This window comes from Euprymna scolopes, chromosome 3 (genome assembly GCF_053919585.1).
Source record: "Euprymna scolopes isolate OS-2025 chromosome 3, ASM5391958v1, whole genome shotgun sequence".
NCBI classification, from domain to species: domain Eukaryota; kingdom Metazoa; phylum Mollusca; class Cephalopoda; order Sepiida; family Sepiolidae; genus Euprymna; species Euprymna scolopes.
The window spans coordinates 78,156,766-78,300,944 of record NC_136484.1 but is presented as its reverse complement, the minus strand read 5'-3'; the positions used below and the strand labels follow the sequence as shown (position 1 = coordinate 78,300,944).

General features: G+C 34.1%; 2 protein-coding genes across 3 annotated transcripts; both read right to left on the bottom strand.

The window, feature by feature from the left end:
- Positions 1–51,101: 51,101 nt before the first annotated feature.
- LOC145256421 (cytochrome P450 4d2-like) lies at positions 51,102–114,945 on the bottom strand. Of its 2 annotated transcripts, none has more exons than XM_080115306.1 (2): positions 114,446–114,945; positions 51,102–53,372 (listed from the first exon to the last, which is right to left on the bottom strand). In XM_080115306.1, exons 1-2 carry the CDS (start codon positions 114,525–114,527, stop codon positions 51,745–51,747), a joined length of 1,710 nt encoding a protein of 569 aa, XP_079971432.1. In that variant the 5' UTR covers positions 114,528–114,945; the 3' UTR covers positions 51,102–51,744. The 2 variants fall into 2 exon arrangements, with proteins under 2 accessions (XP_079971432.1, XP_079971440.1); XM_080115314.1 differs by lacking the exon at positions 114,446–114,945 and adding an exon at positions 110,278–110,623.
- On the bottom strand, positions 56,235–59,635 carry LOC145256415 (zinc finger BED domain-containing protein 5-like). The gene has a single exon (XM_080115293.1). It carries the CDS (start codon positions 58,212–58,214, stop codon positions 56,412–56,414), a length of 1,803 nt encoding a protein of 600 aa, XP_079971419.1. The 5' UTR covers positions 58,215–59,635; the 3' UTR covers positions 56,235–56,411.
- Positions 114,946–144,179: the final 29,234 nt, after the last annotated feature.

The window sequence follows — 144,179 nt, the reverse complement described above, 5'->3', positions numbered from 1 at the left end:
GAACTTGCATAGATCTGTATACTAGTTATTTACTAATTTTTTGCTTTCTATCACATATATTGCATGGTTGAACTTGCCTAGTTCTGTATACTAGTTATTTACTTATTTTTTGCTTTCTATGACATATATTGCATGGTTGAACTTGCATAGATCTGTATACTAGTCATTTACTTACTTTTCGCTTTCTATGACATATATTGCATGGTTGAACTTGCATAGATCTGTATACTAGTTATTTACTTATTTTTTGCTTTCTATGACATATATTGCATGGTTGAACTTGCATAGATCTGTATACTAGTCATTTACTTATTTTTTGCTTTCTATGACATATATTGCATGGTTGGACTTGCATAGATCTGTATACTAGTCATTTACTTATTGTTTGCTTTCTATGACATATATTGCACGGTTAGACTTGCATAGATCTGTATACTAGTCATTTACTTATTTTTTGCTTTCTATGACATATATTGCTTGGTTGAACATGCATAGATCTGTATACTAGTTATTTACTTATTTTTAGCTTTCTATGACATATATTGCATGGTTGAACTTGCATTGATCTGTATACTAGTCATTTAGTTATTTTTTGCTTTCTTTGACATATATTGCATGGTTGAACTTGCATAGATCTGTATACTAGTCATTTACTTATTTTTTGCTTTCTATGACATATATTGCATGGTTGAACTTGCATAGTTCTGTATACTAGTTATTTACTTATTTTTTGCTTGCTATGACATATATTGCATGGTTGAACTTGCCTAGTTCTGTATACTAGTTATTTACTTACTTTTTGCTTTCTATGACATATATTGCATGGTTGAACTTGCATAGATCTGTATACTAGTCATTTACTTATTTTTTGCTTTCTATGACATATATTGCCTGGTTGAACTTGCATAGATCTTTATACTAGTTATTTACTTATTTTTTGCTTTCTATGACATATATTGCATGGCTAAACTTGCATAGATCTGTATACTAGTCATTTACTTTTTTTTTGCTTTCTATGACATATATTGCATGGTTGAACTTGCATAGATCTGTATACCAGTCATTTACTTATTTTTTGCTTTCTATTACATATATTGCATGGTTGAACTTGCATAGATCTGTATACTAGTTATTTACTTATTTTTTGCTTTCTATGACATATATTGCATTGTTGAACTTGCATAGATCTGTATACTAGTCATTTACTTATTTTTTGCTTTCTATGACATATATTGCATGGTTGAACTTGCATAGATCTGTATGCTAGTCATTTACTTATTTTTTGCTTTCTATGACATATATTGCATTGTTAAACTTGCATAGATCTGTATACTAGTTATTTACTTATTTTTTGCTTTCTATGACATATATTGCATGGTTGAACTTGCATAGTTCTGTATACTAGTTATTTACTTATTTTTTGCTTTCTATGACATATATTGCATGGTTGAACTTGCATAGATCTGTATACTAGTTATTTACTTATTTTTTGCTTTCTATGACATATATTGCATGGTTGAACTTGCATAGATCTGTATACTAGTTATTTACTTATTTTTTGCTTTCTATGACATATATTGCATGGTTGAACTCGCATAGTTATGTATATCAGTTATTTACTTATTTTTTGCTTTCTATGACATATATTGCATGGTTGAACTTGCATAGATCTGTATACTAGTTATTTACTTATTTTTTGCTTTCTATGACATATATTGCATGGTTGAACTTGCATAGTTCTGTATACTAGTTATTTACTTATTTTTTGCTTTCTATGACATATATTGCATGGTTGAACTTGCATAGTTCTGTATACTAGTTATTTACTTATTTTTTGCTTTCTATGACATATATTGCATGGTTGAACTTGCATAGATCTGTATACTAGTCATTTACTTATTTTTTGCTTTCTATGACATATATTGCATGGTTGAACTTGCATAGTTCTGTATACTAGTTATTTACTTATTTTTTGCTTTCTATGACATATATTGCATGGTTGAACTTGCATAGATCTGTATACTAGTCATTTACTTATTTTTTGCTTTCTATGACATATATTGCATGGTTGAACTTGCATAGTTCTGTATACTAGTTATTTACTTATTTTTTGCTTTCTATGACATATATTGCATGGTTGAACTTGCATAGTTCTGTATACTAGTCATTTACTTATTTTTTGCTTTCTATGACATATATTGCATGGTTGAACTTGCATAGTTCTGTATACTAGTTATTTACTTATTGTTTGCTTTCTATGACATATATTGCATGGTTGAACTTGCATAGATCTGTATACTAGTTATTTACTTATTTTTTGCTTTCTATGACATATATTGCATGGTTGAACTTGCATAGTTCTGTATACTAGTTATTTACTTATTTTTTGCTTTCTATGACATATATTGCATGGTTGAACTTGCATAGTTTTGTATACTAGTTATTTACTTATTTTTTGCTTACTATGACATATATTGCATGGTTGAACTTGCATAGATCTGTATACTAGTTATTTACTTATTTTTTGCTTTCTATGACATATATTGCATGGTTGAACTTGCATAGATCTGTATACTAGTCATTTACTTATTTTTTGCTTTCTATGACATATATTACATGGTTGAACTTGCATAGTTCTCTATACTAGTTATTTACTTATTGTTTGCTTTCTATGACATATATTGCATGGTTCAACTTGCATAGATCTGTATACTAGTTATTTACTTATTTTTTGCTTTCTATGACATATATTGCATGGTTGAACTTGCATAGATCTGTATACTAGTTATTTACTAATTTTTTGCTTTCTATCACATATATTGCATGGTTGAACTTGCCTAGTTCTGTATACTAGTTATTTACTTATTTTTTGCTTTCTATGACATATATTGCATGGTTGAACTTGCATAGATCTGTATACTAGTCATTTACTTACTTTTTGCTTTCTATGACATATATTGCATGGTTGAACTTGCATAGATCTGTATACTAGTTATTTACTTATTTTTTGCTTTCTATGACATATATTGCATGGTTGAACTTGCATAGATCTGTATACTAGTCATTTACTTATTTTTTGCTTTCTATGACATATATTGCATGGTTGAACTTGCATAGATCTGTATACTAGTCATTTACTTATTGTTTGCTTTCTATGACATATATTGCACGGTTAGACTTGCATAGATCTGTATACTAGTCATTTACTTATTTTTTGCTTTCTATGACATATATTGCTTGGTTGAACATGCATAGATCTGTATACTAGTTATTTACTTATGTTTTGCTTTCTATGACATATATTGCATGGTTGAACTTGCATTGATCTGTATACTAGTCATTTAGGTATTTTTTGCTTTCTTTGACATATATTGCATGGTTGAACTTGCATAGATCTGTATACTAGTCATTTACTTATTTTTTGCTTTCTATGACATATATTGCATGGTTGAACTTGCATAGTTCTGTATACTAGTTATTTACTTATTTTTTGCTTTCTATGACATATATTGCATGGTTGAATTTGCCTAGTTCTGTATACTAGTTATTTACTTACTTTTTGCTTTCTATGACATATATTGCATGGTTGAACTTGCATAGATCTGTATACTAGTCATTTACTTATTTTTTGCTTTCTATGACATATATTGCATGGTTGAACTTGCATAGATCTGTATACTAGTTATTTACTTATTTTTTGCTTTCTATGACATATATTGCATGGTTGAACTTGCATAGATCTGTATACCAGTCATTTACTTATTTTTTGCTTTCTATTACATATATTGCATGGTTGAACTTGCATAGATCTGTATACTAGTTATTTACTTATTTTTTGCTTTCTATGACATATATTGCATGGTTGAACTTGCATAGATCTGTATACTAGTCATTTACTTATTTTTTGCTTTCTATGACATATATTGCATGGTTGAACTTGCATAGATCTGTATGCTAGTCATTTACTTATTTTTTGCTTTCTATGACATATATTGCATGGTTAAACTTGCATAGATCTGTATACTAGTCATTTACTTATTTTTTGCTTTCCATTACATATATTGCATGGTTGAACTTGCATAGATCTGTATACTAGTCATTTACTTATTTTTTGCTTTCTATTACATATATTGCATGGTTGAACTTGCATAGATCTGTATACTAGTCATTTACTTATTTTTTGCTTTCTATGGCATATATTGCATGGTTGAACTTGCATAGATCTGTATACTAGTCATTTACTTATTTTTTGCTTTCTATGACATATATTGCATGGTTGAACTTGCATAGTTCTGTATACTAGTCATTTACTTATTTTCTGCTTTCTATGACATATATTGCATGGTTGAACTTGCATAGATCTGTGTACTAGTTATTTACTTATTTTTTGCTTTCTATGACATATATTGCATGGTTGAACTTGCATAGATCTGTATACAAGTTATTTACTTATTTTTTGCTTTCTATGACATATATTGCATGGCTAAACTTGCATAGATCTGTATACTAGTCATTTACTTATTTTTTGCTTTCTATGACATATATTGCATGGTTGAATTTGCATAGATCTGTATACCAGTCATTTACTTATTTTTTGCTTTCTATTACATATATTGCATGGTTGAACTTGCATAGATCTGTATACTAGTTATTTACTTATTTTTTGCTTTCTATGACATATATTGCATGGTTGAACTTGCATAGATCTGTATACTAGTCATTTACTTATTTTTTGCTTTCTATGACATATATTGCATGGTTGAACTTGCATAGATCTGTATGCTAGTCATTTACTTATTTTTTGCTTTCTATGACATATATTGCATGGTTAAACTTGCATATATCTGTATACTAGTCATTTACTTATTTTTTGCTTTCCATTACATATATTGCATGGTTGAACTTGCATAGATCTGTATACTAGTCATTTACTTATTTTTTGCTTTCTATTACATATATTGCATGGTTGAACTTGCATAGATCTGTATACTAGTCATTTACTTATTTTTTGCTTTCTATGGCATATATTGCATGGTTGAACTTGCATAGATCTGTATACTAGTCATTTACTTATTTTTTGCTTTCTATGACATATATTGCATGGTTGAACTTGCATAGTTCTGTATACTAGTTATTTACTTATTGTTTGCTTTCTATGACATATATTGCATGGTTGAACTTGCATAGATCTGTATACTAGTTATTTACTTATTTTTTGCTTTCTATGACATATATTGCATGGTTGAACTTGCATAGTTCTGTATACTAGTTATTTACTTATTTTTTGCTTTCTATGACATATATTGCATGGTTGAACTTGCATAGTTTTGTATACTAGTTATTTACTTATTTTTTGCTTACTATGACATATATTGCATGGTTGAACTTGCATAGTTCTGTATACTAGTTATTTACTTATTTTTTGCTTTCTATGACATATATTGCATGGTTGAACTTGCATAGATCTGTATACTAGTCATTTACTTATTTTTTGCTTTCTATGACATATATTACATGGTTGAACTTGCATAGTTCTCTATACTAGTTATTTACTTATTTTTTGCTTTCTATGACATATATTGCATGGTTGAACTTGCATAGATCTGTATGCTAGTCATTTACTTATTTTTTGCTTTCTATGACATATATTGCATGGTTAAACTTGCATATATCTGTATACTAGTCATTTACTTATTTTTTGCTTTCCATTACATATATTGCATGGTTGAACTTGCATAGATCTGTATACTAGTTATTTACTTATTTTTTGCTTTCTATTACATATATTGCATTGTTGAACTTGCATAGATCTGTATACTAGTCATTTACTTATTTTTTGCTTTCTATGGCATATATTGCATGGTTGAACTTGCATAGTTCTGTATACTAGTCATTTACTTATTTTTTGCTTTCTATGACATATATTGCATGGTTGAACTTGCATAGTTCTGTATACTAGTTATTTACTTATTGTTTGCTTTCTATGACATATATTGCATGGTTGAACTTGCATAGATCTGTATACTAGTTATTTACTTATTTTTTGCTTTCTATGACATATATTGCATGGTTGAACTTGCATAGTTCTGTATACTAGTTATTTACTTATTTTTTGCTTTCTATGACATATATTGCATGGTTGAACTTGCATAGTTTTGTATACTAGTTATTTACTTATTTTTTGCTTACTATGACATATATTGCATGGTTGAACTTGCATAGTTCTGTATACTAGTTATTTACTTATTTTTTGCTTTCTATGACATATATTGCATGGTTGAACTTGCATAGATCTGTATACTAGTCATTTACTTATTTTTTGCTTTCTATGACATATATTACATGGTTGAACTTGCATAGTTCTCTATACTAGTTATTTACTTATTGTTTGCTTTCTATGACATATATTGCATGGTTCAACTTGCATAGATCTGTATACTAGTTATTTACTTATTTTTTGCTTTCTATGACATATATTGCATGGTTGAACTTGCATAGATCTGTATACTAGTTATTTACTAATTTTTTGCTTTCTATCACATATATTGCATGGTTGAACTTGCCTAGTTCTGTATACTAGTTATTTACTTATTTTTTGCTTTCTATGACATATATTGCATGGTTGAACTTGCATAGATCTGTATACTAGTCATTTACTTACTTTTTGCTTTCTATGACATATATTGCATGGTTGAACTTGCATAGATCTGTATACTAGTTATTTACTTATTTTTTGCTTTCTATGACATATATTGCATGGTTGAACTTGCATAGATCTGTATACTAGTCATTTACTTATTTTTTGCTTTCTATGACATATATTGCATGGTTGGACTTGCATAGATCTGTATACTAGTCATTTACTTATTGTTTGCTTTCTATGACATATATTGCACGGTTAGACTTGCATAGATCTGTATACTAGTCATTTACTTATTTTTTGCTTTCTATGACATATATTGCTTGGTTGAACATGCATAGATCTGTATACTAGTTATTTACTTATTTTTTGCTTTCTATGACATATATTGCATGGTTGAACTTGCATAGATCTGTATACTAGTTATTTACTTATTTTTTGCTTTCTATGACATATATTGCATGGTTGAACTTGCATAGATCTGTATACCAGTCATTTACTTATTTTTTGCTTTCTATTACATATATTGCATGGTTGAACTTGCATAGATCTGTATACTAGTTATTTACTTATTTTTTGCTTTCTATGACATATATTGCATGGTTGAACTTGCATAGATCTGTATACTAGTCATTTACTTATTTTTTGCTTTCTATGACATATATTGCATGGTTGAACTTGCATAGATCTGTATGCTAGTCATTTACTTATTTTTTGCTTTCTATGACATATATTGCATGGTTAAACTTGCATAGATCTGTATACTAGTCATTTACTTATTTTTTGCTTTCCATTACATATATTGCATGGTTGAACTTGCATAGATCTGTATACTAGTCATTTACTTATTTTTTGCTTTCTATTACATATATTGCATGGTTGAACTTGCATAGATCTGTATACTAGTCATTTACTTATTTTTTGCTTTCTATGGCATATATTGCATGGTTGAACTTGCATAGATCTGTATACTAGTCATTTACTTATTTTTTGCTTTCTATGACATATATTGCATGGTTGAACTTGCATAGTTCTGTATACTAGTCATTTACTTATTTTCTGCTTTCTATGACATATATTGCATGGTTGAACTTGCATAGATCTGTGTACTAGTTATTTACTTATTTTTTGCTTTCTATGACATATATTGCATGGTTGAACTTGCATAGATCTGTATACAAGTTATTTACTTATTTTTTGCTTTCTATGACATATATTGCATGGCTAAACTTGCATAGATCTGTATACTAGTCATTTACTTATTTTTTGCTTTCTATGACATATATTGCATGGTTGAATTTGCATAGATCTGTATACCAGTCATTTACTTATTTTTTGCTTTCTATTACATATATTGCATGGTTGAACTTGCATAGATCTGTATACTAGTTATTTACTTATTTTTTGCTTTCTATGACATATATTGCATGGTTGAACTTGCATAGATCTGTATACTAGTCATTTACTTATTTTTTGCTTTCTATGACATATATTGCATGGTTGAACTTGCATAGATCTGTATGCTAGTCATTTACTTATTTTTTGCTTTCTATGACATATATTGCATGGTTAAACTTGCATATATCTGTATACTAGTCATTTACTTATTTTTTGCTTTCCATTACATATATTGCATGGTTGAACTTGCATAGATCTGTATACTAGTCATTTACTTATTTTTTGCTTTCTATTACATATATTGCATGGTTGAACTTGCATAGATCTGTATACTAGTCATTTACTTATTTTTTGCTTTCTATGGCATATATTGCATGGTTGAACTTGCATAGATCTGTATACTAGTCATTTACTTATTTTTTGCTTTCTATGACATATATTGCATGGTTGAACTTGCATAGTTCTGTATACTAGTTATTTACTTATTGTTTGCTTTCTATGACATATATTGCATGGTTGAACTTGCATAGATCTGTATACTAGTTATTTACTTATTTTTTGCTTTCTATGACATATATTGCATGGTTGAACTTGCATAGTTCTGTATACTAGTTATTTACTTATTTTTTGCTTTCTATGACATATATTGCATGGTTGAACTTGCATAGTTTTGTATACTAGTTATTTACTTATTTTTTGCTTACTATGACATATATTGCATGGTTGAACTTGCATAGTTCTGTATACTAGTTATTTACTTATTTTTTTCTTTCTATGACATATATTGCATGGTTGAACTTGCATAGATCTGTATACTAGTCATTTACTTATTTTTTGCTTTCTATGACATATATTACATGGTTGAACTTGCATAGTTCTCTATACTAGTTATTTACTTATTTTTTGCTTTCTATGACATATATTGCATGGTTGAACTTGCATAGATCTGTATGCTAGTCATTTACTTATTTTTTGCTTTCTATGACATATATTGCATGGTTAAACTTGCATATATCTGTATACTAGTCATTTACTTATTTTTTGCTTTCCATTACATATATTGCATGGTTGAACTTGCATAGATCTGTATACTAGTTATTTACTTATTTTTTGCTTTCTATTACATATATTGCATGGTTGAACTTGCATAGATCTGTATACTAGTCATTTACTTATTTTTTGCTTTCTATGGCATATATTGCATGGTTGAACTTGCATAGTTCTGTATACTAGTCATTTACTTATTTTTTGCTTTCTATGACATATATTGCATGGTTGAACTTGCATAGTTCTGTATACTAGTTATTTACTTATTGTTTGCTTTCTATGACATATATTGCATGGTTGAACTTGCATAGATCTGTATACTAGTTATTTACTTATTTTTTGCTTTCTATGACATATATTGCATGGTTGAACTTGCATAGTTCTGTATACTAGTTATTTACTTATTTTTTGCTTTCTATGACATATATTGCATGGTTGAACTTGCATAGTTTTGTATACTAGTTATTTACTTATTTTTTGCTTACTATGACATATATTGCATGGTTGAACTTGCATAGTTCTGTATACTAGTTATTTACTTATTTTTTGCTTTCTATGACATATATTGCATGGTTGAACTTGCATAGATCTGTATACTAGTCATTTACTTATTTTTTGCTTTCTATGACATATATTACATGGTTGAACTTGCATAGTTCTCTATACTAGTTATTTACTTATTGTTTGCTTTCTATGACATATATTGCATGGTTCAACTTGCATAGATCTGTATACTAGTTATTTACTTATTTTTTGCTTTCTATGACATATATTGCATGGTTGAACTTGCATAGATCTGTATACTAGTTATTTACTAATTTTTTGCTTTCTATCACATATATTGCATGGTTGAACTTGCCTAGTTCTGTATACTAGTTATTTACTTATTTTTTGCTTTCTATGACATATATTGCATGGTTGAACTTGCATAGATCTGTATACTAGTCATTTACTTACTTTTTGCTTTCTATGACATATATTGCATGGTTGAACTTGCATAGATCTGTATACTAGTTATTTACTTATTTTTTGCTTTCTATGACATATATTGCATGGTTGAACTTGCATAGATCTGTATACTAGTCATTTACTTATTTTTTGCTTTCTATGACATATATTGCATGGTTGGACTTGCATAGATCTGTATACTAGTCATTTACTTATTGTTTGCTTTCTATGACATATATTGCACGGTTAGACTTGCATAGATCTGTATACTAGTCATTTACTTATTTTTTGCTTTCTATGACATATATTGCTTGGTTGAACATGCATAGATCTGTATACTAGTTATTTACTTATTTTTTGCTTTCTATGACATATATTGCATGGTTGAACTTGCATTGATCTGTATACTAGTCATTTAGTTATTTTTTGCTTTCTTTGACATATATTGCATGGTTGAACTTGCATAGATCTGTATACTAGTCATTTACTTATTTTTTGCTTTCTATGACATATATTGCATGGTTGAACTTGCATAGTTCTGTATACTAGTTATTTACTTATTTTTTGCTTGCTATGACATATATTGCATGGTTGAACTTGCCTAGTTCTGTATACTAGTTATTTACTTACTTTTTGCTTTCTATGACATATATTGCATGGTTGAACTTGCATAGATCTGTATACTAGTCATTTACTTATTTTTTGCTTTCTATGACATATATTGCCTGGTTGAACTTGCATAGATCTGTATACTAGTTATTTACTTATTTTTTGCTTTCTATGACATATATTGCATGGCTAAACTTGCATAGATCTGTATACTAGTCATTTACTTTTTTTTTGCTTTCTATGACATATATTGCATGGTTGAACTTGCATAGATCTGTATACCAGTCATTTACTTATTTTTTGCTTTCTATTACATATATTGCATGGTTGAACTTGCATAGATCTGTATACTAGTTATTTACTTATTTTTTGCTTTCTATGACATATATTGCATTGTTGAACTTGCATAGATCTGTATACTAGTCATTTACTTATTTTTTGCTTTCTATGACATATATTGCATGGTTGAACTTGCATAGATCTGTATGCTAGTCATTTACTTATTTTTTGCTTTCTATGACATATATTGCATTGTTAAACTTGCATAGATCTGTATACTAGTTATTTACTTATTTTTTGCTTTCTATGACATATATTGCATGGTTGAACTTGCATAGTTCTGTATACTAGTTATTTACTTATTTTTTGCTTTCTATGACATATATTGCATGGTTGAACTTGCATAGATCTGTATACTAGTTATTTACTTATTTTTTGCTTTCTATGACATATATTGCATGGTTGAACTTGCATAGATCTGTATACTAGTTATTTACTTATTTTTTGCTTTCTATGACATATATTGCATGGTTGAACTCGCATAGTTATGTATATCAGTTATTTACTTATTTTTTGCTTTCTATGACATATATTGCATGGTTGAACTTGCATAGATCTGTATACTAGTTATTTACTTATTTTTTGCTTTCTATGACATATATTGCATGGTTGAACTTGCATAGTTCTGTATACTAGTTATTTACTTATTTTTTGCTTTCTATGACATATATTGCATGGTTGAACTTGCATAGTTCTGTATACTAGTTATTTACTTATTTTTTGCTTTCTATGACATATATTGCATGGTTGAACTTGCATAGATCTGTATACTAGTCATTTACTTATTTTTTGCTTTCTATGACATATTTTTTTTTTTTTTTTTTTTTTTTTTTATTCAATTTTCACCCCAAACAAGGCACAGTGCCACTTTGAAGCAGGGGGCTACTATTAGGGAATTAATTAGCGGGGTCATTATGAAGGGAGAAGAGTAGAAAGATGTTTGTTAACATTACACTTGAACTTCTGCATATCATTGCAGTTGGGAAAGCAGAATCCCGGAAGGGAGTTCCAAAGACCCGCAGTTCTGGGGAAGAAACTATTGGAGTAAAAGGCTTTCTTGCACCTAGGGATCTCCACTGTAAAGGGATGAGACTTAGTAGCTTGTCGGGTTTGTCGGGGGTAGTTACGTCGGGGAGGTACAAGTGTTTGCAGTTCGTCAGAGCATTCACCATTAAAGTATTTGTAGAACAGGCAGAGGGATGCAACATTTCGTCGATGGGACAGAGGTTGAAGCCCAGATGACAGTTCAGGACCTATCAGGTTTGCGACTCTTTTTTGAACCCTGTCCAGGAGCGAGAGACAAGCAGCAGATGCACCAGCCCAGATGTGACAACAGTACTCCATACATGGGCGAATGGTTGCCTTATAGAGGTATAGGATACTGGCAGGCGTAAGTAGTTTTCTAGCACGGTAGAGGGAGCCAACCTTCCTTGCAGCAGCCTTGGCAATGCTCTCAATGTATCTATTCCAGTTCATATTCCCTGTAAACGTTAGGCCGAGGAGTTTAAAAGAAGTACTTTCAGGCAATGTGTTCTTGGCCATTGTTATTGGTGGTAGAGAAGGTTTCTTGTAGTTATTGAAGGAAACAAGCTTAGTCTTAGCAGCATTGAATGAGACCAACCATTTTTGTCCCCATTCCACTACGGATTGGAGGTCAACCTCTAGTGTTTCTGCCATTTTCTTGGATATGTGTTCATTTGTTTTCCCCTCATATCTGTTATAGAGAGTGGTGTCATCGGCAAATATACCCATCTCCGAAACAATATTATCAGGGAGGTCGTTTATGAATATCAGGAACAATAGAGGTCCAAGGATAGACCCCTGAGGCACTCCCGCATTTATGTCATATTGTTTGGATGTACGTCCGTCGAGGACAATATATTGCATGGTTGAACTTGCATAGTTCTGTATACTAGTTATTTACTTATTTTTTGCTTTCTATGACATATATTGCATGGTTGAACTTGCATAGTTCTGTATACTAGTCATTTACTTATTTTTTGCTTTCTATGACATATATTGCATGGTTGAACTTGCATAGTTCTGTATACTAGTTATTTACTTATTGTTTGCTTTCTATGACATATATTGCATGGTTGAACTTGCATAGATCTGTATACTAGTTATTTACTTATTTTTTGCTTTCTATGACATATATTGCATGGTTGAACTTGCATAGTTCTGTATACTAGTTATTTACTTATTTTTTGCTTTCTATGACATATATTGCATGGTTGAACTTGCATAGTTTTGTATACTAGTTATTTACTTATTTTTTGCTTACTATGACATATATTGCATGGTTGAACTTGCATAGATCTGTATACTAGTTATTTACTTATTTTTTGCTTTCTATGACATATATTGCATGGTTGAACTTGCATAGATCTGTATACTAGTCATTTACTTATTTTTTGCTTTCTATGACATATATTACATGGTTGAACTTGCATAGTTCTCTATACTAGTTATTTACTTATTGTTTGCTTTCTATGACATATATTGCATGGTTCAACTTGCATAGATCTGTATACTAGTTATTTACTTATTTTTTGCTTTCTATGACATATATTGCATGGTTGAACTTGCATAGATCTGTATACTAGTTATTTACTAATTTTTTGCTTTCTATCACATATATTGCATGGTTGAACTTGCCTAGTTCTGTATACTAGTTATTTACTTATTTTTTGCTTTCTATGACATATATTGCATGGTTGAACTTGCATAGATCTGTATACTAGTCATTTACTTACTTTTTGCTTTCTATGACATATATTGCATGGTTGAACTTGCATAGATCTGTATACTAGTTATTTACTTATTTTTTGCTTTCTATGACATATATTGCATGGTTGAACTTGCATAGATCTGTATACTAGTCATTTACTTATTTTTTGCTTTCTATGACATATATTGCATGGTTGAACTTGCATAGATCTGTATACTAGTCATTTACTTATTGTTTGCTTTCTATGACATATATTGCACGGTTAGACTTGCATAGATCTGTATACTAGTCATTTACTTATTTTTTGCTTTCTATGACATATATTGCTTGGTTGAACATGCATAGATCTGTATACTAGTTATTTACTTATGTTTTGCTTTCTATGACATATATTGCATGGTTGAACTTGCATTGATCTGTATACTAGTCATTTAGGTATTTTTTGCTTTCTTTGACATATATTGCATGGTTGAACTTGCATAGATCTGTATACTAGTCATTTACTTATTTTTTGCTTTCTATGACATATATTGCATGGTTGAACTTGCATAGTTCTGTATACTAGTTATTTACTTATTTTTTGCTTTCTATGACATATATTGCATGGTTGAATTTGCCTAGTTCTGTATACTAGTTATTTACTTACTTTTTGCTTTCTATGACATATATTGCATGGTTGAACTTGCATAGATCTGTATACTAGTCATTTACTTATTTTTTGCTTTCTATGACATATATTGCATGGTTGAACTTGCATAGATCTGTATACTAGTTATTTACTTATTTTTTGCTTTCTATGACATATATTGCATGGCTAAACTTGCATAGATCTGTATACTAGTCATTTACTTATTTTTTGCTTTCTATGACATATATTGCATGGTTGAACTTGCATAGATCTGTATACCAGTCATTTACTTATTTTTTGCTTTCTATTACATATATTGCATGGTTGAACTTGCATAGATCTGTATACTAGTTATTTACTTATTTTTTGCTTTCTATGACATATATTGCATGGTTGAACTTGCATAGATCTGTATACTAGTCATTTACTTATTTTTTGCTTTCTATGACATATATTGCATGGTTGAACTTGCATAGATCTGTATGCTAGTCATTTACTTATTTTTTGCTTTCTATGACATATATTGCATGGTTAAACTTGCATAGATCTGTATACTAGTCATTTACTTATTTTTTGCTTTCCATTACATATATTGCATGGTTGAACTTGCATAGACCTGTATACTAGTCATTTACTTATTTTTTGCTTTCTATTACATATATTGCATGGTTGAACTTGCATAGATCGTTATACTAGTCATTTACTTATTTTTTGCTTTCTATGGCATATATTGCATGGTTGAACTTGCATAGATCTGTATACTAGTCATTTACTTATTTTTTGCTTTCTATGACATATATTGCATGGTTGAACTTGCATAGTTCTGTATACTAGTCATTTACTTATTTTCTGCTTTCTATGACATATATTGCATGGTTGAACTTGCATAGATCTGTGTACTAGTTATTTACTTATTTTTTGCTTTCTATGACATATATTGCATGGTTGAACTTGCATAGATCTGTATACAAGTTATTTACTTATTTTTTGCTTTCTATGACATATATTGCATGGCTAAACTTGCATAGATCTGTATACTAGTCATTTAGTTATTTTTTGCTTTCTATGACATATATTGCATGGTTGAATTTGCATAGATCTGTATACCAGTCATTTACTTATTTTTTGCTTTCTATTACATATATTGCATGGTTGAACTTGCATAGATCTGTATACTAGTTATTTACTTATTTTTTGCTTTCTATGACATATATTGCATGGTTGAACTTGCATAGATCTGTATACTAGTCATTTACTTATTTTTTGCTTTCTATGACATATATTGCATGGTTGAACTTGCATAGATCTGTATGCTAGTCATTTACTTATTTTTTGCTTTCTATGACATATATTGCATGGTTAAACTTGCATATATCTGTATACTAGTCATTTACTTATTTTTTGCTTTCCATTACATATATTGCATGGTTGAACTTGCATAGATCTGTATACTAGTCATTTACTTATTTTTTGCTTTCTATTACATATATTGCATGGTTGAACTTGCATAGATCTGTATACTAGTCATTTACTTATTTTTTGCTTTCTATGGCATATATTGCATGGTTGAACTTGCATAGATCTGTATACTAGTCATTTACTTATTTTTTGCTTTCTATGACATATATTGCATGGTTGAACTTGCATAGTTCTGTATACTAGTCATTTACTTATTTTCTGCTTTCTATGACATATATTGCATGGTTGAACTTTCATAGATCTGTATACTAGTTATTTACTTATTTTTTGCTTTCTATGACATATATTGCATGGTTGAACTTGCATAGATCTGTATACTAGTTATTTACTTATTTTTTGCTTTCTATGACATATATTGCATGGTTGAACTTGCATAGATCTGTATACTAGTTATTTACTTATTTTTTGCTTTCTATGACATATATTGCATGGTTGAACTTGCATAGTTCTGTATACTAGTTATTTACTTATTTTTTGCTTTCTATGACATATATTGCATGGTTGAACTTGCATAGTTCTGTATACTAGTCATTTACTTATTTTTTGCTTTCTATGACATATATTGCATGGTTGAACTTGCATAGTTCTGTATACTAGTTATTTACTTATTTTTTGCTTTCTATGACATATATTGCATGGTTGAACTTGCATAGTTCTGTATACTAGTTATTTACTTATTTTTTGCTTTCTATGACATATATTGCATGGTTGAACTTGCATAGATCTGTATACTAGTTATTTACTTATTTTTTGCTTTCTATGACATATATTGCATGGTTGAACTTGCATAGATCTGTATACTAGTCATTTACTTATTTTTTGCTTTCTATGACATATATTGCATGGTTGAACTTGCATAGTTCTGTATACTAGTCATTTACTTATTTTTTGCTTGCTATGACATATATTGCATGGTTGAACTTGCCTAGTTCTGTATACTAGTTATTTACTTACTTTTTGCTTTCTATGACATATATTGCATGGTTGAACTTGCATAGATCTGTATACTAGTCATTTACTTATTTTTTGCTTTCTATGACATATATTGCCTGGTTGAACTTGCATAGATCTGTATACTAGTTATTTACTTATTTTTTGCTTTCTATGACATATATTGCATGGCTAAACTTGCATAGATCTGTATACTAGTCATTTACTTTTTTTTTGCTTTCTATGACATATATTGCATGGTTGAACTTGCATAGATCTGTATACCAGTCATTTACTTATTTTTTGCTTTCTATTACATATATTGCATGGTTGAACTTGCATAGATCTGTATACTAGTTATTTACTTATTTTTTGCTTTCTATGACATATATTGCATGGTTGAACTTGCATAGATCTGTATACTAGTCATTTACTTATTTTTTGCTTTCTATGACATATATTGCATGGTTGAACTTGCATAGATCTGTATGCTAGTCATTTACTTATTTTTTGCTTTCTATGACATATATTGCATGGTTAAACTTGCATATATCTGTATACTAGTCATTTACTTATTTTTTGCTTTCCATTACATATATTGCATGGTTGAACTTGCATAGATCTGTATACTAGTCATTTACTTATTTTTTGCTTTCTATTACATATATTGCATGGTTGAACTTGCATAGATCTGTATACTAGTCATTTACTTATTTTTTGCTTTCTATGGCATATATTGCATGGTTGAACTTGCATAGATCTGTATACTAGTCATTTACTTATTTTTTGCTTTCTATGACATATATTGCATGGTTGAACTTGCATAGTTCTGTATACTAGTCATTTACTTATTTTCTGCTTTCTATGACATATATTGCATGGTTGAACTTGCATAGATCTGTATACTAGTTATTTACTTATTTTTTGCTTTCTATGACATATATTGCATGGTTGAACTTGCATAGATCTGTATACTAGTTATTTACTTATTTTTTGCTTTCTATGACATATATTGCATGGTTGAACTTGCATAGATCTGTATACTAGTTATTTACTTATTTTTTGCTTTCTATGACATATATTGCATGGTTGAACTTGCATAGTTCTGTATACTAGTTATTTACTTATTTTTTGCTTTCTATGACATATATTGCATGGTTGAACTTGCATAGTTCTGTATACTAGTCATTTACTTATTTTTTGCTTTCTATGACATATATTGCATGGTTGAACTTGCATAGTTCTGTATACTAGTTATTTACTTATTTTTTGCTTTCTATGACATATATTGCATGGTTGAACTTGCATAGTTCTGTATACTAGTTATTTACTTATTTTTTGCTTTCTATGACATATATTGCATGGTTGAACTTGCATAGATCTGTATACTAGTTATTTACTTATTTTTTGCTTTCTATGACATATATTGCATGGTTGAACTTGCATAGTTCTGTATACTAGTTATTTACTTATTTTTTGCTTTCTATGACATATATTGCATGGTTGAACTTGCATAGTTCTGTATACTAGTCATTTACTTATTTTTTGCTTTCTATGACATATATTGCATGGTTGAACTTGCATAGTTCTGTATACTAGTTATTTACTTATTGTTTGCTTTCTATGACATATATTGCATGGTTGAACTTGCATAGATCTGTATACTAGTTATTTACTTATTTTTTGCTTTCTATGACATATATTGCATGGTTGAACTTGCATAGTTCTGTATACTAGTTATTTACTTATTTTTTGCTTTCTATGACATATATTGCATGGTTGAACTTGCATAGTTTTGTATACTAGTTATTTACTTATTTTTTGCTTACTATGACATATATTGCATGGTTGAACTTGCATAGTTCTGTATACTAGTTATTTACTTATTTTTTGCTTTCTATGACATATATTGCATGGTTGAACTTGCATAGATCTGTATACTAGTCATTTACTTATTTTTTGCTTTCTATGACATATATTGCATGGTTGGACTTGCATAGATCTGTATACTAGTCATTTACTTATTGTTTGCTTTCTATGACATATATTGCACGGTTAGACTTGCATAGATCTGTATACTAGTCATTTACTTATTTTTTGCTTTCTATGACATATTATGCTTGGTTGAACATGCATAGATCTGTATACTAGTTATTTACTTATTTTTTGCTTTCTATGACATATATTGCATGGTTGAACTTGCATTGATCTGTATACTAGTCATTTAGTTATTTTTTGCTTTCTTTGACATATATTGCATGGTTGAACTTGCATAGATCTGTATACTAGTCATTTACTTATTTTTTGCTTTCTATGACATATATTGCATGGTTGAACTTGCATAGTTCTGTATACTAGTTATTTACTTATTTTTTGCTTTCTATGACATATATTGCATGGTTGAACTTGCATAGATCTGTATACTAGTCATTTACTTATTTTTTGCTTTCTATGACATATATTGCCTGGTTGAACTTGCATAGATCTGTATACTAGTTATTTACTTATTTTTTGCTTTCTATGACATATATTGCATGGCTAAACTTGCATAGATCTGTATACTAGTCATTTACTTTTTTTTTGCTTTCTATGACATATATTGCATGGTTGAACTTGCATAGATCTGTATACCAGTCATTTACTTATTTTTTGCTTTCTATTACATATATTGCATGGTTGAACTTGCATAGATCTGTATACTAGTTATTTACTTATTTTTTGCTTTCTATGACATATATTGCATGGTTGAACTTGCATAGATCTGTATACTAGTCATTTACTTATTTTTTGCTTTCTATGACATATATTGCCTGGTTGAACTTGCATAGATCTGTATACTAGTTATTTACTTATTTTTTGCTTTCTATGACATATATTGCATGGCTAAACTTGCATAGATCTGTATACTAGTCATTTACTTTTTTTTTGCTTTCTATGACATATATTGCATGGTTGAACTTGCATAGATCTGTATACCAGTCATTTACTTATTTTTTGCTTTCTATTACATATATTGCATGGTTGAACTTGCATAGATCTGTATACTAGTTATTTACTTATTTTTTGCTTTCTATGACATATATTGCATGGTTGAACTTGCATAGATCTGTATACTAGTCATTTACTTATTTTTTGCTTTCTATGACATATATTGCATGGTTGAACTTGCATAGATCTGTATACTAGTCATTTACTTATTTTTTGCTTTCTATGACATATATTGCCTGGTTGAACTTGCATAGATCTGTATACTAGTTATTTACTTATTTTTTGCTTTCTATGACATATATTGCATGGCTAAACTTGCATAGATCTGTATACTAGTCATTTACTTTTTTTTTGCTTTCTATGACATATATTGCATGGTTGAACTTGCATAGATCTGTATACCAGTCATTTACTTATTTTTTGCTTTCTATTACATATATTGCATGGTTGAACTTGCATAGATCTGTATACTAGTTATTTACTTATTTTTTGCTTTCTATGACATATATTGCATGGTTGAACTTGCATAGATCTGTATACTAGTCATTTACTTATTTTTTGCTTTCTATGACATATATTGCATGGTTGAACTTGCATAGATCTGTATGCTAGTCATTTACTTATTTTTTGCTTTCTATGACATATATTGCATGGTTAAACTTGCATATATCTGTATACTAGTCATTTACTTATTTTTTGCTTTCCATTACATATATTGCATGGTTGAACTTGCATAGATCTGTATACTAGTCATTTACTTATTTTTTGCTTTCTATTACATATATTGCATGGTTGAACTTGCATAGATCTGTATACTAGTCATTTACTTATTTTTTGCTTTCTATGGCATATATTGCATGGTTGAACTTGCATAGATCTGTATACTAGTCATTTACTTATTTTTTGCTTTCTATGACATATATTGCATGGTTGAACTTGCATAGTTCTGTATACTAGTCATTTACTTATTTTCTGCTTTCTATGACATATATTGCATGGTTGAACTTGCATAGATCTGTATACTAGTTATTTACTTATTTTTTGCTTTCTATGACATATATTGCATGGTTGAACTTGCATAGATCTGTATACTAGTTATTTACTTATTTTTTGCTTTCTATGACATATATTGCATGGTTGAACTTGCATAGATCTGTATACTAGTTATTTACTTATTTTTTGCTTTCTATGACATATATTGCATGGTTGAACTTGCATAGTTCTGTATACTAGTTATTTACTTATTTTTTGCTTTCTATGACATATATTGCATGGTTGAACTTGCATAGTTCTGTATACTAGTCATTTACTTATTTTTTGCTTTCTATGACATATATTGCATGGTTGAACTTGCATAGTTCTGTATACTAGTTATTTACTTATTTTTTGCTTTCTATGACATATATTGCATGGTTGAACTTGCATAGTTCTGTATACTAGTTATTTACTTATTTTTTGCTTTCTATGACATATATTGCATGGTTGAACTTGCATAGATCTGTATACTAGTTATTTACTTATTTTTTGCTTTCTATGACATATATTGCATGGTTGAACTTGCATAGTTCTGTATACTAGTTATTTACTTATTTTTTGCTTTCTATGACATATATTGCATGGTTGAACTTGCATAGTTCTGTATACTAGTCATTTACTTATTTTTTGCTTTCTATGACATATATTGCATGGTTGAACTTGCATAGTTCTGTATACTAGTTATTTACTTATTGTTTGCTTTCTATGACATATATTGCATGGTTGAACTTGCATAGATCTGTATACTAGTTATTTACTTATTTTTTGCTTTCTATGACATATATTGCATGGTTGAACTTGCATAGTTCTGTATACTAGTTATTTACTTATTTTTTGCTTTCTATGACATATATTGCATGGTTGAACTTGCATAGTTTTGTATACTAGTTATTTACTTATTTTTTGCTTACTATGACATATATTGCATGGTTGAACTTGCATAGTTCTGTATACTAGTTATTTACTTATTTTTTGCTTTCTATGACATATATTGCATGGTTGAACTTGCATAGATCTGTATACTAGTCATTTACTTATTTTTTGCTTTCTATGACATATATTGCATGGTTGGACTTGCATAGATCTGTATACTAGTCATTTACTTATTGTTTGCTTTCTATGACATATATTGCACGGTTAGACTTGCATAGATCTGTATACTAGTCATTTACTTATTTTTTGCTTTCTATGACATATTATGCTTGGTTGAACATGCATAGATCTGTATACTAGTTATTTACTTATTTTTTGCTTTCTATGACATATATTGCATGGTTGAACTTGCATTGATCTGTATACTAGTCATTTAGTTATTTTTTGCTTTCTTTGACATATATTGCATGGTTGAACTTGCATAGATCTGTATACTAGTCATTTACTTATTTTTTGCTTTCTATGACATATATTGCATGGTTGAACTTGCATAGTTCTGTATACTAGTTATTTACTTACTTTTTGCTTTCTATGACATATATTGCATGGTTGAACTTGCATAGATCTGTATACTAGTCATTTACTTATTTTTTGCTTTCTATGACATATATTGCCTGGTTGAACTTGCATAGATCTGTATACTAGTTATTTACTTATTTTTTGCTTTCTATGACATATATTGCATGGCTAAACTTGCATAGATCTGTATACTGGTCATTTACTTTTTTTTTGCTTTCTATGACATATATTGCATGGTTGAACTTGCATAGATCTGTATACCAGTCATTTACTTATTTTTTGCTTTCTATTACATATATTGCATGGTTGAACTTGCATAGATCTGTATACTAGTTATTTACTTATTTTTTGCTTTCTATGACATATATTGCATGGTTGAACTTGCATAGATCTGTATACTAGTCATTTACTTATTTTTTGCTTTCTATGACATATATTGCATGGTTGAACTTGCATAGATCTGTATGCTAGTCATTTACTTATTTTTTGCTTTCTATGACATATATTGCATGGTTAAACTTGCATAGATCTGTATACTAGTCATTTACTTATTTTTTGCTTTCCATTACATATATTGCATGGTTGAACTTGCATAGATCTGTATACTAGTCATTTACTTATTTTTTGCTTTCTATTACATATATTGCATGGTTGAACTTGCATAGATCTGTATACTAGTCATTTACTTATTTTTTGCTTTCTATGGCATATATTGCATGGTTGAACTTGCATAGATCTGTATACTAGTCATTTACTTATTTTTTGCTTTCTATGACATATATTGCATGGTTGAACTTGCATAGTTCTGTATACTAGTTATTTACTTATTTTTTGCTTTCTATGACATATATTGCATGGTTGAACTTGCATAGATCTGTATACTAGTTATTTACTTATTTTTTGCTTTCTATGACATATATTGCATGGTTGAACTTGCATAGATCTGTATACTAGTTATTTACTTATTTTTTGCTTTCTATGACATATATTGCATGGTTGAACTTGCATAGATCTGTATACTAGTTATTTACTTATTTTTTGCTTTCTATGACATATAATTCATGGTTGAACTTGCATAGATCTGTATACTAGTTATTTACTTATTTTTTGCTTTCTATGACATATATTGCATGGTTGAACTTGCATAGATCTGTATACTAGTTATTTACTTATTTTTTGCTTTCTATGACATATATTGCATGGTTGAACTTGCATAGATCTGTATACTAGTTATTTACTTATTTTTTGCTTTCTATGACATATATTGCATGGTTGAACTCGCATAGTTATGTATATCAGTTATTTACTTATTTTTTGCTTTCTATGACATATATTGCATGGTTGAACTTGCATAGATCTGTATACTAGTTATTTACTTATTTTTTGCTTTCTATGACATATATTGCATGGTTGAACTTGCATAGATCTGTATACTAGTTATTTACTAATTTTTTGCTTTCTATCACATATATTGCATGGTTGAACTTGCCTAGTTCTGTATACTAGTTATTTACTTATTTTTTGCTTTCTATGACATATATTGCATGGTTGAACTTGCATAGATCTGTATACTAGTCATTTACTTACTTTTTGCTTTCTATGACATATATTGCATGGTTGAACTTGCATAGATCTGTATACTAGTTATTTACTTATTTTTTGCTTTCTATGACATATATTGCATGGTTGAACTTGCATAGATCTGTATACTAGTCATTTACTTATTTTTTGCTTTCTATGACATATATTGCATGGTTGAACTTGCATAGATCTGTATACTAGTCATTTACTTATTTTTTGCTTTCTATGACATATATTGCACGGTTAGACTTGCATAGATCTGTATACTAGTCATTTACTTATTTTTTGCTTTCTATGACATATATTGCTTGGTTGAACTTGCATAGATCTGTATACTAGTTATTTACTTATTTTTTGCTTTCTATGACATATATTGCATGGTTGAACTTGCATTGATCTGTATACTAGTCATTTAGTTATTTTTTGCTTTCTTTGACATATATTGCATGGTTGAACGTGCATAGATCTGTATACTAGTCATTTACTTATTTTTTGCTTTCTATGACATATATTGCATGGTTGAACTTGCATAGTTCTGTATACTAGTTATTTACTTATTTTTTGCTTGCTATGACATATATTGCATGGTTGAACTTGCATAGTTCTGTATACTAGTTATTTACTTACTTTTTGCTTTATATGACATATATTGCATGTTTGAACTTGCATAGATCTGTATACTAGTCATTTACTTATTTTTTGCTTTCTATGACATATATTGCATGGTTGAACTTGCATAGATCTGTATACTAGTTATTTACTTATTTTTTGCTTTCTATGACATATATTGCATGGTTGAACTTGCATAGATCTGTATACTAGTCATTTACTTATTTTTTGCTTTCTATGACATATATTGCATGGTTGAACTTGCATAGATCTGTATACCAGTCATTTACTTATTTTTTGCTTTCTATTACATATATTGCATGGTTGAACTTGCATAGATCTGTATACTAGTTATTTACTTATTTTTTGCTTTCTATGACATATATTGCATGGTTGAACTTGCATAGATCTGTATACTAGTCATTTACTTATTTTTTGCTTTCTATGACATATATTGCATGGTTGAACTTGCATAGATCTGTATGCTAGTCATTTACTTATTTTTTGCTTTCTATGACATATATTGCATGGTTAAACTTGCATAGATCTGTATACTCGTCATTTACTTTTTTTTTGCTTTCTATTACATATATTGCATGGTTGAACTTGCATAGATCTGTATACTAGTCATTTACTTATTTTTTGCTTTCTATTACATATATTGCAGGGTTGAACTTGCATAGATCTGTATGCTAGTCATTTACTTATTTTTTGCTTTCTATGACATATATTGCATGGTTGAACTTGCATAGATCTGTATGCTAGTCATTTACTTATTTTTTGCTTTCTATGACATATATTGCATGGTTGAACTTGCATAGATCTGTATACTAGTCATTTACTTTTTTTTTGCTTTCTATTACATATATTGCATGGTTGAACTTTCATAGATCTGTATACTAGTCATTTACTTATTTTTTGCTTTCTATGGCATATATTGCATGGTTGAACTTGCATAGATCTGTATACTAGTCATTTACTTATTTTTTGCTTTCTATGACATATATTGCATGGTTGAACTTGCATAGTTCTGTATACTAGTCATTTACTTATTTTTTGCTTTCTATGACATATATTGCATGGTTGAACTTGCATAGATCTGTATACTAGTTATTTACTTATTTTCTTGCTTTCTATGACATATATTGCATGGTTTAACTTGCATAGATCTGTATACTAGTCATTTACTTATTTTTTGCTTTCTATGACATATATTGCATCGTTGAACTTGTATAGTTCTGTATACTAGTCATTTAGTTATTTTTTGCTTTCTATGACATATATTGCATGGTTGAACTTGCATAGTTCTGTATACTAGTTATTTACTTATTTTTTTGCTTTCTATGCCATATATTGCATGGTTGAACTTGCATTGATCTGTATACTAGTCATTTAGTTATTTTTTGCTTTCTTTGACATATATTGCATGGTTGAACGTGCATAGATCTGTATACTAGTCATTTACTTATTTTTTGCTTTCTATGACATATATTGCATGGTTGAACTTGCATAGTTCTGTATACTAGTTATTTACTTATTTTTTGCTTGCTATGACATATATTGCATGGTTGAACTTGCATAGTTCTGTATACTAGTTATTTACTTACTTTTTGCTTTATATGACATATATTGCATGTTTGAACTTGCATAGATCTGTATACTAGTCATTTACTTATTTTTTGCTTTCTATGACATATATTGCATGGTTGAACTTGCATAGATCTGTATACTAGTTATTTACTTATTTTTTGCTTTCTATGACATATATTGCATGGTTGAACTTGCATAGATCTGTATACTAGTCATTTACTTATTTTTTGCTTTCTATGACATATATTGCATGGTTGAACTTGCATAGATCTGTATACCAGTCATTTACTTATTTTTTGCTTTCTATTACATATATTGCATGGTTGAACTTGCATAGATCTGTATACTAGTTATTTACTTATTTTTTGCTTTCTATGACATATATTGCATGGTTGAACTTGCATAGATCTGTATACTAGTCATTTACTTATTTTTTGCTTTCTATGACATATATTGCATGGTTGAACTTGCATAGATCTGTATGCTAGTCATTTACTTATTTTTTGCTTTCTATGACATATATTACATGGTTAAACTTTCATAGATCTGTATACTCGTCATTTACTTATTTTTTGCTTTCTATTACATATATTGCATGGTTGAACTTGCATAGATCTGTATACTAGTCATTTACTTATTTTTTGCTTTCTATTACATATATTGCAGGGTTGAACTTGCATAGATCTGTATGCTAGTCATTTACTTATTTTTTGCTTTCTATGACATATATTGCATGGTTGAACTTGCATAGATCTGTATGCTAGTCATTTACTTATTTTTTGCTTTCTATGACATATATTGCATGGTTGAACTTGCATAGATCTGTATACTAGTCATTTACTTTTTTTTTGCTTTCTATTACATATATTGCATGGTTGAACTTTCATAGATCTGTATACTAGTCATTTACTTATTTTTTGCTTTCTATGGCATATATTGCATGGTTGAACTTGCATAGATCTGTATACTAGTCATTTACTTATTTTTTGCTTTCTATGACATATATTGCATGGTTGAACTTGCATAGTTCTGTATACTAGTCATTTACTTATTTTCTGCTTTCTATGACATATATTGCATGGTTGAACTTGCATAGATCTGTATACTAGTTATTTACTTATTTTCTTGCTTTCTATGACATATATTGCATGGTTTAACTTGCATAGATCTGTATACTAGTCATTTACTTATTTTTTGCTTTCTATGACATATATTGCATCGTTGAACTTGTATAGTTCTGTATACTAGTCATTTAGTTATTTTTTGCTTTCTATGACATATATTGCATGGTTGAACTTGCATAGTTCTGTATACTAGTTATTTACTTATTTTTTTGCTTTCTATGCCATATATTGCATGGTTGAACTTGCATAGATCTGTATACTAGTCATTTAGTTATTTTTTGCTTTCTATGACATATATTGCATTGTTGAACTTGCATAGATCTGTATACTAGCTATTTACTTATTTTTTGCTTTCTATGACATATATTGCGTGGTTGAACTTGCATAGATCTGTATACTAGTCATTTACTTATTTTTTGCTTTCTATGACATATATTACATGGTTGAACTTGCATAGATCTATATAGAAGTCATTTACTTATTTTTTGCTTTCTATGACATATATTGCATGGTTGAACTTGCATAGTTCTGTATACTAGTCATTTACTTATTTTTTGCTTTCTATGACATATATTGCATGGTTGAACTTGCATAGATCTGTATACTAGTTATTTACTTATTTTTTTGCTTTCTATGATATATATTGCATGGTTGAACTTGCATAGATCTGTATACTAGTCATTTACTTATTTTTTGCTTTCTATGACATATATTGCATGGTTGAACTTGCATAGTCCTGTATACTAGTCATTTAGTTATTTTTTGCTTTCTATGACATATATTGCATGGGTGAACTTTCATAGTTCTGTATACTAGGTATTTACTTATTTTTTTGCTTTCTATGACATATATTGCATGGTTGAACTGGCATAGATCTGTATATTAGTCATTTAGTTATTTTTTGCTTTCTTTGACACATATTGCATGGTTGAACTTGCATAGAGCCGTATACTAGTTATTTACTTATTTTCTTGCTTTCTATGACATATATTGCATGGTTGAACTTGCATAGATCTGTATACTAGTCATTTACTTATTTTTTGCTTTCTATGACATATATTGCATGGTTGAACTTGCATAGTTCTGTATACTAGTTATTTACTTATTTTTTGCTTTCTATGACATATATTGCATGGTTGAACTTGCATAGATCTGTATACTAGTTATTTACTTATTTTTTGCTTTCTATGACATATATTGCATGGTTGAACTTGCATAGATCTGTATACTAGTTATTTACTTATTTTTTGCTTTCTATGACATATATTGCATGGTTGAACTTGCATAGATCTGTATACTAGTTATTTACTTATTTTTTGCTTTCTATGACATATAATTCATGGTTGAACTTGCATAGATCTGTATACTAGTTATTTACTTATTTTTTGCTTTCTATGACATATATTGCATGGTTGAACTTGCATAGATCTGTATACTAGTTATTTACTTATTTTTTGCTTTCTATGACATATATTGCATGGTTGAACTTGCATAGATCTGTATACTAGTTATTTACTTATTTTTTGCTTTCTATGACATATATTGCATGGTTGAACTCGCATAGTTATGTATATCAGTTATTTACTTATTTTTTGCTTTCTATGACATATATTGCATGGTTCAACTTGCATAGATCTGTATACTAGTTATTTACTTATTTTTTGCTTTCTATGACATATATTGCATGGTTGAACTTGCATAGATCTGTATACTAGTTATTTACTAATTTTTTGCTTTCTATCACATATATTGCATGGTTGAACTTGCCTAGTTCTGTATACTAGTTATTTACTTATTTTTTGCTTTCTATGACATATATTGCATGGTTGAACTTGCATAGATCTGTATACTAGTCATTTACTTACTTTTTGCTTTCTATGACATATATTGCATGGTTGAACTTGCATAGATCTGTATACTAGTTATTTACTTATTTTTTGCTTTCTATGACATATATTGCATGGTTGACCTTGCATAGATCTGTATACTAGTCATTTACTTATTTTTTGCTTTCTATGACATATATTGCATGGTTGAACTTGCATAGATCTGTATACTAGTCATTTACTTATTTTTTGCTTTCTATGACATATATTGCACGGTTAGACTTGCATAGATCTGTATACTAGTCATTTACTTATTTTTTGCTTTCTATGACATATATTGCTTGGTTGAACTTGCATAGATCTGTATACTAGTTATTTACTTATTTTTTGCTTTCTATGACATATATTGCATGGTTGAACTTGCATTGATCTGTATACTAGTCATTTAGTTATTTTTTGCTTTCTTTGACATATATTGCATGGTTGAACGTGCATAGATCTGTATACTAGTCATTTACTTATTTTTTGCTTTCTATGACATATATTGCATGGTTGAACTTGCATAGTTCTGTATACTAGTTATTTACTTATTTTTTGCTTGCTATGACATATATTGCATGGTTGAACTTGCATAGTTCTGTATACTAGTTATTTACTTACTTTTTGCTTTATATGACATATATTGCATGTTCGAACTTGCATAGATCTGTATACTAGTCATTTACTTATTTTTTGCTTTCTATGACATATATTGCATGGTTGAACTTGCATAGATCTGTATACTAGTTATTTACTTATTTTTTGCTTTCTATGACATATATTGCATGGTTGAACTTGCATAGATCTGTATACTAGTCATTTACTTATTTTTTGCTTTCTATGACATATATTGCATGGTTGAACTTGCATAGATCTGTATACCAGTCATTTACTTATTTTTTGCTTTCTATTACATATATTGCATGGTTGAACTTGCATAGATCTGTATACTAGTTATTTACTTATTTTTTGCTTTCTATGACATATATTGCATGGTTGAACTTGCATAGATCTGTATACTAGTCATTTACTTATTTTTTGCTTTCTATGACATATATTGCATGGTTGAACTTGCATAGATCTGTATGCTAGTCATTTACTTATTTTTTGCTTTCTATGACATATATTGCATGGTTAAACTTGCATAGATCTGTATACTCGTCATTTACTTTTTTTTTGCTTTCTATTACATATATTGCATGGTTGAACTTGCATAGATCTGTATACTAGTCATTTACTTATTTTTTGCTTTCTATTACATATATTGCAGGGTTGAACTTGCATAGATCTGTATGCTAGTCATTTACTTATTTTTTGCTTTCTATGACATATATTGCATGGTTGAACTTGCATAGATCTGTATGCTAGTCATTTACTTATTTTTTGCTTTCTATGACATATATTGCATGGTTGAACTTGCATAGATCTGTATACTAGTCATTTACTTTTTTTTTGCTTTCTATTACATATATTGCATGGTTGAACTTTCATAGATCTGTATACTAGTCATTTACTTATTTTTTGCTTTCTATGGCATATATTGCATGGTTGAACTTGCATAGATCTGTATACTAGTCATTTACTTACTTTTTGCTTTCTATGACATATATTGCATGGTTGAACTTGCATAGTTCTGTATACTAGTCATTTACTTATTTTTTGCTTTCTATGACATATATTGCATGGTTGAACTTGCATAGATCTGTATACTAGTTATTTACTTATTTTCTTGCTTTCTATGACATATATTGCATGGTTTAACTTGCATAGATCTGTATACTAGTCATTTACTTATTTTTTGCTTTCTATGACATATATTGCATCGTTGAACTTGTATAGTTCTGTATACTAGTCATTTAGTTATTTTTTGCTTTCTATGACATATATTGCATGGTTGAACTTGCATAGTTCTGTATACTAGTTATTTACTTATTTTTTTGCTTTCTATGCCATATATTGCATGGTTGAACTTGCATTGATCTGTATACTAGTCATTTAGTTATTTTTTGCTTTCTTTGACATATATTGCATGGTTGAACGTGCATAGATCTGTATACTAGTCATTTACTTATTTTTTGCTTTCTATGACATATATTGCATGGTTGAACTTGCATAGTTCTGTATACTAGTTATTTACTTATTTTTTGCTTGCTATGACATATATTGCATGGTTGAACTTGCATAGTTCTGTATACTAGTTATTTACTTACTTTTTGCTTTATATGACATATATTGCATGTTTGAACTTGCATAGATCTGTATACTAGTCATTTACTTATTTTTTGCTTTCTATGACATATATTGCATGGTTGAACTTGCATAGATCTGTATACTAGTTATTTACTTATTTTTTGCTTTCTATGACATATATTGCATGGTTGAACTTGCATAGATCTGTATACTAGTCATTTACTTATTTTTTGCTTTCTATGACATATATTGCATGGTTGAACTTGCATAGATCTGTATACCAGTCATTTACTTATTTTTTGCTTTCTATTACATATATTGCATGGTTGAACTTGCATAGATCTGTATACTAGTTATTTACTTATTTTTTGCTTTCTATGACATATATTGCATGGTTGAACTTGCATAGATCTGTATACTAGTCATTTACTTATTTTTTGCTTTCTATGACATATATTGCATGGTTGAACTTGCATAGATCTGTATGCTAGTCATTTACTTATTTTTTGCTTTCTATGACATATATTACATGGTTAAACTTTCATAGATCTGTATACTCGTCATTTACTTATTTTTTGCTTTCTATTACATATATTGCATGGTTGAACTTGCATAGATCTGTATACTAGTCATTTACTTATTTTTTGCTTTCTATTACATATATTGCAGGGTTGAACTTGCATAGATCTGTATGCTAGTCATTTACTTATTTTTTGCTTTCTATGACATATATTGCATGGTTGAACTTGCATAGATCTGTATGCTAGTCATTTACTTATTTTTTGCTTTCTATGACATATATTGCATGGTTGAACTTGCATAGATCTGTATACTAGTCATTTACTTTTTTTTTGCTTTCTATTACATATATTGCATGGTTGAACTTTCATAGATCTGTATACTAGTCATTTACTTATTTTTTGCTTTCTATGGCATATATTGCATGGTTGAACTTGCATAGATCTGTATACTAGTCATTTACTTATTTTTTGCTTTCTATGACATATATTGCATGGTTGAACTTGCATAGTTCTGTATACTAGTCATTTACTTATTTTCTGCTTTCTATGACATATATTGCATGGTTGAACTTGCATAGATCTGTATACTAGTTATTTACTTATTTTCTTGCTTTCTATGACATATATTGCATGGTTTAACTTGCATAGATCTGTATACTAGTCATTTACTTATTTTTTGCTTTCTATGACATATATTGCATCGTTGAACTTGTATAGTTCTGTATACTAGTCATTTAGTTATTTTTTGCTTTCTATGACATATATTGCATGGTTGAACTTGCATAGTTCTGTATACTAGTTATTTACTTATTTTTTTGCTTTCTATGCCATATATTGCATGGTTGAACTTGCATAGATCTGTATACTAGTCATTTAGTTATTTTTTGCTTTCTATGACATATATTGCATTGTTGAACTTGCATAGATCTGTATACTAGCTATTTACTTATTTTTTGCTTTCTATGACATATATTGCGTGGTTGAACTTGCATAGATCTGTATACTAGTTATTTACTTATTTTTTTGCTTTCTATGCCATATATTGCATGGTTGAACTTGCATAGTTCTGTATACTAGTTATTTACTTATTTTTTGCTTTCTATGACATATATTGCATGGTTCAACTTGCATAGTTCTGTATACTAGTTATTTACTTATTTTTTGCTTTCTATGACATATATTGCATGGTTGAAATTGATTAGATCTGTATACTAGTCATTTACTTATTTTTTGCTTTCTATGACATATATTGCATGGTTGAACTTGCATAGTTCTGTATACTAGTTATTTACTTATTTTTTGCTTTCTATTACATATATGGCATGGTTGAACTTGCATAGATCTGTATACTAGTTATTTACTTATTTTTTGCTTTCTATGACATATATTGCATGGTTGAACTTGCATAGATCTGTATACTAGTTATTTACTTATTTTTTGCTTTCTATGACATATATTGCATGGTTGAACTTGCATAGATCTGTATACTAGTTATTTACTTATTTTTTGCTTTCTATGACATATATTGCATGGTTGAACTTGCATAGTTCTGTATACTAGTTATTTACTTATTTTTTGCTTTCTATGACATATATTGCATCGTTGAACTTGTATAGTTCTGTATACTAGTCATTTAGTTATTTTTTGCTTTCTATGACATATATTGCATGGTTGAACTGGCATAGTTCTGTATACTAGTTATTTTCTTATTTTTTTGCTTTCTATGCCATATATTGCATGGTTGAACTTGCATAGACCTGTATACTAGTCATTTAGTTATTTTTTGCTTTCTATGACATATATTGCATTGTTGAACTTGCATAGATCTGTATACTAGCTATTTACTTATTTTTTGCTTTCTATGACATATATTGCGTGGTTGAACTTGCATAGATCTGTATACTAGTCATTTACTTATTTTTTGCTTTCTATGACATATATTACATGGTTGAACTTGCATAGATCTATATACAAGTCATTTACTTATTTTTTGCTTTCTATGACATATATTGCATGGTTGAACTTGCATAGTTCTGTATACTAGTCATTTACTTATTTTTTGCTTTCTATGACATATATTGCATGGTTGAACTTGCATAGATCTGTATACTAGTTATTTACTTATTTTTTTGCTTTCTATGATATATATTGCATGGTTGAACTTGCATAGATCTGTATACTAGTCATTTACTTATTTTTTGCTTTCTATGACATATATTGCATGGTTGAACTTGCATAGTCCTGTATACTAGTCATTTAGTTATTTTTTGCTTTCTATGACATATATTGCATGGTTTAACTTTCATAGTTCTGTATACTAGGTATTTACTTATTTTTTTGCTTTCTATGACATATATTGCATGGTTGAACTTGCATAGATCTGTATATTAGTCATTTAGTTATTTTTTGCTTTCTTTGACACATATTGCATGGTTGAACTTGCATAGATCCGTATACTAGTTATTTACTTATTTTCTTGCTTTCTATGACATATATTTCATGGTTGAACTTGCCTAGTTCTGTATACTAGTTATTTACTTATTTTTTGCTTTCTATGACATATATTGCATGGTTGACCTTGCATAGTTTTGTATACTAGTTATTTACTTATTTTTTGCTTTCTATGACATATATTGCATGGTTGAACTTGCATAGTTCTGTATACTAGTTATTTACTTATTTTTTGCTTTCTATGACATATATTGCATGGTTGAAATTGATTAGATCTGTATACTAGTTATTTACTTATTTTTTGCTTTCTATGACATATATTGCATGGTTGAACTTGCATAGTTCTGTATACTAGTTATTTACTTATTTTTTGCTTTCTATTACATATATGACATGGTTGAACTTGCATAGATCTGTATACTAGTTATTACTTATTTTTTGCTTTCTATGACATATATTGCATGGTTGAACTTGCATAGATCTGTATACTAGTTATTTACTTATTTTTTGCTTTCTATGACATATATTGCATGGTTGAACTTGCATAGATCTGTATACTAGTTATTTACTTATTTTTTGCTTTCTATGACATATATTGCATGGTTGAACTTGCATAGATCTGTATACTAGTTATTTACTTATTTTTTGCTTTCTATGACATATATTACATGGTTGAACATGCATAGATCTATATACAAGTCATTTACTTATTTTTTGCTTTCTATGACATATATTGCATGGTTGAACTTGCATAGATCTGTATACTAGTTATTAACTTATTTTTTGCTTTCTATGACATATATTGCATGGTTGAACTCGCATAGTTCTGTATACTAGTTATTTTCTTATTTTTTGCTTTCTATGACATATATTGCATGGTTGAACTTGCATAGTTCTGTATACTAGTTATTTACTTATTTTTTGCTTTCTATGACATATATTGCATGGTTGAACTTGCATAGATCTGTATACTAGTTATTTACTTATTTTTTGCTTTCTATGACATATATTGCATGGTTGAACTTGCATAGTTCTGTATACTAGTTATTTACTTATTTTTTGCTTTCTATTACATATATTGCATGGTTAAACTTGCATAGATCTGTATACTAGTTATTTACTTATTGTTTGCTTTCTATGACATATATTGCATGGTTACACTTGCATAGATCTGCATACTAGTTATTTACTTATTTTTTGCTTTCTATGACATATATTGCATGGTTGAACTTGCATAGATCTGTATACTAGTCATTTACTTATTTTTTGCTTTCTATGACATATATTGCATGGTTGAACTTGCATAGTTCTGTATACTAGTCATTTACTTATTTTTTGCTTTCTATGACATATATTGCATGGTTGAACTTGCATAGATCTGTATACTAGTCATTTACTTATTTTTTGCTTTCCATGACATATATTGCATGGTTGAACTTGCATAGATCTGTATACTAGTCATTTACTTATTTTTTGCTTTCTATGACATATATTGCATGGTTGAACTTGCATAGATCTGTATACTAGTCATTTACTTATTTTTTGCTTTCTATGACATATATTGCATTGTTGAACTTGCATAGATCTGTATACTAGTCATTTACTTATTTTTTGCTTTCTATTACATATATTGCATGGTTGAACTTTCATAGATCTATATACTAGTCATTTACTTATTTTTTGCTTTCTATTACATATATTGCATGGTTGAACTTGCATAGATCTGTATACTAGTCATTTACTTATTTTTTGCTTTCTATTACATATATTGCATGGTTGAACTTGCATAGATCTGTATACTAGTTATTTACTTATTTTTTGCTTTCTATGACATATATTGCATGGTTAAACTTGCATAGATCTGTATATTAGTCATTTACTTATTTTTTGCTTTCTATGACATATATTGCATGGTTGAACTTGCATAGTTCTGTATACTAGTTATTTACTTATTTGATGCTTTCTATGACATATATTGCATGGTTGAACTTGCATAGTTCTGTATACTAGTCATTTACTTATTTTTTGCTTTCCATGACATATATTGCATGGTTGAACTTGCATAGATCTGTATACTAGTCATTTACTTTTTTTTTGCTTTCTTTTACATATATTGCATGGTTGAACTTGCATAGTTCTGTATACTAGTTATTTACTTATTTTTTGCTTTCTATGACATATATTGCATGGTTGAACTTGCATAGATCTGTATACTAGTCATTTACTTACTTTTTGCTTTCTATGACATATATTGCATGGTTGAACTTGCATAGATCTGTATATTAATCATTTACTTACTTTTTGCTTTCTATGACATATATTGCATGGTTGAACTTGCATAGATCTGTATACTAGTCATTTACTTACTTTTTGCTTTCTATGACATATATTGCATGGTTGAACTTGCATAGATCTGTATACTAGTCATTTACTTACTTTTTGCTTTCTATGACATATATTGCATGGTTGAACTTGCATAGATCTGTATATTAATCATTTACTTACTTTTTGCTTTCTATGACATATATTGCATGGTTGAACTTGCATAGATCTGTATACTAGTCATTTACTTACTTTTTGCTTTCTATGACATATATTGCATGGTTGAACTTGCATAGATCTGTATACTAGTCATTTACTTACTTTTTGCTTTCTATGACATATATTGCATGGTTGAACTTGCATAGATCTGTATACTAGTCATTTACTTACTTTTTGCTTTCTATGACATATATTGCATGGTTGAACTTGCATAGATCTGTATACTAGTCATTTACTTACTTTTTGCTTTCTATGACATATATTGCATGGTTGAACTTGCATAGATCTGTATACTAGTCATTTACTTACTTTTTGCTTTCTATGACATATATTGCATCGTTGAACTTGCATAGATCTGTATATTAATCATTTACTTACTTTTTGCTTTCTATGACATATATTGCATGGTTGAACTTGCATAGATCTGTATACTAGTCATTTACTTACTTTTTGCTTTCTATGACATATATTGCATGGTTGAACTTGCATAGATCTGTATATTAGTCATTTACTTATTTTTTGCTTTCCATGACATATATTGCATGGTTGAACTTGCATAGATCTGTATACTAGTCATTTACTTACTTTTTGCTTTCTATGACATATATTGCATGGTTGAACTTGCATAGATCTGTATATTAATCATTTACTTACTTTTTGCTTTCTATGACATATATTGCATGGTTGAACTTGCATAGATCTGTATATTAGTCATTTACTTACTTTTTGCTTTCTATGACATATATTGCATGGTTGAACTTGCATAGATCTGTATATTAATCATTTACTTACTTTTTGCTTTCTATGACATATATTGCATGGTTAAACTTGCATAGATCTGTATATTAGTCATTTACTTACTTTTTGCTTTCTATGACATATATTGCATGGTTGAACTTGCATAGATCTGTATACTAGTCATTTACTTACTTTTTGCTTTCTATGACATATATTGCATGGTTGAACTTGCATAGATCTGTATATTAATCATTTACTTACTTTTTGCTTTCTATGACATATATTGCATGGTTGAACTTGCATAGATCTGTATACTAGTCATTTACTTACTTTTTGCTTTCTATGACATATATTGCATGGTTGAACTTGCATAGATCTGTATATTAGTCATTTACTTACTTTTTGCTTTCTATGACATATATTGCACGGTTGAACTTGCATAGATCTGTATATTAGTCATTTACTTACTTTTTGCTTTCTATGACATATATTGCATGGTTGAACTTGCATAGATCTGTATATTAATCATTTACTTACTTTTTGCTTTCTATGACATATATTGCATGGTTGAACTTGCATAGATCTGTATATTAGTCATTTACTTACTTTTTGCTTTCTATGACATATATTGCATGGTTGACCTTGCATAGATCTGTATATTAATCATTTACGTACTTTTTGCTTTCTATGACATATATTGCATGGTTGAACTTGCATAGATCTGTATATTAGTTATTTACTTACTTTTTGCTTTCTATAACATATATTGCATGGTTGAACTTGCATAGATCTGTATATTAGTCATTTACTTACTTTTTGCTTTCTATGACATATATTGCATGGTTGAACTTGCATAGATCTGTATATTAATCATTTACTTACTTTTTGCTTTCTATGACACATATTGCATGGTTGAACTTGCATAGATCTGTATATTAGTCATTTACTTACTTTTTGCTTTCTATGACATATATTGCATGGTTGAACTTGCATAGATCTGTATACTAGTCATTTACTTACTTTTTGCTTTCTATGACATATATTGCATGATTGAACTTGCATAGATCTGTATATTAGTCATTTACTTACTTTTTGCTTTCTATGACATATATTTCATCGTTGAACTTGCATAGATCTGTATATTAGTCATTTACTTACTTTTTGCTTTCTGTGACATATATTGCATGGTTGAACTTGCATAGTTCTGTATACTAGTCATTTACTTACTTTTTGCTTTCTATGACACATATTGCATGGTTGAACTTGCATAGATCTGTATCCTAGTCATTTACTTACTTTTTGCTTTCTATGACATATATTGCATGGTTGAACTTGCATAGATCTGTATATTAGTCATTTACTTACTTTTTGCTTTCTATGACATATATTGCATGATTGAACTTGCATAGATCTGTATATTAGTCATTTACTTACTTTTTGCTTTCTATGACATATATTTCATCGTTGAACTTGCATAGATCTGTATATTAGTCATTTACTTACTTTTTGCTTTCTGTGACATATATTGCATGGTTGAACTTGCATAGTTCTGTATACTAGTCATTTACTTACTTTTTGCTTTCTATGACATATATTGCATGGTTGAACTTGCATAGATCTGTATATTAGTCATTTACTTACTTTTTGCTTTCTATGACATATATTGCATGATTGAACTTGCATAGATCTGTATATTAGTCATTTACTTACTTTTTGCTTTCTATGACATATATTTCATCGTTGAACTTGCATAGATCTGTATATTAGTCATTTACTTACTTTTTGCTTTCTATGACATATATTGCATGGTTGAACTTGCATAGTTCTGTATACTAGTCATTTACTTACTTTTTGCTTTCTATGACATATATTGCATGGTTGAACTTGCATAGATCTGTATATTAGTCATTTACTTACTTTTTGCTTTCTATGACATATATTGCATGGTTGAACTTGCATAGCTCTGTATATTAGTCATTTAGTTACTTTTTACTTTCTATGACATATATTTCATCGTTGAACTTGCATAGATCTGTATATTAGTCATTTACTTACTTTTTGCTTTCTATGACATATATTGCATGGTTGAACTTGCATAGATCTGTATATTAGTCATTTACTTACTTTTTGCTTTCTATGACATATATTGCATGGTTGAACTTGCATAGATCTGTATACTAGTCATTTACTTATTTTTTGCTTTCTATGACATATATTGCATGGTTGAACTTGCATAGATCTGTATATTAGTCATTTACTTACTTTTTGCTTTCTATGACATATATTGCATGGTTGAACTTGCATAGATCTGTATACTAGTCATTTACTTATTTTTTGCTTTCTATTACATATATTGCATGGTTGAACTTGCATAGATCTGTATATTAGTCATTTACTTACTTTTTGCTTTCTATGACATATATTGCATGGTTGAACTTGCATAGATCTGTATACTAGTCATTTACTTATTTTTTGCTTTCTATTACATATATTGCATGGTTGAACTTGCATAGTTCTGTATACTAGTAGGGACAATAGTCTCATTTAAACACCCGCCATTTCATGTGATTATAATCTTAATTTGTACCCCATCAACAGAGTTAGGCTATCATATTTGAACAAATGCTAAACAAAATGGTCAGTCAAGTTTTAGAGAAATTATGTCATTTCAGGTATAATGACTCGGCAGTTTCCAACTGATACTAAAATCCATTGTTTTCTGTTTTGTTCTTCTTATGTAAAAATGTTCATTTATAATTTTTTTCTACGTCATCGTTTGTCGTTATTCTTGGATATATCACTTATTGAGATGCGACAATCAAGTACTTACCATTTTTTAGCACGCAAATGAGTAATTCTTTCGGTATTATAGTAAAGAAACACATTGAACCAGTACTAAACGAAGTAAAAATTAATGTTATAGAAAACTAACGTCAATTCCAATGACATTAGTCAGCATTTTTCAAATGTTTATAAAATACAGTGAATTCTTTTTAGAAATTATATTGAAATTGTCAGAAAATAGCTACCACTCCTTGCAAAAAACCGGCCAGCTGACCCACACAGAATTCATCTTTTGGACCAGTTTTTATATGCGAGTCATTGCTCTCCCCAACGATATGAATTTCATGGTGGTCCAGTACCGATGACAAAAGTTTTAGCGAGACATACATACATTACATACACAAACACTAACAGACAGGTGAGATTTATATAAGAGATGGGTGAACTTGAATACTTTTATACAGTAGTAATTTGTTTGTTTTTGCTTTCTATGATATATATTGGATTGGGTGAAATTGCTTTGTTCTATATAGTAGTTATTTGTATTGTATCTGCTCTCTGTGACATATTGCATGGGTGAAATTGCTTTGTTCTATATAGTAGTTATTTGATTGTATCTGCTCTCTGTGACATATTGCATGGGTGAAATTGCTTTGTTCTATATAGTAGTTATTTGATTGTATCTGCTCTCTGTGACATATTGCATGGGTGAAATTGCTTTGTTCTATATAGTAGTTATTTGATTGTATCTGCTCTCTGTGACATATTGCATGGGTGAAATTGCTTTGTTCTATATAGTAGTTATTTGATTGTATCTGCTCTCTGTGACATATTGCATGGGTGAAATTGCTTTGTTCTATATAGTAGTTATTTGATTGTATCTGCTCTCTGTGACATATTGCATGGGTGAAATTGCTTTGTTCTATATAGTAGTTATTTGATTGTATCTGCTCTCTGTGACATATTGCATGGGTGAAATTGCTTTGTTCTATATAGTAGTTATTTGATTGTATCTGCTCTCTGTGACATATTGCATGGGTGAAATTGCTTTGTTCTATATAGTAGTTATTTGATTGTATCTGCTCTCTGTGACATATTGCATGGGTGAAATTGCTTTGTTCTATATAGTAGTTATTTGATTGTATCTGCTCTCTGTGACATATTGCATGGGTGAAATTGCTTTGTTCTATATAGTAATTATTTGATTGTATCTGCTCTCTGTGACATATTGCATGGGTGAAATTGCTTTGTTCTATATAGTAGTTATTTGATTGTATCTGCTCTCTGTGACATATTGCATGGGTGAAATTGCTTTGTTCTATATAGTAGTTATTTGATTGTATCTGCTCTCTGTGACATATTGCATGGGTGAAATTGCTTTGTTCTATATAGTAGTTATTTGATTGTATCTGCTCTCTGTGACATATTGCATGGGTGAAATTGCTTTGTTCTATATAGTAGTTATTTGATTGTATCTGCTCTCTGTGACATATTGCATGGGTGAAATTGCTTTGTTCTATATAGTAGTTATTTGATTGTATCTGCTCTCTGTGACATATTGCATGGGTGAAATTGCTTTGTTCTATATAGTAGTTATTTGATTGTATCTGCTCTCTGTGACATATTGCATGGGTGAAATTGCTTTGTTCTATAAAGTAGTTATTTGATTGTATCTGCTCTCTGTGACATATTGCATGGGTGAAATTGCTTTGTTCTATATAGTAGTTATTTGATTGTATCTGCTCTCTGTGACATATTGCATGGGTGAAATTGCTTTGTTCTATATAGTAGTTATTTGATTGTATCTGCTCTCTGTGACATATTGCATGGGTGAAATTGCTTTGTTCTATATAGTAGTTATTTGATTGTATCTGCTCTCTGTGACATATTGCATGGGTGAAATTGCTTTGTTCTATATAGTAGTTATTTGATTGTATCTGCTCTCTGTGACATATTGCATGGGTGAAATTGCTTTGTTCTATATAGTATTTTTTTTTTGTAGTAATACCAGAAATATATCTACGAAAATTATTCTCATGAAGAATGATTTAGAAAAATATCTAAATCTTCTATGAATACATCCGTTATTTAACATTAAAAAGATGAATTTTAATTCTATCATTGTTAAATTTTATTGGGTACTTCAACGTTTATCAAACTTAGTACATTATTCTTTCAGTTCAATCTCGCAGCTGCAGATGTTAAACGTTAAATGTTTTTAAAAAATTATGAATTAAAATTTTTACTGATAAGAAGAACAAAATACAGTTTCTACATTTAAAAAGACAAACAATGGATTTTAGTATCAGTTGGAAATTGCCGAATAATTATACCGGAAAAGACGTCATTTCTCTAAAACTTGACTGGCCATTTTGTTTAGCATTTGTTCAAAACGTTTATACTAAGTTGTTCTCTTGTTGAATATCATTCACTTTTATTTGAATTTATTTCTAGCAAAATTCATGAGTCATGCATTATGTACATGTAGTGAAAATTGAGTGTGACTGCAGTCACGGAGGTGGACTGCATGTGCGAACTCGAAACCTGAGCGATGGGAGACGAGAAGGTGACGAATAGCAGGTTCGATTGCGCATTAATTTGCATAAATGAGATAATATAAGGACGGGAGTTATGATGTTTGGGAGAGTCGAGCCGTTGAGTTCTCGAGAACCGGATGGAACCTGGTTAGAGTGGAGAGTGTTGCTAAGAATCGAGTCCAGCTTTTTTTGTTTTTTTTGTTTTTTTGCTTAGAAGCTATTTCGGCGTTAAATATGGAACCAATGCGGCCGAGATGAAATGAGAAATTTTAAATGATTCACGTCGAACCTGAAAAATTAAAAGTCGCGTTAAAAATTGAAAAGTGTTGTCGAAGAGAAAATTGAATGAGTCGTGTCAAACTGCAAAGGTTGAAGATATGAAGTGAGTCGGACTTTTTTTTTTTGTCTTTTTGTTTGTTAATCTCAGTGGGATTCATTGGATTTCTTTAACTATCGTCGTCAAATGAACGTGTTGGAATGCAGTTCGGTATATTTGTTCGTATTAGAGTTGTCGTTTTTAAACGTGGAATTTGGAATGAAATTCGCTTGTATTTGTTAAAAAAAAAAGTAGTCGCTGTTAACAGAACTTAAAGATTCGATTCGGACCGCCTGTGTGTATTAAAGTCGTCGTTTTTCAACGAGGAATTTAAAATTAAATCCTGCTGCATTGAAAGAAAAAGTTGTTTTTAAACGAAAATTATTTTATAAAAGTACCATTCGAATCGGATTTTATTGTTTGAAAAAAGTCGTCGCTGTTAAAAGAACTTAAAATGTGATTCCGACGACTTGTATGTATTTAAAAAGTAATTTTTAATTCGGAATTTAACATGGAATCGTGTCATGCTGAAAAGGAGAAAAAAGATGTTGTTTTTGAACGATAGCTATTTTGGTGAGAATACAATTCAAATCGATTTTGTTTTTGAATAAAAAGTAGTCGCTATTAAAAAGAATTACACTGCGATTTAGTCGACTTGTATGTAAAGTCGTTTTCAAATGAGAAATTTAAAAATTAATTTCTGTGTCTAGCCGTGTAGCCCCACTTTTGCTAAGTAGTATCTGTCTTTGTCGGAGAGTAGTGAGCGCTAGCTGTGTCTAGCGGCGTAGTGAGGGCTAGCTGTGTCTAGCGGAGTAGTGAGGGCTGTGTCTAGTGGAGTGTCGAGTGCTAGCTGTGTCTAGCTGAGTGTCGAATGCTAGCTGTGTCTAGCAGAGTGTCGAGCACTAGCTGTGTCTAGCAAAGATGGATACTACATCCCTACCCAGTTTATGATCATGAGATCAGGGGGGCGTGTAGTGAAAATTGAGTGTGACTGCAGTCACACTCAATTTTCATGGGTTGCATGTGCGAACTCGAAACCCGAGCGATGGAAGACGAGAAGGCGACAAATCAGCAGGTTCGATTGCGCATTAATTTGCATAAATGAGATAATATAAGGCCGGGAGTTAAATGTTTGAGAGAATCGAGCCGTTGAGTTCTCGAGAACCGGATGGAACCTGGTTAGAGCGGAGAGAGTCGCTGCGAATCGAGTCCAGGTCTTTTTTTTTTTTTTTTTTCGATTAGAGTACAAAAAATAGATTTTCTTTTAAATATGTAACATGGGTAACACTAAAATAGTTTTGAACCGCTTTAAGCTGTTACACAATTTTTGACATTTTTCGCTCATTTTGTGTGCATTTTTTATTTTATTCGTGGTACTTGAACATAATAATGATGATTAGTGATGTTTATTTGTGAAAAATATATAAGTTTCCTCTAAGCAAATAAATATTCTTTCTCATTTATAAACGAGACTATTCCTGTTATCATCATTTTCTTATCAGAAACCAGGCTAAATTTCTAAAGGTCAAATTTATCTGAAAAGAATTTCACGCATTGGACCATCATGATTGAGAACATTAGACAAGAATTATAAATTATCAGTAAAAAGCAACGTGTGTAAGAATATAGTATAAATAACATAACTCAACAACTGCTCTAGTAAACCGTCATTTCATAGCACTAACCTTGAATAATTACATCATCATCATTATCTTATGAAACAGAACTACAAATCTTAGTCAAAACTACTTAAAAATTGTAGTTACTCCAAAACTTCTCATAAAAAAGTTTCCGTTTCAGTTTTTCATACTTTTTTGTAGTAAATGTTCGAAAAGGAAACACTTTAAAGGAATGTGTAAATGAAATACACAAATTACATGAACATTCGATGAAATAAAAACAAAATATTCATCTATATTTATATATGCTATATATGCTTACGTGAGATATCAAACCAAAAACCGTTGATTCCTTTTACACAGCTTGTATTGAAATAAAAGAAGAAAAAAAAGGAAAAATATAACAAATTGTATTGGGAGAGGGAGCTAAAATTGGTAATTCCAATGTTAGATTTAGATCTGCATAGCTATCTGTAGCAGAAGCAGCAATAACTAAAATGAGGGGAAAAAGAGCTTACCTCGGGTATGTCTGTTGTGTCACCAGTTGGGGGGAAAAAGAGAATTCCAAGATGGCGTCCGGGGGTTTTTATTAGCATTTACCCCATGCAACTCTCGGAAAATCACGTTTCTGTCTCATGTGATTATGCAAATGGATAATTCCCGGCCACTATAAAAGCAGGAGGCCAGAGACGAGTCGGCAGTGTCCTGCAAACTGTGTGTGTGGGTGTTTCTGGCGATTGGAGTGTGTCTTCTTTTACCACGGTTATCACGGACAGGAATTCCCTCTCTTCTGGAGGTGGGCGATATTGACTATTTTGAAGTTGTACTGTTGCTGACAGAACATTTATTTATTTTTTTTTTGCCTACTACATTTTTGTTTCAAGCTATTTCGGCCCGAATATGGCGAAGGTGCGGATAAGCAGTGATATTATCAAGCCGTTCTCTGGCGAGGGAGACGTTGTAGCATGGCTGAAAAAAGTGAGACTTGTCGCACAACTTCAGCAGGTGGATGACGTAGCGAGTCTGCTACCTTTATACCTGGAAGGCGATGCACTGGCTCTCTACATGGAAATGGAGGAGGACGATCAAAAGAAAATAGACCAGATTGAGGCTCGATTAAAGGAGGCATTTACTGATGACGCGTTTGCAGCATATAGAAAAATAACTATGGTTAGATGGGCTGGTGAACGTGTGGATGTGTACGCCAACAAAATCAGGCAGTTGGTTGGATTGGCCGGATTCACAGGAGAAAGCTCAGAGAGACTCACAAAATTAATTTTTGTCACTGGATTCCCTGACACCATCTCAATTGCTCTTCAACAGGTGCCGAACATCAAAGCCCTGACCATGGGGGAGCTAATGTCGAGAGCGAGAATTTTGACGATGACTGGCGAACAAAATCAGGATGTGGTTGCGGCCACACGCTCACCCAACAACAGGGCCCAGAATAATCCTGTTAACGTGACCTGTTTCAAATGCAATGTTAAAGGCCACCTTGCAAGGGACTGTCGAAAACGTGGTGAGAGTGGACACTGGGCTCGGAACTGCTCGGGAAACGAGCAAGGGGAGGACGCATAAGCGCCAGTCTCCTTCCCAACCAAGATGTGAACACGACGCTCCCGGTGATAAGCATCCATGTTGACGGGACGCGATGTTTGGCGCTTATTGATACAGGATGCTCCAGGACAATTTTACATGCAGACCGGTGCCGGTCTTGGAGAAAAACAAACGTAAATGTCAACACAATTGGTGGAATGTCCCATGCGTGCTGCGGTGTTGGAACGGTCTCTGTATCCACTGATGAAGGTGTGTCTGCCAGAGTCAATGTGTTGGTGGTGCATGGCAAGCCACTGGGATTTGACTTGCTTCTAGGGATCGACGCCATAAAAGCTCTAGGAGGTGTCGTTATCAAGCCTACAGGATCAGTGCGGCTGGGCGCCAGGAAAAGTATTAAATGCGCAGCCATTTCTATCGATGAACCAGATTTCACTGCTACCTTTGACCATCAAAACCGAACGTGGACCGCATCGTGGAAATGGTCTGTGGACCACCCCCCTGAAAGGCTGCATAATCGAGTGTCAGAGTACCCAGTGCCAGCAGAAATTCGTGAAGAATACACGCAGGAGCTCCACACCTGGATAGATAATGGTTGGCTCGTGCTATACCCAGAGGATAAATTGGGACCCCCCAAAGGTCTAATTCCCCTGATGGCTGTGATACAGCAGAACAAAGCCAAAGTGCGCCCGGTAATGGACTACCGGGAGCTAAATCATTACGTAGACGCATTTACGGCTAACGCAGATGTTTGTGCGGCTAAGCTGCGTGAGTGGAGACAAAAAGGTGCTAACGTGTCTCTACTGGACCTCAGAAGAGCATACCTACAAGTCCGGGTCCATGAGACACTGTGGCCATACCAGACTGTGGAAATCGATGGGAAAAAATACTGTCTGACCCGTCTGGGGTTTGGTTTGAATGTGGCTCCCTTGATAATGAGAGCAATTGTCAGCGAAGTACTATCTCAGGAAGAAGTTATAAGCCGCGCAGCATCTGCTTACATTGATGACATTTTTGTCAATGAAGACGTGGTGCCCGCGACCCGTGTGAGAGAACACCTCGCGCAGTTCGGGTTGGAGTGCAAGAACCCGGAGCAGTTGAAGGACGGTGCACGGGTGCTGGGATTGGCAGTCAGGATGGAACGCAATGAACTGCAGTGGAAGCGAGGAAATGCAATTCCGGAGGCTCCCAGTATTGTTACGCGACGAACAATCTTTTCCCTGTGTGGTCGACTTGTCGGGCACTTTCCGGTGTGCGGTTGGCTTCGTGTGGCTTGCGGAATACTCAGAAGGAGAGTAAGTTCGGTCACGAAGGGCTGGGATGATGAAGCAAGGGACGCCGTATGATGTTCGAAACCTTAAAATCTGCACAGCAGAACGATCCGGCACAGGGAAATTGGTGTGTGGACGGCAAAGAGCTGAATGTATGGGTCGATGCTAGCTCCCTAGCAATTGGGGCAGCCTTGGAGATGTGTGAAACTGTGCTGGAAGATGCATGTTGGCTGCGACCTGAAGATGACTCTCAACATATCAACTTGGCTGAACTGGATGCCGTATTGAAAGGCATCAATTTGGCTCTCCAGTGGCAGAGCAAGGTGCTACACATAAAGACAGATTCTGTTTGCGTATACCATTGGGTCTCGGACACGCTAACTGGAAAGGCGCAAGTACGCACCAAAGCAGCAAGCGAGATGCTTATTAGGAGGCGATTAAGCACTCTTAAGGAGCTCGTGAAAGAGTACGGGCTGACAGTGGATGTGACGCTGGTTCCATCAGCACGAAACATTGCTGACCGACTGACACGAGTGCCACAGCGGTGGTTTGAGGCAATGAAAAAGAAAAACGGTCTTGACCCAGTGATAGGCGCGGTCCACACAGACGAGCTGGATGAGAGTCAAATCATGGCTATTCACAAAGATAGTGGACATCCGGGGGTGCGACGTACTACCTACTTTGTCAGGAGAAGATGTCCAACCACGACAAAAGCAACTGTCAGAACGGTCATACAGAAATGCGAGGAATGTCAGTCCATTGACCCAGCGCCAGTCAGGTGGGAAAAGGGAAAGCTGGAAGTTAACGAGAATTGGCAGAGAATTGGAATGGATATCACGCATTATGGCACCTTCCATTTTTTAACTTTAACAGACTGTGGTCCATCGCGTTTCTCCATTTGGAGGAAATTGGCAAGGCAGGACTCGGCAAGCGTGATTCATCAGTTGGAGACAGTGTTCCTCGAGCGTGGCGCGCCGCATGAACTCCTTTTAGACAATGACACAGCTTTCTGCAGCAATATGTTCCAAGCATTTGCATGTAAATGGGGAGTTCACTTGCGATTCCGCTGTGCATACGCTCCAGCCGGGAATGGCATAGCGGAGCGATGTCATCGTACAGTGAAACGAATAGCGGCTAGAATGTGTTGTCCCATACAGGAGGCTGTCTACTGGTATAACATCACACCAAGAGACGACACATCTCCCTCCACTGCGCCTGCCAATAGGATTTATCAATACGAAGTTCGAGTAAAGGAGACCAATCTCGCAACTGCGTCCCCAGGTCCCAAGAACAGCTTTTACCAGGTTGGAGATCGCGTATGGGTCAGAAGACCGCAAAATCGATGTACCACGAGGTTCGGCAAGGGTGAGGTGACCAAGGTGATCAGCCCTCAGTCAATTTTGGTGGACGGTGTGCCTCGTCACGTGAAGGATTTGCCCCTCGCCATTATGTTGTTACATCGGAGGAAGAGGGAGACTCAGACAGTATGATGTCTTCTGAAAAGACAGAGAGTATGATGCAGGACGACGAAGAGGATTTTGAGCCATATAATGTACATACTGAAGAAGCGGTGGAAGGACCACCCGTCTTGCCTCTACGAAGGAGTACCCGACAGAAACGAATACTGCCCCCCTGCCCTGATTGCGAAACACCGCCTATGGAGCAGACTGGTGGCAATAATGGCGATGAGGAGGATGGCAGGGAGGAAGTGCTGCCTCCGGTTCTTCGGAGAAGTACCAGACAGAGACGACTGCCCCCCTGCCCCATTTGTGATCATGAGATCAGGGGGGAGTGTAGCAGAAGCAGCAATAACTAAAATGAGGGGAAAAAGAGCTTACCTCGGGTATGTCTGTTGTGTCACCAGTTGGGGGGAAAAAGAGAATTCCAAGATGGCGTCCGGGGGTTTTTATTAGCATTTACCCCATGCAACTCTCGGAAAATCACGTTTCTGTCTCATGTGATTATGCAAATGGATAATTCCCGGCCACTATAAAAGCAGGAGGCCAGAGACGAGTCGGCAGTGTCCTGCAAACTGTGTGTGTGGGTGTTTCTGGCGATTGGAGTGTGTCTTCTTTTACCACGGTTATCACGGACAGGAATTCCCTCTCTTCTGGAGGTGGGCGATATTGACTATTTTGAAGTTGTACTGTTGCTGACAGAACATTTATTTTTTTTTTTTTTTGCCTACTACATTTTTGTTTCACTATCCAGACTAATGTTGGATCAAAAAGCGAATGGGAAGTTAAGTCCAATAAAAGCCTGATAGTTACAGAATTATTTGGATAATAAAATTATGCTATTATGTCATATCTAATTGGGCCACGGTGTCGGTGGGAAAGGGTAAGGGTCTACAGAACGTAGTTGACAAGAGTGTTGATAGCAAAAATTTTTAGACATTTATTTTTTTTTTTACGATCATAAGAATTAAAATAAATTTTTTAAAAATATAAACATAATAGCCTTTTCATGATGAGATCGAATCATGAGTGACAGAAAAAAATATGATAGTGAAAAGTTTGACATTTATTTTTTAAGATCAATTCCCTTTTTGAGATGGATTGAGATCCTCAGAGATGCGCAAATAAGTTAACTAGCTAATCAAGCAAAAAATATTAACTTGAGGCCAGTCCTTCAAACCAGCTGTGATGAGGTTTCTTGATGTACAACCACACAGATTTACAGTGGAGAACAGTCGGGTCAACAATGTTAACTGATGAAAAAGAAGGATCAGTCAAACTATGATGAAGCAAATATTTGAATCATCTTAACAAATCAAAGAGAAAATAAAGTAAAACACTGAGCAAATATTATGTTTCTGAAGTTTTGAAATGAGGACTTTGATAATTTCTTTTATTAAAATTTTTCGGACTACTGTTCTCATCTTGAATGTTATTTTCACAACATTTTCGCTGATGTAGCCAAAGCAAAAATTCCATGAGCAAAGCTTCTGTTTGTGGAACACAATAATGAAGGACTGCTTCCTTCCTAGCTGACTATAACATGGTTATTTTCAAGTCCAACATAAACAAATTCTTGTTGAGCCGTCCTCTTAAATAATCAAATTCTACTCAATTTTCACCATTACCGATCATCCTGATGTGTTCTCATTTGAGAATTATGTTTATCTTGGCCTCTCAGCCTTGATAAATGGTGACTCCCTAATAAAACAAAAAAACTGACCTTCTTCAGGTGTATTTATCTTGTTAGAAATTTTTCTGTCACAAGGACACATGGCGTAACGGATAAACTACTAAGTAAAATTCAGTCCTAAGTTTTTTTTTTTGTTTTGTTTTGTTGTTGAATGTTCAACCCTCACTGTGGATGATACTAAAAATACAATTAATTAATTAACTGAACCATTCTGCTTTGTCATTCCTGGCAGAATGAAAGCATGCTATGCCCGTGGTATTAAATAAGGGACTTTACTTGAAATTTTGTACAAGTTCCCAAGTTCAACAAAAAAAAACTCAGAGTTTGACAGGATACATGTGATAAGATTGATAATAACGTTGGTCAAAATGTAATGCAAAGAACACTGAATATGACAATGTAATCTGAATGATCCAAAAAAGACAAACTTGGGAAATACTTTTCTAAAAAAAGTTTTATTTTTGCTTCATAAAAATGTTCAAATCATTTACTTAAAATATCAATTACATTAATTAGATACTAAGGAAGGACGTTAACTTTCATAAAATGTCTTTCATTTTGTATGCGACAAGATTCATTTGATTGTGGTTTGATATTGAACTTCAACCGCAACCTTATCTCTCAATGAGATGCGCCAATAATTGACAAAAAAATGTTTCACTTTTTGTGTTTACTTCCTTTATTTGTTTTTCATTTTAATATTTTCTCGTTTCTTGCCTTTTTTTTGGGGGGGGGGGTAAATTTGACTTTTCATCGTTTCAATCATTTCACTTTTGTTTTTATATAGAACAGCACAATATTATTTTGGATCAAATATAAAACAATTTATTCAGATAATAAAATTTATCTTCTTTAACAATTTTCCAATAACTGAAGTGACTTTTACGTTTGTTTGATGGTTTTAAAATTATTTTCACTGTGATAATAAAAAAAATCCTTGTTCATAAGCGCTTTCACATTTTTCTAGAAATTACAAAACGGAAGTCAAAATATTTTCTTGATTAAAATAAAATAACAAAACTTTTAGTGGTGCAGAAAAAAAATGTTGTTTAGTCAACTTGATGATTCTTGTTCTGATTTCAGGCTTTCTCTGCGCTTCTTTTAAATTCTCTCACTCTTAAATAAAGAATTGGATCAGGCCTTGTAGTGATAGTAGCTTTTCTCTTATACACCATCCCAGGGATAGGAGCAAATTCAAATTTCCGAATTAACAAGGCTAGTGCAGATTTCATTTCCATCAAAGCAAATTTGTAGCCAATACACATCCGACTGCCGGAAATAAATGGTACAAAAGAATAAGGATAAATTTTGGATGGATCTTCAAATCTTTCTGGACGATATTCCAGAGGGTTGTCCCAATATTTTGGATTTCGATGCAATGCTGACATATTAATATTTATTCTTGTGCCTTTTGGGAAGAAATAATTATTGATATAGTTATCTTCTTTGGCGTAACGAGCAACCAACATGACGGCTGGATAGAGCCGCATAGTTTCATTGATAACACAAGTCATGTAGGTTAACTGATCCAAGTGATGATTGGTAATTTCATCATCATCTGATGACAGAACAGACATAACTTCTTCGCGAACTTTTGATTGAATCTCTGGATAATGAGCCATTTGAAGCAAACACCATGTTAAAGAAACAGCCGTTGTTTCATGTCCTGCTAACATAAATGTTATCACTTCATCTCTAAGTTGTTTGTCATTCATCAAAAAACCAGTATCTTCATCTCTGGCTTGCATCAATGTTTCTAATAAACTTTTGCCTGGTTTTTTGTTATTTTTATCTTTGTTTTCGGATTCTTCTGACACCTCATTCAGCTCTTCTCTTTTTTTTCGAATCACAGAATATACAACCTCATCCATCTTTTTTATATCATCGTCATGTCGCTTCATTGCTGGTGTCCTAAAATATCGGAAAATTGGGAACAATTCTGGGAGGACACGTTGCCAAGTGAGATGAAATCCACCAACAAGGTTTTTAAAAAGTTCTGTTGTTTCGCTGTTGTCATGTTTGATGGCATTGAAATCATATTCAAAAGCACATTTTCCAATCACATCAAAAGTGATGTTAGTCATTTCAGTATGAATGCACATTTCAGTATAACCTTGATTGTCAGTTTTCTTTAAAGTATTAAGATCGATAAGCCACCTGTTGACCAGTTCTCTTCCACATTCTTCAAATATTGGAAGCATACCAATAAGGGCGTTGACTTTAAAGGAACCATTGCAGAGTTTTCGATTCCTGTGGTGGACAAAATTTTCACTTGTTACTAAACCTTCTCCAAGAAATTCTTTGAGTAATCGATAATCCTCATGATGCTTTCCATAAATCTTACTCTTTGTGACTGTAATTGCTTTAATAAGATCAGCATCAATCACGCACACCTTTTCAACTCCATAGATCCAAAAGAACCTATAGACTGAAGTGTTTAATTTATGCATCCAGTCTTCAAAATACTGTCCTGATTCAAGTTTCATGATGGCAGGAATAGATCCCACAATAGGTACAAAAGGTACAGTGGGTAGGTATCTAAGGGGCGAGAAGTAAACCTTGAAAAAAACTGTATAGATTATCCAAGAAATAATAGCAAAAGCAGCAAATTGCAGAATAAAAGTCCATGAAATGAGTGACATCATGGACTTGTAATATATGAATATATTTTTGCTCATTTCCAGCAACATTTTGTCAGAGGTCGAATCTGGAAAGAAAAAAGGTAAAACGTAAACAATATAGTCAGAGTTTACAATTTTCATATAATTAATGAATATGAGATTGAGCCAACTTAATAGAATATTGAATTAGATACATTTATCACATTCATTTCCTAATATTTCGATTTTTAGTTTATGTTGATTGTAATTAATTACATTTAATACATTGGAGATGTTAAAGTGATTTGATTCATATTGTGATGTTCCTGTCATCAAGAGAAAAAATTTATACTTTTATCCGCAAGAAACCGTGGTGCAGTGAATAGAGTACTTGGTAAAATTCAGTTGTCAAAGTTAATTCTTCTGGGGGTTGCAGGTTCAAGTCTCAGTGCTAGCAACACCCAAAATACTATTGCAAATTACTTAGGACTTTTACCAATGAGATTATGTTACTCCCATTAATGACATCAATGGTTCCATTCAAAATTCTGTGCAGAATCTCGAGTTCGACAGAAACATACACAAGTTCAGAGGCTACATTGGAAAAAACATTGTGAAAATAACATTCAGGATGAGAACAGTAGCCCAAAAGATTCTAATAAAAATATGCCTTCTCTTCATAATTGCAGCAATATATATATACTAGCAAAAGTACCCATCATTGACTAGGTTCAAAAACAGCCTACAGAAAATGGACTCTGATTTATGAAAGTATGATAGATTATGAAAAGGAAGGGTTGTAAGAGATAGCTTCGAATTTGAGGGTATCAAAACCAAACCAAAATATGATGAAAGTAAAAATGAAATAGATAAACCCCATAATTTATTATACCATACCTGTTCACACTGAAACACTTATCACAATATTCTGTGGATCTATATTAATATTGTTAAACTTTCTGATATATTTCCATTCTATGGAGGTCAGGTGCGAACAAACACCCCATAATTTTATTATACCATATTTCTTTAAACTGAAACATAATTATCAAAGTATACTTACGCAGATAGATATGAAAAGTCTTTATTAAAGTTTGTGCCTATTTCCATTCTATGGAGGCCAGGCGCGAACGCAGATCCCACAATTTTATTATACCATCCCTATTTAAGTTAAAACATACTTAGCAAAGTATTATTATGTACATCTATATCAAAAACACTTGTAAACGTTTTTTTTTTAATTTTTTAATTTTTTATTTCCATACATTTTGGACCTGGTACGAACGCAGACCCCACAATTTTAATGAACCACCGTTCTGCAAGATCAAACATACCCATTCCTGTGTCTCGATACATCTTCCATCATTATGTGTAATCAGTTTTTTAAAATACTCAACCATATAGGAGCCTATTCGTGACCAGACACACACACAGCTTATATATATATATATATATATATATATATATATATATATATATATATATATATATATATATAGCTGTTTTATGCCATCATAGCTTCAAAATCACTAATTAAAAACGTACTAAACTACTATAAAACTAATCGTTTCCATAAAAAATACATTACTGAATTAAAAAATATATAAAACAAATACCCCCCTCTTTGGTGTTCATACATAAAGTAAATTTCACAGTGTATAAGGATTATTTGATACTGGAGATATTCATAATCGTACTCTATTTCCAAGAGGGATGATATCACATGAGAAATTTTTTATGTCTAAACTGTTACCCAACATGTTATGTAATTCTTTATTCGTTATAATAAAATCTCACATTACATCCTACAAGCACCATGATCATGGCCGACAACATATTTAGACCAAGTGGTGCGTGTTTTTCCCTCTACCCCAAAAGTACACCCACTACTCCAGTAAAGACCGAGTAAAAATTTACACAATATAAATATATTGCCATATTAAATGCATCATACACTGGTAACCATACAACTACTTTCTTATTTGAAAATAATGATTTCTTCCCACTTACATTCCGGGTATTCTAATTAGCTGAAAACATAAAAATCTGTTATTCCGAATTACACATTCATACTAAAACCGAACACTTCGTATCTTCACCAATATGGCATCTACAGGAATCAACATTTTCCTGAATATTAAACCAAATAAAAATATTCAAGAATGCTCATAATCATAACTTTTCGTAGTTACACCCTGACATTTAACTACACACACACACACACACACACACACACACACACACACACAATATCCTCATGCATTGTTTGAAAAAATATTCTTTCGTTGCATTTTTGAGTGATTAACGATGAATGTTTACATTGCCTTACTGTAACATTTACTTTTTCCTTACCAAAAAGTATTCGTAATAAAGTTTTAGAAATAAGCTGCCGAATATTCTTTCTTAAATGTTTTCATCGATTGAATATACTGTTCGTTTGTTGGTTTTAGCATAGTGAGCATCCTAGATTATAAAACGAATCTTAGTAAATGAGGTGAGCTTTTTTTATGTCTGTTTCCAGCGTCCTAAATTATTTTTTGACGAAATAAATAAACAAGACAGACTTCCTTTTTTTTAATTTTGTTTTAGCGTCCAAAATTAAGACATGACTAAATGAACGAATCTTAGTAAACGAGACAAACTTCACTTTTTTGCACTTCTGGATGACAGTGATATATTAGCAGCTGTCAGAAATTTGACAATTGCATCATGCATATCATTGTATTGTTTTGGGCTAATCATAGTGGCCGATTTTATTTTCTGTGAAGTGTTGCACTTTCATGGGCTTTTTGTATTTTGTGTTTGCTTTTCAGTTTTATCTAAAAACTTGATCTAGACCAGTGGTTCTCAACCTTTTTCACTCCATTCCCCCCTTCATGAATTCTCAACATTCGTGTGGCTCCCCTTCATTTTTCTCCCAAATCCCACCCTGCCAAAAAAGGCGCAGAAAAAAAAGAATAAATAAAATGTTGATGAAGAGAACACCCTTGCTTTATTACAAAGTTTACAGTCATAATTATCTTATATTGATAGATTTCTGTGATATGCTTAACTTACATCACTAGACTACAAAAGACTAGCAGACAATAGCAAATTTGATTTGGATGGGAGAAAGTTCAATTAACCTCTGTATACTTTATCACACATCAGTGGGAAGGCTGATATTGTTTCTTTTCAGTCAGTTGACGAATCCGAGGTTGTGTCACTGACAATGCACATCTCATGTCGGGGTCCACATCCAATCGGTTGCGGCTCTTATTCTTGATTTGTAGAAGGGTGGAGAAACCAGACTCACATAAATAGGTAGTTGAAAAAGGCAAGAGTAGTCGAAGTGCAATCTCACTGACTTTTGGATATGACTGATGCATCGAACACCAGAATACATTCAGAGATTTTTCTTCATAGAGATCTTTGGCAGCAGAATCATGTTTGAGATCAAGGAACTCGTCCTGAACATCACTGGGAATGGTAGTAATATCAAGAGTGCCAGAGAATGGATTCCTTACCAACTTCCCTTCTTCCTCCTCGAATTCTGAGAAGTACATATTAAGTTCACTTTCCAAGGATCTCAGATGCTGGGTGATTTCAGTTTTAAGTAATGGGTCAAGCAGACTATCTTCTTCATTCTCGTCAAGGACAGCTGAAAGGTTTTCAAACATAACAACATTCCCGGCACCGACTTTCCTTTGCCAATTCTGGAGCTTGGCAAGAAATCCATGAAGACAGTCCATCAGGTGAAACACATTTCTTTCCTTGCCCTGTAGTTTCAGATTCAACCTATTTAGCTGCTCAAATATATCTGCTAAATATGCAAGACGTGGCTCCCACAAAACCTCATTGAAGTGACTCAACAGATCATCTTTCCCTTGCATTTCCAGGAACAATTTTAGCTCCCCCCGAAGTTCAAACACTCGATTCACAACATTGCCCTTGGAAAGCCAGCGCACTTTGGAGTAAAAGAGGAGAGCTTCATGCTCCGAATCCATGTCTCTACAGAGGTTCTGGAAAAGGCGAGAGTTCAGAGCTCCAGCTTTTACAAAGTTGACGCATTTGACCACTGCCTCCAGGATCTTGCAAAGTTCATCAGGGAGGGTTTTCGACGCCAGTGCAAAACGATGGATCATACAATGAACCCCCTTGGCATTCGGAGCTACTTCCTTGACACGCTTCTGGAACCCTGATTTTGATCCCAGCATCGCTGGAGCCCCGTCTGTACAGACTCCACAACAATTTTCCCATGGGATCCTGTTAGCTTTGAAGAAAGAAGATAGCTTTTCCATCACATCTTCAGCTGTTGTGGTGGTCTCAAGCTGTGTACATAACAGATATTCTTCCTTGATATCACACAAGAAAATATACCTAACAAACACGAGTAGCTGTGCACACGAACTCACATCCGTTGACTCATCCAGTTGTATTGCAAACATACCAGCTGGAGACGATTTGATCTCCTGTATCACTTTTTCCTTTATGTCATCTGACATTTCATTAATTCTCCGCTTCACTGTGTCGTTTGACAAGGAAATTTGTTGAATTTTACGTTCATTTGCATCTCCAAGAACACGCTTGACCATCTTTAAAGTACATGGCTTAATTAAGGTTTCACCAATTGTGTGGGGCTTCTTTTGCTTCGCTATTTCAAGGGCAACCTCGTATGATGCCTCAATTACACTTGAGGTCTGTTGTTGGAAAGCACCAGTTACATCCAGTTTCTGTTTTCCGAAACTACTTTCATGGCGCCTGAAGAAATCGGGGTCTTTTTCAGCATACTGTGGATGGATGGTCTGCAAATGATGCTTCAACTTACTAGGCCTCATAGAATCGTTCCCCAACACTTTGAAGCACAGTACACACTGAGGTTTCTCGATGCCATCAGCGAGAATTGATGTAAATCCGTAGCTAATGTACTCTTCACTGTACTTCCGCTTCTTAGTAACACTAGTAGCCATCGCAAATCTAGGGAAAATAAAGAAGACAGACCATCAGAACAAACATTAAGTGATAAGACAAAAGAATGATAATGAAGGACAGATAAATAGGACAAGTGATAAAATGACAAACACACAAATATCCACATACATAATACATCCATGGACTCACACATTAAGCACACACACAGTCATACACAAACATACACAGAGAGAGTAAAGATGATAAACATTCACACTCAACCTAGCAAGCTGAAATGTACTTTCTACAGCAAGAACACACCTCCTTTGACAAGCACTGCCCCAATTGAAATTATGAGAAGAATAGCGAGTCACATCAATATTAGCACTAAAAAAAAAAAAGCAGGAATACCTGAGTAGGGAATGAGCATGAATACAATGATACCAAAAAATAAGAAAATAATAAAGGAAGTGCACAAATATTTCACACACGAAAACAGCGACCGCATTTATAATTGTCGAACAAAATAAGTAAAACAGTATACAGTATGGTTCAGAATCAATTATACCCACATGTTTACGTGCTGATATCCAAGGCCACACTGAGATAATTCGATCACCTCTCTCCCACATACATACACACATACATACATACACACGTACACACACATTCGTAACAATATTATGTAGGTAACAAAATTTTATTGTCAACTTAATCAATTAAAAAAGAAAATTCCACCATGGCCCCCCTAAATTATTGCCATGGCCCCCTTGGGGGCCATGGCCCCCAGGTTGAGAGTCTATGATCTAGACAGATGCAGGGAATCCATTGCAGTTCATCACCACCAGCCAAACTGAAGAAGAAGGACTCTGAAACTCAGCCCTGCAGGTGGCATGAAACTCCCAACTTTCATCTCTTTGAGACAGTTTATCTTATACCTAAATAAGTAGGTTCATTAGTAAGAGTCCGTTATAGACTCAAATCATTTATTTTATGCCTAAATATAGGCACATTGTCATTAAGTTCGTTAAGAGACTTTTATTGGTATAATTATTGAATTAACATGAACATTGATCATGGCCTTTGTGCACTATGCTGACAGTGTGAATATTGGATCCTTTTCATCATAAGGCATCTTGTCGACCCTTTCTATGGCTGCAAATATCTATCTTCAAAGACAGAATGAACCTGCTTCCAGTTCCTGTTGAAGATAAAAACTAACATCTTACGAGGTTGATAACAGCTCTGTTCAGAGACAAAAAATAGGTATTCCTTTTTTGCAACCAAGCATCAATAAAATGTGTATTCAATTTTAAAGGTAGGCCTTTGTTGTTAATTGTCTCAATTTTGCCACTGTCCAAGGAGCAACAGACACGAGTTATCGACCCCTGTTCTTCAAAAGAGAAATGACGTCTTAGCAGCCATTCTGTGAACATCAAATATAAACAAGTGTTTATAATAACGCAAAAATATATAACAAAATAAATAACACAAAAATATGAAAATCGAAACATTTATTGTATAAAAATGTATCAAAATCTAATTTTAATGTGTTAATATAATTTCTTTTCAATGAATGATTCATAACTGAAAATAAATATGATAAAAACATGAAACATTTATAGATTGTTTTTAGAATTTTTGTTTTTTTGATAAGGTTGTATAAAAATGTAGCAAAATATGATTTAAACAACTTGAAACAGTTATAGAAGTTTAAGAATAATTTTTGTACAGATTGTATAAAAATGTATCAAATTATATAATTTTAGTTTTTACACACTTTTAGAAAAGGAAGAGCATCGATACCTGTTCTTTGGCTGACAAGCAATATCTGTCGGTGTGTCTTGAAACTAAAATACACACATTCGCTTCATGTCACTGACATGCAGAAGTGCCCACTTTTTTAATGTTTGCTTTTAGCGTCCAAAATCATGAGATGAAAAATGAACAAATCTTATTAGCGAGACAAACTTTCTTTTTTTAATGTTTGGTTTCAGCGGCGCCCTACATTAGGACATGAAAATTTGAACGAATCTCTTCCTACTCACAAGGTGAGGTGTCTATTTTGAGAGCTGTTCTTAATATGAAGATGTTGCGGGTGACCAGAGGAGGTTAGAGGGTTCATTCCAAAAGCCATTCTTAATATGAAGAGGGTGGAGGTGTCTGTTCGGAAAGCCCTTCTTACCATGAGTCGCCTGGGGGTTGGGCAGCAACAGCAGCAGCAACAACATCAACAGTACTTTACTGTTTTTACGAGAGGGGAGGGTAACTGATTATAGAGCATTTTTTGGTTGAGAAATTTTTACCTTAGATCCACCTACACACTTTCCTTTAAAATGACGACTTCTATAGGTTTTCCGCTATGCTGATTAAGAACATCTAATCTGACCGACACTGTCACCCTTTAACTTCTTTGTTGGTTCATAGTATTTGCATGTGGGGATCTTGACAGAGATTATCAAGGTTTAAATTTGTGGCAAATATTTTGACAGTCACCCACACTACCAAAATAGGGTGTCTATTCCGTAAGCTGTTCTTAACATGAGGAGGTTGGGGGTGTCTATTCCGAAAACCTTTCTTAACATGAGGAGATTGGTTGTTGGGCAACAACAATAATGACAACCGTACTTTGAATTTTTCTACAAGAGGAGAGGGGCATTCTTCCACCGGGCAAAGCCAGTTAGCGGGTCCAGCTATTATTGAATAAAGTTCAGCTTTATTATAAATTGAATCGTGTCCTGTTCTTTTTTTAAATGTAATTATTTACAAGTAAATAATGGACATCTTTAAAATTTATGCAACAACGAAATATTTAATTACTTTTAAGACATAAACACACACCTTTTCTATTTTGAATTAGTTTTTTTTTTTTTTAGTTTTGACTGAGTTTCCGTACAAATCATCATGTTCCTTATTTTTCTCTTTTTTAATGCGATTTTTAAAGTTTCTAATGCTTTTTGTTAAATTTTTGGATTCATACCGACAGTCTGACTATTTGATAGATCTTGCTTACTAAGACCTCAACGATGACATCATTTTTCAGCTCCCGGCCTTAATGACATATATTACGAAGGTTGTATCGATTGTCTCTTCTTGTTGGGAACCCATTGCGGTGCATCAGGAGTAAGCTTCACATACCTCCCCACAGTGACTTAGTCCACAATACATTGTAGTTTACATTGCACTGTAGCTAATCTACTGTTGATTTTATAAAATTATTTTTATATATAATGACTTGAATTAAAGTTTAAAATGCAAAAGGCAAGTATCATGGTTTAATTGTGCTCTAAACAGAAATATTCCTTTCGAACACACCCCTGTGATATCAAAAAACTTATTGTTGATTTTATATGACTGGCCTTACTTCTTGTGTGGTGATAATGGCTTGAATTAAAGTTTAAAATGAAAAAGTCAAGTATTATGGCGCCCTTGTGCTTTAAACAGAAACATTCAATTCGAATGCGCCCCTGTCATATCCAAGAACCTATATTTTATATGCTGAGTCTTTCAGCTTGTGTTTTTATAAAACTTCTCAAATGCATTTGTGAAGTTAGACTGTGTAAGGTGTTACCTTTGGTCAAAATCGTCTGTTCCTTCTTTCATCGGATTATTTCAATTATTGATACCTATCTTAGAAGACTGTCAGGTACATAAAGTACCTTTATGTGAAATTTCATAAAAATCGACCTAGCCATTTTCGAGTCTATAGGGAACGAACTCACAAACACACACATAGTTCCTTTTATATAATATACACACATACACATGCATATGTACATGGTTCAACGATAAATTTGTCGCCTAAAGAAAACAACACTACAGCTTTATTTTAAAACTTTTATTGAAAAATCAATTCAAATAACTTGATTATGTAGTAGAGCTAACATCTATTCAATGTAGCCGCCTTCAACCTCAATCATTGCCTTAATACAGATCCGGAACTGGTAGCATATCTTTTCCACAAGCGCCAAGGGAGCTCGGCGAATACTCAGTGGATGGCGGCAATCAGGCTGGCTTTGGTGTTGTAGGAGGTCATGTTGGTGATGTTCTTGACGTATGACCAAACGAGTTAAGGTTCAGGTCGGGAAAGGAGGGGTTGCCAGTGAGAGAAGCATACAAAGTCGTAATACTCCTTCTGAAGCCAAGCCTGGGTCTCTTTAGATTTGTGGGTCAGCTTCTATTCCTTTTTACCCTTCTTTGCATAAAATGAAATTATACTAAATATAGTCGTTAGTACTTATCCTTATGTCTAACAGCTGTATTCCAAAAATCATAATATTTGATTAATTAGTGATGCGTTCCCAGTGCTCTCTGGCCAAAAACAGACGCGAAATAACTTGTAGAAAAATAAATGTCTTTATTTCTTTTCCAAAATGCTGCGATGACTAAAATCAATTGTTTGCGTGTAGCAACCAGAAACTTAGCGACGACGTGGAATAGACAGGGCAGCGGTTTTTGGTGGTCGGTAGACAATTGAGCGGTGTAAAATTTCAAATGTTTAGACCAAAAAGTGGCTAAGTAATTTGGTAGAGACCGCAAAGGTCAAATTTTTTTAAACTTTGACCCCAATTTTGCCTCCTTAACATTTATTGTTTTGGGCTCAAATCAAGTTAAAAAGTTGGATCCATGTCCAAGTAACCTACATCTAAAATTTCAAGTGTTAAGACCCAAAATTGGCGGAGGAGTTTGGTAGAATTTTCAAATTTAGAAAATTGACCCCTTGACAGCCAAATTAATTTGACCTCTTGACAGCCAAATTTTCAGGCGAAAACCGATTAAAAAGATTTTCCCAAATCTCAATACCCTTTGTCAAATCTCGAGTCTGTAGACTGAAAATTGACAGAGTAGTTTGACAGAGAAATGTACACACACAGACACACAACCACACAAAGAAAATTTAACTTTTATAGATATATAGATTAATTAGAATATTTGTCAACTTTTTATTTACATATTATTAATAAATATATTTTTTTAAAAATATCCAAATAAACATATTTATTTTTAAAAATCAGTTTCTGAGTATTCTTATTTAATTATTATGTTACTGCTGAACAGTGTGCCAGTGAGACAACTGAATAGTGCAAAGCAGGTATTGAAGCACATGTTCCCACACAGAAGTATTATAGCAAGCCCCACTCACCCCCATGGTTCACTACAGATTGTGCAGCTGCCATTCCCCAAAGACAGCATGCATTCTGCCAGTTCATACATCATAAGTCAAATACAAATAGGCAAAAATTTATAGATACTAGAAATTATTGTAAGAGAGAAACAGCCAAAAGAAAGTGTGCTGAATAATCAGTGAACGCATAGAATTGCAAAAGATAAGAACTCGTGTTCTCTGGAAAATCTATAATACTGTACTGAACAAAGGGTAATTCCCCCACTATCCAACAACCAGAACCGAAAGGGAGGAACTGCTTGCCCAGTGGTTCACCTCCAACTCCACCTTAGGATCAACAAACAATTCCCTCTCAAATTTCCCTGTGCAGACTGAAGTCACACTAGATGATGTGAAAATCACCCTTTCTCATGATCACAATATTATAAAAAAACTTAGACATCTTCAAGGTGTGTGGGCGATATCTTATCTCTACTAATTAAAAATGCTCAGTTGAGCTAGCCCTTGTAATTTTCAAGCTATACAATAAATGCCTTGATGAATCTTGCTTCCTTAATAAGTGGAAAATGGCTTCTGTGGTACTAATATACAAGAATTCTGGTGAATGGATTGACTCTCAATTATCACTATATTAGTCTCCTTCCTCTCTTCTCTAAAATCTTTCAGACCTTAATTAATCAAACACTTGTCCACCACCTCGCAAAAGGTAATCTTCTCTCAGCAAACAGTATGGATTTAGGCAATGTTGTTCTACTGCAGATATTTTAACAGTAATCTCTGAACGTATATACTATGTACTGGATATGGTAGGCAAAGCCAGGGTTGTAGCCGTTGATATATCAAAGGCCTTTGACAAAATCTGCCACGAAGGGCTGCTAATGAAAATTAAATCCTGGATGTAAACTAAATATAATTAGATCTTTCTTAAGCAATGTACATAAATCTAAAAATATGGCAGAATCATTAGAAAATGACCTCCAGTCTGTAGTAGAATAGGGCTGCAAATGGATAACATTTAATGCTAGTAACACGAAGCTGCTCTCCTTTAACAATTACAATACCAACACCAATATCTATGACAAATAACACCCTACCTGAGAATTCTTCCTTCAAACTCCTGTGGGCAATATGAATTGGAACAAATACATTGAGGACATTGTGCAGGCTGCTGCAAAGAAGGTGGATTCCCTCTATCAAGCTAGAAGACTACTCACACCTGAGAGTATCCTGTATTTCTACAAGGCCACCATTCCCCTATGCATAGAGTATTGTTGCCACATCTGGGCTGATGCATTTACCACTAACCTCTTTCTCTTGAATAGGCTCCAAAAATCTAATAGGTTTTACTTTGTCAACTAAGCTCTAACCCTTGTTCCATCCTCGTAATGTTGCATCTTTGTGCCTGTTTTACAAATATTTTAATGGAATGTGCTCTGATGAACGTGTTGCACTTATGCCCCCTCAACCTACAAACTCGCTTCGCAACAAAATCTTACCTCTTCACTGTTGAGGTCCCTAAATGCCAGAAAGCCTTTTACTTTAATAGTTTCTTCCCTCAAACAGCTAGACTTTGGAATTCCCTTCCTGCAATCTGCTTCCCTGGCTGTACTGATATGCAGTAGTTTAAATGTAATGTAAACCAATATCTTGTTAATCTTTTCTTGATATGATCCCAAATAATAGCTCCTTACCTCCCAGTTGTTAGGGGTGAACATTGAGTAAAAAAAAAAAAACAATATTGAAATGAAACAGACAATAATTTATGGTACTTTTTTTCAGCGGGGATGTCAAATCGGTTGTTGTCTATTTCCACTGAAGTGTCACGGAGCAGTGGCTTGAATAAGTTTATATGCGTTATTGCTTATGCTTGTTCACATTACATTTAAATTTCTGTATGTTGGTACGATCAGGGAAATAGAGAACAGGGAGGGAATTTCAAAAACAAGTCATCAAAGAGGCTAATAAAGTAGAAAATCAGTGTCTACGGACTTTGTCATCTACAGACAATGTCATCTACGGACTTTGTCATCTACAGACAATGTCATCTACGGACTTTGTCATCTACAGACAATGTCATCTACGGACTTTGTCATCTACAGACAATGTCATCTACGGACTTTGTCATCTACAGACAATGTCATCTACGGACAATGTCATCTACGGACAATGTCATCTATAGTTTCAATGTTCATTCACATTAGACTAAACATATTCATGCCTGACGATTCAGAACTATGGCTGACTTGGATCAGTGTCAGTTGAAAATTGTTTAATGATGTACAATTGTTCCACTTACCAACCTGGACTTCCTGTTCTAGTTTAAATTCACTGGCAGGCATTTTTAAGAGTTTTTTATTATTTACACCAAAAGTATTTTTGCTTAAAAATATTTCGATAACAAAAAAATGTACACACACAAAAAATTCAATAAATAAATAAATTATCGCTATTTTAGAATTTTAGAGTGGGGAATCTGTTTCAAATTAAAATTTAATATATAATGATCTCCCATTTCCGAATCATTCTAGCATTTTAAGGCAGTTAACTTTTTTTTTCTTGCCACGTGTATTTTGTGATTTTAGAACCATACCATGAGGCTTTTAGTTAAAAAATATGTGAAACTTTTGTGCAAGGAGTTGTTTTCATCAATAATGTGATGCGGATGAAACATTAATGCATCAATCAGCTAGTTAAAGCGTTAAGAGTGAATACGTGTATGTGGTCACCATGAAATTATAATGTGGTCACCATGAAAACAGCGTAGTAAGTAAATGGTGGAAATCGAGTATAATTTAATTATTTAAAATGACGACTCAACAAAAACTTGTTTACATTGAACTTTAAGACAACCATATTGTAGTCAGCTGGAAAGCAGGCCAGCAAAACAGAGTTCCACGGGCAGACAGTTCAAGGAAAGAAGTGTTACATTTCCAATCCAGTATTGAGCGCGCTGGTAGTCTTCAATGCATCTATGACAATTGGTATGCAGTTCCACTCTGTCTCAGCTTAGTCAATGTGCCACCCAACTTTATCCCACCAAACAAAAACCCATGGGGAAAATTTTCATGTGGTATCATGCCGGGTATCAGCTAATTTGCTTATATTCCTCTATATATATCCCGCTATATTTACATTTTTCTACTAAGAAAAAGTGAGATTGCCAGGTTATTTCGGTAGGATAGTAAAAAGCATAAATGTTAAACAAATGCAAAAATAGAAATGAGCACACAAATCCGGGGAATTAAATTTTATCATTTTTCTTTGTTTTTATTTTTTATAAAATGAACAACTCAATGGAACTAAAAAGAAAAGTAAAGATGAATAATGAAAGTCTCTTAAAATTCTCAACTGCAGGACTGCACAATGGGGCAAAAATTCTCAGGACATTGAAAGCTATCTTCAGTCAGAAGGATTACTTATTGAGTAGGTAAAAGGAAACAAAGTGCAAATTGACCAAATGCGTGTGAACTTGCTAGTTCCAAAGTCATTTAGAGCAAGCCGGCAGTCATTAAAACACCGCATAAGATATCTAAAAGGAGAGAACCTTGAAAGAAATAGAGAATGAAAAAGAATTCATTACCAACCTTTCGACTGGGTTCAATTCATGTGAGGAATATTAATTCACATATGATAACCTCATGTCATCCATGGCGTTCTCTTATTTTTCTTTTGTCTTTCCTTTTCTTTTTACTGTGCTCTTTATCCTTACTAAAGAAGGAAACCAACATCTTGTAAAACTTGAGGTCCTGTTCCTTGGTTAAGCAAATCCATGGCTTCCAAAAATTAAGTAAGACCACAATTTGCAAAACACGATCATCTCATGTTGCAGGGTGCCCTCTTGGGGAGATGCATACTCCACCAAGTTCATTTTTTTATTTTGGTTCGAAATAAAATATAGCCTTTTCCTGCGAGTCAGACATTACACATTTTGATGCAATTCAATTCCGCTGTTTTCTTTACCTTCAGTGACAACGACATAATGGAACTTCCTTTCGCTTCAAAGGTGATTTCTCCAAAACATGCTGGATCTCGGCATGAGCCTCCGCCCACACATTAAACAAAAAGGGTTCATTTAATTGGCCACATTTGATCGCCTGATTTAAAGTTTCCACATGCTCCATCTGCTTATGTGATAAAGTGAAATAAGACAATGGCAGCATCTGATTGCAACGTGATCTAGTGACATCCGGCGGGTTAGGAATGTCACAGAAGCCATTCATATCAATTGGGGCAAGTGGACATCAGAGCATTTATGGTGAAAAGATAGAAGTTTGGATTCGAATGTGTTAAAATTAACCAACCATATTTTGTTCCATTGCACCACTTGCTAAAGGTCAGAAGAAGAAGCTTGGTAATTGTTGGCCTTTGAAATATTTCTATAGGTGGTAGCGACATCTGCATATGTCAACAAATGAACTTAGAATGTGATTTGGAAGATCATTAATGAAGATAAGAAAGAAAGTTTGGCCCAGGATGGATCCTTGAGGCAAACCAAAGTTGATACTTTGAACTTTGAATTTCTGCTCATCAATGACTATACTAATTAGATTGGATGGTTGAGAAGACATTTCCAGATATTCCATAGCTGGAAATTTTGTGAAGTAAACCTTTATGGCAAACCCTATCAAATGCCTTTGATATGTCAAGAGTTATTGTTCTTGAAAGGAAACCCCCTTTGATAGATTCATGAATCCTATATGAAATTACAGTCAGTATGTCAGCTGTAGATCTCGTAGGACAGAAACCATATTGCTTGTCACTGAGGTGGTTAACAATTGTTCTATTTAACATGCATTCAAGCATTTATTTACGACACACAAAAAACGAATTGGTCTGATGTAAACTGCAGAAGACTTATTTCCACTATTTTTAAATACTGGGCAAACTAATGAGGTGTTGGGAAGCATTTCTCCTTCAGGCATAGAATGAACAGCTTTGCAAGAATAGGTGCTAGTTTCAGTTGCAGATTTTTGAGTATTATAACTGAAATAATGTCAGGACTAGTTGCTGTGGATGGAATGGCCAAATTATATGAAAAATTGGACACCCCTTTTTTGGAAGCTATAAACCAGTCGGCTTTTCTGGCCTACGAGACTGTCGAAGGATCTCAGAGACAACCCGATACATCAGTGGAAGACTTCCTTATTAACTTCGGCCGACACGTTGCCAAGTTGAAAGATTTCAATATTATCCTGCCTGAACCGGTACTTGCATTCAGGGCATTAAAGAGTGCCTCCCTCACCTCTAAAAATGAAAGATTAGTCAAGGCGACAGTAATAGTGGTAATAGGAAGGCAGGCTTGAACCCGTACCGCAAAGGAGGAAAAGAACGGGGAAAAAACCCTGACGTCTTTGTCGTTACGACCACCACCGAACCGGAACTGACTTACGTTTAAATTAAGGCTACACAATCGAAAGGAGAGGATGACTTTCGAAAATATTGGCGAAAAAAGCGATCCCCCCTCCCCCGTAGAAAAGTGTCCAGTTGAGGGTGAAGATATTAATGTTTTTAGCCAATTTTTCAATATTTGTCGTCTGAAAGGTAGAACTTTAAAACGATACTGATCTTGGTGAAGTCTGTTGCCTCTGTCGAAAGTTTTAGGCAGACATGCAAACATACATACATACATTTATATATTGGTAGCTCAAATTTTCGACTCAACACGATTAAAAAGGTTGTGCTATCTCTAAGTACCTTTTATGTCAAATTTCAAGTATTTAGACCAGAAATTGTCTGAGTAATTTTGTAGAGACCTCAGCGGTCAATTTCGTTTTTAAATTTGACCCCTATTATGACCACTTACCATTTGTTGTTTTAGGCTCAAATCAAGTTGTTAAGTTAGATCCATGTCCAAGTTAACTATATCTAAAATTTCAAGTGTTTAGACCCCAAATTGACAGAGGAGTTTGGTAGAGTTCTCAAAGGTCAAATCGTTGAATTTTGACCATTTAACAGAAAAATTTCTGGCCGAAAACGGATTACAACGATTTTCCCAAATCTCAGTACCCTGTATATCAAATTTCAAGTCCGTAGACTGAAAATTGTCAGAGATAGTGTGTAGGGAAATGTACACAGACAGACAGAGAGACATTTTTACTTATATATATATGTGTATATATATATATATATATATATATATATATATATATACTAGCATTTTAGCCCGGCGTTGCCCGGGTGTTTGGATGTGTATGTTGAGAAAAAAAAAAAAAAAAAAGTGGTAATAGGAAGGCAGGCTTGAACCCGTACCGCAAAGGAGGAAAAGAACGGGGAAAAAACCCTGACGTCTTTGTCGTTACGACCACCACCGAACCGGAACTGACTTACGTTTAAATTAAGGCTACACAATCGAAAGGAGAGGATGACTTTCGAAAATATTGGCGAAAAAAGCGATCCCCCCTCCCCCGTAGAAAAGTGTCCAGTTGAGGGTGAAGATATTAATGTTTTTAGCCAATTTTTCAATATTTGTCATCTGAAAGGTCGAACTTCAAAACGATACTGATCTTGGTAAAGTCTGTCGCTTCTGTCGAGACGTGTGTGCCACAGACGATTTCTGATTGGTTAATCCAATAATCACATCTCCTAAAAAACTGTGGTTCATACGCTCTTAAATTTACCATAAAATATTATGGCCTTATTTATTGTCCATCTTAGAAGGGTTTATTTTTTTTCTAACTTGCCATTTACAAATTACAAAATTACGAAACTTACACCAGCAATCACAATCCAACCTCCAACACCACGTCCGCCATTCTGGCGCTAGCCGCACACACATACACACAACACGAAAACAAACGCTGTCCTACCCAGCACACGCGCACACACGCACACACACACACACACATTCACTACCGTCTTCTTTAAAACATGTTCTTTTGAAGAGACGATTTTTTTAAGCTGTTGACACACATATTTTGAAAATCTAGCAAAAATTAATTTTCCTGAAATTTTTCAATATTTAAAAATAAATTATGCCGGCTGATAAAATTTAAAAATACTTATTTTTATATATATATATATATATATATATATATATATATATATATATATATATGAAACTAAACTAAAAAAAAAAAAACGCGCGTTCACTCGTGGTCTTAAGTTCATTTCGGGCTTGTATTACTGTACACATAGATTCGAAAAAGTTGTCAAAAAAAAATATATAACAAATAAATGTTATCAAAGGCAAGATAATTTACTTTTCTACCAAACTGGATATATTCTTCGTGTTTTTATTCAATGTAACATATTTATTCAGCTCGAAAAACGGGTTTGTATTATTGTACACATAGATTCGAAAAAGTTGTCAAAAAACAAATATATAACAAATAAATGTTATCAAAGGCAAGATAATTTACTTTTCTACCAAACTGGATATATTCTTCGTGTTTTTATTCAATGTAACATATTTATTCAGCTCGAAAAACGGGTTTGTATTATTGTACACATAGATTCGAAAAAGTTGTCAAAAAACAAATATATAACAAATAAATGTTATCAAAGGCAAGATAAGTTACTTTTCTACCATACTGGATATATTTTTCGTGTTTTTATTCAATGTAACATGTTTATTCAGCTCGAAAACCATACAGTGTTTACCGATGTATTGGAAAATTCAAGATGGCGCCTCACTCCCTCTTTAACACGGTAAGTATGGGAAAAGGTGTTATAAATAAAAAACTAGACAAAATACTATTAAAAATCCGCCGAATATATGTCAAGCTATGTCACGGTAACATATATTGAGCGAGTTTTTAACAGTATTTTATCCAGTTTTTTTTTATAACACCTTTTCCCAAACTTACCGTGTTAAAGAGGGAGTCAGACGCCATCTTGAATTTTCCAATACATCGGTAAACACTGTATGGTTTTCGAGCTGAATAAACATGTTACATTGAATAATGTCACGACCCGGTTAATGGATGACCGAATTGATTCGCAGTCAGATCGAGACATAAGAATTTATTTTATTTTATATCCAACATCTCATAATTATCTTCGGTTAATCGTCAGATGTCGGATTAACCAGCGAAACATATCAATAAGGAGAACGGAACAACAGAGCAAAAATGACGAAACGAACACTCAATAAAAGTTTAGAATTCAAGAAAGATTTTTATATACAAAGGAAGAAGAAAAAGTTCCGATAAAAAGAATGAGTGAGACAGACGTATTTCTGGGGATGTTTGTCAGATTTATGCCATGTGCAAAATACAGTACAATATGTATAAAAGTTTGTGGAAAGGAAAAGATATTGGCATGAGATAGGCCAAACTTATCTGTTTTTATCCGTTAGGGTAAACACGGATTAAAAGTTCGCAAACACAATATCCAAGAAAAAAAAAAGTTGAGATGGCGAAAGTTTATCTCTTCCTCGAATCTTAGTTCCAAAGAAGAATTCAATTGACAATACGATTGTATTTGGAATGATAATCCGCAATTTAATTAATTCAAATCTCAGCCAGATTAAATGTTGAGGTTAATCGACAATACGATTGTATTTGACTAATAATCCGCAGTTTAACTGATCCAAATCTCAATCTTCGATGCGGTCCGATTCTCGGAGTGACTGTTTAATATACCGGGCTGTCTCGCTTCTTTTCGCCAACTGTTTATTTCTTATTTTCAAATCCTTCGTGCTTCGCGTTTCCCGCCACGAATGTTCACTGTCTGGTTGCCATGACGACGTATTTCCGCTCGCTACGGCGATATTCACACCCAACCTCTGTCCCATTTCCCTCAGCCAAGTGTCTGCCACGCCACATCATTCACAGAGAGAGGGGGTTATCTGGTTCATTAGATTTTTAAGAAAGAGAGAGATAGCGAGATATATATAGAGAGTAAGTAGAGAGATTGACTGTTCGCTTTGCTCTGACGTCACAATAAAAATACGAAAAATATATCCAGTTTGGTAGAAAAGTAACTTATCTTGCCTTTTATAACATTTATTTGTTATATATTTGTTTTTTGACAACTTTTTCGAATCTATGTGTACAGTAATACAAACCCACATTCATTTTGATTTTTTTAAATAGTTTAATTTTAATATTTGTTTATTGTCTTAACTCATATCAAATGTTTTGCTTGTGTTCTGCTTCAAATATTCATAATCTTACATGCATAATTTTCATTTAATTATATTAAATAAACTTCAAGTTTACTACAAATCAAATCGTGTTCCTTCACTTTTTTAAAATGTAATTTATAAGTAATTAAAGAACGCATTCTAATCTTTAAAATCTATAATACAACAAAATATTCAATTGCTTATAATACTTAAACAACTTGTGTTTTTTTTTATTATTTTTTTATTATTAATATTAGATGAGTTTCAGTATAAATCATCGTGTTCTTTATTTCAATCCAATTTTGAAGTTTTGTAACGCTGTCTGTAAAAATTACTGTTGATTATTGACAGTCTAAGAGTTCCACATATCTTGCTTGTTGGGACTTCGGCGATGACGTCATTTTTTCAGCTGGCCGGCCATCTTTATAATGAAGGCCACGCCACCATCCCCCCACGAAAAGGGGAAGCCTGGCATTTTCTCACCCGAAAGGGGGGAGCTTGGCAGTTTCTCCCCCCAAAGGAGGGAGCCGGTGTCCCCCCCAAGGGGGGGGCGAAGAGGCCAGGAGGTAGTGACTTTTCTTTGGGGGGGGGAGAAGCCTCCAGGCACCCTCCTCCCTGAAGGTGGGGTTGGGGATTATCTCTCCCTGAAGGGGGGAGGCTGGCACCACGCATATAAATCCAGAGGGGTGACTTTTTTTGTTACCCCTCGGAGTGGGAAGGGGGCCGATCACCCAGGCAACGTTTGCTAGTATATATATATATATATATATATATATATATATATATATATATATATATATATATATTTTTATAAAGTAATAGGGTTCGTGTGTCTCTGTGTGTGTGTACAGCTCTCCATCATCAACGAAATATAAAGGAGGTAAGAGGGTAGATCTCTCCTGGTAGAGAAACATTAGAACCCATTTTAGGATGTTTCTGTTATAGGAGACATAAGAATATAGGCCTAATTTTTGTATATACTAGTCTACAAACCACCCCCATATCGAATGAATTATGCTCATTTGCATATCACATTATATTAAATCTCTTTAACTAATTACCTCGACTTTATTACATATTGGAAATATTCTAATCATTTCAACTGTACTATTTACAAAATCTATTTAACATTTAATTATTTAATATATTTTCATTTAATTTTATATTCGATTTATTTCACTTTACGTATATTATCAAAACAATTCATTGGCGAGCAAAGCTTTATGTTTTGGGATTGTATTGAAAATGTAATGGAAATTTCAATTTCGTTCCGTTTTAATCTTTTATATTTTACTTGCCAATATAATTGAAAGAATACAATTCAACTATCGTAATTTTATATAAATAAACAAAAACAAATATTTTAAAATAAAACTTTATTAAAAAATAAATAATTTTATTTTTAAATGAAAAAAATCAATTTAGTAAAATAATTGTATTAAACACCCCCAGCCTTGTCAGCAAACCTGTAAACCTATAAAAGTTAACATTTCGAATGTAAACAGTGATTTTTCGATTTTGTTAGCGCTTGCCGCAATTAAACACAATTAAAACGGAACTAACTTTATTTCCATTCTATTTTTTAAACAACCCCCAAAACATAACGCTCTCTTCCAGTTATAGCCAATTTTTTTTTAATTAAATAAAACAGGTCAAAATAAACAGATAAGCGCATTTTCTTTTACATTTTTCTTACAACCATTGTCATTTAACCAACTGCAGGATATCGTTACTTTTGTGGGGTTGTTTTGAAAATGGCACGGAGATTATAATTTCGTTCCAATTTAATCTTTCTGGTCGAGCCTATTTCGAAAGCCTGTTTATCATAGATTTGAACTACAAATAATTTATTACATTTTGATTATTACTATCTTAAGACTTAAAGCTTATATTTATTTCATTTTTCTATTTATATATTGAATTAGTTATTTCCAGTCTTATTTAAACTTAGTGCTTTCTTTAAACCGGATGAACCTTTTATAAAAATATGAGTTTAACGTAAAGAACACGAACAAGGTTTTATTCAACTGATTTCTCCCAGTTTACTAACAAAATATATAAATTTAAAAGAGATATAAATAATAAAATAAAAAGGTTATGTAATTTAAAAGAAATACACGTACTCACAAAAGCAGAACTTTTTTTTACACATTTTTTTCTTTAAAACCATAACAATGAGACTAACAATTACCTAGATCTTAGTAATTATTTGTTTTAATAGAACTGTTTTAATTGTACTGTTTACTTAGTTAACCTAAGTTGGTATTACATTTATTTTACATTTACTTTTTTTTTAATTATTACTTTTAGACTGTGACGTTTACACCCGGAAGTAATGAGTCACACGTAGGTCGCTTTTATTCATTCCTTTTGGTCAAGATCAAAGTGTATTATCTGTTCTTCAGATGCTGCACTTCATTTTCTTGTTCTCTTTCGGTGGAGGAGAAATCCTTCACGACTGAGACAATTTTTATTTTTGTACCTTTTCTCCACGTTAAAAAACGACCCTGGTGTCTAACTCTGTCCCGTGGGGAGGCATAGTAAATAGGTACAATATAATTGTTTATAATTGTACTATTCAGAAATATTATTTATAGTTCGTCCATTTCAGTTAGTATACATTTCCTTTACGCTTAATTAATTTACAATCATTAATATCGTTAAACAATTCCGTTTAAAACCGAAATTATGCCACCCAAACGAAGTAGAAACGAAAGTGAGGAAGAAAGAATGGAAATATTGGAAGCTAATAGACTAAGAGTTGCTGCAATTCGCTCCAATGAAAACAATTCAGATAGAGAAAGACGTCTAGAACTTAACAGGATACGTCAAAGAGAAAGGAGAGCAAGACTGTCAGATTTGGAAAGAGAAACCCAACGTGAAGCTGACAGAACTAGACATGCTGTAAGGCGGTTAAATTCATCACAAGATGAAATTCAAGAAAGGCAAAGATATGCACTGGAAAGAGAAGCAATATTACGATCGAATGAATTATATGAGGTAAGTAGACGTACACAAGGTCAGTTGAGAGTGGCTCAACGACATCAGAATGAATCGGAAACCCAACGAAGCTTTCGCCTATACCAAGGGCAACAACGAGAGGCTGCATGGAGAGAGAGTATGACTTTGCCCCAGCAATTGACAGAAAACGAGGCAGCTAGACAACGAATGACTGCTTTGAGACACCATGAAATAGAACACTGCAATAGAAAAGGATTGCTCTACAACAAAAATGACTCTCTCACTACAGCTGATATAGGAAAAATGGACAAAGTATGTCAACATTGCTCAGCTGTAAAATTTAAAGGAGAAACCCCTGGTTGTTGTTGTTCTTCTGGCAAAGTTGTGCTTGATAGCTTTCCACCACTGCCTCAGTTGCTTCAAGATTTGCTCTCTGGCAATGGTCCCATCTCTAAAGATTTTCTGCAAAATCTACGCAGTTATAACAATTGTTTTGCAATGACATCATTTGGTCACAAAATTGCGGCAGTACATGGGTGGAATCCTTCTTTTAGAATTCGAGGCCAGGTTTGCCACCAGATTGGGAGTCTTTTACCACCTGAAGATGAAACAGCAAAGTTTATTCAAGTCTACTTCTTGGATAGTCTGGAAGAGGAACTACATAATCGGGGACGTGACAGTAGACTCAATAGAGACATTCTCCAAAGTCTGACTGAATTTTTACATGAGAACAACAGCTTTATTTGTCAGCTGAAAACAACAAAGGAGAGGATTGAAGAAGAACACTTGGTAGAACATAAAGTTGTCATAAGGGAAGACCGAAGGCCGCAAGAAGAGCATCCACGGCGATTCAATGCTCCAACAACAACGTATGAGATTGGAATATTAATGGAGAATGAACCAACAGCTAACCGGGATATTGTCTTGCGTTTTAGAAATGATACATTAAAATGGATCTCCGAACTACATCCCCTCTACGATACTTTAATGTACCCGTTAATGTACCCCTATGGTTCTCCATCTTATAACATCTACATGAAGGCATCCAATGGGCGAAAAGTTACCCAACAGCAATTTTATTCGTACCATTTAATGACTCGGCCTGGAAACTATTTTCTCTGGTACCGAAGGCTATTTCAACAATGGCTGGTGGATGTGTACTGCAAGATTGAAACAGAACGTTTACAGTTCCTGAGGCGTGAGCAACAGACCCTGAGAGCTGACAATTATAGCAACTTGAGAGATTCAATTCTTAGGGAGGATGGGAATCCAGAACAGTTTGGTCAACGAGTTGTACTTCCGGCAACTTATACAGGAGGCCCTCGATACATGTTTGAGCGTCAAAGTGATGCCATGGCATATGTTCGGCGAATGGGCCGAGCCGACCTCTTCATCATGTTCACAACAAATCCAAAGTGGACAGAAATTACAGAAAATTGTCTTCAAGGGCAAGACCCTCAGGATCGTCCAGATATTGTTGCCAGGGTTTTCAGGCAGAAGCTAAAAAAGTTACTTGAATTTATTAAAAAGGGAGGATTTGGCAGGTTGAGGGCTTTCCTGTACAGTATTGAATATCAAAAAAGAGGACTGCCGCATGCACACATCCTCACCTGGCAGGCCCCAGAGGACAAACTTCTACCAGAAAAAATGGATCTCTGCAGATATGCAGAGATCCCTGACAAAGAGGAAGATCCTGATCTTCATGCTAAAGTGATGGCACATATGGTGCATGGACCTTGTGGACCATTTAATCCAAATTGTCCATGTATGATTGACAACAAATGTTCCAAAAAATACCCAAAAGAATTTCTTCAGTGTACCAAGCAAGGCCAAGACTCTTACCCCAAGTACAGGCGAAGAAAACCAGAAGATGGAGGCCAGACTGGTACAATAAGGATGAAGAGAAATGGTCGATATGTTAATCAAGAAATAACAAACCAGTGGATTGTTCCGTACAACAAGGTCCTCCTTCAGCAGTTCAACGCTCACATTAACGTAGAAATTTGCAGCTCGATCCAAAGCATCAAATATGTCCTCAAATACGTGAATAAAGGATGTGATCAAGCAGTGTTTGAACTACAAAGAACTGATGGAGCAGCTAACCAACAAGGCCAAGTACAAAGTCACATTGTGGATGAGATCCAGCAGTTCCAGAATGCAAGGTATGTCGGCAGTTCAGAGGCAGCCTGGAGGATATTGGAACATCCCATCCATGAACATTTCCCCCCAATTGTACAACTTTCTGTTCATCTTGAAAATGGGCAGCGTGTCATGTTCTCAGCTGATACTGCTCTGGAACGAGCCCAAGGTCCACCGCCTGCCACAACTTTGACAGCATTTTTTCAACTCTGCCATGAGGATGTCTTTGCAAGGGGTCTCAAATACGTAGAAGTCCCTGAGTTTTACACTTGGAACAAATCGACAAAGAAATGGATGAGAAGAATGCGTGGGGTACAAGTTGAAGGTACTGAAAATGATGATGTATGGAAGGCACCATGCATTGGGAGAATCTACACGATTAGTCCAAAAGCAGGGGAGTGTTATTTCTTACGCCTGTTGCTCAATGAGGTTGCTGGTCCAACTTCATTTCAAAATTTGCGAGCATACAATGGTCAGGTGTTTGAAACATACAGAGCAGCGTGCCTTGCTCGAGGCCTTCTAGAAAATGACCATCACTTGCATCAAGCAGTAGGAGAGGCAAGTGCCACTCAATCACCTTCAAATTTGCGAAGCCTATTTGTGATAATTTTAACAGCCTGTGAGCCAAGAAATCCTCTTGAGATCTGGATGGCTTTTCGTGATGTAATATCTGAAGACATTCTTCACAGATACAGGCAAGAAGTTAACAATCCAGAAGCAGATTTTAATGAGGACATCTACAATAAAACTCTTTGTCTAATTGAAGAAAAAGTTCTCCTTATGTGCGGTCAACCATTGGCAAGCTATGGATTACCTGCACCAATGCAAGGGAGAGATGAAAGACTCGCGAGAGAGTATCAACGTGAAGTTACTTATAATCTTGAAGAACTTCCCTACAAGCAGAAAATATGCAAGAAAAACTGACCGATTCTCAAAGAGAAGTTTACAATTCATTCATGGCAATGTTGGAAGCACAAGGTGAAATGAACAAAAACATGATGTTTCTTGATGCTCCAGGTGGTACGGGCAAGACTTTTGTAATCAATTTGATCCTTGCAAAGATTAGATCCATGAGAAAGATTGTGCTTGCAACAGCATTCAGTGGCATTGCTGCTACTCTACTACAAGGTGGCCGCACTCTTCACATCACTTTTAAAGTACCCTTGGATACTCATCGAATGGATCAGCCAGTTTGCAAAATTACTGGTAACTCAGCCTTGGCAAATGTAATTAGAGACACCTCTGCAATCATTGTAGACGAAGCCCCAATGACGCACAAGAGTGCTTATGAAGCAATTGACCGAACACTGCAAGACATCACAGGAAACAAGAATCCCATGGGTGGCATTCCAACCTTATTTTGCGGTGATTTCCGTCAAATCCTCCCAGTGGTTAAAAATGGCACAAGGGCTAACATTGTCAATGCAAGTTTGAAACAATCCTATCTCTGGAGGCACGTTATAGTGAAGAGACTGACTACTAATATGAGAGCCTATATCTCTGATAACACAGCTGCAGCAGACTTCTCAAAATTGCTTCTCCAAATCGGTAATGGTCAGTTTCCTATCACTTCTTCACCTGACACAATTAAGATTCCAACTGCGCTTGGTAAATGTGTCGGTAATCAGAAGCAATTGAAAGACAAAGTGTACCCAGACCTGCAAAACAATGGAAAATCACCGGATTGGCTTGCTGAGAGGGCTATTATTTCGCCATTAAACAGCAATGTGAATCATTTGAACAATTCAATAATGGATGAATTTCCAGGAGACACAAAGCAATACAAGTCAGTTGATTCAGCTACTAATGAATATGAAGCTGTTCACTACCCTGTGGAGTTTTTAAACTATTTGGAGATATCTGGAATGCCTCCACACATTTTAAATCTCAAAATTGGATCGCCAATCATGATTCTTCGATCCTTGGAACCGCCAAAAATAACAAACGGAACCAGATGTGTTATCACCAGATTGCACACCAATGTACTTGAGGCCACCATTTCCTGTGGTCCCTACAAAGGCGAAACCGTTCTACTGCCAAGGATCCCCTTAGTTCCATCGGACTCAGTACTTCCATTTAAATTCCGGAGACTCCAATTTCCTGTGAAGGTGTGTTTTGCAATGAGCATAAACAAAAGTCAAGGTCAGACATTTAACACCATTGGCGTAGACTTGACATCAGACTGCTTCAGTCACGGTATGTTCTACGTCTCCATCAGCCGGACAGGAAGTTCAGAAAAACTCTACATTCTGGCTCCAAATCAAAGCAGCAGAAATGTAGTTTACCCTGAGGCTCTTTAGTGAAAAGTTCGAGAAATGGATATGAGGAAAAACTGACATGATCTGATTGTGGTAAGTTTTTAGTATTGAATGTGCAAGATAAAATTTAAGCAAGAGTTGAAAATGACTTCAATGAAAAATTTACTATGTAACATCAAGTAACCTTCCTTTTTGATGAAAATGTTTTGTGAAGTTCCTGATTGAATTTCAGTCACTACAAGAGGTAGTTAAAATGTTAATCACCTTATGCAATCGTTGCTCTTACAACATCAACTTACTGGAAAGGTGCCCACAGATTTTGGTACCCGAGTGCGCAACAAAGCTCCGTGCGAAGCACGGGTATCTTTGCTAGTATATATATATATATATATATTTGTAGAAATATATTTTCTTATAATCTATACCAATCCTTATTTAAAAAGCTCAATGTAATTAAAGAGCAATATAGAGAATAAATGACAAATTATATTCATGATGTTGACCATCTTATAATTGTTGCTATTTCTTCTGATGAGTTAAGGGCATAATAGAATCACTGATTGATATAATAATTAAGTGATTGATTTTGCACTACAAAACAGATACTGTCAAGAATTGTATAAGTCAACTGAATTAAAGGAATAAATTATAAGATGGTCAACATCATGAATTTTGGAATATAACTTTTTTTTTTCTTTTTACACAGTGATCACCACTTATCAAGGCCCGGAAGCCACACAGGGATAAGGGTTACTGCAAGTACATTACGTTAGTGTGGAGATTTGATGAAGTATTTAATTAAGGGGGCAGTTCATTAGGAATTTGTTAACATTGGACTTGAACACATCCAAGTTGTAGTCTGGAGGGACGCAGGCAGACGGAACAGAGTTCTACAGGCGTGCAGTTCTAAGAAAGAAGCTTTGTTCATGGAATCCGCGTTTTGATTTAAGCACAGATATAGAGTGGGGGAAATTTTTCACAGTGGATTCAGCTAGACGGGTGTTTTTCGTGAAAGATTGGCGAAGGGGGACCAGAGATTGGAGTTCAGACGAGCACCTGCCATGGAAATAACGATAAAACAAGAATAGGCTCGCAATGTCTCTTCTGTGGGAGAGAGGTTGCAGGGTAGAGAAAAGGGCATCCCCCACTAAGCCACGAAGTCTATTTTGTACTCTGTCAAGGCAGGATAGGCTGTTTTTAGCAGCTCCTGCCCAGATATGGCAACAGTATTCCATCCTTGGACGTACTTGGCTTTTATATAGATAGAGAATTGCATCAGTAGTGAGATATCTTCTGGAGTGGTAGAAGGATCCCACCATCTTTCCAGCGACCTTGGCAACAGACTTGATGTACGTGTTCCATTTCAGATCAGGAGTAAAGGTCAAACCCAGAAGCTTGTCAAAACACGGGGCCTCACCCAGACGAGAGCCATCCATCACAATTGATGCCAGCTGGGGATCAGAGCGTTGATGATATAAGGATAGGAGTTTGGTTTTGGATGCATTAAAGGTAACCAGCCACATCTTCCCCCACTGAACCATGCGCTCGTGATCAGAGGAGAGAGAATCAGAGAGAACTTTGTCATTTACAGCCTTTGATGTGTTGCCGTAGATGTCATCAGCATAGATGTCAACAAATGATTTAAGTATGTGTTTAGGGAGGTCATTGATGTAGATCAGGAAGAGAGTTGGGCCCAGGATTGACCCCTGAGGGACTCCAGCATTTATATTGCAGGCCTCCGATTTTTGTCCATCTACCACTACTCTTATGAGCCTATCGGAGAGAAATGATTTAATGATTGAGAAAACATTTCCAGTTATACCGTAGCTGGAAATCTTGTGAAGTAGACCCTTATGCCATACCTTGTCGAAGGCCTTTGATATGTCAAGAGCAATTGCCCTAGAAAGGAAGCCTTTGTCAAGAGATTCACTAATCCTGTGGGATATAACCGTCAGCACATCTGCGGTAGATCTTGCAGAGCGGAAACCATATTGTGTGTCACTAAGAAGGTTATTCCTGCTGAGGTGGTTGACTATTTCTCTATTTAATATGGATTCCAGCAACTTACTCATAACACACAGGAGACTTATTGGTCGGTACTGAGAGGGAGATGACTTATCACCTGAATTCTTAAATACAGGGCAAACTGATGAGGTCTTTTTGTCATGTATTCTCTCTCCCTCTCTCTCTCTCTCTCTCTCTCTCTCTCTATATATATATATATATATATATATAGTCTAAAGTCTGTATACATAAACATTTTATTTTATTTTCCAATACATATAAAGAAAATTAATAATATAATAAAGTGATATATTTTTGTAATACTACAATGTCTTCTAATAGTGGAGAGGAGACAGATTCAAATGTATGAGTGGGACAAAACATGGTGCCCAGTGAAAACAATCGAAAAACAGACATGGGTATCCCTAAAAATCAACGGTAAATTTTTACATTAGGTCCACCTCCACAGTTTTCTTTAAAATGACCACTTTTAAAGGTACTATGCCGAATAAAATATATAAAGACTATGCTGAATGCGAAAATCGCATTGAAATTTTGCAGAGACAAGTAGTTATCAAGATATAAAAAGCTGTATTCTTTAATGGCCTGTTTTTTTACACTGCTACCTAGCAGAAACAAAATGCAGTTTTTTGAGACTGCCCCCTTCCCCCCTTGCCCCCTAGTGGGAAAAAAATCCGGCAGACCTAAGAATGTATGTTTTACAATTTTTTAAAAACTTTTTTGGATGATTATTATAGATTACAGACTAAAGTATCATATTAACTGAAAAAATTTTGAAAAAAAAAAAAAAAAAAAAAAATTGAATGACTTTTAAGAAGAGAGTTCACTTTCTCGTTATAATGTTCTACTTCATTGCTACCTAGTTACGGCCCATTTCTTTACCTACCTGGCACATAATTAGAACTCCTTCTTAAAAATCATTAAATTTTTTTTTTCAAAATTTTTTCTGTTAATAGGATACATATGTCTATAATCTATGATAATTGTCAGAAAAAAAAACTTTAAAATGATGAAAAAGAATGTAGATTATCTTTTCTCCGTTTGTTGGAGCCTATCAGAGCAATCATGAAATTCCGTTTGGAAATCTTCTCGATGCCCTCAAAAAGGCAAAATTTAACTCAGGACTCTTCCTCAGTTATATTTTTGTCAAACAATTCTAGTTTCATCGATTTCGACCTCAATACCTTGGCCTCCTATTGGGTCTTAGTCTTGTAACAAATTGTTGCAAACTTCCGAGCAGAAAGATCGCCAGTCAACAGCGGAAGATGTCTAAATTTTCCATTAACGTTTTGTGATCTCAAAAAATGAACATGTCATGCGCGCCACTGACACTGAAGTGGGTTATAAACTTTTTCTCTGCGACCAACAATGCACAAATTTCTTTAAAATTGTGACTTTGACAGGTTTTCGACTATGCTGAAAACAAAAATCTCATTTACATTTTACAGAAACAAGTAGTTTGCAAGATATAAAGACCTGTATTACAGAATTTCTGATGCGTGTATGCACAAGACTATCTGATATGCGTGCGCTGTAAACAAATTAACACACCAAACGATGTTTCCCACTGAATAGTTACATTGCTTCATTCAAAATATCACTGACTTTTTCACATTTTTTTTTTCATAAGAATTTCATTTTTTTCTTCACTTTCTTATATTTCGGACAATTTTTGCACATTTTTTATCATACGAATTTCATTCTTTTTTTTCAAATCGTATGTAATTGTAAAGTTTAATCAAGACATTAAAAAATGAAAATATCGAAAAAAAAAAAAAAAAAAAAAAGGTTATATTGCACATATCTGCTATGGAACGAAATTCTCCGACAAAAAAATTTCAATTAATTTCATCAAGTAATTTTGTTTTTTTTTTACAGCGAAAAAACAATTTGTTATGATACCGAGCAAAAGGTTCGATTTTTAGGAAGAAAAGCTAGTATTAAAGATGGGGAGGGAGTGTCGACGCTTTACTAGCAGTGTCCGAAATCGCTATTAAAAATGCGTGATAAAAACTTGAATAATTAAACTTACTATATTTCGAAGCTTGTAACTACTTGAAAAATGTAATTTAAACCTAATTTGTTTTTCAATAAAAGGTGCAAAGACCAAATTTTAAAATAATAACAGGTTTAATAACAAAATATGCAATATTTGTTTTTTTAAATCGGTTTTCTTTAAAAAAAGATTTCAAGAAATCAACAAATTTTAACTTATTTCGAATATAATAAATATATATAAATTCCAAAAAATCACTTACCTATAAAAAATACTAATCAATGGGTACTTCCATTCTTCATTGTTAAGGATTTATCCATATTTATATTTTATATTCCATGTACTTTTTAAATAAAATAATTTTTTAAGCAAGGATTAAAAAATACCGCGATATCAGATGGTCACAACTAGAAGAAAGAGGAGACAAACATCCCCCCTTCTTCCAGTTGAAAACTTCAGTGGCCTAAAAGTGCCAGAATTAATCTCCCCTTTCTATTTCTGACATGTGTTTGGTGTAAATAAAAGTTAGTCAATCTGGGCCACTGTACTTGAAAAATGATCATATTTCACTTATCAGTTTTTGCCGTTTAAACAAATTCCACTCGACCAATTTTCCATTTTTTTTATTCTCTCAAAGAAATACATGAGTTTTTGATTTAATATATTTTATTTCTTCTTTATGGAGTGATATTTTTTTAATCTAAAAAAAAAAATTAAAAAAAAAAAAAAAAAACATTCTATGAAGCAAAAAATATGTTGTAGGTATTCAATCTTTTCAGGACAAAATTAAAAAAAAAAATCAACATGGTTTAAAAAAAAAAAAAAAGGTTTTAAACTTTTGACTTTACAGGTAAATTTGTTGTTTTAAATTAGATTATTTTATTTATTGATCTTTTATCCTTAATTTGTGATATATAAATCTGAGATGAAAAAATTAATTATTTTCATTTTAATAGACATTTCAAAATGGGGCGGGGGGGATTTAAATAAAAACGTTTGTCTAGAATATCATATTCGGTTTATTGGAAAGAGCATAAAATTTCACATTAAACCTGCAAATATTGTAAAAAATTGAACGAATAGAAAAATTTTGATAGATTTTTAAATTGAAAAAACTGAAAAAAAATTTAACTCGTAAAATTCAATTGATTTCATTACGTAGTAAAAATGGCTGCATGAGCACACTCAGGCACTTTGTAAACACTGATTTTAAAAAAATAAAAAATAATATTTCTATTATTTTTCAAAAATCTTTAATAGTTTATTTTGGAAGTATATTCCATAAAGAAATTAAACAAACCACTATAAAAAGAGAAATTACGAATTTTGTATATTTTATTCGCAGGTTTGTGTTAAGGGTGTCAAAAATTGCCCTCAAAATTTTGACACACCTAGCGCTTTACATTGAGTTATCTCCCCGTGGCGTTTAATAAATTCCATAATGGCTGACTTCAACGCACTCTCACAAGAACGTGATTTTCCGCGGCATAAAAAAAAAAAAAAAAAAAATTTTTTTAAATACTCGATCAAATTAAATTTAATTTTTTTTCGGAGATCTTCAGTCCAAAACGGATACGTAGAATATAACCTTTTTCGATTTTTTCATTTTTGAATGTCTTGATTAAACTGTACAAGTACCAAAAATCGCTGACATTTTTGCACATTTTTGCACTTTTTTGCACTTTATAAAATTCCAATGTTGCTTTAATTCAAAAATTGTTTTATTAAAATTGTATTTTCTTATGCGTTTTCTTGGTTTTAAAATATTTTCCTGTTTGGAAAGAAATCTTCTTTGTTACTTATTTGCCGAGTTATTTGACCAAGATGTCTTAATACCCTGAAAAGTCCATGAAAAGTTTACGTGGTATATCCGTTTTCAACATACCCGAAAACCAATAAAAATCGTAATTTTAAAGGTGAGTGTTGGTTTGAATGTTTTTTCCTTTTATTTATTTTTCTTGCAGACCTGAAATATTATTTAGTAACACATACTTAACATGGAGAGAGGGTGGTATTTTGAAACTATTCTGTACTTTCAACTTACAAATATCGTAAAAATTTAATTTAATGTAATGTCTTTATATCTCAAACTACTTGTCGCTACAAAATTTTAATGAGATTTTCTTATTCAGCATAGTCGAAAACCTCGTCATTTAAAAGAAAATTGTCCAGGTGGACCGAATGTATAAAAATGACCCATTGGGGGGGGGGGCAGTCTTAGTCTCAGAAAAGTGATCCCCCCCCCCCGCCCGCTAGGTGGAAGGGGTAAGGGAGGGCAGTCTCAGAAAAATGCATTTTGTTTCCGCTAGGTGGCAGTGTCGGTCATGGAGAAGTAGATTTGTTTATGGCGCGCGCACGCACGTAAAAAACATGGCCACCAAAGAATACAATGCATAATACAGTTTTTTTATACCTCGATAACTATTTGTCTCTGCAAAATTTCAATGTGATTTTTGTATTCAGCATAGACGAAAACTTGTAAAAGAATTTATTAAAAGAAAATTGTGAAGGTGGATCTAATGTAAAAAAAATACCAAGTTACTTTCCAACGACCGGTAACATAAGTGTATAAGTACCAATAAAAGTGATTTTAAATATCGTAAATACCCCGCTACCGCTTCAGAAAAATAAATGGTTTATTTTTCATCTAAATCCATAACAAGAAGCATGAATAGTTATTTTATTCGTGCTACTGCTACACACCGTAATCACGTGATTAAAATTTGAAGACAAAAAAAAAAAAGAAGAAAAAAGACAAAACTAAAAGATATATAGGGTGGGCCAAAATAAGGGTCCTATTTTTAAAAATTCATAAATTCATGTAAGTTTTAAGAAGTGTTTTTCGGCCAAAATTTATTTTGTTTATTTCAAAAAAATCTCGGAAGGGTCAGTCTACACACACAAAGTTTGGTGAGTTTAACTTTTATTTTGTGGAAGTTATTCAAATTTAAAGATAGGACCCTTATTTTGGCCCACCCAATAGTTGGGGTTGTACACACGAACTAATGTATTTCCCTCTCCACTATTAGCACACTATTTTTCAAAAATAAACAATAAAACGAATTTAGGAAAACTCGTCCCCGGAAAACTCGACCCGTTTTGCTAGGTAGGAAAACTGGTCCCTTATTGAATAAATATCGATTGAAAACACATTTTATGACTGTTCTTGAAGGATATATTATTTTTAAAAGAGAATACACATCCCAAAATATTTTTTAAAAATATTTTTACTTGTTTACTGTTGTTTTAAAAAAAATTAAATTAATTTTTCTAAGTTTTCGTTTTCTACCTAGCTTTGGAAATTTTTGGTGTTTCAACTTATTTTAAAGAGTTTATTTAGTTAAAAAAAAAAAAAAGTAAAAAAATGTCCGACATAAGGGGATCACGTCTTAGGAGTCTCGATAATTGCTCAAAAATAGATAGAAAATTAAAGAAAATACTAAGGTAGATATGAATTTAGGAAAACTCGTCCCGGGAAAACTCGTCTCGGGAAAACTCGTCTCCGGAAAACTCGTCTCCGGAAAACTCGTCTCCGGAAAACTCGTCTCGGGAAAACTCGTCCCCTTTCGCTAGGTAGGAAAACTGGTCCCTTATTGAATAAATATCGATTGAAAACACATTTTATGATCGTTCTTGAAGGAGATATTGTTTTTTAAAATAAACTATAGCCCCCCCCATAATATTTTTTTAAAAATATTTTTACTTGTTTAATTTTTTTTTTTTTTTTTTTAAATAAAATCGATTTTCTAAGTGTCCGTTTTCTACCTAACTGGCTAAGTTCTTAGTGATTTAACTTATTTTAAAGCGTTTATTATGTTCAAACAAAGTTAATTACAAATTTTTTTTGTTCTTATTTTAACGATGTTTTTTGGAGTCATAAAAACAATAAAAAAAACAAAACCCCAAAATTAAAAAACAGGGAGCGATTCGATTCTTCGTTACGCTTTTGGTTTTGTTTTTTTAATTATGATAGTTTTTTGTTGTTATGTTTTTGTTTTCTGTCATACCAAATGCACTCATGCGTCATGCGTTATTTAAAATTATGATTTTATCAATTATCAATTGTCGTCCTGTCAAATTTTGCAAAAATTAACTAATAAATTAAAAGCGAAATATTTTTTGGCGCGAGAGATGCCATGTGCTAACAATGGTGCCCGGAAAACTCGTCCCGGGAAAACTCGTCTCGGGAAAACTCGTCTCCGGAAAACTCGTCTCGGGAAAACTCGTCCCCTTTCGCTAGGTAGGAAAACTGGTCCCTTATTGAATAAATATCGATTGAAAACACATTTTATGATCATTCTTGAAGGAGATATTGTTTTTTTTTTTAAATAGACTATAGCCCCCCCCCCCCATAATATTTAAAAAAAAAATATTTTTACTTGTTTAATGTTTTTTTTTTTTTTTTTTAAATAAAATCGATTTTCTAAGTGTCCGTTTTCTACCTAACTGGCTAAGTTCTTAGTGGTTTCACTTATTTTACAGCGTGGGTTTGTATTACTGTACACAGATTCGAAAAAGTAGTTAAAAAACAAATATATAACAAAAAAATGTTATCAAAGGCAAGATAAGTTACTTTTCTACCAAACTGGATATAATTATCGTGTTTTTTTTTTTTCAATTTAACATGTTTATTCAGCTCGAAAAACATGCAGTGTTTACCGATGTATTGGAAAATTCAAAATGGCGGCCGACTCTCTCTTAAACACCGAATATATGTCAACCTATGTCACGGTAATATATATTGAGCGAATTTCTAACAGTATTTTGTCTAGTTTATTATTTATAACACCTTTTCCCGAACTTACCGTGTTTAAGAGAGAGTCGGCCGCCATTTTGAATTTTCCAATACATCATCGGTAAACACTGCATGTTTTTCGAGCTAAATAAACATGTTAAATTGAAAAAAAAACACGATAATTATATCCAGTTTGGTAGAAAAGTAACTTATCTTGCCTTTGATAACATTTTTTTGTTATATATTTGTTTTTTAACTACTTTTTCGAATCTATGTGTACAGTAATACAAACCCAAATTTTAATATTTTTTAAAATATAATTTAGAGAGGGGGGAGGTTAAAACTATATCTCCCTCCGAAAAACAACCAAAAAAAAATGAAATCAAAAAGATTCTTGATAAACGATAGCGGAGTTTTCAATAAAATTTATTAATAAATTTATTTAGTGATTACTTTTTCTCTGAATGATTGATTTTAGAATTTTGAAGTAAAAATTTAAAAAATTAAAAATGAGTTAACGAGAGATTGTTAGCACATGGCATCTCTCGCGCCAAAAAAATATTTCGCTTTTAATTTATTAGTTAATTTTTGCAAAATTTGACAGGACGACAATAAATGTTGATAATTGATAAAATTATAATTTTAAATAACGCATGAGTGCATTTGGTATGACAGAAAACGAAAACATAACAACAAAAAACTATCATAATTAAAAAACCAAAACAAAAAAGTAATGCTCCCAGTTTTTAATTTTTTTGTTTTGTTTTTTATTATTGTTTTTATAACTCCAAAAAACATCGTTAAAATAAGAACCAAAAAAATTGTAATTAACTTTGTATGAACATAATAAACGCTTTAAAATAAGTGAAACCACTAAGAACTTAGCCAGTTAGGTAGAAAACGGACAATCGATTTTATTTAAAAAAAAAAAAAAAAAAACATTAAACAAATAAAAAAAAATTTTTTTTAATATTATGGGGGGGGGGGGGCTATAGTCTATTTTAAAAAGCAATATCTCCTTCAAGAACGATCATAAAATGTGTTTTCAATCGATATTTATTCAATACGGGACCAGTTTTCCTACCTAGCGAAAGGGGACGAGTTTTCCCGAGACGAGTTTTCCGGAGACGAGTTTTCCCGAGACGAGTTTTCCCGAGACGAGTTTTCCCGGGACGAGTTTTCCTAAATTCGTATTACTGTACACATAGATTCGAAAAAGTTGTCAAAAAACAAATATAGAACAAATAAATGTTATCAAAGGCAAGATAAGTTACTTTTCTACCTAACTGGATATATTTTTTGTGTTTTTATTCAGTGTAACATGTTTATTCAGCTCGAAAAACATGCAGTGTTTACCGATGTATTAGAAAATTCAAAATGGCAGCCGACTCTCTCTCGGAGAGGGTACGTTTGGGAAAAGGTATTATAAATAATAAACTAGACAAAATACTGTTAGAAAACAACCGAATACATGTCAACTTATGTCACGGTAACATATATTGAGCGAATTTCTAACAGTATTTTGTCTAGTTTTATTATTTATAATACCTTTTCCCAAACTTACCCTCTCCGAGAGAGAGTCGGCTGCCATTTTGAATTTTCCAATACATCGGTAAACACTGCATGTTTTTCGAGCTGAATAAACATGTTACACTGAATAAAAACACAAAAAATATATCCAGTTAGGTAGAAAAGTAACTTATCTTGCCTTTGATAACATTTATTTGTTCTATATTTGTTTTTTGACAACTTTTTCGAATCTATGTGTACAGTAATACAAACCCAATATCATAATAGGAATAAATACTTGGTAAAAGGAAAAAAAGGGAATGGTGCTCCAAGCATGGTTGACCTCGAGGCCTGCCCTTGGGAGAGATAGTTTTTTTGGCGTCCGCACCCTGGCAGGATTTTTTGCCAAGAGAGCGAAAATGTTTGTGAGTTTTAAAACTGCGCGCCGCGCAGGAAGTTTTCTAGCGGTCCAATTAAAGGCCTGAAAAAGAAACCATGGCATTCAGCGCCTCAACCAATCAGGCTCGCCTTTCCATGTACAATTTCCAGCAATGTATGAAAAAATAATTTAACAAAAAAATAATATTTAGTGGAGAAAATAAAAAAAATTACAATAAAATGAAATAAAAATAAAATAAAAACAAGCACTAAATAAAAGTATAAATGAAATTCACACAAAGAGAAAAAAATTCAAAAATAAAATAAATACACGCGTGATTAAAAATAAAGTCACAAAGTAAGTGAAAGAAAACGCTTTGAGAGAGTAATCATTAAATAAAAACACCATTGATGCAGTGGATGCACGGTCCATGTTCCTTGTGAATTACCGAAAAATTAATTTAGTTTTAACACATTTTTTGTTCACGAAATTACACTTCTGTAGCATGCGCACGGCGGCCATCTTTTCTAAACTGTCGCCATGTGGCGCATCTCTGTCAAAAAAACATTATATTAATTATAATTAATTATTAATTTTTTTGTTGACCCTTCAAAGTTACTTTAATTTAAAAAGATGTTTCATTTGAATTTAGGAAAACTCGTCCCTGGAAAACTCGTCTCCAGAAAACTCGTCCCCGGAAAACTCGTCCCCGGAAAACTCATACCCGGAAAACTCGATTCCGGAAAACTCGATCCCGGAAAACTCGTCCCCTTTTGCTATGTAGGAAAAATGGTCCCTTACTGAATAAATATCGATTGAAAACACATTTTGTGACCGTTCTTGAAGAAGATATTGTCTTTAAAAGAGAATGCACATCCCATAATATTTTTGAAAAATATTTTTTCTTGTTTACTGTTGTTTTAAAAAAATTAAATTAATTTTTCTAAGTTTTCGTTTTCTACCTAGCTTTGAAAGTTTTTGGTGTTTCCACTTATTTTAAAGAGTTTATTTAGTTAAAAAAAAAAAAAAACTAATGTCAAGTGTTACTTATGAACTTTTTGATCACCCGTCTGGTCGGCCATATTAGATATTCATCGTTAGTTATGTAGACGAGACACACACATTTAAATAATGATTTTCTCCAGTCTAGATGAGTGCAGTAAACTTTTAACTCGAAATGACCCCTAATGTACTAATGTATAACATAAGATACAGAAAAGAAACATTTATAATGCGTACACAGCTTTATTTTCTCATGGAACCGCCGACCGCTTTCAATGGATTTTACCTCTTTATTTTTGTTTCGTAATGACACAAAAAGTGTTAAAACTAGAGTATTTTTTTAAAATAAATATTTAGTTTCGTTTGGTGCCCGGAAAACTCGTCCCGGGAAAACTCGTCTCGGGAAAATTTGTCTCCGGAAAACTGGTCCCCGGAAAACTCGTCTCCGGAAAATTGGTCCCCGGAAAACTCGTCTCCGGAAAACCGGTCCCCTTTTGCTAGGTAGGAAAACTGGTCCCTTATTGAATAAATATCGATTGAAAACACATTTTATGATCATTCTTGAAGGAGATATTATTTTTTAAAATAGACTATAGCCCCCCCCTTAATATTCTTTTAAAATATTTTTACTTGTTTAATGTTTTTTTGTTTTGTTTTTTTTTTTTTTTTAAATAAAATCGATTTTCTAAATGTCCGTTTTCTACCTAACTGGCTAAGTTCTTAGTGGTTTCACTTATATTAAAGCGTTTATTATGTTCATACAAAGTTAATTACAAATTTTTTTTTGTTCTTATTTTAACGATGTTTTTTGGAGTCATAAAAACAATAATTAAAAACAAAACCAAAAAATTAAAAAACAGGGAGCGATTCGATGATTCGTTACTTTTTTTTTGTTTTGTTTTTTTTAATTATGATAGTTTTTTTGTTATTATGTTCTTATTTTCTCTCATACCAAATGCACTCATGCGTTATTTAAAATTATAATCTTATCAATTATCAACATTTATTGTCGTCCAGTCAAATTTTGCAAAAATTAACTAATAAATTAAAAACGAAATATTTTTTTGGCGCGAGAGATGCCATGTGCTAACAATCTCGGGTTTGTATTACTGTACACATAGATTCGAAAAAGTTGTCAAAAAACAAATATATAACAAATAAATGTTATCAAAGGCAAGATAAATTACTTTTCTACCAAACTGGATATAATTTTCGTGTTTTTATTCAATTTAACATGTTCATTCAGCTCAAAAGCATACAGTGTTTACCGATGTATTGGAAAATTTAAAATGGCGGCCGAATCTCTCTTTAACACGGTAAGTTCGGGAAAAGGTGTTATAAATAATAAACTAGACAAAATACTATTAAAAAAAACACCGAATATATGTCAAGTTATGTCACGGTAACATATATTGAGCAAATGTCTAACAGTATTTTGTCTAGTTTATTATTTATTACACCTTTTTCCGAACTTATTGTGTTAAAGAGAGAGTCGGCCGCCATTTTAAATTTTCCAATACATCGGTAAACACTGTATGGTTTTCGAGCTGAATAAGCATGTTACATTGAATAAAAACACAAAAAAATATATCCAGTTTGGTAGAAAAGTAACTTATGCCTTTGATAACATTTATTTGTTATATATTTGTTTTTTGTACAACTTTTTCGAATCTATGTGTACAGTAATATATTAATATAAAAAAAAGCGGTCTCGTTTATGAACATAATAACCGCTTTAAAATAAGTGAACCAGTTAGGTAGAAAACGGACACTTAGAAAATCGATTTTATTTAAAAAAAAAAAAAAAAAAAAAACATTAAACAAGTAAAAATATTTTTTTTTAAATATTATGGGGGTTATAGTCTATTTTAAAAAACAATATCTCCTTCAAGAACGATCATAAAATGTGTTTTCAATCGACATTTATTCAATAAGGGACCAGTTTTCCTACCTAGCGAAAGGGGACCAGTTTTCCGGAGACGAGTTTTCCCGAGACGAGTTTTCCCGGGACGAGTTTTCCTAAATTTGTTTCGTTTTTCGTATCTTGACTCCGTGACCAAGTTTATTTTTTTTAAGCAACAGTTAAAAATAATTTTTTTTAAATATTATGGGGGTGCATAGTCTCTTTTAAAAACAATATCTCCTTCAAAAATGGTAATAAAATGCGTTTTCAATCGATATTTATTCAATAAGGGACCAGTTTTCCTACCTAGCAAAAAGGAGGGAGTTTTCCGGGTACGAGTTTTCCGGGTAATGGCACCGGTAAAAATGGCACTGGTAAAAATGACACCGGTAAAAATGGCACAAGTGAATAACTAGGTAAAAGTGGCACCAAAAGGTGCTACTGAAGCTATGGGGTCCCAAATTCTAACCTCATTTTGGGTTTTGTAAAAGTTCCTATTTTCTTGCCGTCAACGAGGGCAGAGTTAGACACAAGGTCGATTTTTAATATCCATCCCCCCCCCAAAAAAAAGGGGCAGTTTTCATCGGAATAAAAGATTACAATTACCTCAGTTTATCTAAAGGTTCTTATTTAATTGCACCTCGCTAGGGCAAAGTTAGACACAAGGTTAGTTTTGTTATGATGTTATGATTTAGATCTCGTTTTGACTTGAGGACGCCGTCATACTGTCTGCCACGTGTCACCGTGACGACCACCACTCAAGTTTCATGATTCCTGACCGCTTTAGGGAGAAATTGACTACGTAGGGATTCACGCTACGATCGCTACCATGGCACCAAAGTCGAGGCACATGATCATGGTTACCTCCACAAAATTACGGGCAGAACGCTTAGATGCCTTACACACCGTAGCGAAAATAACAACTCAAAAGAAACACAGTTTTCTCGACATGGGGGCAATTTCTTCATCACTAACCGTTTGTCTACAACTACGTCCGCATGCTTGCTATATTTAGCGAAGCCAAGGAAAAGACAGCAGAAGGACCACCAGCCTCGCCATCACCACAACGCTACGGCTGTCGCAACCAATGCTACTACTACTACAACGAAGGCTTCGGCGCGCCTTCTAACAACAACAACTATCGCTATTGACACAGGATTATAACCATCACTGCTCCTACTACCATTACCAACGAAGGCTTCGTCGCGCCTTCTAACAACAACAACTATCGCTATTGACACACGATTATAACCAGCACTGCTGCTACTACTATAACAAACGAAGGCTTCGTCGCGCCTTCTAACAACAACTATCGCCATTGACACAGGATTATAACCAGACACCAGCACTGCTGCTACTACTATTACAAACGAAGGCTTCGTCGCACCTTCTAACAACAACAACTATCGCTATTGACACAGGATTATAACTATCACTGCTGCTACTACCATTACCAACGAAGGTTTCGTCGCGCCTTCTAACAACAACAACTATCGCTATTGACACAGGATTATAACCAGCACTGCTGCTACTACTATTACAAACGAAGGTTTCGTCGTGGCTTCTAACAACAACTATCGCCATTGACACAGGATTATAACCAGACACCAGCACTGCTGCTACTACTATTACAAACGAAGGTTTCGTCGTGCCTTATAACAACAATAACAACAACTAACAACAATCTGCCATCTTCACCCCAAGGACAGCTCGTTATTATTCTGTGTTATTTATTCGAAAATAAATTGTTGAGTTCGTTCAAATTTTAATCCTGTGTTGTCTATTCTTTTTGCTTGTCACCATACGCTTCGTAACATAACAACTGGGGTCAGAACCGTGCGACAGGTAGAATGGACTACTCAGGGTGCACCCGTAACGAACTTCTCAGTTTTATCAGAGACCAGAAATCGGCACTCCTCCAGCTAAAATCGAGTACATCACGACCAGACGAGGCCCTTATCACCGAAATAAAAGCGGACCTAGAGATTATGCTCTCCACCCTCAAATCGACCACCTTAACCGACACGCCCAAAGCCGATAACAACGACTACAATCTGATGATCAGATTACAGGCCATACACGATTCGGTAAAGGATATAAAAAAGTTCAACCCCGGGAATGATGTTAACCGCTTCATCACGGATGTAAACAAAACATACATGATACATGTCAAGCCGGAAATCAGTACACACCCTAGTATCGAAAAAGAGTTTGTCAGAATCTGCAAACAGCTTCTGAACGAAGGGATATTCCAGCAAATGACGGACTCCCAACACGACACATCTACCTTCGAGCAACTCAAAGCATACCTCATAACGACCCACAGCAGCCAAATGACGAACTTCCAGCACCTCAGCCGGGCTTGGGATTTGCAGCGTCGAGATGGGGAGAGATTGACAGATTTCGCCGGCCGACTGGAAAACACGATTAGAGACGCTGCAGTACACATAAAGGCAAAATTTAAGTCGGACCACTCACGGGAAATACCTGCAGATACTGTCTTCTCTCTCATGGGTGCAATGCTAATGAGTGAGAAGGTGAAAGCCTGGACACCGAGCTTATACCCACACATCGTCAAAACAATGGATAAGCATTATACGGCGGATGGGATAGCTAGTGATGTACAGCGGTACATCGACTGTGGTGTCAAAACGGACGATGAAATTAATGATAGTCCCATCGCGTACTACGCAAACAGGCCACAACGATCTGATCAAAGGACCAGGCGAACTGAACACAATGTGAACAGGCAAACTCTCCGCCCACAGGCAAGGAAAGATACCACAACACTGCGCAACACCAAACCCACTGGCACTCGCGGCCATTTTCAGATGCGCAGGGATGATGAACACAATCAGGATGCTGAGATCTGCCAAAACTACATGAAAGGCTATGCATGCTTCCATGGACGCAACTGTCGGTACCGGCACCCACCTCGTGCCCAGGCATATATCGCAACAGACGACAAGGATATGCCACCGGAAGATACTCTCCCCACTACCATGGCCGAGGATTTTCAATACGGATCAGGCGAGATGTGATGGCTCACCCCATGGTCCAACAGACTCACCATCACATATTTAACTTTCATCAACACTCGGCGCATAAGTCACCTTTCGTCAACACACATTTCATGATCGAGGGAGCTACGTTCTCGGACATATCTATGTTGGACTCAGGCTGCTCCACTTGCATTATGCCAGTATCTCGAATATCCGAAGAGATCAGACGTCGAATAACGCCATCCAACGTGCATGTGAGAGGCATAAACGGCAGCATCCATATCCTTGGCGAACTTAATTGTGGCATCGGCAACCACGATTCACCCAGGTTCGACGGGATCAACATGCTGATAACATCCGCTATATCTCCAATCCTGATCGGCCAAAGCATCCTTGGTCACAGCACACTAGACTCCTACACAATCGACCACCAAAAATCAACGATTGAATTCAGACGCACGCTCGCGTCCACTCCGATAACTCACACGGCAGCAATACTACCAGCTCTTACACAGAAGATACCAGCTGATGATACCACATTTGGAGCCCACACCATCGATCATCCCACTAGACTCACACAGCCCAGCCTCAAGACACTAAATGAAAAACTACACTGGCTACAGAGTAATGTGGGTGTGGCATTGCCCAACCATCCAAACCGCGACGAACTGGAGGCCACAGCAGACTTAATCATCCGCTTCGCCGACATCATGGGTACCGAAAAGGGAGAAAAGGGTACCTTCATCAGACCAGTTCGAATACCAACCAATGGCCAATCCCGCTGTCAGAAGCAACACCCAATCGCCCAGGCTCTCGAGGCTGACGTCGATGCTGAAATCATGCACATGGCCGCCAGAGAGATCATCGAACCATGCAAGGACCCCAAGGGTTTTAATAGCCCTGTATTTGCCGTTCGCAAGAAGAACGGGGCAATCCGGGTAGTTGCCAACTTCAAAGCAACACTCAACAAGGTCCTAGTCGATCTCGACCCCTACCCCATACCTACGATTGACCACCTGTTCCACAGAATCGGCGAAGGAAATAAATATTTTGCATCCCTTGATCTTCGCAGTGGCTATTGGCAGATCGCTATCGACGAGCGTGATCGACACAAAACTGCATTCACATGGAAGGGCAAATGCTACCAATACACACGACTCGCCTTTGGTCTCACATCTGCCGGACAAATCTTCTCCCGCTGCATAGCTGAAGCCTTGGCCACTGTTACATCTCGCACCAACATATCCTCGTACATTGACGACAACCTAGTCCACGCCAAAACATTTGAAGGATACATACTGGCACTGGAGCAACTATTCACCGCCCTACGTAAATTTGGACTAAAATTGAATCCGGATAAATGTACCTTCCTCGCGAACGAAGCAAAATTCCTTGGTCGCATCGTATTTACGATGCGACCAAGGAATTTTGCTTCATTCGCGAGGAAGGTACAAGGGTTTCAAGGCCGACCCCGAATACGTCCGCGCCATCATGGAAATGAAGCCTCCAACAACAAAAAAGGAACTGCAAGGCCTCATAGGTCGTTTAGTGTGGATACGGCAATTCCTGGAGACACGGGTACAGGAACAAATCAGGTCGGACACATTTTCCAGCATCATGACCCCCATCCATGAACTGAATAGGGCTGGCAAACCATTTGCATGGACTGAGCAGGCGGACAAGGCCTTTAATAAGATAAAGAAACGACTGTCCTCGCCTCCTGTCATTTCATTCCCTGATTTTGATCAACTCTTCACGCTCACCACTGATGCGAGTGACACCGCATGTGGGGCCATCCTAATGCAAGAAGATGACAGGGGAAAGAAGAAGATCATAGCAGTCGCTTCACACATATTTAACACCACGGAACAAAACTGGTCCACAACTGAACGCGAGGCATACGCAATAAAGTGGGCCATAGCAAAATTCGACTACTTCCTACACAGCCGCCCCTTCGTCATCTTCACCAACCACAGATCACTAACCTATCTGGATCAGCGGGTATTCAACAATGCCAAAATCCGCAGATGGCAGGAAGAGATCGCATGCTATAAATTCGTCCTGGAATTTGTGGAGGGCGAATCCACTGTCTGGGCCGACATGCTCAGCAGAAGTCATGGCCAAAGAAAAAATAACACACCAGCTGACGCCAACCCTGCAGGCAAAACATTCAGAATCCAGGGTTCGGACCTACGTATTTACATCCCATCCTGGTGTATGGACGAAATTGATGGATCAATGCTCATCCCCGAAGCACACACACCTCAGAACACCCGCCACCACAAGAATATTGTGGATGCGTTCTTTGCCTATCACACTTCATCGACCATCCCCACAAAATACAATTGCGACCATATCAATATCGCTGCTGAGCAATGCACAGACAACACACTGTCGAGAATCATCAAAACCCTCCAGACGAATAACTCCAGCAAAAACTGTAACATCGACCCCGATGACCATCGGGCCCCCATACTCAACAAATACATCCACCAGTTCTACCTGGAGCCCGGCACATCTGTCTTGATGATTAGGGACAACAATCATTCCCCAAAACTGGTCGTACCATACAAACTCCGTCCCAAGTACCTGCATCAGGCCCATGACTGCATCAATCATTCAGGTATCGCCCGCATGCGCAAACATCTATCCGGCTACTGGTGGGAATGCAAGGACCATGACATTAGGACGTATGTCAACTCCTGCGAAACATGTGCCAAGCGGAAGGGTAACTATGGCAAACGTAAGGTCTGGCCCACCGGGCACTGCAAACATGGAGAAAGACCGTTCGAAATCATCTACATTGATTTCGTCACAATGCCAATTTCAAAGGGGAAACGCTACATCCTAACCATGCTGGACAGTTTCAGTAGACACCTTACGGCTGTGCCGTGTTCCAGAGATCGTGCGATCGATGCTGCCCGTGGAATTTACAGTTTCTTCCTTCGACACCGGGAAATACCACGCATTGTTTCATCCGATCGCGGAACCCACTTCACGGGGGAGGTATACAGGATCTTTTGCCAACTCACATCAATCACGCAGGAATTACATTGTGCCTGGCGACCACAAAGCTCAGGTAACATTGAACGACAGCATCGCACGATGAAAAACGCCATATACATGCTGTGCGAAGATAGAGACTGTGAGTGGACCGACGTCCTCGAATCCGTCATCTCATCAATGAATGCTACCATCAACAGTGCCACTGGAGCGTCACCACACTATATAATCACTGGTCGGCAGCCCAACATTGGTTTACCAAGATTACCCGACAACAGTATCACAAACCCCAGCCCCACGGCTTACGGCATGCAGGTCAATGCCCTGTTAAGACAAGTTCATCGACACGTCGCGCTGGCCAACAATGAAGCTGACCACGCCCAAGACCCAAATTTAGACAAGGACATGAATAAGGAACCAATACAAGTCGGTGACAAGGTACTAATCCACCGGCCTCAATCAGCTATTGCTCATGCATCTCACCTACCCTGGATCGGTACCTTCGAAGTGGCTAAGACCAACAGCATGGTGATCCAGATAAAAAATGATGATGGCCAGAGTGAATGGGTTCACCGGGCACATGTCCGCCGATTAATACCACGTCCAAAACATTTGTCCCCCAATCTACCTCCTCTACCCTACCCAACTCGTCAATCTACCGAAGAGACAACGCCTCCACCCAAGGCAGGGGCACACAGAGCGTTGCAGGACCCCATATACATAGAAACCCCTCGACTACCGTCCGGATACAGATCGGACCTGATTCGGAATCGGTCAACACGAGGCCAGCTTCCTAAACGATTTAAGGATTTCATCATGGGTTGATTCCATTCACACATGCAACTATGACCGCACTGGACAATTCAAGTCAAAATGAGATCTGGGGGAGCTGTTATGATGTTATGATTTAGATCTCGTTTTGACTTGAGGACGCCGTCATACTGTCTGCCACGTGTCACCGTGACGACCACCACTCAAGTTTCATGATTCCTGACCGCTTTAGGGAGAAATTGACTACGTAGGGATTCACGCTACGATCGCTACCATGGCACCAAAGTCGAGGCACATGATCATGGTTACCTCCACAAAATTACGGGCAGAACGCTTAGATGCCTTACACACCGTAGCGAAAATAACAACTCAAAAGAAACACAGTTTTCTCGACATGGGGGCAATTTCTTCATCACTAACCGTTTGTCTACAACTACGTCCGCGTGCTTGCTATATTTAGCGAAGCCAAGGAAAAGACAGCAGAAGGACCACCAGCCTCGCCATCACCACAACGCTACGGCTGTCGCAACCAATGCTACTACTACTACAACGAAGGCTTCGGCGCGCCTTCTAACAACAACAACTATCACTATTGACACAGGATTATAACCATCACTGCTCCTACTACCATTACCAACGAAGGCTTCGTCGCGCCTTCTAACAACAACAACTATCGCTATTGACACACGATTATAACCAGCACTGCTGCTACTACTATAACAAACGAAGGCTTCGTCGCGCCTTCTAACAACAACTATCGCCATTGACACAGGATTATAACCAGACACCAGCACTGCTGCTACTACTATTACAAACGAAGGCTTCGTCGCACCTTCTAACAACAACAACTATCGCTATTGACACAGGATTATAACCATCACTGCTGCTACTACCATTACCAACGAAGGTTTCGTCGCACCTTCTAACAACAACAACTATCGCTATTGACACAGGATTATAACCAGCACTGCTGCTACTACTATTACAAACGAAGGTTTCGTCGCGCCTTCTAACAACAACTATCGCCATTGACACAGGATTATAACCAGACCAGCACTGCTGCTACTACTATTACAAACGAAGGTTTCGTCGTGCCTTATAACAACAATAACAACAACTAACAACAATCTGCCATCTTCACCCCAAGGACAGCTCGTTATTATTCTGTGTTATTTATTCGAAAATAAATTGTTGAGTTCGTTCAAATTTTAATCCTGTGTTGTCTATTCTTTTTGCTTGTCACCATACGCTTCGTAACATAACAGTTTTAAATCTGGGGAATATCCAGTTCCCCAAAAAGGGGCATTTTCGATCGGAACAAAAAATTACAATTACCTCAGTTTAGAAGCATTGTTTATCTAAAGGTTCTTATTTAATTGCACCCCGCGAGGGCAAAGTTAGACACAATGTCGGTTTTTAATCTGGTGACTATCTAGCTCCCCAAAATTGGGTACTTAGGACTAATGAATCGCAACTTATCAAGGATAAAACACACTCGAGGATAAGGGTTAATGTGGAAGTTTTCAATTACACTAAACAAAATGCATCTTTTCTGGACAAGTTGTAATTGTATTTTTTGGTTCTTTTTTCATAATGAATCGCTAGTTATCAAGGATAAAACACACACAGGGATAAGTTTTTTTCCCTAAAACAAAACAAAATAAAAATGATCCAGAAAGGATGCACTTTGTTTAGTGTAATTAAAAGCTCCCTGGTTGACACTTATCCTCGACTGGCTTTTATCTTTGATAAAAGAAAAAACTAATTTTGGTGCACTCTAAATTTATTTTATCATTGAATGTATTTTATCGTTGATAAGTTGGGCTTTGCCATTTTTTCTTATTTATCCAAAACTGCTATTATTGAATAAATATTGAACTCTGGAATGTTTCTGTTGAACTTGAGAATCTGCACAGAATTTCTGTCGGAGGTTGCATCGACTGATACGTTAACAAAGTGTAGTATCACTTCTGATGCTACACTCCACCTATTATCTCCCCGTTCAATGAAGAATTAATAAATCCTTTCCGACCGAGACAATTTTAATTTTTGTTCTGATCCAGAGTTCCTCTTGTAGGAGAGCTGGATATTGCCCACATAAAAAAAAACGACCTTGTGTCTAACTTTGCCCTCTTGGGGAAGCAAGTAAATAGGAATACTCAAGATGAGAATAGTAGTCCAAAGCTGGAATGGGAACAGTAACACAAAATTCTCAAAGCTAAACTGTATCAATGTTCTTAATTACCAAAAATAGTTTTATTGCCTTATTAACAAATTCAACAGACACATAGACTAAAGTGAAAGATAACACGTGTTGTCGCGTATACGTGCGAAAAGGTTTTATGACCAATTCATCTCACAGTTTCCTGCTCACAGTTGAGTATGAAACCGTTCTGGGGGACATTTCTGGGGTCAATCGGTCACTGAGTATATTTCTGACATAAAATTATAAACTGATTCCAATATAAATAACAGCTTACTGACCAAATATGACAGAGTTCAGTTTTGACTCACTAAAATAGGTACTTATACATGTTTGACACCCCGAGAGTACAAACAACGTTGAAATAATAACTATTTAGAAAGCCATTCTTAACATGGAGGTGGGGTGAACTATTTTGCACTTTCACCTAGCAATTTAATGAAATAAAAGTAACATTATTTTTTTTAAGTTCATATTTCTTTCAGTATCAAACATCCATAAGTACAATACGTTCGTTTGTTTACAAAATAAAAAAAAGTTTATTTCCGCACCAAGGGGAGAGGTCATTGAATATTTAGGCTGTGAACTATAAGACTCAACGCACAAGGAGTACTTAATTTTAAAGTATAAAAATGTATCGAACTATAATTTTAAAGTTTTAATATTTCTTTTTAATGAGTGATTCATAATTGAAAAAAAATATGCTAAAAACATTTATAGATTGTTTTTAGTATTTTTTTTTTGGGGGGGGGGTTACATTAAGGTTGTATAAAATGTATCAAAATATAATTTTAATTCATCAATGTAGTAATTTAAAAAACATGAAATATTTATGAAGAAACTTCTTTATATTTGAGTTTCATGAAAGGGTCGATAACTCGTCTCCATTGCCGACATGTTGCAATGCAGGAGTTCTATAAAAAAGAAACAACACTAAGTGTACATAAATTACGAGGAACGAATAACATAATGTTGATTTCTGATTTCAATATCAGAAGCCGTCATCAAATGGACTGTTCCTCGCTATAATTGTTTATGCCTAAGTTATTTTGTTTGTATTTTTGAAAAATATATAAACTGCTTATTTTTATTTTATTTTTACTTTTAGCATATCTTGCGTTTGGTAGCATTTATTTGTTGTATATTTTACTTTTTCATTTTGTTGTCTATACTAATAAATGTTCGATAATTCTTATTTTTAAGGCATTTATTAGTATAGACATCGAATCGAATATATGGTAAAGAAACAAATAAATAGAAGTAACTAATTAAAATAAAAGGAACTTGTTTGTAAATAAGGGAGATTTTTTAAATTTATTTCTGCCCAGTTCAACTTATAATAGGGGAGAAGAGGTGAATGAATTACCACACAGATGAAAAAAGTTATTTCTGACACCTGTGACGTAATCGCACTTTGGGAAATCTCAAAAACGAGATTCGCATTTAGGATCTATTTAAATTTGACAAACTTCTCATTATTTTCTGTTTCACCGGTGACGTCGCAGTACATGACCTAACTTTTGGAAAACTCAAAACGAGGGTAAAATTTTAGACCAGATCGGTCGTCTAGCACCCTTTTTAATTCGACAAATTTCGCACGTTTTCCCATTTTAATATACTGTGAGATATTCATGCATGTTCTCGTTTTGTCATTTTTCTCATTAATCCATCCATTACGTGCCATTTTTACCGGTGCCATTTTTACCTATTTATTCACTTGTGCCATTTTTACCGGTGCCATTTTTACCTAAATTCGGTTATCCGAGCACCGTTTCATTTAATTATTTATTTGTTCGAAAAAAAAAAAAGAGCTATTTAACTTTATAAAAATCTAATGTTATTTTTATTACAAAATTGTTTTATTAAATTATGTTTCTTTACGCTGACTTTTAAATAAATGTTTTTACAATTGATACATTTTTATACAATAAATGTTTTGGTTTTTTCTGTTCGGAAAAAATCTTTTTGTTACTTATTTGCCGCGTTATTTGACCAAGAAGAAATAGGAGTTATCGCCCTCTAACAATAGCCGCCATCTGCATACTGCACAAGTGCCCTCGAAATGACTTTTAAATGATACCCTCTCCTCCCAATGTTAAGAATGGCTTTCGAAATAACGTTATTATTTTAGCGCAGTACTAAAATTACATAAGACCGTGTGGTAATCCGGAAGAAAGAGAGAGCCTGTTTCCTCCGTTTGCTTAGGTGGCGTTAAGGTCTGTCCACCCAGTTACGGAAGCACAAAATGTATATAATGGCACCCTTGAAATAAAAATAAATGTTTTTGTTATTTTTTAATTTTAAACATGTTTTTTGTGTGTTTTTTTTGTTTTTGCAAACATATTTACGTTTTATTTTTCCAAACATTTATTTGTTGCTTGTTTATTTTCAAACATTTACGTTTTTTGGGGGGGGGGTGCAATTCTTAGTTTTTTTTGGGGTTTTTTTTTATGTTTCTAAGAGAACATCCTTTAAGGAATACTCAATAAAACACATGTCACTTAGAGGTAAAATGTTAACAATTGCATCCATTATGTGGTTTGGCAAGGGTTAATTGGCGGCAAAGATCATAATAGATTGTGCATGTTTACAAAATTAAAAAAAAAAAAGAAAACTATATTTGAAAAAAAAATAACAAAAATAAAAAAATATGTTTGCAAAAAAGAAAAAACGTAAATGTGTTTGGAAAAACAAAAAAGAAACGTAAATGATTCCAAAACAAACAACAACAAAAAATAAATAAATATGAAAAACAAAAAAAAACGTAAATGTTTGAAAATAAACAAGCAACAAAACGTAAATATGTTTGAAAAACAAAAAAAAACGTAAATATGTTTGAAAAAAAAAAACAAAAAAAAAACATGTTTAAAATTAAAATATAACAAAAACATTTATTTTTATTTCAAGGGCGCCATTATATTCATTTTATGCTTCCATAACTGGGTGCACAGACAGTAACGCCACCTATAGTTAAACGGAAGAAACAGGCTCTCTCTTTCTTCCAGATTACCATTTTTGTTTCGTAATGACATAAAGTGTTAAAACTAGAGTAGTTTTTAAAATAAATATTTGGTTTCGTTTTTCGTATCTTAACTCCGTGATCAAGTTTATTCTTTTTTAAGCAAGAGTTAAAAATATATTTTTTAAATATTATGGGGGTACATCTCTTTTAGAAACAATATCGGTACATCGATATGAAGAAATGTTATTTTAAAGAAAGTGGGGTATCACTTTTCTATAATAATTTAACGTATAATGATCACCCACTTTATGGCCACGACTAGCGTAAAACTTGAATTTACGCCGCTGAAATACACATTTGCCGAATTTTTGTTGGAGGAGCGTCAACGTGTGGGTGCTCAATTTACGTAAAATTCTTCATATCTTGGAAACTACTCGTTTGCTGGAATTTTAAACGTTATTTTCGTTTTCAACATCCTCAAAAACTTATAAATGTCTTAATTTTCCAAGTTTTTTTTTCTATAGTGTGGAAAGTCGATTGTCTGCCCCTTTCTGGACTTATATTCCAAACATTCCCAATAGGTGTCGCTAGCAGTGTATTATTCAAAAACAAGGCGGCGTTAAGTTTTTCTTCGATAAAATGTCTCATAATATTTGATTTTCTTAAAAAAAAAAAAAAAAAAAAAAAGACTACTTGATCGATTTACGTAATTTTTGGAATATGACACTTTCATGCAGTGACAAGTACGTACAAGTTTATGCTATTCTTACATGATGCGTTCACGCATGGACTCGCGTAGTAAGGTGACTTGTCACATCGCGGAAGAATTTTTTAACAGACATTTAAAATACAAGAAAGTTTTCAAAAACAAAATGTGGTTCATTTTTCTGTAATACGTAGTTTTTTATGCTTTTTTAATTGGCCTAAAAAATTAAGTTTTCACGAGCGGTCTACAAAAGCATTTTTTTGTTGTTTTGTTTTTTGAGGGGGGATTCAATTATAAAACTTGTACAATATTTAACAGGTGCTTCTGCAGTTTAATTTACTGTTTTTACGTAAGTAACGCGCCGACATACACCGAGCAGAAGAACTGTTTAATTTTTCACAAAAATTATGTTTAGATTAATGGGGTAGGGCAGTGGAGGGACAGGGAGGACGGGTGGTGTCCCCCCCCCCTGCCCCTCCATCGCCCTACCTTACTACGCGCGTCCATGCGCGAACGCATTATGTAAGAATAGCATAAACGATGGCGATGAGTTGGCACAAAATAGTGCGAGGGTTCAGGGGTTAATACCATGCAAACGGTAAATTTGCGACGAGTTTGAATATCAAATTCGTTGTCAGCGACCCCGAAAACCTTCCAAAAACAAATTTTATTGGTCAGTGTTCTGTTGTAGTTAAAGTAAACATTTACCCATTAAATTTTTCTGCTGGTCGCCATGGAACTCAACGCCCAAGGAGTACCACAATATATCCTTCAAAGACGGTAATAAAATGTGTTTTTAATCGATATTTATTCAATAAGGGACCAGTTTTCCTACCTAGCAAAGGGGGGGGGGGAATTTTCCGGGTACGAGTTTTCCGGGCACCTTACTAAAGTTATGGTTTTCAGTAGTAAATAAAAAACGCAAGAATTTATTTTTGCTTTTTTTTATATAAATAAAGCATTTGTAACAATAAAAATAAAATAAAAAATAATTTTTACAGGAACATTACGAAAAAAGCCTCTAAAGTCTGTATTAATGAATTCGATATAACTCGAAGAAAAATGAATTTCTCGGACTACCGATATTACCATTGAATTAAGCATTGTTTACTGAATATTTTCACACAAAAAAAATTAGAATAGCAAAAATATTTCTACTTTTTTTTAAATTACAGGTTCCGCATAATTTTTATATGCAAGATTTTAATAATTTCCTTGCTCGCAAGAATGTGAAACTTTCGGCGTAACATATTTTTGTATATAATATTGAACAATAATTTTAAAAAAATTAATTTAAAAACAGGAGCATAGAAAAATAAATTAATTAAAAGATGGAAAAATTTATACAAACGTTATACAAACGTTCAGAATAGGAATGAATGGATGCACGTCTGGGGAAAAAAGAAAAATATCACACCCCTTCCTCCTTTTAATTACATGACGTCATATTCACAGTCTTTCGACTGCCTGAAATTTTGGGCTTTTGTTGGAATTTTTTTGTACCAATAATGGTGCACCCCCCCTGTTTACGTTTATTATTGTTTATCTGGTTCTTTTGTATTTTGTATCCATTATGATTTTTAGTTTCGTATATTTTGGATTTGTACGAAACTCCCTTTAATTTGGAGAAAAGAGAAATGCTAGCTCTGTAATGACGTCACAAGCTCAGCGCGTATTTCGCACCCTTTTGAAATTCTGCTGTCGTGGAGAGTGAACGTGTTCATTGCCCGGCGCTGAAAATGGAATTTTGAAGAGCCCTCCTTCAAAGAAGTAAATCCGGCAAGAAATTAATACCCGGCTGTGACGAGACAGACTTCTGGGATAACCTTTACGGAGATGGTCCCAACGTCCGCCTCGTTCTGAGTTCGGGGAGAGGCCATCTGACGTAGGCGGTGTCGAGGCAGAAAATTACAGTTCAAATAATTAGAATTTTACAAAAAATAAAAAAAACGTTCCAATAATTAGAATTTTTATTCTTTTATTTTAAAACAGTTCAAATAATTAGAATTTAAAAAAAATAAACAGTTCAAATAATTAGAATTTTACAAGTTACAAAATAAACAGTTCAAATAATTGAAATGTTACAAAATAAATAGTTCAAATAATTAGAATTTTACAAAATAAACAGTTCAAATAATTAGAATTTTTGATAATTCAACAGTCCAGATAATTAGAATATAAAAAAAACTTCTTTATCGAAATGTGCCTTTCTTTATGTGAAGAAGGGCACCTCCAACAATAATTTCTGCCCCTTTTTACTTCTGTCATTTGTCCTTGACAAATGACGCACATAGGTCCTTCTCGCAAAAATTTTTTCGCCTCATTGTAGGAACTCCAAAATTGGCTCATGCTTGCCAAATCCATGCTGAAGGGGTTTTAGGGTTAGGGTAATTTTCTGCCTCGACACCGCCTACATCAGATGGCGTCTCCCTGAACTCAGAACGAGGCGGACGTCGGGACCATCTCCGTAAAGGATAACCAGATTTACGTGACTACGGTTCTGCACGTATTTATGCTATAAGGAGTTGAATTTAAAGAAAATACCTTTTTACGTGACAAGGTATTATGGAATTTCCTATCCGGACAAGTGACGAGGTCTTGCTCCGGTAATACATGTGTGTCTACGGTTTTCATGCAGCATAGAGGGAAGGAAAATTCTAAAAGAACTAAGCAAAAAAAAGAAAAAGGCACGTGCCTAACTGGCTTTCAATTGTGAGTATGCTCCTAAAATTAATTTCATATGCGAGTGTGATTAGGAGATACTACTATTTTGTACATTCTTGTTGTATTCGTTAATGGATACACACAACTTCTTTATAAGAACCAGCAGTGTTGTTATTTTTTTCATTACATGTTACTTTTTTCATATGTTACATTGGCGTTTAAGTTTAATGCCCGCAAAGGGAAAAATTTGCAACTTATTGTAAATAAAGCTTCTTCTTTGTTTCTTCGTTTCAAAGCAAGACAGTTATATTTCATTCTTTTGTTTCATGCTTTTTTTTTTTCAGCTTAGTTACTTTAGCGTCGAATTTATCTGGAAGCAAGATAAATTCCGACAACTTCGTATATTCCGTGTTTAGAAAACCTTTAGTTTGTTGCATTTTGCGAATGGCAAAATCACTCGGTTTTTGGGCTAATTAATGTATGTTTTGTACAAAAAAGGTGTTGTTTTATTATTATTATTATTATCATTATTATTATTATTATTATTATTATTATTTAATTCAATATCTTAAGACTTTACTTTACTAATTATCATTGAAATAGACTTAAAGGATTTTTACAATGGATTTATTTAACTAACTTCCAAATTTAGCTGAATCTTATGGCTTTACTTTACTAATTATCATTGAAATAGGCCCAGAAAACTAATATTTATCTTTTAAAGGATTTTTACAATGAATTTATATTACTTCAAAATTTAGCTGAATTGAGTAGCTCGCCTACAAAAACATTATGATAAATCGGCTTTCAAAACTAGGTCCCCCTATTTTTACCGCCCATTTTTGCCCGTACCTCTACATAAACATATAGAAATAGAACTTTTGATAATTTAAAAAATTTGAAACAATACGAACAGAATTGTTATGGTACTTTTGGTGGGGAGTGTTTTTCACCCTCACCCTCAAGAACAATTGTGTTCGTATTGTTTTTTTTTTTGTTTTTTTTTAATAATCAAAGGTTCTATTTTGATATGTTTACAATGTAAATAAAAATTGTTTCGTTTTTTGCTTTTTTTTAAATCTGTTCATATTGTTTTGGGGTTTGTTTTTTTTTGGGGGGGGGGGTATTTTTTCATTTCCAGCGGGTTTTTTTTTTTTTTTTTTTTTTTTGCGCACGACGTCAACGGAGTAAACAAATATCACTAAAATTGAATTAAAATTAATATTAATGCCTTTTAGCGATAAAGAAAAATACTAACATTAAAATAGGTCAATATTAAAAGAAATTTAGAATATTGCTAACAATAAAAGAAAAAAATCTGTTTATATTGTTTAATTTGGAAAAATAAATTCAGCTTATTTGTAAACTGAACGACATGGTCAATGTTTTCATAGATAAAAATCGATGAATCGATATAATGTGTTCCTTTCGTTTTTGGTTTGAGTTGTTTTGGGTTCGAGGTTAATCGCCACCTAAACTCCAATCCTACATTCTCAACCCTTTCTTTATAAATATCACTGTAGTTCTTTACGCTTAAGTGTTTGTTTTGTTCATCCTAATCATGGCATATTGTCACAAGTTCAATTCAAGAACATATAGGAAGCAAATGCAATAACAATGAACAAAATGGAAAATAAAATATTTCAAAATAATTAAGTGTATTTAACAAACAATAAAAACAATAAAAGTAACTAAATGTTAATAAAACTTACTTTACACTCGAACAATCTGTTTATCAAATGTCTTTATCAGCTATGCTTTTAGAAAACACGCATTTCGTATTTGTACAAAAAGGAAAGAAAAAAACAATCCCCGGTTGGTTGAAATACTTGTAGGTCAAAATATAGATTACTTCAGTGACTAAACAAAAGTTCGTTTAATGAATTTGCATTTTATTTTATTTTTTTTTAAATCAGTCATGAAATAAAAATAATTCCACGAAATGTTACTGTATTTTCAAGAAGGGCGTAAAACACTAAGATTGAAAAGAATTCAAGTGTTTATTCAGAATTACACATTAACAAGTGTACAACAAAAAAAAAATGATACAGGGGAAACTCTGGTAATGTCACTAAATAGCGCTTGTGGGTGATACGAGAAAATAAGTCTGTGTAGGTATTAAAATGTTTTGGGTTTTTTTAACATTATTAAATGAGGAGTCATTTCGAGTAACAAGTTAATTTATTTTAGCTATCTAAACTCGAGAACTGCATTATTAAAATGTGTCAAAATTGAATGAATAAAATTCAAGATGGTTGTCACTTGGAATTTCGTAGCGCAAATAGCAGCCTTGACCTTGTGATCAAAAATGAAGATTAAGTGAAATGGAACGAACCGAGACAAAACTGACAAGTCGGAAAATGACAATAAAACAACTGTTATTGTTAATGTTTCTATAAGTCTAAAAAAAAAGAAAAGAATTTAAACAAATTTTATTTATTACTGTAGAATAAATGCAAGAAAAAAAACATGAAAAATAATTTCAATTTCTACGTAATATTTATTTTAAGATATGTTGGATTTTTTTTTAAATAATAGTGCATCCTCCCTGTTTACATTTATTATTTATATTCTGGTTCTTATATTTGATTTTCTGTATTCCGTATCCTTTATGATTCTTAGTTTCGTATATTTTGTGTTTGTACGAAACTCCCTTTAATTTGAAAAAAGGGAAATGCTAGCTCCTTGATGACGTCACGAGCCCAGTGCAAAATTCGGCCTCTTTTGAAATTCCGGTGACGAGGATATTGGACATCGTTTCATTGCCCGGCACTGAAAATTGAATTTTGACGAGCCTCCTTCAAAGAAGAAAACCCAGCCAGAATACCTCGGACATGCGACGAGGCATACTTCTGAAGACTATTTACGTGGCTACGGTCTGCACGTATTTGGAAGGAGTGTAATTTTTTAAAAAATACCTTATTTTACGTGGCTATGGTCTGCACGTAATTGGAAGGAGTATAATGATTTAAAAAGACTTTAAATCGAGAAAAAAAGAAAAGGGCACGTGCCTGACTGGCTTTAAATTTGTGAATACGTTCCTAAAATTGATTACATATGAGAGTGTGATTAGGAACTACTATTTTGAATCATAATGTTGTGTTCGTTCATGGATACGACATCTTCATTATAAGAACCATCATTATTTTTTTTATTATATGTTACCTTGGCGTTCTTTGAATTTAATGCCCGCAAAGGGAAAAATTTGCAACTAACTTTATTGTGAATAAAATCTCTTCTTCGTTTCGAAACAAGACCTTTACTCTTTACCCCCCCTTTAATTTCATCCTTTTATTTTTTTAATTCAGTCTGGTTACTTTCGTGTCAAATTTATCTGAAAGAGGGTAAATTTCCGACAAATAATGAAATTTTTGTTGTTTAAATTATTTGTTTAAATTATAAAAAAATAAATGTAAAAAAGTAATTTAAAAGTTGTTTTAATTATTTTTAATATTTTTTCTTGCATTTTTTCTACACAAGTAAAAATAAAAGTTATTTAAATTATTTTCCTTATAATTTCTTTTTACTAATAGAACTATTAATAACAGTTTGTAGCGACCGCTACATTATGGCCGGAACAAATCTCTGCCAGGACTATTTTCATAGCAATCACCGTTTTCAACACCCACGGCCCACGCAAGCATGCACATCGTGATGTGACCACTCACACACATAAAACAAAGGAACGTTTTTCCTCGTGTAGAGATACAGCGAACTGCCTGGAATATTCGAGAACATCCCTATAAAGATTTGCCGCATAAAATCAAATCAGTTTTCCCTCCAAGCTCTCCGTGCCGAAGGGAACTCCGTCAAATCAATCATCATGTACTTTCGCAGGCTACAGATAAAAATCAACTGTTTTTTCTCTTCAACATGCATCGTGGAAAGTTACCACATTCAACGATAATTTAAATTTTCCTTTTAACAATTTTATTTTAAACTACTGTCCTTACGAGATGAACGTCAACGCATGCTTTCACTCATGATTATGGACTGTTATCCTCTTAAAAATAATCACATTAATTCCAAGCTACACGTGACATTCTGGACATAAAAATCAGTAATTTCAAACCTTGTACTACTCTAGGTGTATCAGAATTTGGGAGAATTTTTGACACCCTCAACACGAAGCTGCGAATAAAATATGAAAAAAACTCATAATTTCTCTTTTAAAAGTGGGTTGTTTATTTTCTTTATGGAATATACTTCCAAAATAAACTAAAGTTGTTTAAAAAGTAGAAATATTATTTTTTATTTAAAAAAAACAGTGTTTTTACAAAGTGCCAGCGCGCCTTCATGCAGCCATTTTTTTTACGTAATGAAATCAATTGAATTTTATAAGTTAACTTTTTTTTCAATTTTTGATCTTTAAAAATCTATCAAAATTTTTCTATTGGTTAAATTTTTACAATATTTTCAGGGTCAATGTGAAATTTTATGCTCTTTCCAATAAATTGAATATAATATTTTAGACAAATGTTTTGTTTTTTTATTCACCCCCCCCCCATTTTGAAATTTCTATTAAAATTTTAATAATTTATTTATGTTCCAAAGTTTTATATATCACAAATTGAAGATAAAAGACCAATAAATAATATATCGTAAATTAAAACAACAAAAAAAGTTTTCTGGAAATTTACCTGTAAAGTCCAAAGTGTAAAACTTTTTAAAAAAAAAACAAAAAACATGTTGATTTTTTTTTAATTGGAAGCCTATGTTCTGCTTATATTGTCCATTAAGTAATGGACGATGACGATAATTTTTTCTATTTCATTCAATGTTTTCTTTTTTTAGATATTTAAAAATAAATTTCACTCGATAAAGAAGAACGAAGTATAATAAATCAAAAATTTGTGTATTTCTTTGAGAAAAGAAAAAAAAAATTCCTCGAGTGTGTTTTTTTTTTTTTAAGGTAAAATCTTATAAGTAAAATATGACTATTTTTAAAATATGGGAACACATATTTTTTCAGGCACAAGGCTACACGGCACACAATGCAAACGTGTGATTTTTACTGCTTTCTGTCTATCCGTAGTTCAGACAAGAACAAACGGCAACTTCCGGTTTTTTGATGAAGACGTAAAAATGCTTGCGTTATCACGCTTTTTTCAAACCGTCGTTTAAAAAATTATTTAAAAAATAAATGGAATTTAAAATATAATTATGGATAAATTGTAAACATTGAAGAATGGAACTAAATAGGTAGGTACGGACAAAATGAATGCTGACGCTCAAAATGTATGAACATTTTGACCCCTCCCTTTACTTAAAAATTCACCAAAAATCAGGGAATTAACCAATTTTAATGAATTTTCCAGTATTGATAAAAATAATGATCGCGGAACATAATGAACTAATTATTTTTATTTAAATCTTAGTGGAAATGTATTATTTTGTTTAAACAAAAAATACCTTTACTAAAGTTATGGTTTTCTGTAGTAAATAAAAAACGCAAGAATTTATTTTTGCTTTTTTTATATAAATAAAGCATCGTAATTTGTAACAATAAAAATAAAATAATTTTTACAGGAACATTACGAAAAAAGCCTCTAAAGTCCGTATTAATGAATTCGATATAACTAAAAAAAAAAAATGAATTTCTCGAACTACCGATATTACCATTGAATTAAGCATTGTTTGTTTAATATTTTCACAAAAAAATTATAATCGCAAAAAATATTTCTACTTTTTTTTTAAATTACAGGTTTCGCATAATTTTTATATGCAAGCTTTTGATAATTTCCTTTCTCGCAAGAATGTAAAATTTTCAGCGTAACATATTTTTTATATAATATTGAACAATAATTTTTTTTTAATTAATTTAAAAACAGGAACATAGAAAAATAATTAAATAAAAAAAATGGAAAAATTTATACAAACGTTCCATGTCGGTAACTACGGATGCCCATTCTTGAAAAGAAAAGGAAACATGTCCGTTTTGCGCCCTCCACCTCTGCCTCATACCTTTCCCCTCCAACTACCCGATGTCATTTTCAGATACGTTTCAAATTGTGTAAAGTCGGCTTTAAATTTCATGTAAACATTTCGATTAATTAAAACGAAAGTTTGTATTTTTTTAAGTGTTAATTTTTTCAATAATTATAACGCTGTCAGAAAAATATTTTGGAAAGTTGTTTTCTTCTAATCCAATTGGGTGAAAAAAAAAACAACATCCCTGTGATGCAAGGTGCTTTCGAAAATGTCTGCGTAAAAAGGCAGAGCTTCAGTTTTAATGCCCACTGAATTTGCGTGGGTGTAGAAAGGAAATGTGAGCATAGCTGAAATGATCTTTACACAGCCTCGCGCGCAACTGGATGTTACAGTTGGAGAGCATACACGCGCTGCAGTCTGCACGCCATTATTCTGTCTGAGTAGATCTTGCTGTCATTTGCCGTGACGACTGCGAGGCTACAATAATTTTGAGTTTTTTGTCAAGTATCATTATTTTCCGGAGTTATTTCTATGTTTTCTTAAGCACCCATGTTTGCCCAGCTGGGCAAACTTTAGTCGTTGTACCGGAAAAATATCCAGTAAATAAAACGTTGTTTAGTAAATCCAACGAAATTTTGGGTTCGTCACAAAAAATCCGTTTTTCATGGTAACAAAAAGGAAAGAAAAAAAGGAAAAAAAACATTTATGGCAAATTTCTCGGAAAAGAATAACTAGTGGAAATGAGCAAAAGAAATACCGACCCGAATAAGTTTAAAATGATCCAAGTTTATTAAAACAAAAAGTTATCGATTGCCTTTTTTCCCCAAGGCTGAGGTTAAAAAAAAAACCCTTAAGGAAACATTTAAAAATACATAAAAAAATACAAAAAAGACGTCAATCTTTACTTGCAAGAAAGGCTGAAAGAAAAAACATATAAAAAACGGAAAACAGTCCTTGTTTAGAATTCAGTCCTTTTAACAAAATGTTCAGTCTTTCTTTGACAAAATGTTCTTTTTTTTTCCGAAAGGACAAACAAAAAGTTTCTTTGACCTAAAATGGGAGCAAGAAGTAATTTCCTTTGTGAAGGCTCATGTCCCTTTTAATTCAAAGGGGAGAGAAGTTCATAAAGCCGCTTTAGTTGGCTTTATGTGTACAAATACGGGGTAAATTCTTGAATTATGGAAGATTTCCTTTCTGAAGGAAACTTCGGTTGAAAATTCTTTCAAAGAGGAGATTTCCTTTCTAGGGGCGATATTCTGCTCGTCTCGTCGGCGAAATTAAATTTTGTTCTTCTTAGAAAAGAACTCCTCCACACGGTAGTTTCCTTCGTTAATCCTTTGAGAATAATAATTTACCAGTTGTAAGACTCGTTTGTCTTTTAATAACCGGTATTAATCTTCCAGTCGTAAGATCTTGTTGTCTTATAATGACTGAGAATAAAATAACGTTAATAGTTTAGTACCAATCAATGGAGTTCTAAACAAACGTCTTTCTCCAAAGAAGGAGAGAAAAAACCGTAGAATTTAACGTCAAGAATCCTTTCTGACGGAGCCGAATGGCGTCCTTCTTCTTGGCCGGCTAGATTCGAACTGACGAAAAAGGGCAAAAGCCCTTTCCTCCTCCTCCTCCTCCCCTCCAGAGGGTAGGAGTGGAGCTGGCTGCAAGAAAGCGAACTATACCGATGCTGATGATGATGGAAGTGACCTGCCAGTCAAGGAATGCGTTCCTTGACCCAAATGCGGAGATGTTGAATGTGTATAAATAAAAAATAAATAAAAATTATTTCTCTATTAAAAATTTCAACAAATCATTATTAATAAAATTCTCATATACTTTAGTAAAATTATGTTAATTACTTACGTTAGATTTGCCTTTTAAATTGCAAACTTTTTGATTTTGATTAATTTTGATGTTGTTTAAAATTGTAAGATCGTGATTTTGTTTCATTTTAATTTTGCCTAATTTGATAATAAAATAAGATAATTACTTTGTTTAGAAATTACCACTAATAATAAAGAAAAGAGTATCATACCTATTAGGTGCCAATTGCTCCATTTTGAAATAACTTTAATTATGAATATGATATTTACTTAATTTAAAATTTGTCTTTAATAAATAAAAAAAAAAAAGCAATTTCCAGATTTAAAATTATAACACACGCTGCAGACTAAAGATATAAATTCCTACTGTGGTTAATTAATTTAATTAATTTATAATTTTCAGCCAAGCATTATCGCCAAATTTGGGTTCAAGTTAACTGCGCATTTATTTTCTACCACATGGTGGCTTGAGATTTTTTTTCTTTTCTTTGCAAACATTTACTGTGAACTTGTATTTTTAATATTTCTTAGAGACAGATTATTTTCTCTAAAAAAAAATTTTTTTTTTTTGCTTTTTTCTCCTCTATGATTAATTTAATTGTCTTGCCTATTTAAATATAAATTGGTTGATAATTACAGAAGAATTAGGGATTATTCTCTCCTTCATATTTTGTTCCCGTTTGTTCCATCTTGTGGATATTGCCTGGTCTTGTTTAGTAAAAGTCATTTATAATTTCCTTTCTTCCTTTTTACGTTAATTTCGTTGTCGCTAATTTACTTCATTCTCAATCTATGTGACATTTCTAATAATCATAATGGCAGCTTCTAAGGATTTATTTTCCAAAATGGAAGCTAAGAAGTGCCATATTACGATCACAGCTGAATGATAATTCCTCCCTGACCACGATTGAGTCGAGAGTAGTGGGCATGGAAAAATGGTTAAATGAATTAGACAACTTATATGAACAAATTATTTTAAAATCTTCCCAGGAGAAGTTGACGCTTTATCAAGATTCTGAAATATTTTCTTCCAATAGAAGAATTGCATGAATTGAAGTCTGGTCATGAGGTTTCTCTTCGGCCTTTAAGGTTGGATTTGGAATGTCAAAATTTTAGTTGGTCTCCATCAACCGACAAATTTGAATTTAGAACTTTCCTGAGAAGATTTAAATTTTGCACCACCAATTTGGGGAGGCTAATAAATTGCTTCTCCTTAAATCTAAGTTGAAGGGAAAAGCTTATGACTTAATCTCAAACATGGATGTTTCTTTTGATAATTAGCCTTGGATTGTTTGAAAGAAAAATTCCTAAATCCTTTTCTTATCAAGAATTGAATCCTGGAGAAAACAGAATTGGAAGAACTCAAACTCTTTGTTGAACAAGTTAAACTAGACTTGTCTGAATTGGACAAATCTTTTGGGACAGATTTTTTCACAGAAAACTTTACTTCTGGATCAATGGTTGCTCACATTCTGTTCTGCAAGTTCCCTATTAATGTTAGAAGAGAATTAATGTCTAAAATGAAGGACCGTTATCCTTCGTTTATATCTATTATGTCCAACTTTTTTGACATAATAGAATTTCTACAGGCAATGCTTTTGAATATAAACAAACAGGAAAGTTGCCCACCAAAGTCGCCATTTTCTTCTTCTTCTTCTTCTTCTTCTTCTTCATCATCAGAAGTTCAACCCAATATGGTGGCCAGCTCCAGTTATAAGACCGTGAATCATAAAAAGGGCATGGATCCCTTAAAACTTCTTAATAATACTGGTGAACAGTATAAAATTTGTAAATTGCCAGACCATACAGTTAAATATTCTTCTTATGACTCGAAGGTTCAGTATTATTTACTTGTCGCTTAATCAACAGTCTATTATATATTTACCTTGTATTCAATAACTAGAAAAAAGTAATGGATATCCATTATTTTTCCTTGCTCCTTTGGCAGTGTATAAGAAATTACATGACTTGAATCGTGTCACCCCACTGGTTGATTGGTTTAACACTTCCTACTGTGGTTAATTAATTTAATGCTTCCCCAACTGTACTGACATGCAGAAGTTCAAGTGTAATGTGAACCGACATCTTTAAAGGTAATCTTTATTTATCTTAATGAGTTTTCTTATTCTGGCACATACATAGGCGCTGTCTGTCTTTTTTTTTTATTATTACATTTTCACCTCAACCAAGGCACATTGCCACTTTGATGTAGGGGAATACTATCAGGGACATAATCTACAGGGGTACTATGTGGAAAATTGGGCAGAAAGATGTCGGTTCACATTACACTTGAACTTCTGCATGTCAGTACAGTTGGGGAAGCAGGAACCCAGAAAGGAATGCCAAAGTCTAGCGGTTCTGGGGAAGAAACTACTGGAGTAGAAGGCTCTCTTACATCTAGGGATCTCTACTGTGAATGGGGTGTGATTTAGCTACTTGTCGTGGGTATTTACGTCGGGGGGGGGGGGGGGGCTACGAGTGTTTGCAGTTCGTCAGAGCATTCACCATTAAGATACTTGTAGAATAGGCAGAGAGATGCTACATTTCGTCGATGGGACAGAGGTTGAAGCTTAGATGACAGTTCAGGACCTATTAGGTTGGCGACTCTCTTTTGAACCTTGTCTAGAAGTGAGAGACTAGTAGCAGATGCACCAGCCCAAATATGACAACAATACTCCATACATGGGTGAATGGTGGCCTTATAGAGGTACAGGATACTTTCAGGCGTTAGTATCTTTCTAGCACGGTAGAGAGAACCTACTTTTTTGCAGCGGTCCTGGCAATACTCTCAATGTAATTGTTCCAGTCATGTTTCCTGTGAACGTTAAGCCAAGGAGTTTAAAAGATGTACTTCCAGATAAAGAGCCTTTGGCCATGGCTATTGGTGGTGGAGATGGTTTCTTGTAATTATTGTTATTGGTGGTGGAGATGGTTTCTTGAAGGAAACAAGTTTAGTCTTGGCAGTATTGCATGTGACCATCTATTTTTGTCCCCATTCCACTACAGATTTGAGGTCATCCTCTAGTGTTTCTGCCATTTCTTTAAATGTGTGTTCATTTGTTTTCCTGTCGTGTCTGTTATAGAGCGTGGTGTCATCAGCATATATACCCATCTCACAGACAATTTTGTCCGGGAGGTCATTTATGAATATTAGGAATAATAGAGGTCCAAGATAGACCCTTGAGGACTCCCGCATTTATATCATATTGTTTAGATGTACGACCGTCGAGGACAACCTGGGTTTTTCTCTTATCTAAGAAGGATTTAATTATCTTAAGTATTCTTCCAGTGATACCGTATGATCTGATTTTCCTAAGAAGACCTTCATGCCACACCCTGTCAAAAGTCTTAGATATATCTAGAGTTACCGCTCTACCCTCCCCTGCTTTATCCAATGAATGGTATATAGGTTCAGAGATTACAGTTAGGATGTCTACTGTAGAACGGGTTTGCCTAAATCCGTATTGTTGGTCGGTCAGAAGTTTAACATCTGTAAGGTGATGGACTAGAGCTTGGTTAATTATGGACTCAAATATTTTGGCGAAAAGTAGGAGGAGGCTAATGGGGGCGGTAATTTACTGGGTCAGTTCTTTCACCAGAATTCTTGAAAACTATTACCGCAGAAGCAGGCAGGAAAGCAAGATTCATTAAGGCATTTGTTATAAAGTTTGGAGAGAACTGAAGCTACTTCGGCAGAGCACTTTTTTAATAGCACAGCCGGGACGAGATCAGGTCTGCATGCTTTTGAAGTATCAAGGTTTTTTATGATAGCATGCACCTGAAAAAGGGTGATTTTTAGATCGTCTAGTGTGGCATCTGTCTGCAAAGGAAAGTCAGGGAGGGGGTGGTTAGCAGGGTCCAGTGTGAAATTGGAGGCAAACCGACTGGCAAGCATGTTAGCCTTCTCGGTTGCTGAGCAAACAAGCTCATGATTGTTGGATAGTTGGGGAATTGTTGATTGCCCATTATTTACTATACTGTTGTAGATTTTCCAGAAGTCACGGGTTCCTAATTTCTGTGCTTCGATGCGTTTTTTGGTGATTTCAATAAATTCTCTCTTAGCTGTCTCTATTTCTTTCTTACAGTTATTTCTGGCTTCTATATACTTCTGTCTGTTTGAACTGGACTTATGTCGGTTAAATCTGTGGTACGCATGCTGCCTTTGCCCAATGGCAACTTCACAAGTAGAGTAAACCGGGGGGAGAGTGGGGCTTGCTATAAAACTTCAAGGCCCATGATTGCACTGAAACTTTAGGGACTACGACGTAACATTGTTTTCATTTGTGAGCGAAGTTTATTTATGTATAACAACAGCCTAACTACATAAAGTCCATGAAAAAGATGATGAATACTTAACCCTTAGAGAAAAAAGATTTTAAAGTGCTCTCATTGCGAGTCACTCATGTTAAAAATCAGTGGTTTTTTCAACTGGTAACTCAAAAAAAAAAAAAATTTAATTTAAAAAAAAAGGGGGGGGTATCTTTTGACAATTTTTTTTTTACCGACACTCTTACATTAGTAAATGAATGAAAAATCTCATAAGTAAATGAAAAATGTCTTGTTAACCTTTATATTAAAAAAGAAATAAAGCAAGCAAAGTTAAATTGGTGCAGCTGAGATAAGTAGGTCCAGCAGATGAGTCTCGTTCTGAAAAATCTGAATAGTTAGGTCACGTGAAATGTGATACCAGTGCTTGTACCATTATTGACCCTTTGAATGATGGATATAGAAAGTAAATTAACCTCTCCGAATTGTTTTAATTATAAAAATAATTATTTAAAAAAAACAAAAAAACTTCTGATTAACTTGTTGTGGGCCAGGATATAAATATCCTAACTCGCTACAAAAGAAAATAATTAAACAAATGGAAAGAAGGAAACAAAACACAATTGCTGGATAGAATAAACATGTTTATTTTCTGTTGAAAAATGAATGTTTTAGGTGTAACTCGTGTTCATGTCCACGCGTGGAAAGAGGAGTGAGTAATGTAGTGGAACGAGAAATGGCAGTCCAGCGTGTAGACAAAGAAAAAGATAGAGGGTTGACATCAGTAAAGCTGTGCGCACATGTTGGTACTTGTCCATGTGGAAATGTCTTCAGGCCACTAGCTGGTTGATGGACCAAAGCAAAAGGGAAAAAAGAGTGAGAAAGTCAATCCAGTTCATGGAGAGAGAAAGCGTATAAAGTGTACGTACTGTCTGTTAGCTCTTGCCCCACACAGTAGCAGGTGGTATGAGGCGTGCGGGCGCGCGCACCTCGAAAGGGAGGAGGCTGGTCCGTCGGCCTCTCAGCTCGGAAGCCGAATTGAAAAAAGGCAGGAAAAAGCTTGTCTCTTGCTTTTATAGTTGTTTCCGGTGATCTTTTGCGCATGTGTGGATTTCCTTTAACGGGGAAGTGACGTTGCCCATGTGTGCGTATATGTGAGTACATGTATGTACGTTAGCGTGTGTGTATATGCACGTGAATGTGATTGTATGTACGCGAACGTTAATATATGTACGTGTGTGTACATGTGCGCATATGTTTGTGTGCGCATATGTATATGACAAGAAAAGTGGCTTGAGATGTGAACGCGTGTTTTTGTCCGAGACTAGAAAGGCTCGCACAAACTGCTTTATGCAAACAAACATTTGAATTTTGCTGTTTAAAAAAATCCGTTTTCCTTTTTACATTGACTTATCTTGCCTTTATTTTCACTTGTTCGTCATGTTTATAGTAAGAAATGTTCGAAATTTCTTTGAAATGTTTTCTTTCTTTAATTCTTGGAATTTAAAATCAAATTTTATTTTTTTTTTTACGTTTAGCTTAACTTGCTTTTATATTTCACCATTCGGTTTTTTAGTAATAAATGCTTAACCGACCTTGTGTCTAACTTTGTCCTTGTGGGGAGGCAAGTAAATAGGAAGTAATATGGCGGCTGAAAAACGTTTTTCGACCCCAATAAAGGAATTACAATACATTTAAGCCCTGAACAATTTCCGCCCTTGTTGTTCTAACTTAATTAGCCACTACTTGTGTTTCAAACTTGAAAAAAAAAAAGCGCTTTAAAATAGTAAAAACACTAAAGCTTTTTTCGTTTTGGAAGGGAGGTTTCAGGCGCCCCTATTATCCCAAAGAACCAGCTATGTAAACACTGCAATATTTTTCAATAAAAAAAAAATTCTTTACAATCAATTTTTATTTAACATTAAGAAATTATTTTCTAAAATATTTTGTTTATATATGTTTACATTTTGTTTTTAAATAAAATTAAGAAATTGATTTTAAAAATATTATTTATATCCACCTTCGTTCAAAAGGGTTACTTTCGGTAGCTTCACCGGTTGTTAACCTAAATTTTCCGAATGTCAGAAGGAGGCTCGTCTGCGGGACCTATTTATCTCAACTTCACCCAATTACCAAAAATTTACTTTTGGGTTTGTTTTACTGTACACATAGATTTGAAAAAGTTGTCACAAAACAAATATAGAACAAATAAATGTTATCAAGGGCAAGATAAGTTATTTTTCCACCTAACTGGATATGTTTTTAGTGTTTTTATTTAATGTAACAGGTTTATTCAGTTCAAAAAACATACAGTGTTTACCGATGTATTGGAAAATTTTAAATGGCGCCGGACTCTCTGTTGAACACAGTAAGTTTGGGAAAAGGAATTAAAAATATAAAACTATGCAAAATACTGTTAGAAACTCACTCAATATGTGTTACCGTGACATAGGCTGACATATATTCGGCGGGTTTTTAACAGTATTTTGTCTAGTTTTTTTTATTATTATTATTTACAAGTAGCCCCGTTGCAGCCAGATGGCTGCATATTGTGAAAGAAAGGCGAGTAAGTACAGTGTATTTACACAATTTTTATTTACATGAAAGAAACAACAGTGGAAACAACAACAGCAAAGAAATGTTCAAAACAAAAGTATTTCTACTGTCTCATCGCTTATCAGGACTGAGATTTCTTTCAGTCCTAGGTTGTCTCTCCTTGAGTGCTTTTCACTGAGTCGTTTTCTTTCATCCAGCACCAGATTTAATTGTGGATTCTCTTGGCGGAGGATCTGACATGCCATCTTAAAGTCATAGGCATAAGGGTTCCTGTCTCTCAGATGCTGCTGAAGAATATCAATGAGCTTCTGGAGAATCTGCTTTTCATGGACAGTAGCTGATGCTGATAGGCTAGCCTGACTTCATTCTCTTTTTGAGCATGATCAGAGTCCATGACATAAAGCTGGGCAAACTTGGGTTCTTGTCCTACATCTAGCTGCAGTCCCCCCCCCCCATCAGTATGGATACCTTTCCTTGTATGGTGACTGTTGGTTGCCATCCATGGTGTCCAGGTAGTCCTGGTGGGTGATCGACTTGGAGACAGGCCATTGCTAGGGAATTGTTTATCTGCCTAGTGTACTTGAGGAAGCATGCCTCGCATCAGCTGCGGCCTCCCGATTTCTTTGAAGCCTTTCATCCCTGGTGTATGGTGACTTCTGTTGCCTCGCATCAGCTGTGGGTGGCCTGCCGATTTCTCACAAGCTTTTTTTTTTTTTTTTTTTTTTTTTGTACTCTAGAGACATTTGTCGTCTTCTCTCTTGAGATTTCACAACTTGATTCGTTTTCCAACCCAACGAACTTTTCCGTCTTTTAGGCATAGTGATCGCTGGAACAATAATACTATAGAATAAAATGATGTTGATGAAATTGAATATTAGATATAGACAGATAGACAGACATACATAGACACATAGATATACACATAGATTGATAGATAGATAGATAGATAGATAGATAGATAGGACATTATAGGCATATAGATATATAGATATACAGAAAGGTATATAGACAGAGACACAGATATATAGCCTAGATATATAGATACAACGTCTAGGACCACTCGGCCATATGTCCTGGTGACATATGGCCAAGTGGTCCTAGACGGGTCATAAACTTCATTTCGGTACCTAACTTGTCTGGGTGGGTTGTAGGCTGTAATAAACCGCCTCTCTCTCTCTCTCTCTCTCTCTCTCTCTCTCTCTCTCTCTCTCTCTCTCTCTCACACACACACACTAGGAAAATGTATAATAAGATGTGTTCTATAATTGTTTTGTGACGCCTTTTTCGAATGTGCACAGTAAAACACGCCCTTACTTTTTTATATAGAAATAAAAAGGTAAATTAAGATATTAAATAAGAATAAACATTAAAGGACGATAAGTATATAATTATATAATAAAAATAGAAATAAATCATTTATTTAAATTATTGTTAAAAATATTTTTAAAAAGTCAAATAAATAAATAGGAATGATTTGAGACGATTGAATATAAAAGGATAAAACTTTAATTAAAGATTTAGTTATTTTTAAATTTCATTTAGAAATAAGAATATTGTAGAAAGTGGAATAAAAATCAGTTAGCGATTGAAGCTGAAAAAAAAAGTTAAATTTTAAAGAGCTATCGAAGATAAAGAGAAAATAAAACAAAAAAATGAATATCAAAAGATAAGCAAAACATGTTATTCCCCTTGAAATTTGATGTTATTGTGTTTTTGTTGAATTAATCGTGACTTTGTTTTTATATTTTTTAATATATAAAATAACTTCTGAAATTGATTGTTATTAATTTCATGGTGCATGTTTAATTCATGGTTAAAATATTTGTTTTGACTTTTATCTTCAATGAAAGAAATTTTACGAAAAAATCAAATCGTTTTCGAAATTCCCTTAATTGTATTTCTACTTTTTCGCTGTACCAATTTTTTTCGCGACACAAAAACTTTCGATTATATACATTATATAATCGAAAGTTTTTGTGTCGCGAAAAAAATTGGTACAGCGAAAAAGTGGAAATACAATTAAGGGAATTTCGAAAACGATTTGATTACACACTGAAGAAACGGAAGAAGGACCACTCCTCTTTCTTTTATGAAGTCAAAACAAATATTTTAACCATGAATTAAACAAGTACCAAATTCATGAATTAAACATGCACCATGAAATTAATCACAATAGGCCATGAACAGACAATTGATTCAACTTATGTCAATTCAACTTGAACCAATTCAACTTATGTTGAAACAATTGGCCATGAACAGATAATTGGTTCAACTTATGTTTCATAAGATCTTCAATCACAGAAGTCAATCCATTAAGATAGAAATTAAGGTGCAAATTCTCATCAATCAAGAAAGACACAGAACGGATTCCTCGAGGGAACTTCACGTTAAGGTTGATTTCTTTCAAATTTTTTAGCTCTTTCCCTAAGAAAGTTTTAATTAAGAATTTACAATTCTTGAAAGGAAAAACTAAACCAGGAAACTTATCCAACAAGCTAGGAGATAAATAAGATCTCTCACTACCTGTATCCAGCAAACAGTTGACGGATACTTGTTTGTCACAATCTATATTGACAGAGACTTTAACGGCTTGTAGAATTGACAAACTATTATTAAGGCATTAGCTGTTGTAGTGGAACTAAGTAAAGTAGAGCACAAAATTCTACAATGTCCCCCTCTTTTACAAATCCAACAAGTACCAAATTTCTTCTTGTCTGTTATATTCCTAAATACTTAGGAAATAAAGACAAACGTGAGTTACACCGAGTGGTATGTGTAATGGGGTTTATTTATAATACAGAAACGTAAGGCTGCTCGCCTAAGGTAAATAGAAGTACATAGTAACAAGTATGGGGAAGAAAGTCTGATAATCAACCCGTAAGACTATCCGTCTTACTGCGACTGCTTGTCTGCCGCTGTCTGCCAAACAGTCCAATATATATATACAGTTTGTAACCGGTGTATAGCCAGTTATGTTCCTTCACAACACCTCCCCCTGAAGCTGAAATCTTCCTGATTTTAGCTTAAATACCTCTTCCTTTTAGGGTCAGGGCTTAATCTCCTGGTAACTTTTCTCTTTCTTGCGCTTTTCCTTCTGGTCAGCGTTACCCGGGGTAAAGGTTTCTGTCCAGCCCGTATGGTCGGTTCAGGCGAAATATTCATTGTTTGCGGTACACACACTGGTTTTGGTATATCAAAAATATCGCACAATGTTTCCATTGGTGTCTCTTCCACATTTGGAGACAGTCTGGGACGTATTTGATTTCTGTGTCTTTTGCAGACAAAACTTAATCCTTGGATGGTATAGACCATGCTCCCAATCCTTTTTTTGATAATACCTTCAACCCACTGATTTCGTCCATTTTGAAAATTTTTGAAATATACATTTTCACCTGGGGAGAAGCACTTGGTATTAAGGTTTTCTTTTTTGAAAACTTTCTTTTTCTCTGGTAGCAGCCTATCGAAGACAGATCTTATCTTTCTTGCAAACATTAGCTCAGCCGGGGAAGAATTGACATTATTATTAGGATTTGGTGTCACCCTGTAAATTGCTAAAAATGTTTGAATACATTGTTCGTCTGTGTCCGTAGTAAGATTTTTCTTAAGTGCCCTTTTAAACGTATCTACAAATTTTTCGGCCAACCCATTCGATCGTGGATGGTACACAGGTGTTGTCATATGTAGAATATTTAGTGAGTCACAGAATTCTTTGAATTCATGAGCAGTAAATGCTGTTCCATTATCGCTCACTAAGGTTTTTGGCACTCCAAAACGGCTAAAAATTTCATTAAGCGCACTCACAGTGTTTTTTGCTGTTGGATGTCTAAACTTAAATATTTCTGGCCATTTTGAAAAAGAATCTACAATAATCAAGTAAAAATAACCATTTATAGGTCCCGCATAATCAATATGCAGACGTGACCAGGGTAGGTCCGTCTTTGGCCATGGCGTCGTTTTTACTGGAGGATCTCGAGCTGCTAATTGACATCCTCTGCATGTCTTGACACATTTTTCAACTTCCTTGTCCATACCAGGCCAGTACACATATCCTCTCATAAGGGATTTCATTCTCGAAATGCCCGGATGACCTGTATGAAATTCCTTCAGAATTTTCCTCTGTAACGTTAGTGGAATTACGATCCTCTCACCATACATGAGCACATCTTCACAGATGGAAAAAGGCGTTGTTTGATCTACCTTTTTATTTTTTTTTATCCATCCCAATTGATTTTTCATTTTCTTAATGAAAATGTCATTTACTGCCTCTTTTTTTATTTTTTCGAAAGTTACCGGAAGTTCACGTATCATATTACACATTGAACTTGTACATTCACTTTCGTCTTTAAGCGCAGCAATTACCGTTTCTTCGAAACTTTCGCTTCTTTTAGGGATCAACCGTGATAATGCATCTGCGTGTCCTAACTTTTTTGAGGATACATGTTCCATCTTAAACTGATAGTTTAAGAGGGTTACAGCCCATCGCTGTAATCGATTCGCAGTATGTGTGGGAATGCCTTTCTTTGATCCAAATATGGTAAGTAGGGGTTTATGGTCGGTTTGCAAAATAAAAGATCGTCCATGGAGAAATCGATTGTACTTTGTAATTCCAAATATTATCGACAGCGCCTCTTTTTCAATTTGGCTGTAATTTTTCTCCGCTGCCACCAACGTTCTTGAAGCATGGGCGATAGCTTTTGTCCTACCATCCTCATACTTGTGAAGTAATACAGCGCCAACACCGTAATCACTGGCGTCCGTTGCTAGTATTAGTTCCTTTTCTGGATTGAAATGTGCCAATGCTAAGTCTGACAGTAGACATCTTTTGATATTTTGGAAAGCAGATTCACATTCCTTATTCCAGTTCCATTTAACACCCTTTTTCAGTAACTCGTTAAGAGGAGCTCTTAAATTATGTATGTTAGGGATGTAAATTGCATAGTATTGAACTAATCCCAAAAACGATTTTAATTTTGTCACTGAATCTGGAGCAGGCATCTTTTCAATTGCTTCAGTCCTTTGTGGATCCGGTCTTCGACCCTCTTTGTCGATTATTTGACCTAGATATTTAATTTTTTTCATAAAAAAATCGCATTTTTCTGGGCTCAATTTAAAACCAAATTCCTGTATTCTTTTGAATACTTCTTTTACATGCTTCTTATGATCTTGCAAATTTTCACTTTTAATTAGGATATCGTCAAGGTAGGCCATTGAAAATTCCAACCCTGCCAGCATCGTGTCCATAATTTGCTGGAAAATAGCAGGAGCAACCTTTAATCCAAAAGGAAGCCTCTTTAGCTTAAAAATGCCCTTATGAGTATTTATGCCTAAGTATTTGGAGCATTCATCGCTGATCTTAATTTGCAAGTAAGCATCTGAGAGGTCTATCTTAGAAAAAATTTTTCCTCCGTTAAGCTTAGAGAACAGATCTTCTGCGGACGGAAGGGGATAATTATGGTCCAATAGACAGTCATTTAAACCCGTTGAAAAATCTCCACAGACCCTTATTCTGTTATTTTTTTTCTTTACATACACGGTTGGACTTGCCCAATCTGTGTGGTTAACTTTTTCAATGACTTCCAGTTGTTGAAGTCTATCCAACTCTTTTTCGATTGCGTCCATCGCTGAAAAAGGCACATTCCTTTTAGGTTTGAATACTGGAGTGGCATTTTTCTTTAATTCAAATTTTGCCTCTGTCTTAATACAGAGTCCTAGTCCTTCGGCAAAAACATTGGGAAATTCAGTTTTCAAATCCTTCAGGAAGTCTTCCCTATGGTTTGCTTTTTCTGCAGTTAAAACGTTACAAAACGAATTTATGGGTTTCTCCCATAAATTAAACAGGACAATCCAATCTACCCCAAACAGGCATGTATTCTTTCCTGGTACGACGTACACTTTGGATTTATGAGTCTGGTTAGCGAATGTCACTTTGCATTTTAATTCTCCCTTGAACTCTAATCTTTTGCCGCACACACTTCTCGCCGTCTTTCTGGTTTTCGTTAATTCAGGTCGACCTATCCTTTTCCATATATCTTCATTTATAATACTAATATCTGCACCGCTATCCAGAAGCAATGTAACCAGATGTCCATTTATCCGAACATCAACATATTTCCGTCTTTCGCAGCTTTTTTCTTTATTCATGCGAAGCGTATTTACATTATCGGTCCCTTGTCTTTTCTTCTGGGCACAGTATGTTCCCTTGTGACCTCTGAGACCACATTCATAACATATTTTGTTCCTAAACCAGCAGGTCTTATTGTTGTGTCTTAAACTACCACAACATTTACACTTTAGCTTTGGGTCTTTGTATCCTTTAAGGATCCTGTGTTCTTGGAACCTGGACTTTCTTGTGGTCCCTTGCCTTTTTACTTGCTGCACCTTAAAAATATTTTTCTCTTCAATGCGAGTGTTGTCTTTCTTTATGTTAATCAGACGTTGACACTCTTCAGTGACTTTTTGCAATGTTATGTTAGGATCCGCCTCCATAATTGTTAGGATCCGTGAACGTATATCTTTGTCGCTTGGTGCTGTGAGACCTTGTACAAAGATTAAACATTTAAATTGGTCTGCGGAAATTTCATTCAATTTAAATGATTCGCATAAACAGTTCACAGTGCAAGCATATTCTAGATAGTCTTCAGCTTCTGCCTTCTGAATGTTCAAACATTTGTATCTAGAGTGAAATAGGCTATCCCTTTTATCAAATATTTTCGACAAGGTACTAATTGTTTCCTCGAACGAAACCTCCTCCGGTTTTTTTGGTAGAATTAGATTTGCATACTTGGTGTTTTCATCAGTACCCAGTTTTTGTAGTAGCAGGGTAACTTTTTCCTCATCGGTCCAGTCTAAACATCTTTTCGTAAAAATTGTTTCGTATCTTCTGTAGTATGCAGGGAAAGTAACACCAGTATCCGGGGAGTAACGAAATTCCGTTAGTGAATTTGAAATACCCTCGGCAGAAAAATTAGTCTTCTTCCCGGTCGACGTTAGAATTAGCTTTTCTAAATTCTTTTGCTGTGTCGACATTTGTCGTTGTAGTATGTTTGTTTGTTCTTGTTGTGCCTCTAAAGTTTTTTGTGTTCTTTCTTGTTGTTGTTGCAGCTGTTGCTGTAGCTGTTGTTGTTGAATTTGTTGTTGTTGTTGTTGTTGCGCTAAAAATTGTTGAGTCATTTTTGTCTGTTCCTGGATGCTAAGGGCTAGAGCCTTAGTTAACTCTGCTAATTGTTCCATGTTAGCTTCTAGTACAAAAATGTCTTTTCGAATTCTACACAATAATTCCAAAGAAAAATCGTAAATTTACGTATATCGTAAATTAGTAGCAATATGCAGACACAACACGTTTCAACAAAGTTCATCCATAGTAATTCAACAGGCTTTGTAAAATAATTCTTTTTTTTTTTTTTTTTTTTTTTTTTCAACAACGTAAGTTCATACACAAAATATTTCTTACTTCCCACGACAAATAGTTCCAATTATTTATATAAAGGCAATAACAAACAATTAATTTTCCAAAAAAAAAAAAAATATATGGCTGCCGTTCCCACGTGGCATAAAATGGTACAATAGTCGTTGTATTTATATTTTTTCTTTCGAAACTCGTAATCCTTTAGTGTAGTTTCGAATTCAACTTGCGACCATTTTTTTTTTTTTTTTTTTTTACTTGTCAAAATAAATATAAATTCCACTTTACCTTGAACATGTTTCTATAATTTCTTGTGAGTTCTTTACGAAGAAAAATCCGTACTTTTCGCTACTTTAGGTAGGAAAAATTTTTAAATTCATTGACGCACGTGGTCAAAAATCCTTGTGTAGTTTGTTTTTTTCGTAAAACAAAAAATCCTTGCATTGTACACAGTCCTTGGTACGGTAATTTATCTCTGTTAAGAGAAAGAACATCCTTTCGTCGCCATTGTTATATTCCTAAATACTTAGGAAATAAAGACAAACGTGAGTTACACCGAGTGGTATGTGTAATGGGGTTTATTTATAATACAGAAACGTAAGGCTGCTCGCCTAAGGTAAATAGAAGTACATAGTAACAAGTATGGGGAAGAAAGTCTGATAATCAACCCGTAAGACTATCCGTCTTACTGCGACTGCTTGTCTGCCGCTGTCTGCCGCTGTCTGCCAAACAGTCCAATATATATATACAGTTTGTAACCGGTGTATAGCCAGTTATGTTCCTTCACAACATTGTCATAGAAACATTTTCCCATCGTAGAGAGGACCCGAACATTTAGAGTACAACCTAAAATCTTTGCATCTTTTATGCCTTACAACATAAGTAGGATAAAAACTATAAGAATAACACCGATAGCCATTAGCTCTGCAAAAATTACAACTGTCATTTACTTTAGTCGCCTAAGTATAAAAATTCTCCAACGTGGAAGGTTTTTTATAGCAGAAGTATACTTAAGCTTATGAGAAAACTTCTTCTAAACAGGACTCACTCACGAGAGTAGGAATCTTGCTTATAAAAATCCAATGTACGTGAAATTGCAGAACAATTATTAATATTTCCTCAAGGAATGGAAAATTATTTCCAACCTTGTGAATTAATTTTGTCTTAAAGAAAAGTCTTGCCAAATTTATTCCCAGGAGATTCAATCTCCAAACAATCCAATCTAAACAATTTTTTTAGCTCATATATCTGAGCCTTCAAAATACACAGAAACTTTCTGACGACAAAAACATTATCCTTATCGTTGAATTTAGAGCACTCAATCTTAGGAACCAAGTTAGGACCCTTAGTTGACTTCCGATATTGAATGGAATCATTACCCTTAGAAGATAGTATGTTAAACATTGCTTCCAACACTTGTCTCCGGAACAAGGTAAATTCTTTATTAAAGGATTCGATCGTAGTAATTGTCTGTATTTTTTAGATGACGTGTTTTCATTGATTGAGATTGTCTGACTGACTTCCTCATCTTGGTTGTTATCCTAGTCCTAGTGACATATGGCCGAGTGGTCCTAGACGTTGTATCAAAGTTTACAGTTACCCAAAGGTGCTGAGTTCAATCCTAAACGAAGGCATTGAAAAAGTAACATTCAAAACAGAGAATCAGCAACTATGTCCCAGAGCCTAGCTGGAGTCCGAACACGGTACCCCCGTAATAATAATAAAGGGTTGGGTTCGAGACTTCTAACAAACGGTTCCCCAGTTCGATACAAAACACCTGATGAAGACCGGAGGGCAAAACGGCCGAAACGTTGTGACGATAACAACCAAGATGAGGAAGTCAGTCCGACAATCTCAATCAATTCGATCGTAGTTTCATTAATCTCTTCCATCAAACATTGACAATCTATTCTTCTAAAAGATTCATAGATTTCAAATAATCATCAAATTGATTTTCATATAATGCCAAATTAGATACCTCAACCTCTTTCTGCGACTCTAAAAATTCAAAGATAGTCAATATTTTGTCTCTAGCTTACTTCCCCGCTGCGCCAACGAAGCAGTAGTAGCAGGAGAGGAAGCCATTTTGATGCAGCTAAGCTCTACCCCCACCCCCACCCAATAACAACCCACCAAGACTTACGTCAGTAATAGACAGAGAGAATGAGACAAGACAGAAAGAGATAAGAAAGAGATTGAGAGGATAATCGAACAAATCCCAACAGATTTCCTTAAAAGGAGAACGAATGACTGTAGCAGAATTAGCAATAACTGAAATGGGGAGAAATAAAGAGCTTACCTTGAATACGTCTATTGTGTTGCAGGCTGAGTGGAAGAGAGAGTTCCAAGATCGCATCTATGGGTTTTTATTTTTTGCTACAAGCTATTTTTGCCAAAGGTGCGGATAAACACTGATATCATCAAGCTGTTCTCTGGCAAGTAAAATGTTGTAACGTGGCTGAAAAAACTGAGACTTGTCGCACAACTTCTGCAGGTGGATGATGTAGCGAGTCTGCTACCTTCATATCTGGAAGGTAATGTACTGGCCCTCTACATGGAAATGGAGGAGGACGATCAAAAGAAAATAGACCAGATTGAGGCCGGGTTAAAAGAGGCATTTACCGACAACGCGTTTGCAACATACAGAAAAATAACTATGGTCAGATGAGCTGGCGAATGTGTGGATGTTCACGCCAACAAAATCAGGCAATTGGTTGGATTGGCCGGGTTCACAGAAGATGGTCTAGAGAGACTTACGAAATTGAATTTTGTCACTGGGTTCCCTGATGTCATCTCAATTGCTCTTCAACAGGTGCCGAACATCGAAGCCCTGACCGTGGGGGAGATAATGTCAAGAGCGAGAATTTTGACAATGACTGGGAAACAAAATCAGGACATGGTTGCGGCCACACGCTCACCCAACAACAATAACGGGGCCAAGAATATTCCTGTTAGTGTGACCTGTTTTAAATGCAATGTTAAAGGCCACCTTGTGAAGGACTGTTGAAAACGTGGAACAAAATGCCACCGGTGCATGGGCTCAGAACTGCTTGGGAAACAGAGTAAAGGGAGGACACATAAGCACCAGTCTCCTTCCCCACCAAGATGCGAACACAACGCTCCCAGTGACAGGCATCCATGTTGACAGGACACGATGTTTGGCGCTTATTGATACAGGATGCTCTAGGACGATTTTACATGCAGACCGGTGCCGGTCTTGGAGAAAAACGAACATGAATGTCGAAATGATTGGTGGAATATCCCATGCGTGCTGCGGTGTTGGAGCGGTCTCCTGTATCCACTGATGAAGGTGTGTCTGCCAGAATCGATGTGTTGGTGGTGTGTGGCAAACCGCTGAGGTTTGACTTACTTCTAGGGATTGACGACACAACAGCTCTGGGAGGTGTCGTTGTCGAGCCTACAGGATCAGTGCGGCTGGGCGGCAGGAAAAATATTAAATGCACAGCCATTTCTATTAATGAACCGGATTTCACTGCCAACCTTTGACCATCAAAACCAAACGTGGACCGCATCGTGGAAGTGGTCTGAGAACCAGCCCCTGAAACCCCTAAATCATTACGTGGATGCATTTATGGCCAACACAGATGTTTGTGTGGCTAAGCTGCGTGAATGGAGACAAAAAAGTGCTAACGTGTCTCTACTGGACCTCATGAAAGCATACCTACAAGTACGGGTCCATGAGATACTGTGACCATACCAGACTGTGGAAATCGACGGGAAAAAATACTGTCCGACCTATCTAGGGTTCGGCTTGAATGTGACTTCCCTGATAATGAGAGCAATTGTCAACGAAGTATTATTCCAGAAAGAAGTTGTAAGCCGTGCAGCATCTGCTTACATTGATGACATTTTTGTCAATGAAGAAGTGGTGCCTGCGACACGTGTAAGAGAACGCCTAGCACAGTTCGGGTTGGAGTGCAAGAACCCGGAGTGGTTGAAGGACGGGGCACGAGTGCTGGGATTGACGGTCGGGATGAAATGCAGTGAACTGCGGTGAAAGCGAGGAAATGCAATCCCAGTATTGTTACGCGATGAACAATGTTCTCCCTGTGTGGTCGACTTATCGGCCACTTTCCAGTGTGCAGTTGGCTTTGTGTGGCTTGTGGAATACTCAGAAATAGAGTAAGTTCGGTAACAAAGGGCTGGGATAATGAAGCGAGGGATGCCGTACTGCATCGTATAATGGTCGAGACCTTAGAATCTGTGGAGCAGGATGATCCGGCCCGGGGAAATTGGTGTGTGGACGGCAAATAGCTGAATGTATGGGTTGATGCTAGCTCCCTAGCAATTGGTGCAGCCTTGGAGACACGTGAAACTGTGTTGGAAGATGCATGTTGGCTGCGATCTGAAGATGACTCTCAACACATCAACGTAGCCAAACTGGACGCCGTATTGAAAGGCATCAATTTGGTTCTTCCGTGGTAAAGCAAGGTGCTACACATAAAGACAGATTCTGTCTGCATATACCATTGGGTCTCAGACACGCTAACTGGAAAGGCACGAGTACGCACCCAAGCAGCAAGCGAGATGCTCATTAAGAGACAACTAAGCACTCTCAAGGAGCTCGTGAAAGAGTATGGGCTGACAGAGGATGTGACAATGTTCCATCAGCACAAAATATTGCTGACCGATTGACATGAGTACCACAGCGGTGGTTTGAGGCGGTGAAAAAGAAAAACGGGCTTGACCCGGTGATAGGCGTGGTTCACACAGACAAGCTGAATGAGAGTCAAATCATGGCTATTCACAAAAGTAGTGGGCATCCAGGGGTGCGACACACTACCTACTTTGTCAGGAGAAGTTGCCCAACCACGACAAAAGCAACTGTTAAAACAGTCATATGGAAATGTGAGGCAAGTGGGAAAAAGGGAAAGCTGGAAGTGAACGAGAATTGTTAGAGAATTGGAATGGATATCACGTATTATGGCACCTTCCATTTTTTAACTCCAACAGACTGTGGTCCATCGCGTTTCTCCATTTGGAGGAAATTGGCGAGGCAGGACTCAGCAAGCGTGATTCATCAGTTGAAGGCAGTATTCCTTGAATGTGGCTCGCCGCATGAAATCCTTTTAGACAATGACACGGCTTTCTGCAGCAACGTGTTCCAAGCATTTTCACATAAATGGGGAGTTCACTTGCGATTCCGTTGTGCGTACACTCCAGCTGGAAATGGCATAGTGGAGCGATGTCACCGTACAGTGAAACGAATAGCGGCTAGAATGCGCTGTCTCACACAGGAAGCTGTCTACTGGTATAACATCACACCAAGAGACGACACATCTCCCTTCACTGTGCCTGCCAACAGGATTTATCGATACGAAGTTCGAGTAAAGGAGACCAATCTCGCAACTGCGTCCCCAGGTCCCAGGAACAGCTTTTACCAGGTTGGAGATTGTGTGTGGGTCAAAAGACCGCAAAATCGATGTGGCAAGGGTGAGGTGACCACAGTAATCAGCCCTCAAAAGTGGATGGTGTGCCTCGCCACATGAAGGATCTGCACTCTCGCCATTATGTTGTTGCATCGTAGGAAGAGGAAGACAGTACGATATTTTCTGAAAGGACAGAGAGTATGATGCAGGACAATGGAGAGGATTTGGAACCATATAATGCACATACTGAAGAAACGGAAAAAGGACCACTCCTCTTTCCTCTACGAAGGAGTACCCGACAAAGACAGATACTGCCCCCCTGCCCTGATTGTGAAACACTGCCTATGGAACAGACTGGTGGCAATAACGGTGGTAATGAGGAAGATGGCAATGAGGAAGTGCTGTCTCCGGTTCTTCGAAGATAACTGCCCCCCTGCCCTGTTTGTGATCATGAGATCAGGAGGGAGTGTAGCAGAATTAGCAATAACTGAAATGGGGAGAAGTAAAGCACTTACCTCGGATACGTCTGTTGTATTGCAGGCTGAGTTGTAGAGAGATGGCGTCCATGGGTTTTTATTGGCGTTGACCCCATGCAATTCTCGCAGAATCGCGTCTGCTCTTGCGTGATTATGCAAATATATAATTCCCGGCTGTTATGTGTTCTGCTCAGTGTTCTGCAGATTGTATGTAGGTGGTTCTGGCAGTTGGATTGTTCTTTGTGACGAACCATGTATCTGCGAAAAGCGAGTTTCCTTCTGGGTTTTTTTGTCTCCTTCTTCTTCTTTCTCTACGGTCATTACAGCCAAGAAATCCCTCTCTTCTAGATGTGGGCGGTGCAGGGCGAAATTGACTATTTTATGTTCCTGATTTTTGCCTACTACATTTTGCTTCTTGGAGCTCAAAAAAAAGCGCCAAAGTTTAAACAAGGAGACAATATGGCAGCAAAAACTGACAAGGGTTGGGCAAAAACCTAGAGGGCACAGCAGACAGTGTGAAAGAAGCTTTTATTGTGATTATACCACCAAAAACTAATTCAGGAGGAGGCGGGACCAATTTCTATGGTAAGATAAAAAGAAAAAAATCACTATTAGTAGAAAACACCTTTTTAATTAGGTTCCACAAAATCTTAGCAGAGTGTCAAAATTATTATCATTTCCAATGAAGGTCACTTTGATGTATAAAAACGTTACCAACACAAAGACGAAGAAAAGCAACAAAAAAAATGAGAAAAGAAAGGGTGGATAGAAACAAATGAACAGTTTTATTAAAAAAAGAAAAAAACCGAACTTAGAGCCAAAAAAGTTCACAACTGTCTGCTGCTAAGATTTTATTCTCAGCTACAAAGAAAGGTTCTTTGTGTGTAACAAGTATCAAAGATAGAAAGAAAGACAGGTTGAGTAGGCTTTTTTTTATTATTACTGCTATTTTTTTGTGACATGAGATTTCCACCAACGTAGGCATTTTTTAGAAGGTCGTAATACTTTTAGCAAAGTAGAAAAGAGTATGTGCCCTTTGTTTGCAATTTAAGTTTACATTTTGTGATACTGTCTTTTTAAAATAAAAGTCCTCTCGAGTCGATTAGCATAAATATATATATATTTTTTTTTACACAGGCATCACCATATTAACAAGGCCAAGAGGCCACTCAAGGATAAGGGTTAAAGAGTGTACAGTAGAAATTGGACAATATAGTAATCATTAGTAATGAAAATTCGGTAAATTTGATAACTTATATGGAACGGCTCATCAAGAACTTATTTACGTCAGACTTGAAGACAATCATATTGTAGTCAGCCGGAAAGCAGGAAAATGGAAGACAATTCCACAGGCGTGCAGTTCTAAGAAAGAAGCTTTGTTCATGGAATCTACGTTTAGGTTTAGGCACAGATAAAGAGTGAGGGGGGATTATTGATAGTGTTTTCAGCTAGACAAGTGTTTCTTGTGAAAGTTTGGCGAGGGGGGACCATAAAGTTAACTTATTATCTGAAATAATGTTCCGAGAGTGATCTTTTAGCGAGGAATTTATTTCCTCATTTTTCTGAAGGAATAAACCATAAAAAAACCCAGTCTTCATATAATAACGTTCTCTGAAGAGGCAAGAAGGGTTTTCTTGTTTTTTTTTTACAAAGGAATCACCATTTATCAAGACCCAGAGGCCACTTGAGGATAAGTGTTAAAGAGTGTATAGTAGTCAAAAGGACAATATAGTAATCCTTAGATTACTTAAGAGGAAGGGTTTATCAAAATCTTGTTTACGTTGGACTTGAAGACGACCATATTGTAGTCAGCTAAAAAGCAGGTGAACGGTAGAGAATTCCATGGGTGTGCAGTTCTAATAAAGAAGCTTTGTTAATGGAATCTACGTTTAGGTTTAGGCACAGATAAAGAGTGGGGGAAATTATTGATAGCATGAAAAAAAACAACTTCCTCGTTTCTTCTTTCAGTACAATTAAAACTGAAATATTCTTCAGGGGAGGATCGAACTCACGACATTCTGATTATGAGACTGACTAGAAATATTCTTTTCTTTTGATTTAGAAAACCTGCAGCTTGAGACGTTTCCGTTTTCTTCATGCCTTAGAAGTAAATATCTAGAGATAGACACTTTCAAGTGAATCTTTCCTAGTGAGAATATTTCCCACATGTGTGTTCTCTCCTTCAAGCTGGTATTTTTCCAACATATTTAACTGCAAGCCCTCAATAGATTTCTTGGATTTCCTTGAAATAGATTTCTCTCAGCAAGATATGAATACGTCAGGTAATGTAGACGCAATCACTTCAACATTTTAACTTTACCAGGTAACTTAGACGAGTCACTTCAACATTTAATCTTTGCCAGGTAACTTAGACAAGTCACTTAAACATTTTATCTTTACCAGGTAATTTAGACGAGTCACTTCAACATTTTATCTTTGCCAGGTAACTTAGACAAGTCACTTAAACATTTTATCTTTACCAGGTAATTTAGACAAGTCACTTCAACATTTTATCTTTGCCAGGTAACTTAGACAAGTCACTTCAACATTTTAACTTTACCAGGTAATTTAGACAAGTCACTTCAACATTTTATCTTTACCAGGTAATTTAGACAAGTCACTTCAACATTTTATCTTTACCAGGGAATTTAGACAAGTAACTTCAACATTTTATCTTTGCCAGGTAACTTAGACAAGTCACTTCAACATTTTAACTTTGCCAGGTAATTTACAAAAGTCACTTCAACATTTTATCTTTACCAGGTAATTTAGACGAGTCACTTCAACATTTTATCTTTACCAGGTAATTTAGACAAGTCACTTCAACATTTTATCTTTACCAGGTAATTTAGACAAGTAACTTCAACATTTTATCTTTACCAGGTAATTTAGACAAGTCACTTCAACATTTTATCTTTACCAGGTAATTTAGACAAGTAACTTCAATATTTTATCTTTACCAGGTAATTTAGACAAGTCACTTCAACATTTTATCTTTACCAGGTAATTTAGACAAGTCACTTCAACATTTTATCTTTACCAGGTAATTTAGACAAGTCACTTCAACATTTTATCTTTACCAGGTAATTTAGACAAGTAACTTCAACATTTTATCTTTACCAGGTAATTTAGACAAGTCACTTCAACATTTTAACTTTGCCAGGTAACTTAGACAAGTCACTTCACCATTTTCTCTTTACCAGGTAACTTAGACAAGTCACTTCAACATTTTAACTTTGCCAGGTAATTTAGACGAGTCACTTCAACATTTTATCTTTGCCAGGTAATTTAGACAAGTCACTTCAACATTTAAACTTAACCAGGAAACTTAGACAAGTCACTTCAACATTTTCTCTTTACCAGGCAACTTAGACAAGTCACTTCAACATGTTATCTTTGCCAGGTAATTTAGACAAGTCACTTCAACATTTTATCTTTACCAGGTAACTTAGACAAGTCACTTCAACATTTTATCTTTACCAGGCAACTTAGACAAGTCACTTCAACATTTTATCTTTACCAGGTAACTTAGACAAGTCACTTCAACATTTTAACTTTGCCAGGTAATTTAGACGAGTCACTTCAACATTTTATCTTTGCCAGGTAATTTAGACGAGTCACTTCAACATTTTATCTTCACCAGGTAACTTAGACAAGTCACTTCAACATTTTAACTTTGCCAGGTAACTTAGACAAGTCACTTCAACATTTTATCTTTGCTAGGAAATTTAGACAAGTCACTTCAACATTTTATCTTTGCCAGGTAACTTAGACAAGTAACTTCAACATTTTATCTTTACCAGGTAATTTAGACAAGTCACTTCAACATTTTATCTTTGCTAGGTAATTTAGACAAGTCACTTCATTATTTTAACTTTGCCAGGTAACTTAGACAAGTCACTTCAACATTTTATCTTTGCCAGGTAACTTAGACAAGTCACTTCAACATTTTATCTTTGTCAGGTAACTTAGACAAGTCACTTCAACATTTTATCTTTGCCAGGTAATTTAGACAAGTCACTTCAACATTTTATCTTTGCCAGGTAACTTAGACAAGTCACTTCAACATTTTAACTTTGCCAGGTAATTTAGACGAGTCACTTCAACATTTTATCTTTGCCAGGTAACTTAGACAAGTCACTTAAACATTTTAACTTTACCAGGTAATTTAGACGAGTCACTTCAACATTTTATCTTTGCCAGGTAACTTAGACAAGTAACTTCAACATTTTATCTTTACCAGGTAATTTAGACAAGTCACTTCAACATTTTATCTTTGCTAGGTAATTTAGACAAGTCACTTCAACATTTTAACTTTGCCAGGTAACTTAGACAAGTCACTTCAACATTTTATCTTTGCCAGGTAACTTAGACAAGTCACTTCAACATTTTATCTTTGTCAGGTAACTTAGACAAGTCACTTCAACATTTTATCTTTGCCAGGTAATTTAGACAAGTCACTTCAACATTTTATCTTTATCAGGTAATTTAGACGAGTCACTTCAACATTTTATCTTTTCCAGGTAACTTAGACAAGTCACTTCGACATTTTATGTTTACCAGGTAATTTAGACAAGTCACTTCAACATTTTATCTTTGCCAGGTAATTTAGACGAGTCACTTCAACATTTTATCTTTGCCAGGTAACTTAGACAAGCCACTTCAACATTTTATCTTTGCCAGGTAACTTAGACAAGTCACTTCAACATTTTATCTTTGCCAGGTAATTTAGACAAGTCACTTCAACATTTTATCTTTATCAGGTAATTTAGACAAGTCACTTCAACATTTTAACTTTGCCAGGTAATTTAGACGAGTCACTTCAACATTTTATCTTTACCAGGTAACATAGACAAGTCACTTCAACATTTTATCTTTGCCAGGTAATTTAGACAAGTAACTTAAACATTTTATCTTTACCAGGTAATTTAGACAAGTCACTTCAACATTTTAACTTTGCCAGGTAACTTAGACAAGTCACTTCAACATTTTATCTTTGCCAGGTAACTTAGACAAGTAACTTCAACATTTTATCTTTACCAGGTAATTTAGACAAGTCACTTCAACATTTTATCTTTACCAGGTAATTTAGACAAGTCACTTCAACATTTTAACTTTGCCAGGTAATTTAGACGAGTCACTTCAACATTTTATCTTTGCCAGGTAATTTAGACAAGTCACTTCAACATTTTATCTTTATCAGGTAATTTAGACAAGTCACTTCAACATTTTAACTTTGCCAGGTAATTTACAAAAGTCACTTAAACATTTTATCTTTACCAGGTAACTTAGACAAGTCACTTCAACATTTTATCTTTGCCAGGTAATTTAGACAAGTAACTTCAACATTTAAACTTTGCCAGGTAATGTAGACAAGTCACTTCAACATTTTATCTTTGCCAGATAATTTAGACAAGTACCTTCAACATTTTATCTTTGCAAGGTAATTTAGACGAGTAACTTCAACATTTTAACTTTGCCAGGTAATTTAGACGAGTCATTTCAACATTTTAACTTTGCCAGGTAATTTAGACAAGTCACTTCAACATTTTATCTTTGCCAGGTAACTTAGACAAGTCACTTCAACATTTTAACTTTACCAGGTAATTTAGACAAGTCACTTCAACATTTTATCTTTGCCAGGTAACTTAGACAAGTCACTTCAACATTTTAACTTTACCAGGTAATTTAGACAAGTCACTTCAACATTTTATCTTTGCCAGGTAACTTAGAAAAATAACTTCAACATTTTAACTTTGCCAGGTAACTTAGACAAGTCACTTCAACATTTTATCTTTGCCAGGTAATTTAGACAAGTCACTTCAACATTTTATCTTTTCCAGGTAACTTAGACAAGTCACTTCAACATTTTAACTTTGCCAGGTAATTTAGACGAGTCACTTCAACATTTTAACTTTGCCAGGTAATTTAGACGAGTCACTTCAACATTTTAACTTTGCCAGGTAATTTAGACAAGTCACTTCAACATTTTAACTTTGCCAGGTAATTTAGACGAGTCACTTCAACATTTTATCTTTGCTAGGTAACTTAGACAAGTCACTTCAACATTTTATCTTTTCCAGGTTACTTAGACAAGTCACTTCAACATTTTATCTTTGCCAGGTAACTTAGACAAGTAGCTTCAACATTTTATCTTTACCAGGTAATTTAGACAAGTCACTTCAACATTTTAACGTTGCCAGGTAACTTAGACAAGTCACTTCAACATTTTATCTTTACCAGGTAATTTAGACAAGTAACTTCAACATTTTATCTTTACCAGGTAATTTAGACAAGTAAATTCAACATTTTATCTTTGCCAGGTAACTTAGACAAGTCACTTCAACATTTTATCTTTGCAAGGTAATTTAGACAAGTCACTTCAACATTTTATCTTTACCAGGTAATTTAGACAAGTCACTTCAACATTTTAACTTTGCCAGGTAACTTAGACAAGTCACTTCAACATTTTATCTTTGCCAGGTAACTTAGACAAGTCACTTCAACATTTTAACTTTGCCAGGTAATTTAGACGAGTCACTTCAACATTTTATCTTTGCCAGGTAACTTAGACAAGTCACTTCAACATTTTATCTTTACCAGGTAATTTAGACAAGTCACTTCAACATTTTATCTTTGCCAGGTAACTTAGACAAGTCACTTCAACATTTTAACTTTGCCAGGTAATTTAGACAAGTCACTTCAACATTTTTACTTTGCTAGGTAATTTAGACAAGTCACTTCAACATTTTATCTTTGCCAGGTAACTTAGACAAGTCACTTCAACATTTTATCTTTGCCAGGTAACTTAGACAAGTCACTTCAACATTTTAACTTTGCCAGGTAATTTAGACAAGTCACTTCAACATTTTAACTTTGCCAGGTAATTTAGACGAGTCACTTCAACATTTTAACTTTGCCAGGTAATTTAGACGAGTCACTTCAACATTTTAACTTTGCCAGGTAATTTAGACAAGTCACTTCAACATTTTAACTTTGCCAGGTAATTTAGACAAGTCACTTCCACATTTTAACTTTGCCAGGTAATTTAGACGAGTAACTTCAACATTTTATCTTTGCTAGGTAACTTAGACAAGTCACTTCAACATTTTATCTTTGCCAGGTAACTTAGACAAGTCACTTCAACATTTTAACTTTGCCAGGTAATTAAGACAAGTCACTTCAACATTTTATTATTGCCAGGTAATTTAGACAAGTCACTTCAACATTTTATCTTTGCCAGGTAACATAGACAAGTAACTTCAACATTTTAACTTTGCCAGGTGATTTAGACAAGTCACTTCAGCATTTTATCCTGCCAGGTAACTTAGACAAGTCACTTCAACATTTTAACTTTGCCAGGTAATTTAGACAAGTCACTTCCACATTTTAACTTTGCCAGGTAACTTAGACAAGTCACTTCAACATTTTAACTTTACCAGGTAATTTAGACGAGTCACTTCAACATTTTAACTTTGCCAGGTAATTTAGACGAGTCACTTCAACATTTTAACTTTACCAGGTAATTTAGACGAGTCACTTCAACATTTTAACTTTGCCAGGTAACTTAGACAAGTCACTTCAACATTTTATCTTTGCCAGGTAATTTAGACGAGTCACTTCAACATTTTAACTTTACCAGGTAATTTAGACAAGTCACTTCCACATTTTATCTTTGCCAGGTAACTTAGACAAGTCACTTCAACATTTTAACTTTACCAGGTAATTTAGACGAGTCACTTCAACATTTTAACTTTGCCAGGTAACTTAGAC

What these genes read in the sequence shown, in the direction of transcription:
- LOC145256415 (XM_080115293.1), bottom strand. Translation starts at nt 58,214, where the DNA reads ATGGCTACTAGTGTTACTAAGAAGCGGAAGTACAGTGAAGAGTACATT.
- LOC145256421 (XM_080115306.1), bottom strand. Translation starts at nt 114,527, where the DNA reads ATGAGGCAGAGGTGGAGGGCGCAAAACGGACATGTTTCCTTTTCTTTT. An exon ending in CGTAGTTACCGACATGGAAC is followed by an intron (nt 53,373 to 114,445) that starts GTTTGTATAAAT and finishes TTTTCTTTCCAG; the next exon opens with ATTCGACCTCTGACAAAATG.